Source organism: Dermochelys coriacea, chromosome 3 (assembly GCF_009764565.3).
Source record: "Dermochelys coriacea isolate rDerCor1 chromosome 3, rDerCor1.pri.v4, whole genome shotgun sequence".
Lineage (NCBI taxonomy): Eukaryota > Metazoa > Chordata > Testudines > Dermochelyidae > Dermochelys > Dermochelys coriacea.
In genome coordinates, this window is record NC_050070.1 from 195,044,735 (window position 1) to 195,147,979 (window position 103,245).

A 103,245-nucleotide genomic window follows, 5' to 3' on the forward strand; every position below is an offset into this window, starting at 1 on the left:
CACCTCCCTAGGTAACGCATTCCAGTGTTTCACCACCCTCTTAGTGAAAAAGTTTTTCCTAATATCCAATCTAAACCTCCCCCATTGCAACTTGAGACCATTACTCCTCGTTCTGTCATCTGCTACCATTGAGAACAGTCTAGAGCTATCCTCTTTGAAACCCCCTTTCAGGTAGTTGAAAGCAGCTATCAAATCCCCCCTCATTCTTCTCTTCTGCAGACTAAACAATCCCAGCTCCCTCAGCCTCTCCTCATAAGTCATGTGCTCTAGACCCCTAATCATTTTTGTTGCCCTTCGCTGTACTCTTTCCAATTTATCCACATCCTTCTTGTAGTGTGGGGCCCAAAACTGGACACAGTACTCCAGATGAGGCCTCACCAGTGTCGAATAGAGGGGAACGATCACGTCCCTCGATCTGCTCGCTATGCCCCTACTTATACATCCCAAAATGCCATTGGCCTTCTTGGCAACAAGGGCACACTGCTGACTCATATCCAGCTTCTCGTCCACTGTCACCCCTAGGTCCTTTTCCGCAGAACTGCTGCCGAGCCATTCGGTCCCTAGTCTGTAGCGGTGCATTGGATTCTTCCATCCTAAGTGCAGGACCCTGCACTTATCCTTATTGAACCTCATTAGATTTCTTTTGGCCCAATCCTCCAATTTGTCTAGGTCCTTCTGTATCCTATCCCTCCCCTCCAGCGTATCTACCACTCCTCCCAGTTTAGTATCATCCGCAAATTTGCTGAGAGTGCAATCCACACCATCCTCCAGATCATTTATGAAGATATTGAACAAAACGGGCCCCAGGACCGACCCCTGGGGCACTCCACTTGACACCGGCTGCCAACTAGACATGGAGCCATTGATCACTACCCGTTGAGCCCGACAATCTAGCCAGCTTTCTACCCACCCTATAGTGCATTCATCCAGCCCATACTTCCTTAACTTGCTGACAAGAATGCTGTGGGAGACCGTGTCAAAAGCTTTGCTAAAGTCAAGAAACAATACATCCACTGCTTTCCCTTCATCCACCGAACCAGTAATCTCATCATAAAAGGCGATTAGATTAGTCAGGCATGACCTTCCCTTGGTGAATCCATGCTGACTGTTCCTGATCACTTTCCTCTCCTCTAAGTGCTTCAGGATTGATTCTTTGAGGACCTGCTCCATGATTTTTCCAGGGACTGAGGTGAGGCTGACTGGCCTGTAGTTCCCAGGATCCTCCTTCTTCCCTTTTTTAAAGATGGGCACTACATTAGCCTTTTTCCAGTCATCCGGGACTTCCCCCGTTCGCCACGAGTTTTCAAAGATAATGGCCAAGGGCTCTGCAATCACAGCCGCCAATTCCTTCAGCACTCTCGGATGCAATTCGTCCGGCCCCATGGACTTGTGCACGTCCAGCTTTTCTAAATAGTCCCTAACCACCTCTATCTCTACAGAGGGCTGGCCATCTCTTCCCCATTTTGTGATGCCCAGCACAGCAGTCTGGGAGCTGACCTTGTTAGTGAAAACAGAGGCAAAAAAAGCATTGAGTACATTAGCTTTTTCCACATCCTCTGTCACTAGCTTGCCTCCCTCATTCAGTAAGGGGCCCACACTTTCCTTGGCTTTCTTCTTGTTGCCAACATACCTGAAGAAACCCTTCTTGTTACTCTTGACATCTCTTGCTAGCTGCAGCTCCAGGTGCGATTTGGCCCTCCTGATATCTTTCCTACATGCCCGAGCAATATTTTTATACTCTTCCCTGGTCATATGTCCAACCTTCCACTTCTTGTAAGCTTCTTTTTTATGTTTAAGATCCGCTAGGATTTCACCATTAAGCCAAGCTGGTCGCCTGCCATATTTACTATTCTTTCGACTCATCGGGATGGTTTGTCCCTGTAACCTCAACAGGGATTCCTTGAAATACAGCCAGCTCTCCTGGACTCCCTTCCCTTTCATGTTAGTCCCCCAGGGGATCCTGGCCATCTGTTCCCTGAGGGAGTCAAAGTCTGCTTTCCTGAAGTCCAGGGTCCGTATCCTGCTGCTTACCTTTCTTCCCTGCGTCAGGATCCTGAACTCAACCAACTCATGGTCACTGCCTCCCAGATTCCCATCCACTTTTGCTTCCCCCACTAATTCTACCCGGTTTGTGAGCAGCAGGTCAAGAAAAGCGCTCCCCCTAGTTGGCTCCCCTAGCACTTGCACCAGGAAATTGTCCCCTACGCTTTCCAAAAACTTCCTGGATTGTCTATGCACCGCTGTATTGCTCTCCCAGCAGATATCAGGAAAATTAAAGTCACCCATGAGAATCAGGGCATGCGATCTAGTAGCTTCCGTGAGTTGCCGGAAGAAAGCCTCATCCACCTCATCCCCCTGGTCCGGTGGTCTATAGCAGACTCCCACCATGACATCACTCTTGTTGCACTAGGTTGCTCTATTTGCTGTTTTATCACTGACTGAATGCATGACTTTGGAAAAGGCGAAGTCTAAAAGTCCCAAATAGATCCACTAATGTTGGAGCCCAATTTGAGACCTAGATCCTGATTTTTCTCTCTGACATTAACATGAGCGACAGGCACTCAGCACCTCTGGAAATCAGGCCTAGATGTATCAAGCTGAGCACCTAAATTTAGTGACATTTTGAAAATGTGGGCCCTATCCTCTGTACCTTAGTGTAGCTCGTGGTATAATAGTACTAGTGATGCTGAGATATGTTGTGTAAAGCACTTTCAGACTCTTGGATGAAAGGCCATATACAAGTTGGGGGGTTTTAAATCGTATACTCTGATGTAGCCTTTGTGATGGAATGTGGAAAGTTTTCCCAGACTGGAGAGAGGCACACATCAAGTAATTTTCAGTCTAGTTCTGGCTGCAGGGTTAGCCACATGATCTGATAATTCAGCCTTCGAGTATGGGATGTATCACCGAAGTGTTGTAGGTGGCTGATTTGCTTTTGTTTGTTGCCAAAATGAACAGTCTGCTCCTATATTTTTCCATCCCGTACCTCATCTTTCCATTAACTGAGAGAAGTCTATGTCAAGAGATTTCCTTCGGCTTTCACATCAGTAATGAGAATTATACCTGGACTACAGCAAGCTTAAGATAGGGTTGGGTCTTGCTGTTAGTAACAACTCAAATGCGAGAGCTCCACTGAATCTGTCTGGTCCAAACATTAGCACAGTGACATATTCAAGTAGGTCGAGTTAGCTGCAGTTTAGCTTCAGAAGCCTCAGAAATATGTTCTCACATAAAATATGGCCTTTGACTCTACACCTGCAGGCTTTGATCACTTCTGATTTCACAAGTGAGTCCACATAGTACCTTGGATGGTGCTCACCAACTAAGTCCAGCTGTGCCAGGGTTTGGGAAGAGAGATGCTTCCCTTTGAGCTGCCCTCTGGAGCAATATCCTAATGTGGTCTAGGGGGACACTGCTACTGGAGGTTGATGTTTCTCAGAGGAGATGTAAAATTGAGGTCCTCACTACATGAGGTCATTTATGGCTGAAGGTGCCAAATATGCTTAACTTAATGCACTATGAGTAACCTCCCGGTGTCAATGGAACTCTTCATGGTGTATAAAGTTAAGCCCAGGCATGTATCTTTGCAGGATTGTGGCCTACATTTGAAAAAGTTGCCTGATTTGTAAGCTGAGTTTGCACATACATTCGTATTGTTTGTGCTTATGCAAGTTGGACTTTGCATATGCACTTTTTTCAAATGTGGGCCTCCAAATTTCAGAGTCCTCTATTTGTTTTGGCCAAAGTCTCATTTATATGCTTACGTTTTCAAAGGGAGAATAGTATTTTTCTTGTTTCCTATTCTACACTGATATATACTCTTGCTATGCACCCCAGAGATAGCTGCATTTCCATGCTGAGTAAAGTTTTTATATATAATTTGAAAAGTGGTTTGAAAGGTAATGTATCTGTATAAAATTTAATTTAAAATAACATGGTTTCCTCCCAAGCTTATACATTTTAAATGTATTTCCTTTAAATGTAAATACTTCTCAGATGTATTTGAGAAGGAGGAAGATACCCATACAACTTCATATGAAGCTGTGGAAGACCCTATACCACAAGTGATGCTCTAGAAGATCCTATTTACACAAGCTTTGCATCAATGTCAGGACCATGGCAAGGCTTTACTATACTTCTTACAAAGTTGGCTTAGCTCCTGTCTGTACTGTAAAACAAAACCAGAAATTAGCCAAACTGTGTGGTACAACATGTTGCAAGTGACTCCGCCCTCTTCCCCCCCACACACACACGTTTTGCATTTGTATTGTATGTAGGTCCAAAGGCAAGCCTCACACTAGAAGATGTAGTTGCCAACCCTCCAGGTTTTGCCTGGAGTCTCCCAGAATCGGCAGCAGTCTATTGAAAGCAATCCAGGAGATTTTAATAAAATATTTTAATTTTATTATTAATTATTTAAATTTTAATAAAATATTTTAAGAAAATGACATTGTCAAGTTGGGGGGGGGGAAATCTCTCAGAATAGCTTTAGTCAGAGTTGGCAACCCTACTAGAAGATGACGCTGGAATAGGTTTGGATTGGGTGTTTAAAACCTAGCCCCATACACCTGTTCCTACTAGTTTGCAGCACCCAAGAGTATTCTGGGTTCCTCACTGTACAGATTGGATTACGTGATCCCTGTCTCTCAGATCTTGCAAACCAATCCCAGTGTGACTCACTGAAGTAGGAGAGGGGTTGGGGAAGGAATGACAGGAAAACACTAATAAGATTATTTGGCTACTTGGTTAAGGCTACTATGTAGCATGATGGAGTAGGAATTGTATTTAAAAAATATAAATAGCTGTCTTAAAGAGCAAATTTCTCATGAGGAAGGATGATCTGCGGTTAAGACACCGGACTGGGACTCGGGAGAGCTGGGTTCAATTTCCAGCTCTGTTATAGACTTCTCATGCGACCCTGGGCTAGTCACTTAGTCTCTCTGTCTCAGGTGCCCATTATTTAGATGTCTCTGACTCAGCATATGTACAGCCCCTAGCACAATGGGGCCCTGGTCTCGATTGGTGACTTTAGGCAGTATTCTAATAATAATAATAATGGGTGTCTTCATTTCAGTGCATTACAACAATTTATGCCTTCATTTCATAACATAGGGAAAGAGGAGTATGTTTAAAGTCCTCTGTTGAAAACACTGCATCTTCACCAGCTTTTAATTCCTCAAAGCAGTCTAATCCTGAGGTTAATGTAAAGAATCCAAATATAATGATTTTGTGTTGACCTAGCTGGTGGGGTACAGACAGGTCTATTGTGGGGGCATATCCATATAGAGATGGTATACTTATGCCATTTTCCCAGGACTGATAAGAGTCAAGAAAGGGTTAATGTCAATTCTGTGTGAGTTCAAGCAAACTATAGGTCTAAATATTCATAGCGTTCTTGACATGCCAAATCTATGTTGGAAACCAGGAGCCTAAGACTTTACAAAGCTGCTTTTGCACACAAGTCTACTAAGAATGCATCATGACAAGGGAAAAGCAAAAATACTGCCAGTAGTAGAGAACTTAATGTGACTTGGCTAGTGCTGTGCAGGGCTAAATTGGAGCTAACCTCCATTAATCCACTTAAATGGAATGGTGAACGTGATCCAGCAAAAGCAGTAATCCTCTCTCAGATTGACTAGACTCATGCTGACATGCAGAGAACTGGGGTTTGTGCCAGATAGTTGGCTAGGTGGGACTGCAAAGGGGATGTGTGGGGATGACCAACCACGTAAACTGTGGGGCCTGATTTTCCACGATAGGTGCACCTCTGCACCCAGATGACTTAGCCCAGAGGTGTGGGCAGGCCAGCTGGGGATACTACGTATCTCTAGGCACTTGGGACCAAATATGGAATTGGCAATTTACAGGCCAAATCAGACATGCGCAGGCTTGAGAGGCTTTCTTAGATCTCTGAAAAACTGAGCCTGAAGTTAGAAGGAGGCAAGCAGACCCACAGCTCTTGTCATCTTTGTTCCAATACGTACTTGGATGGATTCGCTCACTCCTTTATAAATTTTTTTTTTTAACTGCAAACAGCCCTGGTTGCTGAAAGACTCGCCCCACAGTGGAGGAGCTCCATTCAGCTGAGCAGAGAAAGCATACACTGTAACCTTAATTAGCCAATCTGGAAAGCATTTCTTCTTGTCGAACGAACAGTTCAATGCATCTGAAGACATCTGGTCTGCCTTTTAAAGTAGTACGTGATCCATATTCTCTTTTTAGTTGGCCTTGTAATTTATGCCTTGTCTGCCGTTCTCTATTCATGGCCATTCCTTATGTTGACAGTTAAGTAGCTGTCTGTGAAAATAAGAAATGCTATCATCTGCTCTTCGGTATGCAGTTCTACAGGCCTGCTTTGAAGGCATGTATTGCCCAACCCCCTTTTTCCTTAGCTGCCTTTCTACCCCTTTACCATGTGGCCTGTGTTTGGGTTTCTCTGTGTTTGGAGGGGGAGGGGCAGTGATGTGTCTGTGGTTTAGATATTTGAAACTCAACAAGCTTTTATGCAAGGAAAGAGGAGGAGTTTTACTCCTGTCCCCTTGGGAAATTTTATCAAGCTTAACTAGACACTCCAAGTTGGACTAAAGTCTGACCTTCACATATTTCAAATTTGCTGTTTTACATAAGAACAGCCATATTGGGTCAGATCAATGGTCCATCTCCCCCAGTATCTTGTCTTCCGACAGGGGATGGTGCCATATGCTTCAGAGGGAATAGACAAAACAGGGCAATTGTCGAATGATCCATCCCCTCTTGTCTAGTCCCAACTTCAGACAGTCGAAGGCTAACGGATATGCACAGCATCAGGTTGCACCCCTGACCTCTTGGCTAATAGCCATTGATGGACCTATCCTCTATGGTCTGAACCCAGTTTTACTCTTGGCCTTCACAACCTCCCTGGCAATGAGTTCCACAGGTTGACTGTGTGTTGTGTGAAGACGTACTTTCTTGTGTTTGCTTTAAGCTTTTTGCCTATTAATTTCATTATTTTGCCACTGCTGACTCTGTTCTGCCTTTTTTCTGCACTCTGACAAAGCCTCTCAATATTTCTAAACAATGACACCTAGCTTACAGCTATATAAACTGAGGCACAAAAAAATGAAGCAACATGCCCAGTCAAAGGCATACCCGTCAGCCCTGCCTTCCATTTTCCTGCTCTAATGACTAGTCCCTCTACTCTGTTTTTCCCCACTCTTGCAGCTGTTGTCAGTCCTAGCACACACTTAGTGGGATGACCATTTGTGAAATAATTTGTACCTTTTGCCAGTTCTCTGTAGAAATATTCCCAGGCTGGTTGTACTCTGGGCCTCTTTTACATGCTGCGGTTCCATCTGGAGTATTTCTTGTATGGTTTGGATATGATTTGATTAATTATATACTGCTCAGGGAAAATAAAACCCCTGTCGAGTGCAAAAGAAGTGTCTTACGTTATTAACGGCAAACTCGGCATTTTTCCCTAAGGTCTTGTTCCTATTCTACTTATCACATTTGCTTTTAAGTGTAAAGTTATGTCGACACTCAAAAAGCACTATAATAAAAATGGGTATTGCATGTTCACACTCACTCCCTCTGTCAGCAGAGCGCATTCACAGTGGGGACACTAACATTGACAGTGTGAGCAGTGTACTGTGGGTACCTATCCCACAGTCCATCTTGACACCTTCTGCTGCTAAGTCTTGTGGGAAGGCAGAGCAGATTGTGGCGCATCTTGGGATTGGGCTCAATGTCCCATGATGCATTGCTTTCTGTCCCAGCATTCCCTGGGCTTTCTTTTGCGGCATTTTTCAACAGCCCTTCTTTGCTGTGCACCCCGGCATCTTTGTGAGAAGGGATGGATCCCTGCTCTCCTATGCTCTGATAACTGTTATGAAGACATCAGAGATGGCAGTGCAGTTAATCGTGAAGTTCCTAACTGAAGATGACTCCCGGTTGCCTGCCATGCTGTAGGATATGGGTAGGAGCAACTTTATATTGCTTTTGGCATTCACAGAATAGCTGCAGAGGGTGGACCATTGCTTTTGGGCTCGGGAAACAAGCACCGAATGGTGGGATCATATCGTCATGCAGTTCTGGGATGACGAGCAGTGGCTATAGAACTTTCGGATGCAGAAAGCCACCTTCCTGGAACTTTGCGCAGAGCTCGCCCCAGCACTGCGGTGCAAGGACACCAGAATGAGAGTTGTCCTAGCGGTAGAGAAGCGTGTGGCAATTGCTGTGTGGAAGCTGGCAATTCCAGACTGCTACCAGACGGTTGCAAATCAGTTTTTAGTCGGGAATTCAACCGTTGGTGCTACGTTAATGCAAGTGTGCAAGGCAATTAATCGCATCCTGCTACGAAGGATCATGATTCTGGGAAATGTGCATGAAATAGTGGATGGCTTTGCAGAAATGAGTTTCCTGAACTGTGGAGGGGCGATAAATGGCACATATTTTCCAATTTTGGCACTGGACCACCTTGCAATGGAGTACATCAGTAGGAAGTGGTACTTCTCTATGGTGTTGTAGGCACTTGTGGATCACCATGGGTGTTTCACTGACGCCAACACAGGGCAGTCTGGGAAGGTACATGACGCACATATCTTTAGGAACACCAGCCTGTATAGAAAGCTACAAGCGGGAATTTTCTTTCCAGACCAGAAGATTACAGTGGGGGATGTTGAACTGCCTATAATGATCCTGGGAGACCCAGTATACCCCTTACAGCTGTGGCTCATGGGAAACCTGGACAGTAGTAAGGAACAGTTCAAAAACAAGCTGAGTAAGTGGTGGATGACAGTGGAATGTGCCTTTGGCAGATTAAAGATGGGTTGGTGATGCCTTTATGGCAGGCTAGACCTCAGTGAGGATAATATTCCCATGGTCATAGCTGCTTGTTGTACATTGCATAATCTTTGTGAAGCTAAGAGTAAAAAGTTTGCTTATGGGTGGAGTATTGAGGCAGACTGCTTGGCTGCTGATTTTGAGCAGCCAGATACCAGGGCTATCAGAGGGGCCCAGAGTGGGGCAAGTCAAATCAGGGAGGCTTTGAAGCAACACTTGGAAAATGAAAACCAGCAATGTATATCACTGTGATTGGTGCTGCAATGTTACATTACATGTAGTTGTCCTACGAAGCAATAGTGACATTTTGGAGCCTTACATTCCAGCAAGCACATGATTAAACCTCCTGTGTATGTTATCAGTAGTGACTGCTATCTCAATTTGTAGGAAACAAATAAAGATGTTACTATTCAAAAACTTTGCCTTTATTGCACAATAATAGCCCCCACCACCACCACCACACACACACACACGCACGCACAAGGAAAGGAGGTACCAGGGAAGGGCAGACTTTTACAGCTGTGTGTAGGTCCAGCTATCATTTTGAAAGTTGTCCCAGGGGGTGGAGTGAAGGGGAAGCTGAGAAGTCCCAGAAAGTGGAAAGGACTGTGTGGGCGGAGTTTGGGAGGGGGTATGGAAGAGAGTTCTGAATGTGCTGCAGGGGAGGGCAGGCAGGCAGGCATGCCCGCACCTGCTCCGTCTGCAGAATTATTAAGGATTTCAGCATCTGCGTTTGCTCCTCCATGACTTTAATCATCTGCTCACTAGCATCCTTAACAAACTCCTGATTTTCTTTTCTGTCCTGCCTTTCAGCTTCCCTCTATGCCTTACGTTCCCTTTTCTCTGCATTGGAGCAGTGCAGTACCACCCGGAACATGTGTTCTTTGCTGGGTCTTGGGCAGTTTCTTATCTGGCAGAGACACTCGGCTGGTGTATGTGTGGGGGGTGTTCCTGAAGACCACATCTGCCAAAGCACAAGGAACAGAAGCATGATTTAAATTCACTCACAGCATTGAAACATTTCAGTTAAATACACCTTTTGCAACATAATCACTTTCTCACTCACCCTTGGCAAGCACACATCTCTGCAAACACCAAAGCATGGTGAGTGTTGGCTGAGGGTGGGCTGCTCTACATGGGGGGGAAAGAGCACTCCGCAAGGATTGCGGTGCAGCCGCCTAGGGGAAAAAATTATAAAATTCTCCCCCACTTGTCTACAGGCGGGGTTCATTGTAGCAGACATCTCACTGCTGAGGGTAAGCAGGGAAGCGAGGGTACTTCTACTACACACTTGTGGCTTCCGCCCTGCTCCCTATGCTGGTCGCCTGTGTGCCACTTTGGTCCCTGCACAAGTGATTGCCGAATGGCACAGGAAAGTTTCCTACAATGGGGGAAGGAACAAAGCAGCTCTGCCAAGGAACCTTCAGCAGAGGATTACTGAGTAGCTCCAGGAAACTTTCCTGGAGATCTCTCTGGAGGAGTCCCATGAGATCTCGGCACGCATCAACACCCTGTTCTACCATACTGATTAGCTACCCAGAGAAATGTCCAGCTCACAGAAACACAGCCAGCCTTGTACATTTCTATACCCTGAACCCATCTCTGCACTACACAAACTATAGCCACTTACCAGGCGTCTCCTCTCCTGCTTCTTGCTCGCTGGAGAGCAACTGCTGAGACTTGCTAGTCACCTCCGGAGTGGTGAACAGTTTCTGGCTGCCTGTCCCACTGGGCAACCTCACCAGGAGCTCCACATGGTTGTCTAACTCCACCTCTTTGTCAATGACTAAGTTCTCCAGGTTGGGTCCTCTTTCCACCGCCAAAATATCTACGGTGCTCTTGGTGGTGGAGATGGGGTCACCACCAAAGATAGCATCCAGCTCCTTATAGAACTGGCAGATCTTAGGTGAAGCACCGGAGCAATGGTTTGCCTTATGGTATGCCTGCCTCAGCTCCTTTATCTTTGCTCTGCGCTGCACTGTGCCCTGATCATAGCCCTTTTCGCACAAGCCTCGAGAAATGTGCCCATAGGTATCAAAATTCCTATGGCTCAAGTACAGCTGGGACTGCACAGCCTCCTCTTCCCATATACTGTGCAGATCCAGCAGCCCCACAGTGGTCCAAGTGGGAGAGCGTTTGCTGTGACTTTTATAGTAGACGAATATATTTTACAGAACATATATGGAAAAGAAAGCAAGGGCTCGCTCTGATCACAAAAAAGCCTTTCTGCCTTTTCAAGTTGAACTCTGTCATTATGCCCTTTGGGGTCTGATCCTGCATCATGTCCTTCAATGGGTGTTTTAACACTCATTTGACCCATCTCTGTGTATGGTCATGCAGTTTGTGTCAATTTTGCAAATAAAACATTACTGGACAAATCTCTCGCCCACCCCCACAAACACTGCTACAGTTGTCATTTCTTTCTAAAGCCAGGTTTGTAACACCGTGCTCATGTTTGCAAAAGGATCAAATTGTGACGTGATACACAGTAAATCCACAGTCACTTTGACTTCCATGCAGTTATTTCTGCTGTACTCTGGTGACACTGAGAACAGAATTTGCCCCTAAAGAGGGATTTTCCTTGTTTGTTTATTTTTTATGTAAACGCTCCTGTCTGTGTGGCAAGCGAGTGGTTTTACGGGCAATTAAATCTTTCAGTTATCGGAACTGCACAGTAATAGAAAACTGTAACATCATAGCCTGGGAATCAAACACAATAAAACAAATGTGATCCATTTTTACAATTGTAATTCAGCATGTGCAATAATGTTGCTTTCAAATCTGGGCTTAAGTGCCAATAACTGAAAATCATTGAACACACTTTTAGCTTGGATAGCCTCTTTCTTTTAATTCGTGTGGGTATTTTTTTGTTTTTTTTTTTTAAAAACATTGAGTTACATTTGACAGATCTCCCTGGAGCTAATTTAACGAGGCCCCAGATTGTCTGCCCAACCTCTTTTGTTTACATGTATGAAACCTGCAACAAATTTAGACACAACACTAGCCAGTCCCCTATCCCCCTGACAAGAACAGCTGCATAAAGATGACTTAAAACTGCAACGTACCATTTTGATTATTAGCTCTTGGCAAACTTGATGGTGGGATAACTTGATGATGTTGTAATAGTTGTCCTGTAAATGCCTTCTCCCTTGAAAATTACATGTTGGGGTTTTTGGAGGGCAAATTTGCATTTGAACCAGCACCTTTTCCTTGGCGATAGAGGGAGCATATGGTGAATTGTTTCAGTACATGGGTGAGTAGTTCCTGATTTGTGTCCCCCCTGTAAAATAAAACCAGAGGAATAGCTATAGAATGAGTCCATCTGATTTCCAGTCCCACTTTTCCATTAATAGGTCCTTTTTAATCCAGTTATAATTGTAGTTAGAGACAGTATGGTCTAGTAACGAGGCAACTGCACTGGCAGTAGGTAAACGTGAGTTATACTTTTGGATCTGCCACTGCATGACCTTGGGCAAGTCATGTCACCTCTATTTTCCCCTTCGCCCTTTGTATCTCTCATCTGTGTAGACTCTTGGTATATCTTGGAGCTGTAAATTCCAGCTTGAACAGACATACTTATGTCAGCTCCAATCGAGCGAGCACACTAAAAATAAGAACAGTAAGAGTGGCTGAGTACACCCCTAAGGTCTCCGATGGGAATGTACTTGGGGCAGCTAGCCTCTCACGCTGCTGTAGACACGCACTGTTTTTAGTGCGCTGACTTGATGCGAGCGAGCCCGACTATGTCTCCTTGGGCTGGAATTTACACCTCCAGCCTGAAGTGTAGATGTTCCTTTCAGAGGACAGGACTGTTTCCTCTGTATCTTTGTACAGTACCTACCACAGTGGAGTCCTGAGCTCAGCGGGGGCCTGTAAGTGCCACCATCAACCAAATAATTAATATTAATCATTCAACTCGAATTACAAGTGGTTTGTATTGTCACTTTTTGTTTGTTCGTTTAATTCAAATTCAGCCCTGGGAAATTAAAGTCAAACGGACACACGTGCTCTCAACCTTGCTATTTATATTTAAAACTATTAATACATTGGCTTAGAACATAACTAAATATACAGAAACATGAACCTACTATGTTATTAATTCAGTTTTAGCTCAAGTCTCATCTGCTTAAGCTTTTTATTCCTTTTTAAAAAGGTTTAAATATTAGCTAGGACTCAAATAGGTCCCTTGAGTGTTTGACTTTTTACCAAGTCTTGCCCATCTCAAATGCTTTCCTGAGGCTCTTTTTTGTTTATCCAACACAATTTCCTTCCTTCCTTCACGTCCAGTCCTCTTTGCTCCCCTGGGGCTTCTTATGATAGGCTAGCCACTAATCATGTACTTCTGCCCCAGAAGCATAGATAAAGGCTTCCTCCCAAGGCTTCCAGTCCAAGGAGGATGTAAGCCGTAATGGTAATCTTAAACAACACTGCTATTCATTGTTTTGGAGATCTGGGAAATATCTTTAAATTCAGCTTGCTGAATTAGCTGCTCCTCGAGTAACCCACAGCTGCTGCCTATCTGTCCCATTACGTTTACAAAAAATGCAGCAATTCTCATTACATACAATATTTTTTCAACATATGGGCCTTCCATTAGGTTATGTCTCTGTGTGGCTCTGTTGCCATGAATGCATACACAGAAACATTTTCGTTTGTACTTCATTTACCACAACCCGCCTCCCTCACTGCTCCGAATAAATAACCCAACAACTCTGGAAAAAGCATTAGAAGACAGGGATTTTCAGTTATTCAGATGGAGCAAAGATGCCGGAGTGCTCCAGAAGGCAGCCTCCAGCTGGAGCTGACACTTTTTAGGTTAAAATACCATGACTAATCCCTTAAAAGTGGAACTGTGAGCCACTTTAGGGCCTGATCCTGCAACCAGTTAACATATGTGAGCATCTCCATTGGCTTTGGTGGGACACCTCTCATGTGTAACTTTACTCACCTGTATAACTGCTGGCAGGATGCCCCTCACCCTTCGGTTTCCCATCCTCCCAGTTTTAGGGGCATACTTTGAAAGTACGTAATAAATGCCATGGACAAAACCCTGTTCCTCTCCCACTTTGAGTGGTGGCAGAAAGTACTGGCTGTATTGGGAGAGGGAAGGTAAGTCAAGCTCCTGCAAGTAAGCAGCACCCTGTGATGAAGCCTTGTGAACAGGATCTCGAAGAAGGAGGTTGCTTTTTGGGGCACAGCTGGTATATCTACACTACCCTTTTGGGGCAGAGCTGTAGATCCTCTGAACAACCTCACCAGCAAGCCTGGAGGCTCTTGAGGCTGAATTAGTGTCTGCACAGCACCCTGTGTATGTGGAAGAAGAGATTCTCTCTCCTCAGCCTCCCGAACACACACCCCATTTATCCAGGCTTTACACAGGGGAGAGGACTTACCCCTTGGTATGGAGACATTGCCTTAAAGGATGCTCAGAATCTATGCATTTGCCCTGAAGATCCTATAGTGTAGCCAAGCTCGTTGCATTAAGCTGGCTTAGGGGGTGATTTTTATCTATAAAGTATGTTTTAAAAAAAACAAAACACCACCACCACCAACAAAAAAACCTACTCCAAACTGACAGTTTTATACTGCTAGCTCCATGCACCAACCGTCTCTAAGGGTCTGTCCAGCTCTCATTGATTCAAGACTTGGATCAGACCCAAGCAATTAGTTAATTCTCACAACTATTTGGTGGGGCAGAGAAGGACCACTATCCCCCTTTTAAACTGAGCACAGATACATTAAGTGACATGGCCACGGTCACACAGTGAGTCAGCAGCAGAACTGCCAGTGGGACTCAGGCATCCTGAATCCTGGGTCTCTGCTCTAATCATCAGACCACAGTGGCAGCATCTTGTTTTTCCCTGTCGTGAGCTGTGTACATCTTATCCCACCGTCTCAGCTCAGGCTGATACCAACTTCTGCTGGAGAGAGAGACAAGCTTCACAGAGCTCTTTTTCAGGTCTGAGAAAGGTAATCAGACCTGAAGAGCGGTGAAGCTCAAAAGCTTCTCTTTTTCACCAAAAGAAGCCGGTCCAATAAACGATATTACCTCGCCCACCTCGTCTGTCATATTCTGGAACCAACATGGCTACAATGCTGCAAATAAAACAATACTCAACTAACTGCCCATGAACACTCGCGCAGCGGGGGAAAGGAGGAAGGAACATGGCTTGAAAACCTTCTTTTGGCCTAAGTGGGAATAGTCTCTGAGAGAGTTTGTCACTGGTCCAAGCTAGCTGGGGTTTAAATGCTTTCCTCAGCTTTTCTCCCTAAATCAATGTGAATATTCTTGGCAAGCTCTATTACTATGCATGGGGGGCAGCTGTGATTCAAGTAGGGATTTTTCCCCCCTTTCTACTGTCCCAGTCTTCCTGTCTGATGCAGATGTGATCCTTTCCCTCTGCCTGTCTAACAGCTAATCATTTTATCAGACAAGCCAAGAGGCTGAAGAAAACAGACCATGCATATTCTTGACAAGCAACAACTGTACTAAAATGGGGGGAGGGTTACTCCCTTCTGACTTCTCCACCTAACAAAAACTTCCAAGAATAGAATGAATTCAGTTCCATAAGTGAACAGCCCGCCTTAAAAAAAATGCAAATTTTGCAGCAACTCTCTACCTGCACATGGGAAAGCCATTTAGATACAACATAAAGGAGACGTCGCTGAAGCGCATAGCAGAATCTTTGAGGAGTCCAACTTTTTGTTCTTAATGTTTCTGCTGGAGATTGGTAGAGGTGCTTGCAGGGCTCTTGTCTCAAATCCAAAGGTGCCTGTTTGCTTTTTCCATTTGTACGATTGTTCTTAGGTGACACCCGCAGAACAGCGTGGGAGGAGCGTAAAGAATGCACACTGGTGGGGAAAGGCACTGTATTTACACCTTCCATTTTCATGTCGTACAGCATTGTAATATCAGAGGAACATGAGCCCTAAAATTATTCCTTTCAAAATTAAATTCCCTCCGTATGAGTAAATATATGAAATGGGCAAGGAATAATCCCAGTCGCTCATTTAACAGTCTAGTGAACAGATTCTAAGATAAATGGAACCATTATGCTCAGCTAGTCCGAGCTCCTCAACAACACAGGCTATAGATTTCCCCAACGATTCCTGTATCTGTCACCACAGATGGTTCTTTCTAATTGCTGCATTTCAAACACAAACAGAAGAAGAGACTCAAACTCATGGTGAAGTGGTGCCCCGCTCTGGGCACTTCCTCTGTGCACTTGGTCACCCACCAGTGTTTTAAGCACTTGTGTAATTAGGTAATTATCTATTAAATTACACAATAGTTTGGTCTCGCATGCTACTTGGATTCATTTGCCATTTAGCCTCCAGGGCTGACCGTGTTTTAGAGATTCTAGTTACAGTGATAACATTTAAAGTTCTAACATCTTATTTACAACTAGTCTTTCCTACTGGGAGAAACTTACAGCATTATGAGAATTAGCAAATCCATCCAGCTTTTACTTGAGTTGCCATGTTGTTTATTGAAAAAGTATGTTCAAAGAAGGCTCAATGATCCAAACCAGAAGAAAACCCTAAGCTATTCCAAAGGGACGCTGACTAGTGCCGAGGTGGTGCACAGCTCCCAAACGGGACAACTCTTTCCTTTAACATTTTGTGGCTGGAAGTAGGTGTGACAGACACCAAGAGGAGGCTGGACTGTTCCGCCAGATCCTGCCTTTCAAAGTCTTTAGAACCCTCCCACCTCAACTTTTCTACTGGGACCAAGAAAGGTGGCAGCAGGGATGCAAGAGATGGGTTGGTATGGGAAAGGGAAGTGCAGCAAAGGTAGAAATTTGGACTGGACACCCCCACATGAGTGTCACTGCTTTTGGAAAGGGTTCAGCCGTGTTAGTCTGTATTCGCAAAAAGAAAAGGAGTACTTGTGGAGTAAAAGGAGTACATCCGATGAAGTGAGCTGTAGCTCACGAAAGCTTATGCTCTAATAAATTTGTTAGTCTCTAAGGTGCCACAAGTACTCCTTTTCTTTTTGCTTTTGGAAAGTAAGCATGTGCTTGACACACATGAAACATGTGCTGTAAGCTCTGCTTTGATGTCAGCAAGTACCAATTAAAAAATGCCTGAAGAGATTTAAAATGCTCTCTCTAGGTTGGGCAGATTAGAGAAAATTGGTGAAGGATCCCTGAAACATCTAAGCTTCAGGGCAAATAAAGAGATCGGCTGGAGTAAAGGGTGCATTGGGGACAGCTTTACTAGGGGGTGGACCCACCTCTCCCGGGGGTTGGGTCCAACTCTCCCTGCTGCTGGCAATTGATAAGTTTTCAACAAACATTCCTGGATTTGGGGGCACAGGTAGCCTGGGGAAAAGGCCAGGGCTCCATTTCCCTTCCCAGTTTTGTAGCTGGGATACACCAGTTGGGTTGGCAAGATGAGTCAGAGCCAAGTTCCATTAAAAGGTTCCTAGCTCTGTCTCCTCCTAAGGAAGCTTAGTTCCTATTCTAGCTTAACCTTCTCATGTTTGTGTCTAATTTCTCTGAAGGGAGGAAAAAATAGACAGGCTGAGCCAAAAGTTTCCTCTTTCCCTAAAATTCCCTTCCTGCCCAACCTATTCAAAGGCTCAGGATAGAGACAGCTAAGTTCAGGGAGTATTTCTACAATTGTCAAAGACATGTTTTAAAAAAAATGTATCCTTTGCCTACCATTAGTAGTCTTGGCAGTCCTGCTTTGGGGAAGAGACGTAAATACAGGTATAGGGAAGGGGGGTTATTCCCGCGGATGGTATTTTGGTAGAAATGTTTTGAGATTGTAACTCATAACATGCAGAGCTATGTACTACTGTCTGCATCAGTTTTGTCCTGCCTTCTTTGCTTGTGCATGGTCTTCTGAAGACAAGCAAAATTCTCTCCCCCCAGCCTAAGGGAGGAGACAAGTTGGGAGTCGCATCTGTTTTCCTCAGGCCTGCTGGGCCTCAAATGCTGACATTTCCCCACTACAGGATGACTTTGCTCCAGAAACCAGCACCAGGTGAGCTGCCAGTGAAAACATTCTTAGTCACCCATTTCACTCTCAATAGGTGGACTTAAAAAATGTACATTGAGTAATTGTTTTTCCAAATGGTGGCTACAGAGTAACGTCAAAGACCATTTGAAAAATGTTCATGTAATTTTCATGTTTGCCAGAACACAGGTAAATGAGCATAATTTAAGGTTGATTCTTTGTAGTGTTCAAACTGCCTGGCATATGTTGCCACAACAAAGCAATATGGAAAGGGCTGTAAACACAAGGAAGACGTGCTTTTGTCACAATCCAGTGTCATGGGCAGAAACATAGTCACATTAAAGAAAAGAAGCCTGGAAAATGGTTACTGAGCAGAGGTAGAGCCTTCTGTATGGTGATGGGATATTAGAATTTTTTCCCCTTCCTCCATTAAGGTCCTAGCTACAAGCATTTGCACACAGCACAAAACTCACCTGACCCAACTACAAAGACAGTTGTAAGAAGAAAAGGAGGACTTGTGACATCTTAGAGACTAAAATTTATTTGAGCATAAGCTTTCGTGAGCTACAGCTGAAAGCTTATGCTCAAATAAATTTGTTAGTCTCTAAGGTGCCACAAGTCCTCCTTTTCTTTTTGTGGATACAGACTAACACGGCTGCTACTCTGAAAAACAGACAGTTGTGTTCGCAGCAGCATTTGTCACAACCCAACCACATATATCTACATCCACCATGGTGCCTAATGGTGTTTTAGTTCATCCTAGGTAAACCTGGGCAATTACCCCAACTTGCTCAGCAGGGGGCAAAGTGCCCAGAGGATATACAGACATGGCAGTGCCCTGCGAAACTGGCCAAACTTGGTTGAATCAGAAGCAGTATTCTATAAGCCAAAAGGGGTACAAGAAAAGAATTGTGTGCTCCACCTAATGCTGATGGCCAGTGTGAAACAATTAGCTGACACACTTTATCTAGTATTAGCTTTAGTGTGCTTGGACACAAGTCATCGTTAAAACCAATCATGTCACTAACCAGTTACCAAACCCACTGAAATCTGTGAGGTAGACAGGGCCCAATGCTAAAAAGACACGAACACTGTGCTATACAAAGCTGCTTCAAATTAAGTGCAGCTTTTAAAACATATCTACCTATCCCCTTACAACTAGCACAATTCTTCACTTTACCGATTAAGACAGGAAGAGTATTTAGCACCCTGCCACTTAATGCCAAGTGTTGTTTTCATATTGAAAAAAGTATTACTTTTGAAGGCTTTTCTCCGTCACTGGGCCAGTACTGTCCAGTGTATTCTAAAGTCAATGGAGCTGAGAGCTCTCAGCACGTCACAGGATCGGAAACCCAATCATAGTAACTAGCACAGAAAATCATAGCACTTGCCAGCCTGAATTCTGAACTGAGATTAAGAGTCTTGACAAGATTCTCTCTCATTGATGCGTTTCTCCTCTACATAGGTATTTAATCCTAGATCCAGCAAGGGGTGCTGGTGCATTTCTAAACGTGCCAGTGATCAATAGGGAGCTTGTTATGTTGATGTCCCAGATTCTCTAGTTAGCCATCCATAACATTTCCAATTTAAGTGGCTGATTAAAGGAGAAAATATAATAAACAGAATTGTGACTTCCCAAAGGAGACACAGCAAACATGAACTACTTCGAAAAATCTGATTTTATTTTTTAAATTGAAAAGACCTGCCAATTTGTTTCAGTTAATGTTTCTCTTTCCAGTCGTAGCCTCAAACGTCACTGTTTTAACATTGCTCAGAACAGTATAAAAAAAGCCATTCATGTTAATAGCTACACAGATTAATATCCTAAAACACATTGTGTTTTCAAAGCAGGTACGTTTAAAAATAGGTTGTTCACAAGAACTCTTACAATTGCTGAGGCATCCTGTATTTATGCGTAGACTCCCATTAACGTTAAATTGTAAATTTAACTTGGTATTTGGTTTTTAAAAAGTTAAAACCAGATCGCTTTCACAGCAACACAAGTTCTGAAGTGGGAAATCACACACACGAGAGGGAACCGCACTGAGCACAAGAACACCCACTCAACACACAAATATGCCATTTGGATTATGTCTAAATGCGCTCTCTCAAACCCAGGATAGCAATAATTTTAAATGCTCGGGTTTAATATAAATACAGAGTCTCCATAGAAACTCCAGTTACTGCAAAACTGAGCGACATCTGTAGCTCATGGTGCTGTGAAGTACTCAAGCCTAAGGGTCTGATCTTGCAATCCTTACTTACACAGACACACCTACCTGAGGCCAGTATGAAAACTTGAGCAAAGGGTTGTGCAGGGTCAGTCCCTAAATTTGAATGTTCAAATAGCACATTATTATTCTAAAAATATGTCATTCTTTGGTTTACTTCCATGGCTTTTGGGACACATGGAGAACGAAGAGACATGCACCATGTGAGAAGCTACAACTGCTATTTGTTCTAAAAGCAAGTCTTCTACTGTTGACGGCTGAACGGCATTTCTAAAGCATATCCGGTATTAAACTTACAGAAAACTACAAGAGTTCAGAATACCCCTTACAACCATATCCCCAAAATCTAGTAACCATTGTAAGTGCATGCATTGAGGCATGACCAGCATGCCTATAAATTCATATTGTTCAAGTTAAGGGTAATCACAGCTGCAAAAAACACTCTCCTGTAATTAAACTTCAGTGACTGTTTTAGTATTAAATACATGTAGACATGGTTATGCTTTCAGCCAAAAGGAAGGTCTCTCTCCATCAATTTAGGAATGAAAAAAAAAAGTTTCTGGAATCAAAGCAAGGTTTACATATTGCAGTGTTCGATGAGGACTAAATGATCAAAGAGAGATGTGTGTAATTGTCAGGTCTTAGCATATACACGAATGAATGCAATGTCATGCACACCAAACTTGGAAAGTCTGTCCCTACTCCACAACAGATCCTGGCTCTGCTGTTGTTAAATGTAGTAGTAAGGTTTTGGAAAAATTAGGTCAGACATGATATAATTTGATATTTTCAATGAATGGTGAAGTGACACAATGAATAGTTGGATGGAAATGCATACGAGCAATTTTTGCTACACTTTGCAGCCAGGCAGCAGATTTTATTCGGAGGATAGTACCTGTATTTCCTGTCAACAAGAAAATCATGCTGGCAACTAGATTAAAAAAAATAAGATTTCTGATAATTACCAGTAACATCTATTTTTCAATGAATCTCAGCTTTTAATGTGTTTTTTAGAAACAACATTCCCAACGCTGGTTTTACTTCCTTCCCCATAAGTATCAAAAATCAAGACTAGACAGAGTGAATTGTGGATATTTACCAACTAGCAACAAGTCTCACATGTCAATGTTATTTTTAACTGCAACAAATATAGGTCATTCTTCATAACCTACTGCCAGTGGTTGTTATAAATATCTGCTTGCTTTATTTAAACAAACATTGGTCAGTTAAGATGAAAGATTCATTTGCAATAACTACTTGGCACGGGATTCGGTACTTGCAAATTTTAATAGAAGCGCTTCTGATGTACACAAAAGCGCTTACAACAAGCTTTTACAACTCAAGTTTGTTGGGGTATTTTATTGTATCTAATTAGAATTATTACAAGCATTTTTAAAAATGTTATTTTTCAATAGATTAAGATTTAGGCTCCAGACCCAGCTGCTCTAAAATTTCTTAGCCAAAGCCTCAAACCCAAAGAAATGGAATTGATAATATAACAGCTCTTGCTCTCTATTACATAGACACATCATGGTACCAAAATTTAACTATAAAAGAAGAGTATTTCTACATAGAAGTTGACCCCCAGTGTCCCCTAGCAGCGAAGCTACATAACACCAAGAAACTATAAGGCTAAGAATTTAAATCTGTCAGCATACTAGAGGTTTCAGATATGTATTGGTTTGTGGCAATAACTGCTTAGTTGGCCATTCTGAAGAAACGCACCATGAAAAGCCCCATTGACTGTGTCATTTTGTTTAGGAATTCTGTCAAACAGTTGCAGATAAACTGCCTTCTAACACAGTTTAAGTGGCCAGTACATTTGGAGTCAAACTATGTTGGAAGCGTGTGGAAAGCCATTTGGGCTGGTTAAACCAGTTCCTAACTGTGGTTTTAATCAGAATTCCTAATTGTGGTAAAAAATGCCAATGGAGATGGTGGCCAAAGATGCAAAGGTAAACACCACAATAACGTGAAGGTAAAAGCTGCTGCCGACAGGTTTTCTTATGCTAAAAAAGGCACACCACCCCCAGTGAGCTAGAGGGGAAAAAAAAAAAAAAAGCCAGCAGCACTACAGCAATAAACCCAGGAGAAAAAAGCCTACCAGAATTGCCTTCCTGAGACGGAACAATGCAGTAGACAGGCTGCTTTTGCTCTGTTTTGTTTGCAGGGAAGTGGTCAAATTTAGCCATATTAACAAACATTTAACAAAAGCTACCCCAAGAAGCCAGAACAAAACCTGACCTTTGGGTCAAAGGGCACAGACAGGCCTTTCCATGTCATGTAGCTGAATGAGTTCAAAGATTGGCAATGAAGGAATAAAAGCTTTAGACACGTGTGGGAACAAGGTTGGGAGTTTATCGAACAGTCACACCAAGCTTCTCCAGCACACGCACTCCCTTTTCTTGGTATTCTTGTCGGGTCATCCAGAAGTTGTCTTTGTCTTTCATGATGTCTGCTAGAACTGCACCACCCAGAAATACCATGTGCTTTCGACGAGGGGGATCTTCAATACGGATCTTAAATTTCTAAGAAGGAAAAGGGACACGGTATTGTTTGGATTCCCGGGACCCAAAAAAAAAAAAAATCACCCTTTTCTACCATAACAGTAAAACTGAAATTGTGTTTAGTGGGAAGAAAGTGAATGAAATGCTAGGAGAGGGCATGCTGCATGTGAGTTTTCTGTTTGTGCAATCTAAAATACAATTAATTCATCAAGAAAATAGCTACTTTGCATCAGAAACAGTTAACTTGTTCTCCAAAACTGCATCTTGAGTAAACCTATAGAGAAGTCCAGGGGTCAGAATCACATTCTAAATTATATGTTCAGCTTTGATAGCTAAGATTATCAGGGAAGTTACTAGTTCATCAATTCACAAAATATTGTACAGTTTATATGACTAGAGTTATACTAAGTCTCAGGTGGGTGGGGGAATGGAAAGGATTCCACACCTGGGTTTCTACTTTAACTATTCATATTCCCTTACAGAGCAGACAAATGAACCCCACAGACTGCACTATTTTGCATTTTAAATGTGTGATTATTAAATATATAAGCCCCCAAACTAGGAATATTTAAAAATTAAAGAATGTTGTGTTTTCGTGACTAATTAGTACAGTTTAAATATTCTGGCTAGCTATATGATTAGCTCAGTCCAATTATGATCCAGAAAACATTCTTCAAATAAGTCCTCTTTGGGGATTTAGAAAGCAAATGTTTTATTAAAATGTATTTTGTTAAAAGGTATTTTGAAAAAAATTTGGATGCAATTCAAGACTTAAAAAAAAAAAACAACTCCCCCCCTCCCCAAACTCCCTTCATTCCAAAAAACATTTCCTCTCTAAAGACAGACCCTCCTTCTACAAGGCAGACAGACAGCAATACAGTGCAATCTTAGTTCTGCAATTCTCGTGTGTGGTACGTCTGCCCACTACAATTACCTATGAATTAAAGGGAAGGAAAAGACTGAGCCACACAGAGTAATTGTGGAATGTGGTATTAAAAATAAAAAATTCAAGGATAAAGAGGCAGGTAAGCCGTCAAAACTCTAAGAGCTGAAATTCAAAACTGACATGAAGCACGCACTGCCACTGTTAAGAAAAGGCAACTAATTTTCTTGCTAATAGTAGCTGGATTTCCTAAGGTGCCAAGTTAGGTCTGAGTGCAGGACTGCTCACCAAAGTTTAATAGCACATATTTACATTGAAACTCTGCTTAACCTTCTGAAGTAACCTAGTACTGTGGCCTTGTTTCAAGTGTATCGAAACATGTCACCAGGATGGCTACACAAAGTCTGTATTGGTCATTCTGAAATACTGATGTTTCAGTTAGAGAGGATGGGATGTTAATACTTCACATACTGCTTTTTCCATCCTATTGCTGACCATCTCGCTCCCTCTAGTGGTAGTTCAGGATATCTGATCTATCTACAAATTAAGCAGTTAATCAATCACTACTTACAGAGAGTTTTTCCACATCTCCTTTCAAAACCCCTTCCAGATACAGCTGTTTAAGTTCACGTTCCAGTCGTGAAGGCAGCCCAGGGTACATAGTGGAACCTCCAGACAATACAATGTGCTTATAGAATTCAGACCTAATAGAGGAGGGAAAAAAAACATTCTTTCTAGTGGCAACAGTTTCTCCTCTGTACAACTAATACAGAAATCCCAATGTGCAGGTAAGTGAAAGTCCAAGAAATGCAGACAGCTGTCACTGAACAGACATGACGCCTTTACAATGAACTCTGAAATAGCTACATATTCTCTTGTTCAATATAAACTCTCCATGCAATAAGCCTTGGAGATCAGAGATTTTAGGAGTGGAATAACACTGCATGTCCTAAATGTATGTTTGTTATTGTTTAGTTCTAAGCACTACAAACTCCATTTCAAAGAGAGATTATGTTAACTCATGAATACTAACCTCACAAGGAAACACCTTGCTCACACTCATCATTACACCTGTATTTAGAAAACTTCTTTTGCCATAAAGGGTCCATTTTTGTGGAGAATTGATTTTTCCTTGTCCACACTTGTGCCCTGATAGAAGTTTTGGAGAAGAAGATCCAAAGCATTCTAGATGTCCTGCTCTTACCTGGTGTCAATGTCAGCAGCCTGGATGGTATTAAAGAGCAGTTCAGCAACACCAACCCCCTCCACGTTGATTAAGTGAGGCTGAAACAGAGCTTCTGGTGCCTCAAACCGCTCTCCACCAACTTTGATAATCCTGCCATCAGGGAGCTATAGAATAGAAAGCACAAATTAAATCTTATTCTGATATTACTTAGATACTAATACATAGACGACCAAAAAAGCAGGATCTTTCACTGTGAAACAGTACATAATAGGAAAAAAATATTTTTCCAAAAAAACTTACTATAGTTTCAAGCCATTACAAAAAACATTGTTTATATTGTTGAAAGAAAGTTTCAAGTCTTGCAGTCATTTTATAACTTAATTTGCAGATATTTACAAAGGCAAGGAATCTGTTACTTGAAATGGTGTTAACTTATACTGGAAGGGAGTCTTCATCATATAGGTTTTCAACTTCAAAATTGATGTACATCTCTCGTATACACTCACCGTATAGGACTCAACTAGTACTGTGGTCTCTAAGGCCAGTTTCTGCTCCTGTACAATGTTGTATCCCACATAACATAACTTCTCCTTGATCATACGAACAGTTTCAAAGTCAGCAGAATGGTTGAAGGCATATCCTCGCAGCAAGAGCAGCTGATGGGAAAAGAATGTTGGGTTAGCAATAAACTTGGAGTGACTCAGTTTTCATGATCCATGATTACTCGTATAATGTACATTTAATTGATTACTCCCCTTCTTTTGTATTTCTCAGGAGAAACGGAGATTTCGCCAAAGATAGATTAAATGAAAAATGTAACAAGAATCAAGTTTAAGAAAATAAGGGGAGGAGTCAAACTGCATTTATTTCTATCAGCATGAATATGACAGTATAACTCTGAAAAGCGGAAGATACGTTCCACACTACAGTTTTCACTATGATCTTTACAAAGGAAATAGTGAAAGAAAGATCTAATAAATTGTTCTTTTTCTTGGGATTTCATTTCAAAATTTGAAGACTCATTGTGATTTCTCAATCCAGCTGATTTTGTTTAGGTCTTTATAGGTTATAGCAACAATACAATTGATTTTAATTTGACCACTCTATTGACTGGAACAGAGTCACTTTTACTGTAGAAAATAAATACGTTCCTCATTGCCATATGAATATTGGGAAAGATTTTCCCACATACTTGAAAATCTTTAAAAGAATTACTCTAGCTCTGAAAAAACAACGAGGAGTCCTTGTGGCACCTTAGAGACTAACAAATTTATTTGGGAATATGCCAAAATAAATTTGTTAGTCTCTAAGGTGCCAAATGTGCCCAAATAAATTTGTTAGTCTCTAAGATGCCACAAGGACTCCTTGTTGTTTTTGCTGATACAGACTAATACGGCTACCACTCTGAAATCTAGCTCTGAAGATTCACAAGCACAGAACGTATTCGCCCTCAATTTGAGTGGCTAAATCCCAGGCTACGTTGGTTTTTGATTGACGGTCAAAGATGTCATGAAATTGAGTAACAGTTTTACCAAACAGAATATGTGAAATCCTTTCAGGTATGCAGTCAATGGAACCATTAACTGAAACTCACTATGGGAACCTCTCCAAATGGATTTCCCCCACATCAAATGGGACCAAATTCAGAAATAATGTATTAGGGAGTGTAAGTTACTTACCAACTTAGACTCCCGTGCAAGTATATACTTATACCTTCTGGTTCATTGCTACGCAAGTCACACTTACTGACAGCTCCCTTTTGAAGTCTGATTCTTAGAGTATAACTCAGTCTAGTATGAATGTTTTTGGAGAGAGATAAGGCAGAATTTGGTGCAGCACATCTCAAGCCCAGTATTTTGGAAATGGAAGCAATGACCAGGAGGACCTTGTCAGAGGGGGTCCTCCAAATCTTTGGTTTTTGATTGATCCTTCCCTGCCTGACCAATGCCAGAGGACAGGAAGCACCATCCACTATCCACACAGCGAAGCAAGGCCCAAGAATGCAAAATATCCAAACTGCTGAGGCCCTCCATCCACTCGTTCCAGTACACCATTGGGCAAGGTTCTGGGCTCAGTTTTAAAGGGAAATTCCCTGCATGCTGCAAGCAGCTGAATTTAAATTTCAAAAAGGGAGATTTAACAAATGAAATATGAACATTTATGTAAGAGTACAGTAGCTCTGGTGGTGTATGTTGATATTAAATTCAACTCATTCCCACATTTGCCATTTTTAAATATATACCGGATAATCACAGGAACTTGTGTTTAGGGGTTGGCTGGTGGCTGAGGCTTTTGAAATATGGGAGGCAGTTTGTAATTGTGAAATAACCACTTCAGCTGGAAATTTCAGCCTAAATAATGAGCAGTGAAATAGAGAGACAATTTAAATATTACTGCTCTTAGGTTTCATAGAATCACGGCACTGAGATAAATGGGCCACTTCACACACCGCAGAGCAGCTATTTAAGGCTGTTTGGAAAGACTAGTACTATCAGTGAACTGAAGTACACTGTTTGTAGTTGGAAGGTTCTCCTTGCAACCCATAAGGACTAGAAATGTGTTTTTAAAATGGATTCTGAAGCACCATTCTGCAGTAAGGAAATGAGCCCACAGCAAATTCCATACCGCGCACAGAATCCTGCTGTAAAGCATCCCAGAAAAAGCATACAAGAACAATTTCCCCCCACAACTGAGAGGAAAGATTTCTCCACTAATAGCAAGCTTTCCACTTTCTAAGCTTCAACTGATTTGAACCTGGATAGTGGCCACACAGCAGCCTGATAGGGACTGTAACTCCAAGAAATTTTTTTTCAGCTTACCTTGATGAGGTATCTGGTAATATCCCTCCCAGCAATGTCTAGTCGTCTGGTAAGATGAGGAAGAGAGAAACCTTCATAGACTGGGCAAATGTGAGTTACACCATCTCCAGAGTCCACAACAACACCAGTTAATAAGCCTAAGTAAGAACAGTAATATTACATCTGAAAGCAGATACGTAGAATGATACATCACACTACATTAGGGCCCTCCTAACTGGACCAACCAGGTGGCCAGCCTACTGACCTGATGAAGTAACTGTCCTAATTAAGAGAGACCTTTCCCCTTGTGAGAGAAGTCTGATCACATTTTAAAATAAAATATTATACTAAAATTAAGTTCTCCACTTCATTTCAACTATTTGTTTTAAGCTTTTCTTGGAAAATTCTGTATGAACAGAGATGAACTCCTCCACCTCAATCTTTTAAAAAAAATGCTACTAACCCTTCTTAAGTGACTGCAGCCCCATCATATGGAATTTTTTCTCATGTCCTGACATCCCAATAAATCATGTTCCAGTTAAATGGAGAATATTTAAACTGGTTAAATGCTGGTTGGGGGCATAAACTCCAGTTTTCTGCATTAATGTGCAAATAGATTAGCCTCATTTTCAAAGATGCTGAACACCTGGAGATCTCATTCATGCCACACATAATTTACATTATTTGAATAACGGAGCAGAATTGTGTGATTTTGGGTTGGGTGGTGCTGGAGTGCATGATTTGAGGCTTCTGTAATTTAATATTTTGTAGGACGTAAACAAAAGCCTCTTAAAATTACAGCAGAGCCAACAAACTGCCCATTCTAAATTTGTTTTTCAAAGGACAGTCTCAGCTTAATTTGGGTTTTGTAAAGGAATTTTCCAAACACTTAGGAAGTCTAATTCCAATGAGAAGTTGGGTTTTTTTTGGTTTAGTCAAGTTACGAGAAACACATTATTGTGGTAATTTATAACATCCAGAAAGTGAAACGGCCTTAAATTGGTCATATAAGCAAAATGCAGAAAGCAACTAGTTAGAGTTGATGAAAACTAAGGCTCGGTCTACACTTAAAACCTATATCAACATAGCTAAGTAGGTCGGGGTGTGAAAAAACCTACACCCTGACTGATATTATGCTGACAAACTCCCCAGTGTAGACACTGCTAACTCAACAGAGGAATGCTTTTGTCAACCCAGCTAATGTAATTTGGGGAAATGGTGTTCCTACACTGGCAGAAAAACACCGTCAGTGTAGACTGCACCTACACTAGGGGGGCTATGCTAGCATAGGCTATGTCTGTGCTACAGAGCTTAAATAGAATCTTTAGTTTTAGTTTCTGATGTGTTACCACAAGCAGACAAACACATTTAAATATAAGATTCTTAATCTGACAATATCCAGTTTACATAGGAATTGTCTCAAAAATCACATGCCATGAAATGCAGGCACATACAGAATTATAAGCTGAATTTCCAAACCCTTTGACATCAATGAGCATTGCAAGTGCTCAGCACCACTGACATAGGAGTGTGACTTTAGGCAGTGTTAATAGAGACTCTCAGGCAGCCCCTGAAGTTGAGAGTGGGAAGGAAGTCTGCAGTCTGTCCTGCCCTCAGGAGTCCTGTCTCAGAGCCTGAAGTTAGGACAGCAGTTTGGGATGCAGACCCTTGCTCGGGAATAGAGAGGTTTATCATCTACCCTACAGTGGGAATGATGACACTTGCCTCATGCCTAGAAGGAATATAAATTACAAGAAAAATCCCTCCCGGTGAGAATATGTGTGCGCCAAATTTCAGCCTGAAAAGAATTTTTATTGTTCAACTATGAACCCAATAAACGAGGGGATTTAAGAGAAGTTTGGGCATTATCTTAACTGAAGCGTCATAAATGTGTCAGCTGAATTTTAGTGTCATCTTTTACAACCCTTCTATAAGTTCTGAATTGTTGCAGATGGTTTGTTTTTCCCTTTTTTAAGGAAAAAACCCACAGCTGGTACTGAATAACATTGTTTCAACCGTTTTTCGGCTAGCACTTAAATTTGTAAATATAACTATGTTCAGTTGTTAATATCTTGCTCTTACCATACAGTGTGGCAGAGCAAATTTATACCATTCTTGACACAAAAGCTGTGATAACAAATGTTATTGCAAAAAGGCTGTGCATATTCTACCATTTACAGGTAATTTCACCGTGCTGCTAATAAAAGGTGTAAGGAGTCATGTTATCATACACATATGCTTGGAATTAACTCTGTTTCAAGTCCAAGAGCGAAATCCAAGCCCCACTGAAGCCAATAGCAAACACCCATGGGTTTCAACAGGGGCAGGATTTCACCTCCAGTCTCTTAACTCTCAAACTCAAATTGTGATTTATTCCAACTTGTCCATAGCAGAGAAGTGTACTTCCTTCTCTTGCCCCAGAAATAAAACACGGTCATCTTAATGGTTTCACAACTTTTAGGCATCGACTTAAGGCAATGTAATTTTGCTTCCATAAAATGAAATCAAATTTAAAGGACTTGTAGAAACCTTTTCTTGAAAACTGAAAACATGCTAAAGACTTTCTGAAAAGACACTTTAAACATCTGAGATACAAGGACAGTTACTTTATATATTACCAAGTTTTAGCATTCACAAACAAGAATCTAGTGTGTTATTTTTATGGGGAAAAGAGGAATAAGCTACGGACCATGAGAAGTGCTACTCATGCGGATGCTCATCAACCCAAAACTCTTGATGAAGATCCAGTCAGCTAAGCTCAGTTATGCTAGTGGTGAATTGGGACCAAGATCTTTTCTTTATTAATAGCTAGGGCTGTCAATTAATTTTTTTGAGTTTATTGCGCGAGTTAACTGTGATTAATTGGCAGCCCTATTAACACCATATTAAGACTTCAGCGAAGTAATGCATTTAGATATTAAATGTGCTAAGTTATAACCTTTACCTACCTTGGGCATACAAAGTAAGAACAGCTTGAATGGCTACATATACCCCAGAAAACTGGTATGTCTCAAACATTACCTGAAAAACAAAACAAAAAAAACAACAAAAATTAGTGTCCAAATAAGGAGGAAATTCTTTAAAGATTTATAGCAGCTTAAAAGGAAAGTTTACATCTACTGTGATTATTAGGTGATCGAAATAATACATCTTTGCTACCTTTATTGGACAAATATTTTGTAGCATTATGTTGCATGTTGGGGCAACAACTACATGCTTTGATTCTTCGTACCCATCAATAGCTTCTTGTAATTGGATTTTACACAACCATACCGGTTTTTTTATAAACTTCAGAAAGTTATTTATTTCACTCCAATAAGCAACACCTAAATTCTTACATAGCACTTGCCCATTCATACAAATGAGAGGAACTATCAGTACGCAGAGTTGCTGTAGCCGTATCAGTCCCAGGACATTATAGAGAAAAGGTGGGTGAGGTAATATCTTTTATTGGACCAATTTTTGTTGGGGAGAGACAATTTTTTGAGCTAAAACAGAGCTCTTCTTCAGGTCTGGGAAACGTACTCAATTGTCACAGCTAAATACAAGATGGAAAAGATTATTTAACATAAGTAGTTAACATATCTCAAGGGACCAATCAAGGTAAGGCAGCCTGTTTACACATCTCCAGTCAGAGGGAAAAAGGGAAGGGGAGAGAGGCTGCTGGGCAGGGTATTGTTAGTGGGTTATGGATTGTAATAAGCCAGAAATCCACTGTCTCTGTTCAGTCCATGATTTCTGTGTCTAGCAAAGTTATGAATTTAAGCTCCCAGGCTCATCTTTTGACAGTGTTGTGCAGGTTTCCTTTGAGGATGAGGACTGATGGGTCAGACAGAATGATCACTTTGTGAAAAGTGTTTCATTCACAGGTGACAAGGTATTTTTGTCTTTTATCATTTTTCTGTGAGAGATCATTCAAGATCAAGTAGTGATTGTCTGGTTTCACCCACATACACCTCTACCTCAATATAACGCAGTCCTCTGGAGCCAAAAAATCTTACCGCGTTATAGGTGGAACCGCGTTATATCGAACATGCTACGTACGGACGGGTAGGGAAAGCTGTGCCTTCCCAAACAGCCGGGCCCCACCCTCATCCGACCCCCACCTACTTCCTGCCCCGACTGACTCCTCAGAACCCCCGACCCATCGAACCCCCCCGCTCCCTGCCCCTTAACTGCCCCCCCGGGACCCTCTGCCCCTTATCCAACCCCATCGCCCAGCCCCCTTAACATGCCGCTCAGAGCAGCATAATATTGTTATATTTGCGTTATATCAGATCACATTATGTCGGGATAGAGGTGAAGTTGCTATTGTGGCATCTAGTGCACTGGATAAGGTATACCACACGTAGCGATAGGCATGTGTAGGTCCCACAGATCTTGTAAAATTGGTTACTAAGCTTTCTGTAACTGTTTGAGATGTGTTGCTCATGTCCATTCAACAGGTGCACGCGCATCACATGTGTTGTTGCTGGAGATTTTTCCCCTCGGTGGTATCCATCTGGCCAGCTCTAGCGCCTTCTGGTATTGTGCACTTATGCGCTGGCATAAGGGTGCTGCCGGTCCCACACCATCTTAGTTCTTTCTTGCCAACCAACTTCAACAACGAGCCAAGAGAGTGTGTTGTGGAATGGACATGAGCAACACATCTTGAAGAACAACAGTTATGGAAAGGTTAGTAAACATTTTTTCTTCTTCGAGTGCTTGCTTGTGTCCATTCCATGTTAGATGACTCACAAGCAGTACCCAAGGAGGTGGGCTCAGAATTCATGGACATGCAAACTACAACACAGCTCTCCCGAACCTGGCATTGTCTTGAGCCTATTGAGTGATGGCATAGTGGGATGAGAAGCTATGCACAAATGACCAGGTTGCAGCAGATGCCTTGGATTGGAACCTGCACAGGAATGCTGCTGAGGAGGCCTGAGCTCTCATGGAGTGAGCAATCACGATGGCCGGAGGTAGGACATCTACCTGCTCATAGCATGCCCAAATAGAGGAGGTTATCCAGGATGAGAATCTCTAGGCTGAGGCTAGTAGGCCTTTCATCCTTTCTGCTACGACCACAAAAAGTTGCATGGATCTGTGAAAGGGTTTAGTCCTCTTGATGTAGAAGGCCAGGGCATGCCTAACATCCAATGAGTGATGCTGCTGCTCTTCTGAATTTTTGAGAGGCTTCAGAAAGACAAATGGCAGGAAAATGGCCCGATTGCTTTGGAACTGCACAACCACCTTTGGCAAGAAGACCAGGTGGGGGCACAGTTGGACCTTGTCCTTGAGAAACACAGTGTATGGTAGCTCTGATGTAAGGGCTTTAATTTTAGAGGGCACGATGCCAGTGGTTCAAAGGGAGGATCTGTGAGCCTCAATGGAACCAGGATTAAATCCCATGGGGGTGGGATTGGCTTGCGGACAGGAGGATAAAAGACAGGCCTTTAAGAAAGTGGACTGTCATTTCATGAGAGAACGCTAACCTGCAATTCACCTCTGTGTTGGAAGGCCAAAATGCACCTTGATAGACACAAGGGCTAGACCCTATTGCTTAAGATTAAACAAATAATCCAGGATAGAATGAAGGGAAGACTGAGTCAGAAAGCGATCTCATTGAGACACCCATATTGAGAAACACTTCAATTTGGTGAGGCAGGTAGCCCTAGTGGATGGCTTCCTACTACCCAGCAAGACCTGTCGAACTTGTTCCAAACAGGCCTGCTCCTCTGGGTTCAGCCATGCAACATCCATGCAGTTAGGTGAAGGGAGTTGAGGTTCAGGTGGAGTAACTGACTGATCTTGAGAGATCAGGTCCGGGCAGAATGGGAGCAGAAGTGAGGTTGCTACTGATAGATCTAGCAGTATGCTGAATCAGTGTTGGCATAGCCACACAGAGCCTATAAGAATAACTCTTGCCTTGTCCAGTTTGATTTTCAGAAGGATTTTGTGAACCAGATGAATCAGGGGGAATGCATAGAATAGGAGCTCTGTTCAAGGAAGCAGGATGGCATCTGAGAGGGAGCCTGGGCTGTGCCCGCTCAGTGAGCAAAACTGCTGGCATTTTCTGTTCTGCTTGGTCGCGAAGGAGGTCCAACTGGGGAGACATCCACCTTTGGAAGATAAACCTGGTGACCTCTGGGTGAAGGGACCACTCATGGTGAGAGGAGAAGGATCTGCTGAGGTGATCCGCCAGTGCATTCCAAAGTTCCGGAAGATGGGAAGCCTCAAGGTGGATGGAGTGCTTCATGCAGAAGTCCCATAGACAGGTGGCCTCCTGATACAGGGCAGAGGAATGAGCTCCTCCCTGCTTGTTGATATAGAACGTGGCCACAGTGTTGTCCGTCAGAACTTGCACGACCTTGCCTGTGATCGGGAAAAGAACACTTAGAAGCTAAGTGGGTCGCTCTGAGCTCCCTGATGTTTATGTGCAGGGAGAGTTCTTCCTGGAACCACAGGCCTTGAGTCCTGAGGCTGTCAAGGTGGGCTCCCCAACCTAGGTCTGATGCGTCCAAGACTAGGGACACTGATGGCTGGGATGCAACAAAGGGGACTCCCATCATCACAAACCATGGGTCCTTCCACCGTCGATGGAGATGAGGACCAGGATTTGAATAGTAAGCACCTAGTATCCCAAGTAGTATCTGTTTGGGGAATAAACTAAAGCTAGCCATGTCTGCAGGGGCCTGTAGCGTAGCGTTGAATTACGGACCATGTATTTGCACACAGCCATGTGTCCTAGTAGCTTGTGGCAAACCCAGCCTATCCTGATTGGGTGGACCATGACCTTGCATATCAGGTCCAACATAGTCTGGAACCGGGCCTCCAGAAGGCTCTGCCTTAGGTCGAGTCGAGCACTGCCCCAAGTTCTATTCTCTGAACTGGAATAAGTGTCAATTTTTGCTCGTTTACAAACAGGCCCAGCACTCAAAAGATGGCTTGGACCGGGCTGATGCTGTTCTTTACTTGAGCCTCTGTATGACCTTGGATTACTCAGTCATTGAGGTAGACCTGAATGCCTTGCTGTCTGAGGAAGGCAGCTACCACCGCCATGCACTTCATGAAATCCTGAGGGACAATGAACAGGCAGAAGGGAAGAGAGGTGAATTGATAATGAGTCTGGTTTACAATAAACCTGAGAATTCTTCTGTGGCCATGGAAGACAGAAATGTGAAAGTAAGTGTTCAAGTTGATGGCGGTGTACAATTCCCTGGATCCAGAGAGGGAATGATGAGGCTAGAGAGACCATATATAACCTCAGTTTCTTGAATAATAACAGGTTTCAGAGTAGCAGCTGTGTTAGTCTGTATTCGCAAAAAAGAAAAGGAGTACTTGTGGCACCTTAGAGACTAAAATTTATTTGAGCATAAGCTTTCATGAGCTACAGCTCACTTCATCGGATGCATTCGGTGGAAAATACAGTGGGGAGATTTATATACACACACAGAGAACATGAAACAATGGGTTTTATCATACACACTGTAAGGAGAGTGACCCCTTAAGATGAGCTATTACCAGCAGGAAGGAGGAAAACCTTTTGTGGTGATAATCAAGGTGGGCCATTTCCAGCAGTTAACAAGAACGTCTGAGGAACAGTGGGGGGCGGGGTGGGGGGCTTGAATCCTTCAGACTATGTAGTCTCATGTCCCTCTGCTCTGAAAATAGTGAGGAGCCTTTGAAATGGAGGTCCATTGGATAGACTAGAGCTCCTGAGGGATTCCCGAGGACTGAAGCCAAGAGCATCATCTCACTGTGACAGAGGAGGCCTTTGTCCTAGCCACCGCATCTGCTGCGTCCAGTGCCGCTTGAAGGCTCTGGCAACATTCTCTCTTTTTTAAGAGGTCTGAGAATTCCTGCCTTCAGTCTTGGGGCCTGAAGTCCTTAAATTTGGACAGGGAATCCCACAAATTGTAGTTGTATTTCCCCAGTAAGACTTGCTGGGTTTGAGATATGTAGTTGTAGACCACCTATTGAATAATTTTCCTCCCAAACAGATCAAGTTTCTTTGTGTCCTTCTGTTTTGGGGTAGCACTCAACTGCCGTCTGTCCCTTTCGTTAGCCGTCCATACAGCAAGGCGCCCAGAGTGGGGTGAGAATACAGATACTCATACCCACTGGCTAGCACATAATATTTCTTCTCTGCCCTCTTCAAAGTGGGGGGGGGGGGGGAGAAGATGAAGTCTGCCAGAGGTTTGATCGGACCCATTACTGCTACATCCTGTAAATCAGTACTTGGGTTGGTACTGGAGTTGGGATCCGATGCTGGTTGTGGAGGAGTGGGAGTCCGTCTCTCAGAAGTAACTGTGTAGAAACGTTGGGACGGTGGATCTGGTATGGGGGGAAAAACACCAAGAGTTCCAGAAGGGCCAATGCATATGCCACTGTTCTTCTCGCCATATACCAGCAGGAGGACCTGTGCTGAGATCTGGCGGCATGTAACACAGGGGGCCCTTAGGTTGAACACAGGGCTCTGCATCAGACTCAGATTAAGAATCCTCTCTAGGCGTCCACGGGAAACAGTACCTCTCGCTGCCTGCAATCAGTACCGAGGGTCCGGTGACTGATGGTGGGCTTGGGATGACATCTCAGAGGACAGAAGAGTGGGCTTGCCCCTAGAAGGAGACAGTGGGCCTGGAGCCAGGAAGGAGGTTGGAGCACCATACTCTCTCCTGCTAGAGGACAACGAAGCTAGTGGCTGACCTAATGGTGTCAGCAGGACTAGGAGCATCTAACGTGGAATGGACATGAGCAAGCCCTCAAAGAAGAAAGGTGTGTTGTAGGAGGGTGTCGATCACTGTAACAGTGGAGATATGTCTGCAGGTTTTGCATCTATTGTTCTAGCTGGGTCTAGTGCCGCTTTGAGCTGGTGTGTCCTGGTCTGTGGGGAGCTTGCAGCTGATGAGCTTAGAGAGGTTGCGAATTCAGGAAAGATTTCCGACACTCCACCATGAAAGTAGATCACATCATGGAACAGGCCACACAAAAACCTCAAGAGAATCTGCTTCAATACGGAAATAAAATCCCCTCTACTTGTCAACTACCACCCACACTGAAATCCATACAAGGTATCATCAAACAACTACATGGCTTATTACAGGTTTCAGAGTAGCAGCCATGTTAGCCTGTATTCGCAAAAAGAAAAGGAGTACTTGTGGCACCTTAGAGACTAACAAATGTATTTGAGCATAAGCTTTCGTGAGCTACAGCTCACTTCATCGGATGCATTCGGTGGATGCATTATTACAAACATCTATAACCAACTAACGACCCCCTTCAACAGCCCTCTCCCCTCCTTACTTGAGTGGTGTTAATGGGCCACTTTACCTTGAATGGTCCCTTGTGTTTGCTAAACAATCTGTTCCACCTTGTATTTATCACACTTTGAGTAGCTTCCCAAACCTGAAGAAGAGCTGTGTGTAAACTCAAAAGCTTGTCTTTCTTACCAACAGAAGTTGGTCCAACAAAAGGTATTACCTCACCCACCTTGTTTCTCTAGGACCTATCAGTGTAAGTTAATAAATATATTCCACATTAATTTAATGGGGGGGAAGGGGAGGGTTTAATGCTTGTAAATAAAACCCACACACCACTTTTTTCATAGCTTTAGTGAACTGAACTGTTTTTTAAAAAAAAACAAAGAACAAACAACCACAACTAATTGACAAGTTGGAGGCAGCCATGTACTTCATTACTGCAATTTGACTTTGGAATGAAGTTAGACAGACAGTGTGGGTGAGGTAATATTTTTAATTAGACCAACTTCTGTTGGTGAAAGAGAGGGTCTTTCGAGCTTCCACAGGGCACGGAACCTACTGTTTGTTAAAGGTGTACATTCCTGTCACTTTCTGAAGCTCAACTAACTTTTTTTTTTTCCTTTCTGTTACCAACATCTATTTGACTCATTCCTTCAACTGTTTTTTGTGCGATATACAGAAGACAAACCATAAAGCTGCAATGTAAGAAATAGGGCCAGCACCTTACAATAAATCTATACACAGCACCAATCATGGGCATTGGAGCCTGTATCACAAGCTATTTTATACAGCTCTGCCTTCCTGTTCCCTGTTCTTGGTGAAGACAGAATGGACTACAGTGTGGCCAACTCATGATTTTATCATCAGTCTGTCAATATTTGGTGTTTTTCTTAAAGCATCAGCTGCTGGAATGAAGAGATTGCATGAGATTCCCAGGTTTCATTATTTAAAAGAAAAAAAAAGAAAAAAAGAAGCAAATTGAATGGTTGTGAAGAAAATTTTGAATATGTAAGCGAATGTATCCTAAAGCCTGAGAAACCAGATAGCAAATAAAAAGAACCCAAAAATTACTATTTAAAAATAATAATGTAAATTTCTGAGGCCTTGCTAAGGATTCTTAAATTATATTACATTTTAAGAAAAACGTTTACTGCATATAATACAAAGTAAAAGTAACTTTTCTTTCAAACACATTAACATCCTGCTGCTATAGGCAAGTATAAATGAAACAGACTTCCTGGATTTAAAAAAGCAATATGTTAAAGTCAGGCACAATTGAAATCGTACGGCTAAATAACCACAATATTTAATAATACCTTGCAAATGGGTATTGTTCTAAGAAAAGCACTCATAAAACTTACACAAATTAAATATCAAAGAGTTCTTATCGTGTGCTCTAGCTCTCCTTAACCATTAGTTTGCCTTTAGCTTATAATTTTAAATACAATTTGACTATTTAAAGAAGCAGACTCCACAGACTTAGGACAGTGCTTCACAGAGTAGTTCTTTTATCAAGTTTACAGTGAAGGCAAGAAAGACTGAGTGAACAAAACACTCCGTTTATTACAGCCATGAGTCACAAGTGATTGACCACTTCCCCTTGTCTCAATATGCTTTTACCAGAGCAGAAAAAACTGATAAGAATTCAGTAGCTTTTAGCATTACAGACTGGTTAAACCGAAATGCTCTGACAGCTGACTATTTAAAACAAACAGTTCCAGGAAAAGATGACATTTCACTTCTCTTAAAATATCTAAATGAATCAAGCACTGACTTTTTCCAACTTCTCTTTGGCACTGTTTCAAAAAGTCTGCTGTTAACAGGGCTCGATTTAAAAGATTGCCCAGTTTCACAAATTTGTTCCTTGGCTTGTTAAGATCTACAATCATATTTCATAACTTTTTTGCTAAAGTTTTAGTGATCTGCAAAGTATGTCTAAATGTTTTAAAACAAGTTTGAAATTAAGGGGGCATTCTTTTTTAAAGTGTATTTTCTTTCTCCTGCCCCCCACCACTCTCTGGCGTACAGCAGAACCTCAGAGTTATGAATGGCAGAGTTACGAACTGACCAATCAACCGCACACCTCGTCGGGAACCAGAAGTACACAATCAGGCAGCAGCAGAGACAAAGGGGGAAAAAAAGCAGGTATCGTACAGTACTGTATTAAACATAAACTACTAAAAAAAAAATAAAGAGAAAGCAGCATTTTTCTTCTGCACAATAGAATGTTTCAAAGCTGTATTAAGTCAATGTTCAGTTGTAAACTTTTGAAAGAACAACTGTAACATTTTGTTCAGAGTTACGAACAACCTCCACTCCCAAGGTTGTTCGTAACTCTGAGGTTCTATTGTATAAGCCTTCAGATTTCTCCCATATAAAGTATTGTACTATGTTTTCTCCTCCTTCTATTAAGTCTCTAACATTAACAACCCCTCTACAGACTCTACTGAACTTCCCCTTGACCTCTCCTCCCAGATTTTACTTTCTCGATTTTCAAAAGGCATAAATGACAGCTAGATGCTTAACTGCCATTTGTACTTTTAAAAATCTCCCGCCAGACCATACTACTGCTGTTCTATTGTATATGAGAGCAAAACACTCCATGAGTTACAGACCCCATTTAACAAACAAAAAAACAAAAAACAAACACCCCAAACAACTCAAAACACATCCCTCACAGGGTCAACACTATAAAGAAAGGAACTGAGCAAAATTTACTTTTACTGACCCCATTTTTTAACAGTAACTAGACTAATTCTGCAATGAGATAATGCTGTGAAACTTAGTTGGATTTTAAAAATAAAGTAATGCCAGCATATTTAGGAATTGCTGCAGAGATCTTGACAGAAAAAGTGCGATCTTGTATGGTTAAAAATTGACTATCCAAAGCCTGCTAACCCAAGTACATTGTAAACAAAACTGGAAAGACCAGCATACATTTTTCCAAAACATTTGCATGAGCGTGATAAATAGGAAGACAGAAGTCAAGGAATACGAAATGTACGAAGATCAGGCTGTGGAGCACCTTGCTGTAGGGTTCTTAAAAAACTGACTAAGTGATGTGGAAGACAGTTTGGTAGAATACCTACTCACCTTGCACATTCAGGTATGTGCAAGATACCACAAGTTAGGGGTAGGGTTCTGTAGTGGCCATGATCTAATGTGCACAAACACAGCAGTTCAGTAAGTTACAAGGCAGAAATAGTATTCTACCTCAAAAGGGAGCGTGGGAAAGAATAGCAAGCAAAACAAGAAAATGTCTGAGCTTCTAGACCTCAACTGACACAGAATTACTGCTGTTCCCAATCTGTATGAATTCTACTGCTCATAAAATGAACCAAAATTGTAATGCGAGAAAGGTATGTAACAATTTCTATCTGCCCATAACCAGAATATGCATATAGGACTAGTTACTGCGCTCGCATGTTCCACTATATTCCTGATATTACTGGAAAGATATACTTTTTGCAGTAAACACATAAGGTTTCTGTTTTTAGCTATGCTTATTTCAGACATTTTAGACTTATTTTGTTTGACATCTATAATTGCAGTCTCGCCACATGCATGGCACACACCACATTTGACAAATCTGATAGCCAAATAGTGACAAGAATGTTCTCCTCAAAATAAATCTTTGCTTCTATTAAAGTTATTGTTTTGTTGCCATTCCAATATCTTTCTCCAAAAATGGCAGGAGCCCAACAAAAAAGCACTGGAAGCTAGAAAAAGAGAATGCTCCAGAATACTAAACAATGGAGTTGTAAGGGGTGACAATGCCAAAGAATGCTTCCACCACACCACAGAATACACCACAGAAAGGTACACAATTGGGCTGTTCCTGAGAGGGGATGTTACAGGTGTGAGAATGTAATGGCTATGCAGAGGTTGAGACAAAAGTTACACAAAGACACTTATAAAGCTAATTACACTGAAGAGCAAAGCGGAAATTGTCTCTCTTTAAGTATGTTCTGAAACAAACCGCGGCAGCGCTTTAGCGTTGTCAGTGTAGACTAGCCCTAACAAAAGCCAGGCAGACTAAAATAACGGTTAGAATTTATCAGGATATGTTAAGTGCACACAGTCAAAATGACTTTTCATAAAAATTCATTTCAATTAATCATTTCTTTAAAGAAGCAATTGTGTTGCATTGCATCAAGGATTTCATGATAAATATACCAGAATTATTATTATAGCTTCATTACATATTATGAAACTCTTAACTCAGTCTTTCATCTGATCTCGGATTGACCTCTCATTCTAGCTTCAAAAATAGAAAAAAATTGGATAAAGTTCTGATTCTTTTCCTATAACATTACCTTTTAAAACTAGAAAGATTTGATTTTATCATGCTGTGATCCAGTACATTAAAAGAGGCATTAAAAGAACTAAAGTTTTTACTTCACTCAAAAAACTATAAGTGTTTATATAAAAAGGATGAATGCTCCACACACACACAAAAAATTCTTAATTCCCTTGCTCATATTTAAGGTTTACATTCTCTGAATTGGTGTAATAAAGTACAGTAATTTCTCCCCAATGAAAACTATGAAACAACAGACTATAGAAAACACACTTCAGAAGTTATAGTGAGCTCGAACAAGATCTTTTTGCTAGAATAATCACAATAGAGTCTTTGGATAAGCCATGTTAGGATATAGATATTCAGGCCTGTCTGTAAAGGCCTATACTCTAAGAATGTAGGTGTATTCTTATCACTTAGCTAGTTCTAGAGGTATAAAAGAAAGAATCAAAAATCACTGTCTGCTGGTGTAAGGGCTTCTCTTACTGTGACAGTGTGAGGCCCTGTTCTTAGGCTAAGATCTCTGGCTAAACAGCAGAGGCAGCCATAAGCTGGGAAGCGACCGGTCACATCCTCACATTCCAAACTAGTCACATTGAAAGAAGGTGCTATTGGGCTGTTAGGAATATAATCCCATCCTGATAATGCCGATCACCTCCAGAAGAAGGGAAGAGCCTAGAAGATGTAAAAGGAAACTTAGTTTGATAGCATCCTGTCTGGCAAGAACTTACCTATCAATAGCTGGGATGTGAAATCCTCATTTCTTTGTTGTTCTATCACTGTAGTCCCCTTTTCCCTATTGTATGTCTGTATAATCTCTATCTGCTTCTGTGATTGTTCCTGTCTGCTATATAATTAATTTTACTGGGTATAAGCTAATTAAGATGGTGGGATATAATTGGTTAAATAATCATGTTACAACATGTTAGGATTGGTTAGTTAAATTTCAGTAAAATGATTGGTTAAGGTATAGCTAAGCAGAACTCAAGTTTTATTATATAGTCTGTAGTCAATCAGGAAGTAAGGGGGGGGAATGGGAACAGGGAATGGGGGTGGAGAAATTGGAATCATGTTTTGCTAAGGGGGGGAATGGGAAAAGGGACACAGGTAAGGCTCTGTGGTAATAGAGCTGGGAAGGGGGCACTAAGGAAGGAAACTGGAATCATGCTTGCTGGAAGTTCACCCCAATAAACATCGAATTGTTTGCACCTTTGGACTTTGGGTATTGTTGCTCTCTGTTCATGCGAGAAGGACCAGGGAAGCAAGTGGGTGAAGGAATAAGGCCCCTAACATCTTGGTGCCGTGACTCGGATGCATCGCATAGGATAGGTGAGTGGCAGCCTGTAAGTCCCCCTCCCCAACAGTCTGTGCAGCTGCTTGGAGGGGATATAGCGAACTCTTGTGTTGGTAGTTGTGGATTCTGGCAAGCCAGGTAAAGGATTTTTTGGATAAATGCATAAGGAAGAACCAGGGCTCATACCAGGTGCAGGGGTCAACCTGGGATGAGATTAAAAAGGAAATGGAGGAAGTATTAGGGGACCTAGAGGGATGGGGGGTGACTGAGGAGCCCACCCTCCTTGGTATATGGGTAGTGGAAGAAGGTCCATGCCCATGGGGACTGGATGCCTTCCAGGGGAAGGAGGAACTTCAGTCTGCTTGTGAGAGGTTTGAAGTAAGGGCAGCACTATGGGAAGCTGCCAGTAATCTTTCAGGTTTGGTGCTGCTTCAGCAAGGGCTGCTGAAGGGTTGTAAATTAGTTATGGGTGGTTAAAGGTAATTTGGCACAACAGGGTTTAGAGTTAGAGTTAACAGACTACCTTTAGAGAATGGAGCTGGGACTTGGTCCTGGGGGAGTGGAGAGAAAGAAAGGAGGGGGGAAAAAAAAGAAGGTTTCAAAATGCAAAATGGCAGGGTTTGCAGGAGCAGGTAACAACCCCCACTCTTCTCCCAGAGCCAGAATGAGAACCTGGGGGTAAGGGTTCCCAACTCTTGCAACCCAGGGAGCCTACTCTTGGCTCAGAGCTAACTATGTCCTTTTCTTCTTTTCCTCCTCCTTTTTCTCAGTTTACTTAATTTGCTGCTGGTAGCCTATACTTTAAACTGACTGAACAGGCTTAATTGGTTTCTTTATACCTCTTCCCCCCCACTCCCCTGGCCTTTCCACACTTTTGTTTTTCTGAAGTTTTAATGGAGGGTACTTTGGATACTTACGTGAAATGTTTTTGGTTATTTTGGACAAAGTATGAGGTAGGTCTGCTGTATTCCACTGGAATTTTTGAAGTAAAAGATCCATGGGCATCCATGGAGACAAATGTTTTACTGTCTCTTTGAACAGTCTCAAGGTAAAGACAGCACAGGTTAGGCAGCTGTGTGGCAATACTTGTACTTGGTGGCTAAGTTGTTACAGACAAATTGCACTACCTTAAAGAACTAAATGTAGGAGTAAGCGATTTAAAGAAGTGAGTGAAAAGTTACAAATAGTTTTTGCAAAAATTGATAATACAGGGTTTGGAGGAAAGTAAACATTTGGAAGTTGTGGAAATGGTAAAAAGTAACTGTTGTGAAGATGTTAAAAGAGTAACAGTTGTGGTGTTACAAGAAGGAAGTTTTTGTTTAATGATAAAACCCGGTTATATAAATGTAACTGTATGTGCAACTCTGTGCAGTCACATTGGATGGAAGCTTGGTAATTAAATTATCCAAGGAGGTCAGGTAGAATGGCTACTACCACCACTATGTTTCTGTCCCCATAAGCCTTTACAGCTATCCTGAGGGGAAATGGGCCCTTTTCCCACAGAAATGGTCTATAAGGAACTGCTGCAGGCAGAGACAGAATCTGATCAAAATTATTTGACTTGGGTAATGTAATCAAAATCACTAAAAGAATGTAAGGGGTTTCTATTGGAACTTAACTTGGCTGCCCCTAGTTGTTTCTAGTTATACAAGATGGGAGTGTAAACTGGTACAGTTGTGTAAAAGAGTAATCACAGTGCAAGAAATGTTAGGCAAAAGAGAATTTGGTGTGCGCACAGGAAAAAGGAAATGGGGAGGAATGATGGGAACTTGGGGTGGCTCTGGGGGATCGGACTGTCGCTTTGGTGGGTGTGCATAAAAAAATCTGTGGGCACAGGGGAGGCAGTTACACCTTGTGTAAAATTAATATGGCTAATATAATGTTATGGAGGTTAAACTATGGAAGGAAAGTGCATTTTCCCAGGACGTGTGCAGTGTATATTGGAAAAGGGGTGGGGAAAAAAATACAAACAAAACATGGTATTAAATTAAAATCCTATTAGGGCTCCAAAAGGAGCCACAATAGGTTGTGCTTTCTTTTTCAGATCTTTGTGTAATTTGGACCAGGAGATGAAAGTGGAAAGTAATCAGAACTCTAGTGGAAGTGGATTGTGTCCCTTTTAAGACCGTCTCTGAGCTGCTAATAGCTTTGGATCCAAAAGCAAGCTAGAAAGCCTCTGTGTAAATGCAAATTACCTAGCTGATGGGCACAAAGGAGCTGCAAATAATGAATACATCTGGTCAGCAAACAAGCTACTAGAAGACTCAGATTATGGCCTTCCAGGAAAGGGAGATGAAAAAACAAGTCAAGCTTGAAAATAAGGGGAACAGGTTAATCCTAAGGGGGGATGTGGGTGCGCGTGTGCGCGCGCAGTGCTAAAATCTGAAGCTGTGTCTCAGCTATTACCTGAGAATAAACTTAAAGGTTGGTACAGCAGAGAAACTATTGCAAACTTGGTCTATTGTACAAGAGGGGAAACTGAGGTACGCCATCTCATGAATTTCATAAATGACCAGTGAATGGGGTAATTTATCAGCCCAACTGTAGAACAAAATAAGGACAGCCTGGAGGTAATTCTTCTGTTTTTCCTGCAATTAGCAAGGAAATTTGTAAAAGAAAGTGGTATTATTATTAAGCAATAATCTGTCCCCACCAGGGGGGTAGAAATTGTTTCTTTTGTTTCTCAGACACTCTACAAGCAAGCTGGCGCCAGCGGAAGAATAACCCAGAATACCATGGATCTATGTTTTGTGTTTGTCTTGTTGCTAGCATTGTTGTGTTTCAATAAACAAAAAACCTCATGAAGTGGGTTGGGGATGGCTTCAAAAGGCTGGCCTTGGGGAGATGTGTATGGGAGTGCTCAACTAGGAGGCCAGCACCTGTGTAATAGCCACCATGGTACCTGGAAATGGAACAGCAATTAAGGTGGTCCCCACAAGCCCTTTGGAAATAATGAGAAGGGGAGGAGCTCACTGGGAATCAATGGAGAGGTATGCAAAATGGTGTAAATCAAGAGAAGATGTTTGGATGTGCCTCTCTCCTATGACTATGGAGGAGCAGGATCAATGGCCTATGCAAGGAGTGGACAATTGGGTGTACGGTGTATAAGGTGTTTTGCTGGGAATGTACATATTACTGGGGGCACAATTACACCAGCCCATAACCAAACTACACACATCTACCTGCTGCTATCTGAACTTTGGTGCACAAATGGATCCGTGAATCTTATTGCTGTGAATAATCACCCCAGGGCATACTGCCTGATTCCATACCAAGTGGTTAAGCTGGTTTGGACAATATCCCATTTCTCTATGAACATTCAATGGACTTATGATATGGACAAAAGCAAGCAAAACCTGCAGGGGCAGCTTGTCACAACTGCCAGCAGTGGACACGTAAGATCGTGACCCTGTCGAAGGAGGAGAGGCAGTGTTTTGGTGGTGGCTCAGCTGTTGGACCATACTGCAGTGGTCAGGACTTGGTGTTGCTGTGGATTTTATATTGTTAACTGTACTTGTGTTACGCTGAATATGGAGATAATCTATAAGTAATGTAGTAAGCCCTCCCCACCCTGAAGTGTACTAGACAACCCGGACCCAACCTTCTCAGGCCCACTATAATGGGAAGTCTGGAACACTAAGTGGTATGCCCATAGGAGAGAAGGTGCAGGGCACTATACTACACAAGGGGCAGTGGGACATTTCCCTATTGTTTCCCTATCTTAATTAGCTTACACCCAGCAAAATTAATTATACAGCAGACAGGAACAATCACAGAACCAGACAGATTACGGACAAACAATAAGGAAATGGGGACTACAGTGATAGAACAACAAAGAAATGAGGATTTCACATCCCAGCTATTGATAGGTAAATTCTTGCCAGACAGGATGCTATCAAACTAAGTTTCCTTTTACATCTTCTAGGCTCTTCCCTTCCTCTGGAGGTGATCGGCATTATCAGGACGGGACTGTATTCCTAACAGCCCAATAGCACCTTCTTTCAATGTGACTAGTTTGGAATGTGAGGATGTGACCATTCGCTTCCCAGCTTATGGCTGCCTCTGCTGTTTAGCCAGAGATCTTAGCCTAAGTAAACAGGGCCTCACACTGTCACAGTGAGAGAAGCCCTTACATCAGCAGACAGTGATTTTGATTCTTTCTTTTATACCTCTAGAACTAGCTAAGTGATAAGAATACACCTAAATTCTTAGATAATAGGCCTTTACAGACAGGCCTGAATATCTATATCCTAACAAGCGAGAAAAACAAAACAACCACATCCTGATAGATTTCTGAATGGCTGAGAAACCTGATAAGGAAATTCAATCTTTCATGCCACAAAGGCAGCCATACATTTGTTAGAACTGTTCAGTCTGCCTATTGCACCACATTAGTCAGTCAGTCATGAATGTACCTGATAAAGCAGACATTACTAGTTAACGTTGCTTTACACAGCAATATGAGATGATATCATCTAATGTTCATGAGCTCCCTCCCCCCGAAACCTCAAGTTTCATATCCGTTAACACTAATGTTCTACAGAGTCTTTGAAAGTTCAGTTAAAATATCACCTTTTTAATAATCAATTTATTCCTGCAGCAAAGTCTCTGAAAGAAGAGGTTATTACCGAGGTATTCTCTGCCACATTTGAAACTATACTGAATATTTACATTAACAGAGGTCTATGTGCTATAGTAATAACGTGACAGAAAGTCAACAAATTGTATGCTATTCTCACATTACTGCCTTTCCAAAACTGTGAGCCTTTGTGTCAGATAATTATTAAAAATAGGAATTGTATAAGGAGCTATTTCTTTTATATGAGATACCTGACCATCTAAGTCAATGCTGGATTGCGGATGCAGCCTAAGGGTATGTCTAAACTGTAACTAAAAACCCACAGCTGGCCTATGCCAGCTGACTTGGCCTGAGGGGCTGTTTAACTATAGTGCAGACATCTGGCTTCAGGCTGGAGGCCAGGCTCTAGGACCCTGCGAGGTGGGAGAGTCCCAGACCTCAGGCTGCAGCCAGAGCTGGAATGTCTACACCATCTACACCACTATTGAATGGCTGCACACCTCGAACCCGAGTCAGCTGGCACAGACCAACTATGGTGTTTAATTGCAGTGTAGACATACCCTCTACGACCTCACCCACTCCAGACAGCAGTGCGGCACCCAACAGCTAGTTGCAGGACCTCCTTTCTAGAAAGGCTGTTATTAGATAGTCCCTAGAACCTATTACAGATTTGGACGGCCGGGAGGGGGATTTGCTGGCAAAAATCGACTCTTTCTTAACATGTCCCAGGTGCCTACAGCAACACTATGCACTCTGCCTGGTAAACCACTCCTTGCTTTCAAGCCACAAACTTAATTTCCCTTGTAAACTCTGCTAATCTCCCAGCTGGAGTCAAATTCATTTAGGGCTTGATCCTGAGAAATGCTGAGAACTCTGACACTAATCCAATATACAGTAGTCAACGGGACTGCTCACATGCTTAAAGATAAGCATGAACTTTAGTGTTTTGCTTGATTTGGTTTACTCAGAATACTGCAGGATTAAGTCTTTGAGAAAGGGAGGTGAAGGAAGATTAACTGGATTTTGGAAGGCCTTTCCTATGTATTAGGCATCAGCTCACCTTATTGGGTCAATGGGGATGGGAGGTGCAGGAATACCTGAACTTCAGTGCCTGAATCAGTGATTTCCTGGTACAGAAGCTTGCACGGGACTGCTAGTCTGTTTAGACTTTAGGACTAAGTAGGCTTGTTTGCCCTTGGATAAGCTAGGAAGAGGACTATTCTGGGCTGTAACCAATTCTCCCATTTTCTGCAAGGAAGAATGGTGCCTTGAAGGGTTATCTTATATTTTAAAAAAAGCAGTGACCTCGTAGACAAAATTTAGTGCCTGCCATCATCAATTCCTGCTCTCCACAAATAGGTTTTCCTTATTCAAGTCAAGAAACGTACCTCCACAATCTTCTCCCTGTTTTTCGTTGGGTTCATGGGAGGCTCCGTGAGTAGTATTTTACAGTTTTTCGTGTCGATGTTAAGTTTTTCTGGTCCAAATGTGTAGTCCCAGAGGTGCTTCATATCATCCCAGTTCCGGACTATGCCATTCTCCATTGGATAGTTAACTTCCAGCATTGAGCGTAATTCACTTGCTTCATCACCAACCATAAGATCCTATAAAGTCACAGTATTGAAGTTTGTATGTCAGTTTGCAAGAATTTTAATTATTCTTTAGCAGTTTTTGGATGTTAAGAATAAAAGATATTCCAACTTGCATCTGATTATATGTACTGAATGGCCCATGACCTGAACTTAGTTTTTATATATAAAAAGTAGGCTTTACTGCACAAAATATTTAATCTGGCTGAGACCCATACTAGATCTTTTAAGAGAACTCACATTTGGAAGACTTCAAAACTTTAAATCAAACTTACCGTAGTAAGAAGCTACCCTGCATTTTGTCACCGTGGAATAGTAAAGAAACCTTAATATGTACAGACGTTTATTCATTGAGATCTCCAAAATTACTTCATCAAATACTCACTTGAATAGGTTGAGATGTGAAAAAGCACATAAAAGATAGTAGGTGGGGCTAGCAGAAAATTTTTCCATGCATGCTGCAAGTTTCTGTGCACATTCCCAAAACAGGGATAACAAGAGCTGCATAAGCATACAGAACAAGTAGCAAAAGCAAATAAGGGACTGGAACTACCACGCTAAACATTAAAATAAAAAGTCGTTTAACTAAGCCATTGCCAGTAAAGTTTTAACAGGGTAGACAGATAACTGATATATATCCCTTTTATTCCACATCAAAACACAAAACAAAAAACCCCAACCCCAGTATAATATTTTATACAAAATACACATATTACCCAGTTGTGACTGATATAGTCAATTTCTAAATTGATTATATAAGAAAACGCTTTTCTTTTCCACAGGTATTTCCTAAGGCAAGTGGGTACAATGAAATGTTACCTTTGTTTCCCACTATAGACCATCTTCTTCCAGAGGAGCCTTAATGCCTGACTTACCACCATATTTAAATAAATGAATTAAAATATATCCTCTTTTTAAAGATCACACTTCTGCAATCTAGCAAAATAATAAGTGTTTCCTTTATTATAATATTTAAGAAAAATGAAATGGTTATTTTTGACCAAATAGTCTACTGCAGCGTTTACAACCCAATCGCTGTGCCACTGAGAGGTGAAGGTGACTCAGATTCTCTTTTAAGCTAAGAAAGAAAAAAAAGACATAATGAAAAGCAAACTGGAACTTTTAAATTATTTTTAGTTTTAATAATCTAAGAAGTTCCTAGTAACTAGTAAAGAAATAATTTTATTACATGATTTTTAATTTGAGTCCCCTAATCAGTTCTCAATTTTATAAAACAGTTTTCATAGAATGGACTATTAATGTAAAAATTAGAAACCTAAACTTCTAAACTTTAGGGAAGATCATAATTTGCTAAACTTACTCCAATAAACATACCACTAAGTAACCATGTGACTACATCAGTTCTATCACAACAAATTCATAAAATTCTGACTTTATTTCACAATCGCTAGTTAAAGAAGAACCATCTGAAATCTGTTCTGTGCATGATGTATACCTCAGACCAGGACAAGGTCAAGGAAAAGTCATGATCTTTTCCTATCTTCATTATTTTGTTATGTTAGATAAAGCATTTTCTAACGTTAACATTAAATTCATGTTGATCTTATAGAAAAATGAATTATTCTTGCATCTGCACATAACTCAGGTCATGTCACAATCAGAAGCAATATACAAGATTCTTACGGTATTAGTTGCTACTAAATCAAAGCAATGAACAAAGTTTAAAATAAGTAATCAAATGTAAAATGTGGGACAAGACAAAACATTAAAAAGCATCAAAATAATGCAACGGCTACTGCGTCCCATAAAGCAAAAAATGGGAAACAAACAATACAGGGGCACCTCACTTACCATCTTTTTGTTATTCTACTTCAACAGGTCAAGAAAGGTGAAGAAAGAAGATAGAAGCAGGAGAGTCAGAAAAGGCCTAAAGGAAATCCTCATTCAAATTATTTTAAGTACACAGTAGATACAAAGCAGAAAAGAGATGCATGTATTGTGGCAAGTGTTCTGAGTTAGCGTAGTTAGGGCAAAGCTAACACCGTCAACGACATTGCTGTTCTTCTCAGAAGCCATTTCTGTCTGTGATTAACTTGTTTCCATTAGTTTAGTGGCGGGCTTCTCATTTTTATTCACAATATGCTATTGACAATAACTAGTGTCTTTGCATCTTTTCTAAGAAGCAAGATCTTTTATATGCCGATATCCCATTAAAATGGAATTTTGTCCAACGTGAGTGGTAGATCTGGAGTAGACTAATTGCGTGGTGGATTTGAAGTAATTAATGCCAGCACATTGCCACCAGAATCCCTGCTTTCCTCCACCTCTTTTTTCCATAAAATATTCATCCTTCCAACCCTTGGAGTTGAATTTTTACTATAACAGTTATAAAAATATTAAGCTAAAATACAAACTTGTGAATAAATAAAGTGCATAAACTTAAATGTTGTTTGTTTATGTATTCATTCTAACTGAATTAAGCGCTCATGAAGTGACACAACAATAGCAATGACCTGAAAAGGGTACAGTGCAGACAGATTTGTGCACATTTCCCTACACAGCTCCGCATCTCAGTTCTGCCATACAGTACCCTGCTGTGCTAGAGAGGGGCTAGGAGAATTAGCCATTGTGCTACACAGCAAGATACATAATTTTGTGGACAAGCAGGGACTAGGATGCCATTTTCACTTGTGACCCAATTCAAGATCAAAACCTAGGACTCCTCAGTCACCAACCCTTCCAATAGCATTTTAATAAGAAAAATATCAGCTCCAGTAAGGCACGTTTACTTGCTCTACTTACACATGACAATAACTTCAGGGCAAGTACTCTGCAAAGGCAGCTGCCAGAAAATCCATATCCAGTCGCAGGAGGAACACAGGGTGAATGCTGACTGTATTCTCTACCCACTCAAAGCCTACAGACCCCCCACTCTATGGATTTCTGAGATAGAAACTGAGGAAGATAATTGTGGGGCATGGACTAAGAATAAAAATGAGGTAAAGTGCATAGCTGGGCCTGTTCTACTCCAAGGAAATATCCCTAAAGATTCTAATTAGTTTTAAAATTGATCCATCAAAATCTATTTTAAAACCAGTTGGAAGTGCAGCATAGTTTAGGCTAAATCATTTTTACCAAACCAGTTTCAAAAACTGCTGAAGGTAGTTTAGAAGCTGGTTCAGTAAAACTAGTTCAAGCTGCCAGGAGCCTGGTCTGCACTACAACTTCAAGCAGTTTTAAAATCAATTTAGCTCAACAGGTTTTAAAACTGGTTGGAATTTTGGGGGAAACTGTTCCAGTGAAAACCACACCTTTGATGTAGCTGTGTCTCCGTATGTCCTCATTTGCTCTCCTGACAGGAATAGTGGGCAAGGGAGGGTTTAGGCTGCTTTTATAAAACCCTGTTTTAGGGCTCATTTCACTCAGTTCCTGAATTTGGCTAGTTTTTCTGAATATTTTTGAAGAGCTAAACTGATTATGTTCTTGTCAATTTCCTTTGCTCTTCTGAATGAGCCACAATGCTCTTTAATGTGTAACTAGAATTAATCCATTCAAATTTTAGTACAATTTATCTGCCAAAAATATCTTTTTAGGAAAGCAGCAAAAATGGAATGACATCCAGAAGGAAAAAAAATGGCCCTCAGACAGTTTCACTGTGTTGTCTTACTGAATTTATCCTACATATTCACCAGGAAGGAAGATCTGAGACAGATCTGTAGGATGGTTGTTTGCTTCTCCTGATCTGGTTTTATTTTGGCCTCGTCTTACAACAACTACAATAAAGTAGACAGGTCCTGTAACGTAGTTACAAAATAAATCAGGAGTCCAAGTCCCATTCGTCATTAAAATATCCCTGAGTGATTCCATCTTTAGAATGGGAGACATGATACAAGAGGTTAGATGTAAAAAAGCATCAATACATCATATATGGCACTCCCCTCAACCCCATTCCAGAGCCTCAACTCATACTAAACCAAATACTCAGATGATCAAAGGCCATCCTAAACTGGGCTAGCAGCACTGACCATGTCAGGGCTTGAAAAATGTATCAGACCCATTTCCCATAACACTAAAGCTTCCAGCATAAGGTAGAAACAAAGTAGAAAGAAGATGGGTCCATATCAGCAATCTCCAGGAGAAATTCCTTGGTGAGACATTTCTAACCACTGTGTAGAGTGAGGGGATTTCTGCCAGGATTGTACTTTGACTCTGCTTGAGGAATCTAGCTTTCACTTCAGCTACTGGCAAGTAGATGTCTGAAAAATGTGGAACTTCAATTGCCCCCACCAAGCTTCTAGAAATGAGGAGAAGCGCTCTCTCTTTCTACCTCCATGTCCTCCCAGCTACTGTGAAGGTGAAAAGTCCTCTACTACCCAACCTCCTGGCTGCTGAGAGATGCAGGGAAGGAAATGAAAGATCTCTGCTACTTTACCCCTTTCCAGTCTAGACCTTTACTTTGCATTTTTGTCATTCTTCCCCTTAAATAATTATAATGCCACCTTCTATTAATGCTCATACTTTCCCCTAAGCACCAGCAGGAAACTGTTTCAGTGCTACCTATAGGATTTCAAATATCGGGAGTGAAACTGACCAGAGTTTTGTTGATTTCACTCTGCCACTCATAGCTTTGTAAAGCAGCAGCAGCAAAGACACAAACTTTATCTGCCCACTCAGGAAGTCAGCCCTGTATGTACTTAAATCTGAAATAGTATCTTTGCAATCAGAAGGGTTAGAAACATAGGCCCCCACATGCCTCAAGGAAGGTTTTCAACTCAATGCTAGTGATTAGATTTTTTTCAAACCTGGAATATTACAATATTTTTAGACTGTAAGCTCCTCAGAGCAGGGACCGTTTCTCTATTCTGTGGAAAGCACGATGTCTACCATCAGTACTTAAAACATAATGAAAAATAAATACAAGCAAAGTTAGGCATCTCATACAAGTTCACAGATGGTTTTGCTTACAACTAATTGTATACTGAATAGTAAAAATTATAGATTATAGCCATTACTCACCATTGTCTCAGAATCTTGTATTAAGACTGGACAGCAAGGATCAGTCATCTGATCAACTTCTGCTTCATTTCCCCAAATCCCTTATCAAGATCTAAGAGCCCCAGGCCCCTATGCACACTGGCCCCCTGACAGTCAGCTTCCAGTAACATTAATCTACCCTTCTGCTCACCACATGCCCTGAAGAAGTGCAGCTGCTAAAGCTTATTACTTAAGCAGTGAATCACAGGAGAGACTGCTAGGGGGGCATGATAAAAGAAGGAGAAAGTACTTTCATGTGTTACAGTAGAACCTCAGAGTTACGAACACCTTGTTAAAGGAGGTTGTTCATAACTCTGAAATGTTCACAACTCTGAACAAAATGTTACGGTTGTTCTTTCAAAAGTTTACAACTGAACATTGACATAATACAGCTTTGAAAGTCTAATATGCACACAAAAAAATGCTGCTTTTACCCATCTTAATTTAAATGAAACAAACACAGAAACTGTTTCCTTACCCTTTATTTTTTTAGTCGTTTACATTTGCAGGGGTTCTCAGTCTTCATTGCACCGTGACCCCCTTCTGACAATAAAAATTACTACATAACCCCAGGAGAGGGGACCAAAGCCCGAGTCCTGCCACCCTGGGTGGGGGAGGGCCAAAGCCTGAACCCCACTGCCCCAGGTGGGGAGGGACCAAAGCTTCAGTCCCATGCAGGAGACCTGTAACCTAAGCCCTACTGCCCAGGGCTGAAGTCCTCAGACTGCAGCTTTGGCCTTAGGAGGTGGGGCTTGGGCTTCTACCTCAGGCCCCAGCAAATCTAGGCCAGCCCCAGCAACACCATTAAAATGGGGTTGCAACCTACTTTGGGGTCCCGCCCCACAGTTTGAGAACTGCTGGTGCACTGTGTTTGATTTTTCTTTCTTTCTTTTTGTCTCTGCTGCCTGATCGCATCCTTCCAGTTCCAAATTAAGTGTGTGGCTGACTGATCAGTTTGTAACTCTGAGGTTCTACTGTATACAACTGAAACACTACCGTGAATGCTTTAAACTGTTATAGGAAAAAAAACATTACCTTGATTTCAATGTTTCCCACTTTGGCAGTTGATCTTATAATTGGTCTTCCAACCAAAGCTGGAAAGATGTGTTCCGGAAAATTTGAGCCTGCATACCCACATTTCACAAACTGAAAAGAAAAAAGTTAAATAATTTGATTAGTTAATATATGCATTACATTTGTTTATTACTATTAAAAATTAATTAATTTTCAAATGCAGGTAAGGAATTTTAGAAAATAAGTCATGTTGTGTTAATTTAGATGTAATAAAGGGGCCCAACGTGTTAACGTGATCCTGACAGTCCAACATTAAACAGTTTTAAATGAAGTTCGGGGTTTGGAATACAATAACCTCCGCCTGCTTTGTTCCATTGCAAACACATCATTACAAATCCTTTTATTAAAGATACAGAGAAGAAGGAAAAACAGTAAAAGCATTTGAAACGTAAAGTATTAAATAGGGCTCTCATTTTAACAACATTGCTTGTTCCCTTTCCCTGTATCTGGAGAGTTTTTAGAAGGAAAAAAAAAAAACCAGCCTCTTCAGTAGTATTAAAGAAGGTAATGACTGTCCTTTTGGGGAAAAACAAAGAAATTAGTTGAGATGGGCTGGAGCTATTATTGCTGCTGTTGTTAAAGCCCAATCCCATTTCCTAAGATGACAAAACAAAACAAACACATAAGGGGGGAAAGAAAAGAATAGCAAAGACAGAAAATGCAGCTTCCGTCTCTGGTGTTGACTCTCACATGCACCTTCACTGCTGAAAAAAACCAGACACAGCACATAGACTTATTACCCACTCCAAGACCTGGCAAACTTATACCTGAAGAGGCCTATTTAGGGCATTGTGTTTAGCTATCTTTTTCTGGTCACAGGCTCACAGCAATGCTGCAAAACATGCAGCCTTGGCCAGCTAAGCCAGACTCTCTTTAGACAGAAGGAAAAAGGAGTGAGAGATATGAAAGAGAAGAAATAAGGTAAGGAAGGAAAAAGACATATTGGGGGAGGTGGGAGAAAAGAGTCTCACATCCCAGGTGGTGTTTGGGATGCGAGACTAGTGGGGGGTAGTGATGTCATCTGGCCCGGTTTGGTCAGGACATCTTTCAGGATAAAAAAGATCTGAGCTCCGAGGAGACAGTGAGGATGGTAGCCATGATGGTGAAGCTCACTCCCAATGGCCAATTGTTCTCCCCAAAGTCTCTTTAAGGACCCCAAAAGGCAATGATGGCGGGAATAGACCACCCCCTCATTATTTTGTCCAACAATTAGACCTAGTTTCCAATATACCAATTGTAGTTTACTGATTTCTGCTTCCACACTTTTCTTGTTTACCAAGAATGATCTTAACGTAGTCCTTGAGTAGTATCAGGAGACATTTTTGCTTGAACTAATTCAGTCTGTCCCACTTTTGCACCTTTTCCCACCAATATTTGTTGTCATGGGTTATTGTAACATCTAATGAACATATACTCACTTTTTATATTTGAGCTCACAATTAGGGTAAATTTGTAGGCTCAAATGTACATATACAAGTCTCTGCCTAGAACTTCAATACTCATTTTAAATAGTTTTAGAAACTTTTTTTAAGCACATATCTGAAATTTTGAAGAGATACTAATACTGCCTGTTTCATTTGGTAGAGATATGCGCGAGACCTCTGAGCTTAACTATACTGTATTTGGCTCACCTCCCCCACCATTCTTCAACTCTATATTGATCATGTTTCAGGGTGGTCCTCTGGCAGCAAGCAGCTTACTTCTCAAACCCCTAGGATCTGTCTATACTGTCCTATACTTTGGGCTAATGGGGTGTGAATAGCAGTGCACAAGTGCTGTGCTGTAACTCCCCAGTAAGGATACTGCAGGCACGAACTCAAAAGTTCGGCTGCGAACTTGGGGCTCTTTAGTTTGCACCCACAGCATCCACATCGGGGACAGCACAGCACTTTAGAGTGCATTGCTATTCACATCTCCTTAGTCCGAACTGCAGGGTAATAAGGCATTATTAAAATTATACTTAAAAAACAATGTAACATTTGAAAGAACTTAATGTAAATCTACATTTTCTAAGATGTGAGACATGCCTACCCTGGGAAAGGGTGTTTTTTGATTTATTTTGGGAGCGGCTTGCCATGGGAGCAGACAGATTTTAAATTTTCCCTAGCATTTCTACTGTGTCTATAAAAACAAAAAGTCTCTAGCTGTTATAGTTGTGGAGAAACACTTGGATCACTTTTTGAAGGCTAACTGATGCAGTAATTTCTGCCTCAATTCTAAAGTGTGAACTGTCTTATTCATTTCAACTGATATTAACTCAAATGCCAGTTAGAATACTTTAAATATCAACATTGCTCAAAGTATGTAAGAAAGGATGGGAAGTTATACACCAGTACTTCCTTGAGGGAAGAGGAGAAGTGGTGGTGCATGAAGATATATACATTAAAAGGAACAGTAGGCCTTTAACATTCTTTGGGGCGTTTTGGGGCGGGAGGCACATTTGGGTTTTTTTCCCCAAAGGGAGACTCAACTTTCAAACGTTTGGGAAATGTGGATATAAGTTAAGAACCTTAAATACAATGGCAAGAATTAAAAATCATTTAATATGGCTCCTTACCTAGTAGCAGCTATACTTTTAATTAGCAAAATCAATTTGCATTCAGCATCAATGGAAAAACATGATGCAGGGCAAAACTTTTGTCGCCCTCACTTTTCTTCTTGTACACCACCTCAGTTTTTAAATGTGTTCTGTCTGCCGTTGGAGCCAACTTGACATGTTTGAGAGTTAGGAAGCATGTTCTTGAGCTTATCAACTCCCCTCCACAAGTCCCAACTCCTTTCCAAAGATGAAAGGTCTCCTTTAGAAATATGGTATGAAATGGCAAGGCAAGGGCTTGTCAGCCCTTCTGCTTATTCTGAGGCTATCAATATCTAGGATTTATTCAGATCTTGTATACACATGCAAGAGAGTGCTGCTCCTATTTATAACAGCAATTAATGGCCAACTGTATTCGGAACATCAGAACAGGTTGAACAGGCTGGAGCCCAAAATCTTTTTGCCAATGCACTTATTTCCACACTTGAGTATCAGAGAGTCTGCAAAGCTATGAAGCCACTCTGATTAATGGGGGATAGAGCCTCACAAGCCTATTACCCCAATTTGATTAAACATGCTCTTTAATACAAAAGTGCATGTGACTTCATATGCTTTTATATCAATTACATGAACAGATGAGTACAACTGTCATATTTAAAGCATTGGGGAAGTTAATTTGCCTTAACACAGCTGAGGTCATTCAAGTTTGATCAAGTAGGGGTATATATTACTTTGGGAATCTGTTGGAGATGGAAAACGTATGGAGCAATGAAGTGAATTATCAAAAGTGCTGTCTGCAATATGCAGGTAGAAAGAAGTGCTTTCCCCATAACTTATTTCCATGCTTCTAAGGTTTTGGGTAGCTGGGATGTGCTCTGTTGCAATGTTAAATGCCACTAAATGTAATTTTTGTTCACTAATTTCTTAGTTTTTTTATACAGGTGAAGCTGCTTCTGAAGACTGTGCAAGGCTGATATGCCTTAGTAAACTGTGTGCCTGCAACACCTTATTCACAATGCTCCAGAATTAGCAGTGGTCAGCTGTAGGGAACTTCTACAAAGGAGTCCACGTAAATACTCACTTCCCAAAACACTCCATCAGAGCCTCTCATGGACTCCAGAAACTACATACAGCCACAAGCAGCTGCAGCAACACTATACCAGTAAATCTGCCTATTGCTCCTCCCACGCCCTTTCATGCAAGTATTAAGCATACTTCTCAACCTTCAAACACACCAACACGAGAGACCTGCAAGTGTCATGGATGCCATGTTGGCCAACACTATGAATTGAAACAATGATCTCCAAAATTGAAAGCGTGAGTCTTTACAGCTTGTGCGGGGTACGGGGCCAAGTTCTCAAGCTGAGAGCTGTCACAAACACTCATTCTCTTCAGACTGGGCAGAGGATGACATACAACACAGATACACCTACCAGGAGGGTGACAAAAGTTAAATGTGCAATAAATGAGTGAAAGGTCAAGTGTGTGTTTTGGTGATTCACACATTTACAATCTACACATCATCATAGTTTAAGTTCTACAATACTGTTTTAAAGTGGTCTTTTCACAGAGCAAATCACACATAACCCTACCTCCACATAGATCAGCAGAAGTTTTTGAACTGCTTCACCTTGAGACCTCCAGCTTAGGCTCTTACTATTTGAACTACAGGAGTAACTGCCAGTCCCTTTCTATACCAGCCTGGAGAAGGATTAACATACACTATCCCAGGGGTTATACACAACTATTTACTACTCAGCAGCAGAATACTGGTGATCAGGAATCCTGGGTTCTATCTCTGGCTCTGGAGGAAGAATGGGGTTTGTAGTGGCTGGAAACAGTACAGCTAAACTGGTTTAGTCATTCTGAAAGGCAGTATAGTATAGTGGATAAGAGAAGGGTTTGTCACATAAGAAACCTGGGTTCACAGTGCCTTTGCATAAGCCTTCTGCTAACCTATTTAAAAATGGAGGGGGGGGGGGATTTTCAGCAGCTTGTCCCACATCTTCTGGTTTGGGGTTCATGGCCCCTTGGTCAATAATAAATTTAGCAAGTCTCATAGGAATTTAAATAGTATTTAGGAGATGAGACCTGAACTCCTGGTCTCCTTTCCCAGCTCAGGGAACCCTTCCCCAGGCTACAGGAGGATCTGGTGTATGAGGGAGGTCAGCCTTTTTTTTAAAAAAAGGATTCCTAGACGTTAATGATGAGATTCATACTGCAGCACAGTTTTCATCATCAAATTAAAATTCAGTGGCTTCAGATGGCTGAACATATTTGACACTATGGCTACAAAGTTATAATACTTTATGTAGGCTACTGATCTATACTGGATATTCTAGGAGTCAGCACAAAGAGTAACAATGTTGCCAAAGAAAAGGCCCCAGACTGTTTCTGATTTCTTGCTAAAGGAGTAAAAACGAAAAAAGTGACACCTGTCAATTAAAAAATCAAATCAAATCATAAATGCCTATTTTTCAACAGCTTATTACAAACTTTCCAGAACTTCAAACTATACAATTAATACACTCAAAAATCTGTAATTAGTCAAGGATAATTCATTTTTCATTTTACTAAAAAACTCCTTTTACTAAAAAGACCCCAGATATTCCCCATTCTTTCCATTGGCAAACAAACTCCCTAATGCAACCAAAATTGAAATGTATGTTCCTTGGGGCAGTTATTGAATTCCAAGTTCAGCACAACTAAGCATATTGTAAATGTTTAACAGCAGCAACATTTAAATGCAACATTGCATCTTACAAAATAGTGAAGAACTACTCATTGAAAAACATCTTTGCAAGATGTACATGACGTATATTATAATACACAGAACAAATGTCTACTGTACATATATTTACAAGTGTGTTTTAAGAATAGTTACTTAGTTAGCCTGGTGCGTGCAAGAATCCAGAGTATAAGAAATTATTTTACCATATATAGTTTCCTCTTCTGAGCATTGTGGTTTAAATTGATGCTCTGACTTCCCACTGAGTCATCAAGTGGCAAGAACATGCAGTGTATAAATATTCTTTCAAGTAAAAATAAATACACAGGCTACATCTGCTCACAAACCTATCTTGAGACCAATTTTATACTGAATAATCTTATAATCTCATCAAGTTTCAATGTTAAGGTAGTTTAAAGTAGTATCAATCTCTCGAACAAAAGAATTTTAAATATAATTTAGGACAACACTCCAGGCCTAAAGTAACTTACTATTTGTTCTTAAAATAAATAAATAAATAAATAAATAAAATCATAAAATCTAGAATGTTTGAGGTGGACATTAAGATCCTGCTGCTGACCTTATTAAAGGTTGTCCTACATTATTGTGTTATGAAAACTCAGTTTTAAATTACTTTTTCTTCAAGACAGATTACAATAAGATCCACAATAATCACATACTACAGTAAGCATTACAGGAACTGCAAGTTTCCAATCAATTTATTCAAGATTTTTAAAGAAGAAAATTAAAGCATTTTGGCTACAACTGCTAAGGTAGTTCATATACAACATTTTATGTTATATTTCTGAGTAACTGAAAGGTTTTTTAATGCTAATCATGGTGTATTCATTCACTTTATCATGAAAATATTTATTAAAAAATAATTCTAAAATAAGACAGCTTTGTCTATCATAGTATAACATTTTCTATTACTATATTGACTTGATAATGAAAATTTATGGCTTTAGCTCAATTTATTCTTCTCAAAAACTGGGTTTTTCTTGCATTGAAAAATCATTTTTCTGACATAACTTAGGCTACAGACCTAAATGACATCAAGTAATTATGCCCCTAAACCAATAAAATTAAGCATGTTTCTAGGACTACTTACGTGTTAAAATTAAGCATTTGTCCAAGGGACTGTCTACACACAAAAATTATGCCAGTATAGTCAGTACAAAGCTGTTTTACACTGGTACATCTGTTCCCATACAGAAAGGGGAATAAGCAGCACTTGTATAACTGCATCCACACTAGGGATCTACAGGTAGTTACTTCAGTTTACCAAAATCAATCACATCCCTAACCAAAATAGTTACACTGGTAGAAAAAGTGTGTGTAGACTAGGCTTAAGTGACTGAAGTTTGGACCAAAGACAAAAGCAGTTCTTATACTGCATACTTGAGATGAACTATAGTAAAAGTAAGTCATGGTCTTGGTCTCCATAATTAACATATTCACAAATGAACATACACCACAATAAAGAGAGAGATCCTGAGAGCATCTAAAACTACCACCGAGATCAACCTCTCGGGATCAGGCCCTCAAGAGCTTTAAGGGCTTATAAAGATAACTTGCAAAGCATTCTTTTGCCATTTTTGTATGATGTATAGAGATGACCTAAAGGTTTCAGGCGCTGCCAGTCCAAAAAACAATTGATTTCTTAACCTTTGAAATATTAGAATTGTCAAATCTGGCCTCTTTCCCTAATTTTCCTGGAACACTTTCTTGGAGGTTTCAGATGTTTATTGTGAGAGGTCATGTTTTAATTTACATGGCAGGGATATTGAAACTTTAACAAAGATATCCTTTGTCTCAAATGCTCATTAGTCTTCGGCATTAAGTGGGTGTTAAGACTTTCTTTTTTGTAACAGTCACTTCCTTCCCAATTGCTTGATTCAAAGGCTCTTGTCTCTTGCTGATGATGTCAGTTTCACTAGTTGTTCTACTGGGGAAAGCCTAGGTAGACTACAATATCATTAGGGGCCTACCAATTTCAAGATCATGGGATTTTAAAAAAAAACAAACAAATGTCATGATTTCAGCTATTTAAATTTGAAATTTCATGGTGTGTAATTTTAGGGGTCCTGACCCATAAAGGAGTTGTGGGGAGGTGGAGGGGAGGTCACAAGGTCATTGTAGGGGAGGTTGCAGTACTGCTACCCTTACTCTGTGCTCCTGTTGGCAGCAGCACTGCCTTCAGAACTGAGAAGCTGGAGAGCGGCGGCTGCTGGCCAGGAGCTCAGCTCTGAAGGCAGAGCCCTCACCAGCAGCAGCGCAAAAGTAAGAATAGTATTTGCCCTACTATCCTTACTTCTGCACTGCTGCTGGCAGGACACTGCCTTCAGAGCTGGTGCCCGGCTAACAGCCGCTGCTCTCCAGCCATCCAGATCTGAAGGCAGCTCAGAAAGGTGGCAATACTGAGACCCCCCTTAAAATAACTTTGTAACCCTCCTGCAACTCCCTTTTGGGTCAGGACCCCCAATTTGAGAAACGTCTCCCCTGTGAAACCTGTATAGTATAGAATAAAAGCACACAAAAGATTTCACAGGGGGAAGACCAGATTTAACGGTCTGTGATGCATTTTTCATGGCCGTGAATTTGGTAGGGCCCTAAATATCAACAAACATAGCAGTAAAGGTGCTAAACAATATTTACATTAGGTGTTAAAGATGGTTTCAAGTTATGTTAGCTCACTTGAGTTATCTTATCTGTTTTTAAAGAGCACCTCTTTTCCTAGGGCTTGTCTACACTTACAGCACTGCAGTGGCACAGCTCTAGTGCTTAGTGAAGACACTACCTACACCAATGGGACAGCTTCTCTTGTCAGCACAGGTACTCCACTTCCCTGAGAAGCGGTAGCTATGTTGACAGGAGAAGCCCTCCAGTCAACACAGTGCCATCTACACTGGGAGTTGGGTTAATATAACTGCGTTGCTCAGGGGTGTGAGTTTTCCATATGTTTGTAGTGGAGACCGGGCCTCATCTTGTTCATAAAGTTTTCATAGGTTCATAAGGTTCATGAACTTCATAAGGTTCATAAAGTCTTCCCAGGTAGACAAAAACTGGATTTCTAATGAGAGGGGAAAAACCAAAGCCCCCGTAACCTTTTAGGCCTTCTTTACCGGAAAAGAGGAGAGACAAAAACAATTTTTGCCATTCTGTAGGTCAGAGCGTAAGTCAGTAACTAAAAGTTTAAAGTGATCTAGTGATCTAGAAAGACAAGGTGCATGAGGTAATATCTTTGATTGGACCAACTTCTGCTGCTGACAGACAAGTTTTCAAGTTCCACAGAGCTTTTCTGGTCTGAGAAACTTACTAAGGGTTGCCTACACCTAGAGTGCTGCAGCGATACAACTTCACCGTTGCCACTGTAGCGCTTAGTGAAGATCTATCTACGCCATGGGGAGAGGTTCTCCGTTGACGTAGTAGGTACTTCACCTCCTGCAGAGGCGGTAGCTATGTTCAGGGGAGAAGCCCTAGGGTTGACCTAGCACTGTCTACACTGGGAGTTAAGTCAGTACAACTACATTGCTCCACACCCCTGAATGACAGTTATATCAACATAATTTTGTAGTGCAGATCAAGGCTCTGAGTATCACAGCTAAACGCAAGATGGAACAGACTGTTTAGCATACATAGTTGCTATGTATTTCAAGGGACCATTCAAGGTGAAATGGCCCATTTCCTCCCTATGACTAGAGGGGTGTTAAGGAAAGGGAGGGGTTGTTAGTGGGTTATAGATTGTTATAATAAGCAATAAATCCAGTGGTCTGATCTACACTATAGAATCAGGTTACTGCACAACTCGCAGTAAGAAAATCTTTCAACTCTAAATATTCTCATTCTCTTTATCCTCTTTTTATACACAGTATATTTAATATTATACACACATAGACACACCAAGAAATGCCAACAATAGTCAATTTTAGCCTACGAGAGATGTGAGCTACTGGGCTTACTGGACAAGCATCCACATTATCCCGAAACAGCACAATGAGCACTGATGTGCCCCCCAAGGGTGGAGAGGCCCAGAGCACTGAGTTACCCTGCTGTTCTTAGGCTGCATCTATATTGTAAAAAATAATCAGACAGGTAGTTTGCCCCCAGCAAAACCCTGCTTATGGTGGCAGCAGCAGAAGCTACAGCACAGACAGGGCAGAAGCTTTTTCACCATCTCAGCGGGATGAGTGGTTAGAACTGCCCAACTCCCACTGCGCTGGTGGTGTCCTTGGAAGCTGCTCCAGCTCCACGTTACAGGCCTCTTTGTGCTTTGGTATGGGATGCCAGGGAGGGTGGTGGGTTCATGCTGGGAGGGGAAAGGGATCCCATCTAGGGGAGCTCTCAGGCAGTGGAGAGAGGTCCATGTGAGTGAGAAACTGTGGAGCTCTGGGGCAGTGGGGGATTTCCATGAGGATTGGTTGTGGTCCTTTAGGGCAGTGGAATGGGAGAAAATCCACATGGGCACGATGAAGAACTCTAGGCGCAATATGAAGATTTATTTATGGGGCGGGTTGTGGAGTTCAGAAGGAAGCAGGTTGGTGCCGGGAGGGGGAAGGAGATCCTGCCCATGGGGGAGCGGGGGCAGGCCGGTGCCGGGAGGGGGGAGGAGATCCTGCCGGTGCCGGGAGGGGGGAGGAGATCCTGCCGGTGCCGGGAGGGGGGGCAGGCCGGTGCCGGGAGGAGGGAGGAGATCCTGCCCATGGGGGAGGGGGAACAGGCCGGTGCCGGGAGGGGGGAGGAGATCCTGCCCATGGGGGAGGGGGGGCAGGCCGGTGCCGGGAGGGGGGAGGAGATCCTGCCCATGGGGGAGGGGGGGCAGGCCGGTGCCGGGAGGGGGGAGGAGATCCTGCCCATGGGGGAGGGGGGGCAGGCCGGTGCCGGGAGGGGGGAGGAGATCCTGCCCATGGGGGAGGGGGGGCAGGCCGGTGCCGGGAGGGGGGAGGAGATCCTGCCGGTGCCGGGAGGGGGGGCAGGCCGGTGCCGGGAGGAGGGAGGAGATCCTGCCCATGGGGGAGGGGGAGCAGGCCGGTGCCGGGAGGGGGGAGGAGATCCTGCCCATGGGGGGGGGCAGGCCGGTGCCGGGAGGGGGGAGGAGATCCTGCCCATGGGGGAGGGGGGGCAGGCCTGTGCCGGGAGGGGGGAGGAGATCCTGCCCATGGGGGAGGGGGGGCAGGCCGGTGCCGGGAGGGGGAAGGAGATCCTGCCCATGGGGGGGGGGCAGGCCGGTGCCGGGAGGGGGGGCAGGCCGGTGCCGGGAGGGGGAAGGAGATCCTGCCCATGGGGGAGGGGGAAGGAGATCCTGCCCATGGGGGAGGGGGAAGGAGATCCTGCCTGGGGGCAGGCCGGCGCCGGGATGAAGATCCCGTAGGGCGAACCAGGCAGGAAGGGGAGAGGGATCCCAGCGAGGGGGGGGGGGAGGGAGAGGCAGGCGGCAGGCCAGGAGGGAAGGAAATCCCAGTGGGGAGGCGGGCTGAGAGGGAGAAGGGGATCCTGCCCCGAGATCCTATTGAAAACCCCAGGGGAAGCGGGCGGGCGGCAGGAGAGGAAGATCCCAGCGGCTGGACGGTGCCGGGAAGAGGGGAAGGAGACCCCGGCCGGGTGAGGCGGGCAGCGAGCCTGCGCCAGGAAGGGGAGCGGATCTCGCCCGGCGGGGCGGCGGATCTCTCGAGCGGCCCCCTTCCCCGCTCCGCCCGCAGCGAGCTGTGCCGAGCGACAGACGCTGGGGGTGGCCGGGCCCCGCCGCGGCCCCGGGAGCCCCAGTCCCCGGCCCGGTGCCCGGCCGCTCACCCCGGTGCCGTTGTCGCAGACCACCACCTTCCTGCCCTGCGCGTCCATGCTCCGCGCCCGCCTCGCCTCGCCCCGCGCTCCGCGCTGACTGACGCGCCGCCGCCTCCTCCTCCAATCAGCGGCCGGCTCGGCCCGGCCGCCTGCAGTTCCCGCTGCGGTCCGACCCCTCGCGGCCCTCCCCCCCCCGGGCCTCTGTGGGGTCCGCTCCGGCCTGGCCGCTGGGGGAGCGTCATAGCGGCGGCTCCTCCTGCCGGGCACTGACTGCGGCCAGGAGGCCGTGACAGGTGAACGGGGCCGGGCGCGGCGGGATTGCTCAGGGCAGTCGGCGCCCCCTCCCCCCGACAGACAGAGAGCTGCACCCCAAGCCCCCCGAGACAGCGCCACCCCTGCCCCAGACACACACACACACGGCACCTACCCCCACCCCCACCGGCACTCCTCTGCCCCCACCCTCGCAAACACCCAGCCCCCCCACGCCCCTCATCGACACCTCCCACCCCCAATAGGCGCACACACAGCTCCAATACTGCCCCCCCCCCACCGGTCACCCCTCTACCCCCATAGATACCCCCCACTGCCCCAGCCTGACACAACCCCCGTCCCTATGGTCATCCCCTCCTTGGCCCACAGCTCCATGATTCCCCCACATACACTGGCCCGCCGCCCTCAGCTCCACAATCTCCCGCCTCAACTGCCCCCCCCCTACTCTACTGCCCTAGAGTTCTGCATCCCGCCCTCGTGGATTTCCTCCCCCTCCCCCCACTGCCCTAGAGGGCCACAACCCATCCCCATGGAAATCCCCTACTGCCCCACAGCTCCACAATGTCCCCCCTCCCGCCTGAGAGCTCCTCAGCCCCATGGACACCCCCTGCTCCAGAGATCCATAACACACCCATGTCCAAATATTCCCTCTACAACACCCCTCCCTCATGAACCAAATACCTAGGAGAAATTACTAGGCCCTCTGAGTTATTCAGGTATCTGCAAACCTAAAAGACTGACTTCCTCTACGCATTTGAAAAATGAATGCGGAATGAAGTCATCAGGCATGTTCTAACAAGGAACTACCTGAGGCAAGGCACCTTATGTATCCTCAGAAATAGTTGGTGTTATCAGTGTATTAAATCCAGTCTTTAGTTGAGCTCAATACAAGCAAGGGGAGGGATAAATGATCATTTTACTGTACGTTTCCATCAGTTTCATTTTCTGATGCTTTACATATAATGAACTTATTAGACTATTCATTTTTGTTGTTCATAAATATAAAATGACACAGTGGCCAGTTTTAAATAACTACCTTTATATAGTTAAAAGGACTTTGGTACTCTTACCCTTTTGGTACAATTTTTACTCTCTCATATTTACAATATCCTCTTAGAAATCTCTAAATAGAATGTCCTTCCCTAACAGTCTTGGACTTTTCTGCTTGGCAAACATTTTGCATTTCTTAGTGGGTTCCAAATAAAGAATGAAATAAACATGTTTTCTTACTTTGCTTCTTAACGGCTGCTTTTCTTGCACAGACCAAATTCCCCTTGACTTCAATGAAATTTTTTAGATGGACAAGAAATGTGGTATCAGATCCTCATTTTTTCTCTTGTACCACTGGAGATGTCAGGCCAACATTGGAAGTAGTGTTTTCTAATTAAACATAGTGAAAGGCACATAAGCACAATGTTGGGGGGTCCTAAATAAATAGTGGCCATTGTGTTGTTCTTTGATGCCTTTAAAATATTAAATTTTTAAGTGCAATCTTGGGGAACATTCAGATTTTTAAAAAATCAGAATTTAGGTCTAATACTTGATTTTTAAACTAATTATGTCCAGATTTTGAGAATGATGAAAAGACAGGGTGCTATGTATTAGGACAAGGAGGCTACCCAAGCAGAGATGGAATAATTCAATGTGATACGCCTATAATGGAAGGCCTGCATCCCCGTCATTTTGGAGTAGCAGCAGCTTTGACTGGGCATGACTGTACATTTATATATATATATATACACACACACACACACACACACACACTTTTTTAAAATGTATGAAGTTTTGGGATAAAAGTGAGGGCCTTAAAGTTAGAACTGTGCAAATAACTAATTTTTTGTTTTGCTAGCTAGTTGAACTGAAATTTGTTTAAAAAAAAAGTTTCAGATTGACCTGAAATGAAAGCTTTAGTACTTTTTGGTGAACTGACAGTTTAAAAAAAATTGGTTTTGATCCAAAATGAAATGTTTGATTTTTTAACTTTTTAAAAATGAAACTGAGGTAAACTTAGTTTTGAAACAAACTTGAAACATTTCTTTTACAAAATGTCAAAACGTGCAATTTTGGGGGAATTTTTTTGGAGGGTTTGGCGGAGGATTGACGAAAACAGTTGTGGGAATTAGACATGAAGTTGCAAATTGTTTTGGCTGACCCAAATGTGCATTTTATGGTGAAAAAAGTTTTCTCTGAAAAATTTCACCCAGCTCTACTTGCGGAACTGGTTTAGAGCAGTTTTTTATGGAAACCTAATGCCCATCAATCCTGAAATATTAACTAACAACTGAGGCTGACACCACTTAACTCATTTACCCATAAGGTAGTGTGGTTCAAAATACAACACCAAAACTAAACTCATGATTTATCAGAGCTGTGTATTTTCAACATTACTTTATAGTGTAAAAAGAAAAGGAGTACTTGTGGCATCTTAGAGACTAACATTTATTAGAGCATAAGCTTTCGTGAGCTACAGCTCACTTCATCGGATGCATTTGGTGGAAAAAACAGAGGAGAGATTTATATACACACACACAGAGAACATGAAACAATGGGTTTATCATACACACTGTAAGGAGAGTGATCACTTAAGATAAGCCATCACCAGCAGCAGGGGGGGAAAGGAGGAAAACCTTTCATGGTGACAAGCAAGGTAGGCTAATTCCAGCAGTTAACAAGAATATCAGAGGAACAGTGGGGGTGGGGTGGGAGGGAGAAATACCATGGGGAAATAGTTTTACTTTGTGTAATGACTCATCCATTCCCAGTCTCTATTCAAGCCTAAGTTAATTGTATCCAGTTTGCAAATTAATTCCAATTCAGCAGTCTCTCGTTGGAGTCTGTTTTTGAAGCTTTTTTGTTGAAGTATAGCCACTCTTAGGTCTGTGATCGAGTGACCAGAGAGATTGAAGTGTTCTCCAACTGCTTTTTGAATGTTATAATTCTTGACGTCTGATTTGTGTCCATTCATTCTTTTACGTAGAGACTGTCCAGTTTGGCCAATGTTCATGGCAGAGGGGCATTGCTGGCACATGATGGCATATATCACATTGGTAGATGCGCAGGTGAACGAGCCTCTGATAGTGTGGCTGATGTGATTAGGCCCTATGATGGTATCCTCTGAATAGATATGTGGACAGAGTTGGCAACGGGCTTTGTTGCAAGGATAGGTTCCTGGGTTAGTGGTTCTGTTGTGTGGTGTGTGGTTGCTGGTGAGTATTTGCTTCAGATTGGGGGGCTGTCTGTAAGCAAGGACTGGTCTGTCTCCCAAGATCTGTGAGAGTGATGGGTCGTCCTTCAGGATAGGTTGTAGATCCTTGATGATGCGTTGGAGAGGTTTTGGTTGGGGGCTGAAGGTGATGGCTAGTGGCGTTCGTTGTTTTCTTTGTTGGGCCTGTCCTGTAGTAGGTGACTTCTGGGTACTCTTCTGGCTCTGTCAGTCTGTTTCTTCACTTCAGCAGGTGGGTATTGTAGTTGTAGGAATGCATGATAGAGATCTTGTAGGTGTTTGTCTCTGTCTGAGGGGTTGGAGCAAATGCGGTTATATCGTAGCGCTTGGCTGTAGACAATGGATCGAGTGATATGATCTGGATGAAAGCTAGAGGCATGTAGGTAGGAATAGCGGTCGGTAGGTTTCCGATATAGGGTGGTGTTTATGTGACCATCGCTTATTAGCACCGTAGTGTCCAGGAAGTGGATCTCTTGTGTGGACTGGTCCAGGCTGAGGTTGATGGTGGGATGGAAATTGTTGAAATCATGGTGGAATTCCTCAAGAGCTTCTTTTCCATGGGTCCAGATGATGAAGATGTCATCAATGTAGCGCAAGTAGAGTAGGGGCATTAGAGGACGAGAGCTGAGGAAGCGTTGTTCTAAGTCAGCCATAAAAATGTTGGCATACTGTGGGGCCATGCGGGTACCCATCGCAGTGCCGCTGATTTGAAGGTATACATTGTCACCAAATGTGAAATAGTTATGGGTCAGGACAAAGTCACAAAGTTCAGCCACCAGGTTAGCCGTGACATTATCGGGGATACTGTTCCTGACGGCTTGTAGTCCATCTTTGTGTGGAATGTTGGTGTAGAGGGCTTCTACATCCATAGTGGCTAGGATGGTGTTTTTAGGAAGATCACCAATGGACTGTAGTTTCCTCAGGAAGTCAGTGGTGTCTCGAAGATAGCTGGGAGTGCTGGTAACGAAGGGCCTGAGGAGGGAGTCTACATAGCCAGACAATCCTGCTGTCAGGGTGCCAATGCCTGAGATGATGGGGCGTCCAGGATTTCCAGGTTTATGGATCTTGGGTAGCAGATAGAATACCCCAGGTCGGGGTTCCAGGGGTGTGTCTGTGCGGATTTGTTCTTGTGCTTTTTCAGGGAGTTTCTTGAGCAAATGCTGTAGTTTCTTCTGGACACTACGGTGCTAATAAGCGATGGTCACATAAACACCACCCTATATCGGAAACCTACTGACCGCTATTCCTACCTACATGCCTCTAGCTTTCATCCAGATCATACCACTCGATCCATTGTCTACAGCCAAGCGTTACGATATAACCGCATTTACTCCAACCCCTCAGACAGAGACAAACACCTACAAGATCTCTATCATGCATTCCTACAACTACAATACCCACCTGCTGAAGTGAAGAAACAGATTGACAGAGCCAGAAGAGTACCCAGAAGTCACCTACTACAGGACAGGCCCAACAAAGAAAACAACAGAACGCCACTAGCCATCACCTTCAGCCCCCAATTAAAACCTCTCCAACGCATCATCAAGGATCTACAACCTATCCTGAAGGACGACCCATCACTCTCACAGATCTTGGGAGACAGACCAGTCCTTGCTTACAGACAGCCCGCCAATCTGAAGCAAATACTCACCAGCAACCACACACCACACAACAGAACCACTAACCCAGGAACCTATCCTTGCAACAAAGCCCATTGCCAACTCTGTCCACATATCTATTCAGGGGATACCATCATAGGGCCTAATCACATCAGCCACACTATCAGAGGCTCGTTCACCTGCGCATCTACCAATGTGATATATGCCATCATGTGCCAGCAATGCCCCTCTGCCATGTACATTGGCCAAACTGGACAGTCTCTACGTAAAAGAATGAATGGACACAAATCAGACGTCAAGAATTATAACATTCAAAAAGCAGTTGGAGAACACTTCAATCTCTCTGGTCACTCAATCACAGACCTAAGAGTGGCTATACTTCAACAAAAAAGCTTCAAAAACAGACTCCAACGAGAGACTGCTGAATTGGAATTAATTTGCAAACTGGATACAATTAAGTTAGGCTTGAATAGAGACTGGGAATGGATGAGTCATTACACAAAGTAAAACTATTTCCCCATGGTATCTCTCCCTCCCACCCCACCCCCACTGTTCCTCTGATATTCTTGTTAACTGCTGGAATTAGCCTACCTTGCTTGTCACCATGAAAGGTTTTCCTCCTTTCCCCCCCCTGCTGCTGGTGATGGCTTATCTTAAGTGATCACTCTCCTTACAGTGTGTATGATAAACCCATTGTTTCATGTTCTCTGTGTGTGTGTATATAAATCTCTCCTCTGTTTTTTCCACCAAATGCATCCGATGAAGTGAGCTGTAGCTCACGAAAGCTTATGCTCTAATAAATTTGTTAGTCTCTAAGGTGCCACAAGTACTCCTTTTCTTTTTAAGAATATCTGAAGAACAGTGGGGGGTGGTGTGTGGGGGAGAAATAACATGGGGAAATAGTTTTACTTTTTGTAATGACTCATCCATTCCCAGTCTCTATTCAAGCCTAAGTTAATTGTATCCAGTTTGCAAATTAATTCCAATTCAGCAGTCTCTCGTTGGAGTCTGTTTTTGAAGCTTTTTTGTTGAAGGATAGCCACTCTTAGGTCTGTAATAGAGTGAACAGAGAGATTGAATATTGTTTTTGAGGTCAAAGGGTCTAGGGCAGAAAAATCTCGCAGGAGAAAACCTAGCAATATATAAACTTAGCGCAAAATATTAAGAGTGCAGTGTAAATTTGTTCTGTATCTACTCTGTGTTTGTTATGTTTAGGCCAAGATAGAAGCTCTAGTTGAAAGTCATATAAAAAAAATCAAGATTTTTATTAAAAAAATAGTATCCTTCCTATTCTTGGAACCTAATATTTGTATATTTTGTCTTGGTTTTAGTTTTAGGTATTTTTTTTTGCCCTTGTTGTACTGATTTAGAAAAAAATAACCATTTCATAAAAATTGTGTAAAAATGTAATTTTCATTCTGAAAAAGATGGTTGGAACACCATTTGCTGTAATTCAAAGTCATGGAGACAACTACTCCCTGTATGCTGGTTAGAAAGGGTGCTGTGGCATTTGCAAGAGAGCAGGACTTCACAATAGAAGATAATAAAAATCTGACAACTAAGCAGAGTGCTAAAGCTTATCAGGTAATGTACTGCACCTGTCCTGTATTGATATGAACGGATTTTCATGGACTTTCATATTAAGAGGTCTCTCTGAGCTATCTTGATGTGCATACATACAGAAACCATACTAATGTGAATGGGAGTTACCTGCACACATAAAGAGAAGAATAAACTCTAAAGGCCAGATTCTGTCCCAGAGTTCTTTGCTGTACTAAATGAAAAGGGGGTGCAGGCAACTCCCTTAATATTTTGGTCAGCCCCAACCTAGTTCAGAGCAATGTGTGATTTGTTCTAAATGCTGCCATTTATTAATGGTTACTAAGAGACTGTCTGCAAGCTGGGAGTTAATGGCACACAGTGCCCTGCAGCTGCACCACTACCATCCCTGTTCCAAACCTTACCCCGACTCTTCACCATATCCTTTACACCTGAGGGTGCGGGAGTTGCATACACTTACTCTTTGCCTGCTGTAGAGTTGAGGCCAGTTTCTACCCACTTTGAGCAGAGTCAGGGGAGAGAATCTGCACCTGAAGCGTTACCAGGAAATGTTTCCTTATTATCAAACTAGTCTTCATTGCTTTGATCTATTTTTTTTACTGTGCTGTATTATTCTGCTGCCAAGATTAACATATTAATACAAAAGAACCTCATTAATCTAAACTTCACTAAACAATACATTTTGTAGTCCACACAAAACTAGCCCTAAAATTGACTAAACATTACATAGGATTTGGTGGACTGTAAAATACTATATAAAACAAGTCAGAAATGTTTAGCAAGTGCAACTACTTACAATTTTTATAAGCCATTTGACAGATGGGCTGGCTCCTCCTGCCCTAGCAGATTATGACCACCTCATTACAATAAAGCATCTGAGTTTTCCAAATGTCAAAAATCCAAATCACCATTTTAACAACCACTTGTTCCTGGCCCAAAAATTGTGTTGTAACCAAAAGTTATGAAATCCTGATTTTGCTGAAGTTCTGAATATCTTGTGAGACTATTGTAAAATTGGGGTATAACTCTATTGTATTTTGCCAATCGTTTTCATGTTTGTTTGCCGAATGCCATTTTTATTGTATATGAATGTATTTTCTTTGTAATTAAATTACTTATGACTATTATGAGAAAAATAAAGGGAAGCACTTTGATCAGAATTCTAAAGCTAACTCATTTTTCTCTCTCAGTTACACTAATTCTGGTTGGATGATGCTGGAAGGAGCTTAACTACACAAAGCCTTTCTGTGGAAATTGCAATGTTCTTTTGTGGATCTAACCCTATGATTCTAGAGATAGAGACTTTGACATCTAATAAAATATATATTTTTGTGTGGAGCGGGGGAACATCTTTAACATTTCTTTGTGGGGTGGTTTAACAGGGTGCTGGACGCGAACTGCTGAGCCCAGCTCAGCTCTCTGTCAGGCCAGCTCCCATTAAGGGAGAGAAATTGGAGCTGGCTAGAGAAACTTGTGCCTGATTGGCAAAGGGGAAATAGCTGCCAGGTAGTTAGCCTGGGGCTGCATAAAAGCCTCAAAAGGAAGGAAAGGGGGAAGCCAGAGAGTGGAAGCTTGTCTCTTGCAGCTGTAGAGGCTGGGAAGTTCTTCACATGGAAACCCCCTATGTTGTATATGGTGAGAAGGTGGTGGGATTTTATGCTGTAAATAAACTGCACTAGTGATTGCGGAGCCAGAAGGTCTCTTAGTGGTTTTTGGAGCAGAGGCAGGAGCAAAGGGTGTCCTGCTATGCCCTGTTAAAGGTGGGGAAAACTCTCTTTTCTAGCCCTCAGCACTCTGGAGTTGTCTCTCCACTGTCTTGCACACTGTGTAGTTACTTAGACCTGTGCAAAGTGGGTGGGAAATGCTACCAAATTAGATTTCTCCATTCACTTTTTGCCAGTGATAGCATTTTACACTCACTTTTTACAGGGGTAAACAACATGAGTTCGCAGGATGGAGAATGAGGCATCCTAAGGTCTGATTTGATGGGGGACTGAGCACCCATAATGCCTGCAGAAGTCAGTGGGACATTTGGGTATTCATAACCTCTGAAAATCAGGTCCTAGATGTCTAAAGTCTGGCAATGAAAAATTGAGGTACCCAAAATAAGATACCACAAAATAAGATACCACTTTTGAAAATGTAGTCCTAAGTGACTACAGTCATAGGGGAAGTCTGCAGCAGAGCCAGGAATAGAATCTGAATCATCTGACTCCCAGTCCTGTGGCTTAACCATAAGACCAACCTTCATCTCCAGATAACAACAGCAGATATCTTTCAAATATGAATGGAGGTTTCAAATTCATCCACACCATATAAAGAACAACACTTTAACATGATTCACTGATAATTGAGTCCTGGTAACAGAACTACATTCTCTCCTCAAATCAAAAAAGTGGTTTTGGTTTTTGAAATCAATTTACACTTTGCTACTGTGAAGTCCACTGAGAGGAGTAAACATTGCGTTTAACATCTCCATTCATTCTGCTACCCTGCTTCACTTTTCAGCATGTAAGAATGACTTTAAAATTATTTTTTGTAAACACTTTACCTCACTAAAAATATAACTGTGAAATACTCTGATTCAGGAGAAAAAACATAGTTATAAGATCTCTGATTTTGAGAATATCCCTTATTTTATTCAAAAAAAATTGTTGGAACATTTAGAAAAAATTTCAGAGGACACAATACCTTAAATAGTCATTTTAATTAATTATTTGATTATTCTGTATTAAAAATGTGGTAAGTACTGGAGTTAGAGGTCATTAAGAATCAAACTGGCTTGCATACATACATAAATGGATGTGATGTTAGAGGATAAAAGTTTCTATCAGCAGCAGCAAGGATATTGTGGTGAAGTGATAATTGTATGCTGACTAGCATCCCAGAACACTTCAGAGAGAAGTGACACAAGAGCTGGTATAAATTTTAGTGAAGACAATCAAAGCAAAATGTTGCCTTTGTAAGTGCAGAGGACTCCTAACAGTAGAATTGGTATGGTTCTACTGGTTGAGGACATCCTGCATGAACCACATGGAGTCCACACCATACACAGAGAAGGGTTGGGGATGGTGGAACTATTGGAAGGTTTTAAGGCTGAGATATGTTAGGTATTTGTGTACGTAGGAGAAGAAAGACATTATGTGCATATTGGAGTCTGGAAAGTGGGAGAACAAGAGAAGATGAAGATATGGACAGGGATTTCGGAACAGGTTGATTCAAGAAAGTAGAGCCAATAGGCAGACTTGCAGATACATAGTAAATAGATTTCAGAGTAGCAGCCGTGTTAGTCTGTATTCGCAAAAAGAAAAGGAGTACTTGTGGCACCTTAGAGACTAACAAATTTATTAGAGCATAAGCTTTCGTGAGCTACAGCTCACTTCATCAGATGAAGTGAGCTGTAGCTCACGAAAGCTTATGCTCTAATAAATTTGTTAGTCTCTAAGGTGCCACAAGTACTCCTTTTCTTTTTATAGTAAATAGAGTGTGTGGAGGATTTTTGGAAGGATAAAATCCTGTCTCCTCCCTCAACCTGGGAGCAGGTTGCAGAAGGGTTATAAGCACCTACACATGAGTTTTTGCTGGTGGATCCATCTATATGTGGGATCTACCTCCTCTTTGAGGGGCTACACGGCAGGCTGTCCTGCAGGTCCCTAATTTTTTTTGCACAGTAGAACTCTTCTGGTTCTGTTGTCTTTGGAGGCTTCATGTGAGCTTTCCAAGCCTGGGCAGGTTGTGCACCTTGTAAATAAAATAAGAGCTGTTATATAATGAAACATGAAATCTTATTAATCATAGTTCATCTTTTATTGACGATTAAAATATCTTTTCCAGAAAACTGCAGTAAGATATTTTTATTTATTTATTTTGCTCAGATTGCCAAGACACAACAGAAATAATGCATTCACTCTTCAAGAGAGAATTAGTGTATGCTGCTCTTGAAGTTCCCCCTACTGAGTTTTGGATGATACTATGACTCAATAAAGCCGAAAGCATACCGAAGTTGAGACTTAAGAGAGAAATGGTGGCCCAGAATAAAGGGATGTGTTACTTACTTGAAGTAACGAGAGCCTCTTGGCATATGTTCTTATCTTGGAAAGAGTGCTAAATAATTCCTGGAACCTCACATTACACGCTGATATAGATATGAGTTTGTATTTCCAAGGAAATATAAGATGACAATTTTTACAGGGAATCTTGTTTAAGGAAAATTACTGTCTATAGACACACATTAGATCTTTCATAGGCTGCATATTGTATGCCACAAATTAAACACCAGTGTTTTGATGACACTTGAAATGCTTAGATACCATGGTGAGTAAAAACATAGATTCCTGAACATGTTATGCTTGCTATTGACATGGAATATAGGAACCACTTATTTTAAGAGACTGTTGATTTGAGTTTGGAGTAACATACGCCAAAAATAAAATGAACTGGTACTAGTTATAGTAGTTTCAAACAGAGCTTACATGTGTTTAAACATAAATATTACCAAGAAGGCAAAATGAGCATGGAAGTTATGCGTATATCTTGAAGGGAAAGTATTCTTTCCACCCACCCCTTTTCTATCCACTAACAGTTATGCCAGGTATAAAGTAACAGAATTATTTTATTTAAAAATTATAAATGTCTACATTAGTATGAAAATTCAGACACTTTGCATGTTTGAATTTGATTTGAATTAATGTGTAATGTCTTTGCCAGCTAGCAGATGTATCCCTCTAAACACACTTTTCTCTAATATTTAGAATATTCACTTTTTAGGTGGTTAATGAATCACTTATTCATAAATGTTTTAAATACAAAATTCTGTTAAGCAGAAATTCCAGCAATTACTTTCTGCCCATTAGGGTAACAACTGATTAATAATGTCTGTTCTAGCAGGCCTTTCTCAGGCAAATCTCCTGTTGAAATTGGGAACCATTAGCTATTACCATATTGAATCAGACTCCTCATCCATCTAGTCAAGGTGGGAGTTTTGTTTAAGCGTTTGTCTACATGCAGTTTTTACACTGATTTAATTATATTAAAACCCAATGTAATTAAATTGGTGCAATCCTCTAGTGTGAACACAGATATACCAGCATAGCTTATTTCTGACCAGTACTGTAAAAACACAATACAAACGCTGTGTGTAGGCCAGCCCTAAGTAAGGACTGTAGGATTTTGTCCAAGACCGAATTGTCTCTTGAATCTTGCCTAGCTCTAGTAAATATTGTCATAAAAATAAAGGGAAGGGTAACGACCTTTCTGTATACAGTGCTATAAAATCCCTCCTGACCAGAGGCAAAACCCTTTCACCTGTAAAGGGTTAAGAAGCTAAGATAACCTCGCTGGCACCTGACCAAAATGATCAATGAGGAGACAAGATACTTTCAAAGCTGGAGGGGAGGAAAGAAAGGGTCTGTCTGTGTGATGCTTCTGCTGAGAACAGATCAGGAATGGAGTCTTAGAACTTCTGTTAGTAAGAAAGTAATTGAGCTAGAAATGTGTTAATTTCCTTTTGTTTAATGGCTGGTAAAATAAGCTGTGCTGGGTGGAATGAATATTCCTGTTTGTGTCTCTTTGTAACTTAAGGTTTTGCCTAGAGGGATTCTCTATGTTTTGAATCGGATTACCCTGTAAGGTATTTACCCTCCTGATTTTTACAGAAGTGATTCTTTTACCTTTTTTTCATTAAATTCTTCTTTTAAGAAACTGATTTTTCATTGTTCTTAAGATCCAAGAGTTTGGGTCTGTGTTCACTTGTACAAATTGATGAGGATTTTTATCAAGCCTTTCCCAGGAAAGGGGGTGTAGGGCTTGGGGGAAGACATCTCCAAGTGGGCTCTTTCCCTGTTCTTTGTTTAACACGCTTGGTGGTGGCAGCATACAGTTCAAGGACAAGGCAAAGTTTGTACCTTGGGGAAGTTTTTAACCTAAGCTGGTAAGAGTAAGCTTGGGGGGGAGGTCTTTCATGCAGGTCCCCACATCTGTACCCAAGAGTTCAAAGTGGGGAAGGAACCTTGACAATAGTGTTCTAGTTTCTGAATCTGCCCCCAACCTAGATTAATTGGGCACCCAAAACTCTGCCTTCAGTGGGAGTTTGCCTGAATAAGGATTGGAGTCTGCAGGATCACACCTAGCAAGAATTTCTGCAGAAACCATAGCTATTTCTTGCCTCATCTATTGAGTTCCTTCATTTGGTTTGTTAAGCTTCAAGTCTCTTGCATTTTAACTTTACATGTGCTACACGTTCTTCTAAATGGATTAATAAATTCTCATTCAGCAAAGTAAATCAGCTAGACTCTTTACAGCAAGATTTCCAAAGATAACACTTGATCATAGTTTTATGGGATTATTTGTTCATCTGTAAAATTTGTTCTTCCCCTAAATCAAGAATTCCTTAATCTTAATTCTGGTAGTGCAGAATTTTCATTAACTGCTTTAGTAAAATAGAGTTAATATTAGTGTCTGAGAAAGGAGCAAGAAAGGAGAGCTTAGTGCTCATCGCATATGAAATGAAGTACTAATTACATTAGGACTTTATCCTACTTCTTTTGAAGTCGATGACAAAATTTCCATTGACTTCATTGGAGCAAGATCAAGTCCTTAGTGACAGAAGTCTTCTGCCTACAAATCATGTATACATGCTACCCTGTATTTTGGCTTCCATGGTTTAATCTAAAGGGATTGATCTTCTTTAATTAAAATGGTAATTCACTGTGGCAGTTTAATGTTTGAGCTTTATGAATCGATATACTGACTCTTTGTGCTACCATCTGCTGAGTAATCATGGAACACCAAATTAATTTCTTTGGGTCTCTTGGTGAAGTTCTAACCATTTAGCTACTTGTTATTTACAGTGCAAATCCAGATGTGGCTAAAATGCGTTTTTCTGCAAAATACATTTGTTTACATTTGTGAAGTCTTTTGAGAAGTTCCTATAAAATGATCATATCTAAAAGGACATTGACGGCTTGCATTTTGTTTTAATTTGAATAATTTTTTTTACAAACAAAATCCAGTTTATAGTAGATCATCCTTTACATTATGTCCTGATTTTTTTAATACATTTTTGTAAGGGTTTTTCAGTTTCCTCCTCTTATTCTGCAAACACACACATGCATAACTTCACTCTGACTTGAGTAGGACTACTCATGAGAGTAAATTTATACACATGAACAAATGTGTACAGCATCTTGGTCTAACTGACTATATGCAGGGGAAAAAATTAAACTGGCTGTGCACAAGGGGCTGTGAAAAGCAGAAGGTGGTCAAATACACAAAGTGGGAAAAAATAGCAAAAGCCATTTCTCTGATTTTTCAGTTATAGTAATATTAGGTGCTACTTATAACAAAAGCTGGTATAAAATCTCCAGAGAAATTTCTTCTTAAAGTTTTCCTTTTTAATTAATATTTTTATAAATTCTGCACTGTGCTTCAGATATCTGAAATGTATCATTATTTTGGGGCTAACTAATCTGCCTAATAAAAATGATCTCTCTTTTGACACAAAATCCACAGTGTTTCTTGAGAAGTAAATCTGCTCTCTGTATATTAATTGGATCTAATTTCCTGGGATATTCGTGGAAATATAACTGTTGGTAAGAGAAATATATTGTAAACTGTTTAACTTCACATCTTTCTTATTTCATTTTTATTGTTGCCATCTGAATATTTGTGTCTGATTATTTTAGTGGGAATATGCTTCCTGTATGCAGTTAATTCTGGAGATGGAGAGGGAAAGGGAACATTTTGGCCGTTGCTGACTAGAAATTGGCCAGGATATGTGAGTAGGGAATATGGACAGGAGGTGGCAGCTCTGAGCAACAGCTTATTGTTTCCTTTAGTTGTTGTATTATGGCATTTAAACACCAGAGTGACAGGCATCTTAGATACTAGAGGTGGGCCCACCTTGCTATAATTTTTTTCACTGTTAGATAATACTCTGATTTGAAAAAATCCATTAATACAGTAAAATTAACAGTGAAGATGAAAAAACTCGTATAGATACAGACAGACATCATCTTCCTTTCCAAATGCAAACAGATGGACATCATACCAAAAGGACTGAAGGTAAAAAATCCATTACAATCTACATACCACACAGACTATGCTGAGAGCTTGTGCCACACACTCTCAAAGAAACTGCAGAACCACCTGATCAACATCCTCTACAGCAAACAGGGAAAGATTAAGAATGAACTCTCAAAACTGGATACTCTCATAAAAAAACAAGCTTCCACACAAACCTCCTCGTGGCTGGACTTTACAAAAACTAGAGAAGCCATTTACAACACGCACTTTGCTTCTCTCCAAAGGAAAAAGGACACTAAACGATCTAAACTACTACATGCCACAAGGGGCCACAACAGTGGTTCCCTTAATCCACCCAGCAATATTGTTAATCTATCCAACTATACTCTTAGCCCAGCAGAAGAATTTGTCCTATCTCGGGGCCTCTCCTTTTGCCCCCCACCCCCACAAACATGATACAGTTCTGTGGTGACCTAGAATCCTATTTTTGACATCTCCGACTCAATGAATATTTCCAACACACCTCTGAACAACATACTAACCCACAGAGACCTTCCCACCAACACTACAGAAAGAAGGATTCTGGGTGGACTTCTTCTGAAGGTCGAAACAACCGAGTGGACTTCTACACAGAGAGCTTCCGCTGATGTGCACGGGCTGAAATTGTGGAAAAGCAGCATCACTTGCCCCATGACCTCAGCCGTGCAGAACACAATGTTATCCACAGCCTCAGAAACAACTGGGACATCATAATCAAAAAGGCTGACAAAGGAGGTGTTGTCGTCATCATGAATATGTTGGAATATGAACAAGAGGCTACTAGGCAGCTCTCCAACACCACTTTCTACAAGCCATTACCCTCTGATCCCACTGAGGGTTACCAAAAGAAACCAGCATTTGTTCAAGAAACTCCCTGAAAAAACACAAGAACAAATCCGCACAGACACACCCCTGGAACCCCGACCTGGGGTATTCTATCTGCTACCCAAGATCCATAAACCTGGAAATCCTGGATGCCCCATCATCTCAGGCATTGGCATCCTGACAGCAGGATTGTCTGGCTATGTAGACTCCCTCCTCAGGCCCTACACTACCAGCACTCCCAGCTATCTTTAAGACACCACTGACTTCCTGAGGAAACTACAATCCATCGGTGATCTTCCTGAAAACACCATCATGGCCACTATGGATGTAGAAGCCCTCTACACCAACGTTCCACACAAGGATGGACTATAAGCCGTCAGGAACAGTATCCCCAGTAATGTCACGGCTAACCTTGTGGCTGAACTTTGTGACTTTGTCCTCACCCATAACTATTTCACATTTGGGGACAATGTATACCTTCAAATCAGCGGCACTGCGATGGGTACCCGCATGGCCCCACAGTATGCCAACATTTTCATGGCTGACTTAGAACAACGCTTCCTCAGCTCTCGTCCCCTAATGCCCCTACTCTACTTGCGCTACATTGATGACATCTTCATCATCTGGACCCATGGAAAAGAAGCCCTTGAGGAATTCCACCATGATTTCAACAATTTCCATCCTACCATCAACCTCAGCCTGGACCAGTCCACACAAGAGATCCACTTCCTGGACACTACGGTGCTAATAAGCGATGGTCACATAAACACCACCCTATATCGGAAACCTACTGACCGCTATTCCTACCTACATGCCTCTAGCTTTCATCCAGATCATACCACTCGATCCATTGTCTACAGCCAAGCGCTACGATATAACCGCATTTGCTCCAACCCCTCAGACAGAGACAAACACCTACAAGATCTCTATCATGCATTCCTACAACTACAATACCCACCTGCTGAAGTGAAGAAACAGATTGACAGAGCCAGAAGAGTACCCAGAAGTCACCTACTACAGGACAGGCCCAACAAAGAAAATAACAGAACGCCACTAGCCATCACCTTCAGCCCCCAACTAAAACCTCTCCAACGCATCATCAAGGATCTACAACCTATCCTGAAGGACAACCCATCACTCTCACAGATCTTGGGAGACAGGCCAGTCCTTGCTTACAGACAACCCCCCAGTCTGAAGCAAATACTCACCAGCAACCACACAACAGAACCATTAACCCAGGAACCTATCCTTGCAACAAAGCCCGTTGCCAACTGTGTCCACATGTTTATTCAGGGGATACCATCATAGGATCTAATCACATCAGCCACACTATCAGAGGCTCATTCACCTGCGCATCTACCAATGTGATATATGCCATCATGTGCCAGCAATGCCCCTCTGCCATGTACATTGATCAAACTGGACAGTCTCTTTGTAAAAGAATAAATGGACACAAATCAGATGTCAAGAATTATAACATTCAAAAACCAGTCGGAGAACACTTCAATCTCTCTGGTCACTTGATTACAGACCTAAGAGTGGCTATTCTTCAACAAAAAAAACTTCAAAAACAGACTCCAATGAGAGACTGCTGAATTGGAATTAATTTGCAAACTGGATACAATTAACTTAGGCTTGAATAGAGACTGGGAGTGGATGGGTCATTACACAAAGTAAAACTATTTCGCCATGTTATTTCCCCCCTACCCCACTGTTCCTCAGACCTTCTTGTCAACTGCTGGAAATGACCCACCTTGATTATCACTACAAAAGGTTTCCTTCCTCCCCCCCACCTCCTTGCTGGTAATAGCTCATCTTAAGTGATCACTCTCCTTAAAGTGTGTATGATAACACCCATTGTTTCATGTTCTCTCTGTATATAAATCATCTCCCAACTGTATTTTCCACTGAATGCATCTGATGAAGTGAGCTGTAGCTCACGAAAGCTTATGCTCAAATAAATTTGTTAGTCTCTAAGGTGCCACAAGTACTCCTTTTCTTTTTGCGAATACAGACTAACACGGCTGCTACTCTGAAACTAGTGAAGATGAAGTGGTCTGTTTTGTATGTGATGGGGAGGGTGGGGGGTGAAATAGCTACAATTACACTGTATGCTATGTCAGTCCCAGGATATTAGAGAGACAAGTTGGGAGAAGTAATCTCTTTTTTATTGGGCCAACTTCTATTGGTGTTAGCACATATGGTAAGGGACCATTCAAGGTAGAATGGCCTGCTAACTACTTATGTTAAACAATCGGTTCTACCTTGCCTTTCACTGTGATGCTGAGGGAGTAACTTTCCCAGACCTGACAAAGAGCTCTGTGTGTCTGAGCTCTTTATTGTCTCTATCACCAATAGAAGTTGATCCAATAAAAGATATTACCTCACCCACCTTGTCTCTCTTAGGAAAAAAAATTGTAACTCAGATAACAAGCCGAACTATACCAATTACAGCATCTGTTTTCTTTCCATTGTGAGAGATTCTATATTTTTTTTTCTCAGAAGTAAACATCAAATAGGGAAAAGGAATGACTTCTAATAAAATTATGTTTGTTACTACTATTAATAAGTGTATATACCTCTGGTGTTCCCTTTAAATATCCTGGAAGGGTGGGTGACTCTGCATACAGATAATCAGGTACTTAAAAATTCTCCATGAACTATATCATTTAAAAAAAAAAAAAAAAAAAAAAGGTAAGTACACCAAGTTTTACTAAAAATGTCATTCATGTCACTCACTGAAATTGTCTAACCAACATCACAATGCAAAACATGCGATAGTCCTGCACTGGCAGAGAGGTGGGCTAGAATCTGGTTTTTAACCTTCCCAGACTACTGTACCCTTTTCAGGAGTCTGATTTGTCTTGTGTACCCCAAGTTTCACCTCACTTAAAAATACTTGCTTACAAAATCAGACATAAAAACACGAAAGTGTCACAGCACACTATTACCGAAAAATTGCTTACATCCTCATTTTTACCGTAGAATTATAAATCAATTAGATATAAATATTGTACTTAGTGCGATACTTGAGCCTGTTTTTTCACTTGTGAGCCTTGTCTGAAGCCCAAGCTCCGTTCCCTGGAGCTGAAGTACATAATTTAGCTTCACAGGGCCCCTTTTAGTGTTGGGCCATGGAGAATTGCCCTGCTTGCCACCCCCTAACACTGGCCCTGCACAACCCCCCTAAATCTGTCCTGTGACCCCCCTGGGAGGGGTCACATGCCTGAGGTTGAGAAACACCCAATCTAGATGAGTTGAGTACCCCCTGGAAGACCTCTGCGTACCCCCAGGGTACACATACCCCAGGCTGAGAACAACTGGGCTACATGACAACATTGTTTTTCCCCCCCCCCCATCTCTGATTTCTATCAAAGCCTAACTTAGGGGGCGGGAATGAAAAAAATAGGACATTGCAATTAGGTCCATGCAACATCTTGCTCTTAATCCTTTTGAAGAATTTTGGCATTACCATTTATTGGGGTAACCAAAGTGTAGCTGACTCATTTCTATAGTGTGGCTTATTTCCATCTCATCTTTATAGCGTTGCCCTCCCTCATGATTTTTTTTATCCTGAATATTGTGATAATTGTTGTTTGTGTTAAAGCCCCAGGTCTTGAATACATGTGATTAGGAGAGAATCTCTGCTTTAAAAAAAAAAAAAAATTTCTAGTCCTCGTTGTTGTGGAGAAAAGCTTGAAAACGTGATACAAGTGGGTATATCCACATAGCTCATGGCAGCTATTCTTACACAGCTATTTTAGTGTGCTAGCCCCACTGATGCAAGTCTGTTGACACAGGGTGGGAAGCTTGCTGCTGAAGGCTATTTAGACATACTCAATGTGACTGAAAGGCACAAAACAAAACCCCCAAATTTAATTTTTTTTTTTTTTAAAAACCTCAATAATTTAAGTCATTTGTAGTTTGGGTGGGCTTCACTCGTGATATTTGGAGTTGATAATTACTGTCTTAAATACAAATTTGTGCCCTGCAGAAACTACAGATCCCAGCATACTTTGTTCCATCTGATCTGAGCAGGCAGGCCAGTTGAAAAGGGTTAATTTTTCAGGCAAAGTGTAAGCAGTATTGATCCACTGTAAAAGAACTCCTCTACTTCTGGAGGCTGATCAGAGTGCATTAACAGGCCTCACCACTGACTGAAGTTGTGTAAGCCCTTTTGGGTCCATACATTTAACCTTCAACAATGCAACTTCAACTCTGATGAAGCTTGGAAAGCCAAATGGAGTTTACCAGTCTCAAATAAACATCCTGTGAAAGACCCCATGCAGAAGATCCCTGGCTTTGATCTCCCATGAAGCTCATGGGCAACCCTAAATTGCATCCGCACAAATCATGGCAGATGCGATTCTTGCTGCACAAATGAAAAACTAAAGACTCTCCAGTGTGTGACTGTGGTCACCCAGCACAGACCCTGGAACAACTCAATGCCTGATTCACAAATATGAAGGAGGCATCACAGCAATACACTCTACTACTCCAGACGGTATCTGGCTTAACTATCTAAATGTAAAATTATAGTTGTTGCTCTAAATTCTAACAAGTAGTAAAATCTGACAGAGCCTTGATATGAGAGGGTTGTTATTAAGGTCCTGATGGATGGGAAGATGTTCATTTTCCATGATCTTCTGGAATTTCCAAAGGATTGCAACATCGTGGTGAATGGATGGGGGAGCAACGTGTGACAGCACTGGCAGGCAAGGTGTTGTAGTGAACTTGAGGGTTGCAGTGATGCATTGCATTGCAGCTTTTAGTTGGACATCAATCAGTCCAGTATGGCTACTTCTGGTCCATACTGATGCACAATACTCGGCTACAGAGTACAGAAGGGCCACCACTGATGTCTGTAACACTGGTGCTCCCCAGCTTGTGCTTGTCAATTTTTGAACCAGGTTAACCCTTGTCTTCATCTTGGCAGCTACTTTCTTCAGATGGTCATGGAAGGTTAACGTATGATCCAGCTTCACTCTGAGATATGTCATAGTGGGGTCATGTTGCACACTGTTGCTGCAGAAGGTTACTTTCAGGATGCGCTTAGCATTCCTGTTATCAAGATGGAATGCAGTGACTTGTTTTGTGAGGATTTGGCTTAAGCCTCCATTTCTGGAAATATTGCTCCATGGTGTTTAGGTCCCTGTTCAGGTTGGCTCGATGTCGCTAATGGTGGCTGCTTGTTACAAGGGCAAGGTTAGCCGCATATGCAAATTTCTGTGACTTCGTTGGAGGCATGTCATTTGAGTAAACATTGAAAAGCATCAGCACAAGTACTGAGCCTTGTGACAGTCCATTGTTGAGGAACCAAAGAGAACTGTCTTTGCTGTCAAAGTGGACATGTAGCCGCCTATTGCTCAGCATCATCCATAGGAGGCATAGTGTTTTGCAGCAGGGGATAGTCCTTGCAAGTTTCAGCATCAGGCCTGTCATAAACATACAGCTAAGGGTAGCATGAAATCCCTCCTTTACCTGTAAAGGGTTAAGCAGCTCAGATAACCTGGTTGGCACCTGAACAAAAGGATCAATAAGGGGAGAAGATACTTTCAAATCTGTGGGGGAAGGTTTTTGTTTCGGGTTTTTTGTGTCCTCTCTGGGTCAGTGAGGAACCAGGGCAGGGAAAATACATCTCCTAAAGCCATACCTGAACTAAGCATCTAAGATTACAAATTGTAAGTAATAGGAAGGAAATGCATTAGATTAGTTTTTGTTTTAGCTTGTGAATTTTCCCTGTGCTAAGAGGGAGGTTTATCCCTGTTTTTTGTAACTTTGAAGTTTTGCCTAGAGGGGAATCCTCTGTTTTAAATCTTATTATCCTGTAAAATTACCTTCCATCCTGATTTTACAGAGGTATTTCTTTTACTTTTTTTCTCTTTATTATAAAGTTCTGTGTTTTAAGAATCTGATTCGGTTTTTAGAATCCTAAAAACCCAAGGGTCTGGTCTGTGCTCACCTTGTTTACCTATCTGGTTGGTAGATTATTCTCAAGCCTCCCCAGGGAAGGAGGTGAAGGGGCTTGGGGGAATATTTTGGGGAAACAGGAACTCCAAGTTGTCCTTTTCCTGAATCTCTGTCTTACTCACTTGATGGTGGCAGCAGTACTCATCCAAGAACAGGGAAAGATTTGTGCCTTGGGGAAGTGTTTAACCTAAGCTGGTAGAAATAAGCTTAGGGGGTCTTTCATGCGGGTCCCCACATCTGTACCCCAGAGTTCAGAGTGGGGAGGGAACCCTAATAAGGCTTTTAATCCAGATTGTATTGGAGGTCAATGACAGGTCTACAAAGGCTGCGCCGGTCTTAAATTTCCTCTGCATTCACTTCACTGCTGGCATCTGGCTGAGTCTAGAGACTCTAACAGGGCCTTCACCTGTGGGCTGCCCAACTGGTTGTACTGCTAGTGCAGGTCCTGGGTCTCTTTTGTCCAGCAGAGACGGTATTCTTCCCAGAACCCCCAAGGGATACTGTTTTTGTTGGCAGCTGTAAGGAGGCCAACAACTGGTGATGACATTCTGGTGTGGGAATTCAGATCACTTTTTCTACAGCTTCCCTTTAGCAATCCCAATCAGCTCTGGTCAGGTTCCACCATGGGATTTGTTTAAACAGAATCACGGGGATTTCTATACCAATATGGGTGGTGATAGACCTGTGTTAATCATAGAATCCTAGACTTTAAAGTCAGAAGGGACCATTATGATCCTCCTGCACAACGCAGGCCACAGAATCTCACCCATCCTCTCCTGTAACAAACCCCTGACCTACGTCTGAGCTACTGAAGTCCTCAAATTGTGGTTTAAACCCTTAAAGGTGCAGAGAATCCTCCAGCAAGTGACTCGTGCCCCATGCTACAGAGGAAGGCAAAAACCCCCCAGGGCCTCTGCCAATCTGCCCTGGAGGAAAATTCCTTCCCGACCCCAAATATGGCGATCGGCTAAACCCTGAGTATGTGGGCAAGACTCACCAGCCAGACACCCAGGAAAGAATTCTAATTAGTAACTCGGATCCCACCCTATCTACCGTACCATCACAGGCCATTGGGCATATTTACCGCTAATAGTCAAAGATCAATTAATTGCTAAAATTAGGCTATCCCATCATACCATCCCCTCCATAAACTTATCAAGCTTAGTCTTGAAGCCAGATGTCTTTTTTCCTCCACTGCTCCCCTTGGAAGGCTATTCCAGAACTTCACTCCTCTGATGGTTAGAAACCTTCATCTAATTTCAAGTCTAAACTTCCTGATGGTCAGTTAAGAACAAATAGATATACTGTCCACACTGGTACTGAACTTAGAAGTTGGGAAGTAATTTGCAGGATGTAAATGTGAGTTGTAATTGCATTGCGTTGCCAGCGAGAAGTATGGAAAGTTGATTGCCGTTTGGGATCAAAGACCAGTTGCAGATCTTCCGCAGACATCCAGTTAGTGAGATCTTCACCGTCTGCTTCATTAACTTCATAGCCCCACATAGTGTGGTAACTGTTAAAGTCACCAACATATAGGGCGGGGATTGGTGCACTTGGGAGCACTGGCTTCAGCCATTTTGAATTACGGGCTTTATACACATTGGTGATGTGCACTTCCCCTATTCTGATGGCAGTAGTGTAGGTGGCTTCCTTTTCAGTGTGGGGAGGAGACATCAAAATCTGTGATGGTGGTGTTCTTCACATATATGGCCAGGCCATATTTTGGTTGGTAGCATCTGTTCTAGTTTGATCCCACAGGATCTCTTCTTGGATCATGTCCTGGATCCGGGCGTTTGACTTAGCAACGATACCTACCACCGCGCTGATGGCACACTCCACAAGGGCACAGGCATCCTTACCGGCGTTCCTTGCACAAATCCTTATTGAAGACATCTGCAGGGCAGCGACCTGGTCATTGATCCACACCTTTACATCGCACTACGCCATAATACAGCAGGCCAGAGATGATGCCGCATTTGGTAGAGCGGTGCTTCAGTCGGCGACCCGCTGAGCTCCAAACCTTCCTCCTAGGAGGTGCTTGGGAGTCACTATGATGTTCTGTACCTCGGGGGAACACCCAGCCCCCCTATGTTCATCCTTGTAAAATGATTATGTGGTATCCTATGCAAAGTTTGTCCTGTTGGGTGTCTTCTGAAGGCTCACGATGCACTGAGCATTGTTATAGTGATGTTATAGGTTTCAGAATAGCAGCCGTGTTAGTCTGTATTCGCAAAAAAGAAAAGGAGTATGTGTGGCACCTTAGAGACTAACAAATTTATTTGAGCATAAGCTTTTGTGAGCTACAGCTCACTTCATCAGATGCATTCAGTGGAAAATACAGTGGGGAGATTTATTTTTATATATATATATATATATAATTATATACATACACACACACACACACACACACACACACACACACACACACACACACAGAATATGAAACAATGGTTTTTCATACACACTGTAACGAGAGTGATCACTTAAGATGAGCTATTACCAGCAGGAAGGAGGGGGAGGAAAGGAGGAAAACCTTTTGTGGTGATAATCAAGGTGGGCCATTTCCAGCGGTTAACAAGAACGTCTGAGGAACAGTGGGCGGTGGGGGTGGGGGAGAAATAACATGGGGAAATAGTTTTACTTTATGTAATGACCCATCCACTCCCAGTCTCTATTCAAGCCTAAGTTAATTGTATCCAGTTTGCAAATTAATTCCAAGTCAGCAGTCTCTCGTTGGAGTCTGTTTTTGAAGTTTTTTTGTTGAAGGATAGCCACTCTCAGGTCTGTAATTGTGCGACCGGAGAGATTGAAGTGAAGTGTTCTCCAACTGGTTTTTGAATGTTATAATTCTTGACGTCTGATTTGTGTCCATTCATTCTTTTACGTAAAGAATGTCCAGTTTGACCAATGTACATGGCAGAGGGGCATTACTGGCACATGATGGCATATATCACATTTGTAGATGCACAGATGAACGAGGCTCTGATAGTATGGCTGATGTGATTAGGCCCTATGATGGTGTCCCCTGAATAGATATGTGGACCACTAACCCAGGAACCTATCCTTGCAACAAAGCCCGTTGCCAACTCTGTCCACATCAGACATGAAGAGTTATAACATTCAAAAACCAGTCGGAGAACACTTCACTTCAATCTCTCCGGTCGCACGATTACAGACCTGAGAGTGGCTATCCTTCAACAAAAAAGCTTCAGAAACAGACTCCAACGAGAGACTGCTGACTTGGAATTAATTTGCAAACTGGATACAATTAACTTAGGCTTGAATAGAGACTGGGAGTGGATGGGTCATTACATAAAGTAAAACTATTTCCCCATGTTATTTCTCCCCCACCCCCACTGCCCACTGTTCCTCAGACATTCTTGTTAACCGCTGGAAATGGCCCACCTTGATTATCACCACAAAAAGTTTTCCTCCTTTCCTCCCCCTCCTTCCTGCTGGTAATAGCTCATCTTAAGTGATCACTCTCCTTACAGTGTGTATGATAAAAACCATTGCTTCATGTTCTCTGTGTGTATATATAAATCTCCCCACTGTATTTTCCACTGAATGCATCCAATGAAGTGAGCTGTAGCTCATGAAAGCTTATGCTCAAATAAATTTGATAGTCTCTCTAAAGTGCCACAAGTACTCCTTTTTTTTAAGTGATGTTATAGTAATTGTTACAGAAGTGTTATAGGTTATAATTTCATGTATATAGTTATGAGGCTGAAAATGTATCCTCATGACTTAAATTAAGCCCAGGCAAAAACTCTCCAAGAGCAGAGAGGCAGCTCACACCTCATCAGGGCAAGTATGAGACAAACCCAGCCCAGCCCCCCAGCAACAAAAGGATCTGTTCAAGTGAGTCACCCCACTTCCTTTGGTCAGTATGGGACTGCGATGAGGTAATACTCACCTGACTCTGGGGGGGGGGCAAAACCAAGAGGGAAGAAAGGACATGATAAAAGGGAGACACATTTGCCATGCTCTTCCTTTGTCTTCCACCTACTCCTACAGAGACCACACCAAGCAACTGAAGTTCTGATCAAAGGGAAAAGCCTGCCTGAAGAGCACGCAGCCAGCCTGTGGTGAGAAGCATCTAAGTTTGTAAGGGCATTAAAATGTTAAGATCAGCTTAGAATACAATTTGATTTTATTTCATTTGACCAAATCTGACTTGTTATGGGTTGACTTACAATCACTTAAAATCTGTTTGTCCTACCTGAAGCAGTGCATTTGGTTTGAAGTGCATCAGAGGCTCCCCTTGAGATAACAAGCCTGGTACATATCAGTTTCTTTGTTAAATTGATGAACTCATATAAGCTTGCAGCGGGCATAACTGGGCACTGCAAGACAGAGGCTGCTAAGGTTGTCTGGGACCAGAGATATTGGCTAGTGTCATTTGGTTGCACAATCCAAGGAGCGGCTTACATGTCAGAGGCTGTGCATGACCAGTCCAGGAGTAGGGGTTCTCACAGCAGAGCAGGATAAGTCTGGCTCCCAGAGTCAAGGATTGGAGTGACCTAGCAGATCACCAATCCAGATAACACCAGAGGGGAACATCACACTCACCTACTTGGAATTGACATGAGCAAGCACTTGATGAAATAAAAACGGTTACCTACCTTCTCGTAATTTTTGTTCTTCGAGATGTGTTGCGCATGTCCATTCTGAGACCCACCCTCCTTCCCTTCTGTCAGAGTATTCGGCAAGAAGGAATTGAACAGGCAGCAGTCACCAGGGACCGATATAGACTACCATGACGGTGCAACTCCAGGCATCTCCACAGCCCATCCAACGGGTACTGCTGGGGAAAAACCTTCCAACGACTGTGCATGTGGTGTGCACACACACTTACTTGGAATGGACATGAGCAACACATCTTGAAGAACAATAGTTACAAGAAGGTTGGTAACCGTTTTTTTTCCTCACACACTGCCACTTTCATATGAGTCCTGAAGGGGGTGATACCAGAAGTTCTTTGTTCTTTACAGTAGTAAATAAGAGGAATAACCTTGATTGTAATACTGAGAGAAAAATAAGAGACTGGTCATTTCCTGTGTCTCTTGTAGCAGACGTGCACACATGTATGCTAGGCTGAAGGGGGAAAACGTATGTGTGAAATGTGGTTGCAACAGTCATTTTGTGCAGGTCTTATGTGTTGAAATAGACCTCAGATACTCTACTGCTGTGAGGGAAGGGAATGCACAAGAGATTTTAATCATAGCAACAGGAATAAAGTCTGCAGAAAAATCAATTTATTATTCCAAAAATATTAAAGGACAATGTGATCTTAATCACATTTTTTCTCTAAAAGGTTTTTCCTGCTGTTTTACACACTATGACAAAGCTCTGTCCTTGCCTCCATCGGTCCCAGGTTTCCTGGCAGATCTCACTAGCCTCAGAGGCTCACTGTGACCCTCCATGTAACCCTTCTTTCTCTAGAGACAAGGGTCACAGTCTACTGACCCATTTTCATCATAAGCCAGCAAGGGAGGTGAGGAGAAGTAATCCTTCCTTGCACAGTCTCTGTTGTCTCCCAGTCTCAGTGATTAAACAGGGGGGAAGCCCAGGCCCACCCTCTACTCTGGGCTCCAGCACAGGGACCCTAATAATATCAGCTATGGTAGCTGACCTTTTAGAAACATGACATGAACAATTCCCTGGGCTACTTCCTCCACAGCAGCCCTCACTTCCTCAAGCTCCACTTCACCCTTACCTCAGGGCCTCCTTCCATGTGCCTGATATAATGTGTGCTACTCAATCTCTCTAACAGCACAACTCCTGACATGCACACCCACCTGACTGGCTGGGAGGCTTTTAACTAGTTTCAGCCAGCCCCTGATTAGCTCAGGTATCTCAATCAACCTAGCATTCTCCCTGCCTTCTGGAAAGTTCTTAATTGGCCCCAGGTGTCTTAATTCACCTGGACCAGCTGCCATTTCACTTATCCTGGTAGCAGGGATTTGTTTAGCCTGGAGCGAATCTCTCTCTCTCTCCCTCCCTCCCACTGCTCTCCAATAGCCTTCTAGCTTGGAGGGAGGTGGGAAGCTGCTACTCCTGCTGCTACTAGGCCCTAAGCTCTCCCTGCTGCTCCAGCTGCTCCCCTGGCTGGGCCAGACACCCCCCATTCTCTGCTACTTGGCTGCTAGACCCCCCACTCTTGGGTGCTGCTACTGCTCCAACTGCAGCCCTGGGGTGAGGAGGGGGCTACTAGCCCACTCCCCAGAGAGGAGGAGTGAGGGACCCCAGCCACTGCTGTTGTGGACACCACCACCACCACCACCACCTGAGAGGGGTCCTTTCTGCCTGCCTGGACCACCACCTGGAGTTCCTGGAGCTGCTGCTGCTGCTGCAGAGGCCGCTGCCTGGAGCTGCTGAAGCCCGAGGAGGAGAAGAAGAGGATCATCTGCCAGTGGGGCAGCACCTAGAGACTTTGCAGACCACCGTGGAGGGGGCCCTAAGACTGAGTAATTTTCAAACTGTGCTCTTGCGGTGGGGGTTTTGACTGTGTTTGTAGGGACACCGGGGGTGTGGTGTGGAGCTGCCCCCCGATCCATCTGTGTCCCCCCCAACCCCCACCACTATTACTACCACCGCTGCCCCCTCCACCACCCCCACTGGCTGTATACCATCTGCCTCAGCTCCTGCCTCTGGACTCAGCTGCTTGCTTGGCTTGCCACGCCCTATTTCCACCCGTTGGGCCAGAAGCAGCAGCAAGCTAAAAAAGACTTGTGCAAGTGCACATGGGCACATGTGCCCCCCCCGGACTGCCTACCCCCCAGCTTTGCCCTTTACTACCTGCCCCATTTGCCACTTGCTTTGCCTCCTCTTTTGCTCCAGCCCCCCTTACTAGCTTCAGTTTGTTTGCCTGCCCCGCCCATTTCCCTCTGCAGCCTTTGTTTGTTTGCCCCGCCCCAGCCTCTGAAGCTAGCCCCTTGGTTTCCCTGTTCTACCCTCAGTCCGCTTAGCCCCTCGCTCCGTGTGCCCATGCCCCCTCCCATGCGCTTGTGCAACTCCCCATTTCAGTTGCAACCCTCTTCACTGCACCTTCAATGTTGTTGAATCCCGCCCCCCATAGTGCACCAAGAGGAGCCGGAATTTCCACCTTGTGTCGGTGACTGACCCCTAACCCCTGATTGCCCCCCGTCCAGCCCACCCCTTTTGGCGCCCTCCTCCCCTGCCTGCAGCCTAGCGGGGAGGAGTGGTCGACCTGCTTCCCCTCTCCCCTCCTCCTTTTGATGTCCTCCCTTTCCTCCTTGCTCATGATGGCGGGGGATGAGACGGGTGAGACCTCTCCAGTAGCCCGAGCTCCCCCTCCCCCGCCTGCCCCTCTGTCACCCCCCCAAGCTTCTACCTCCGCTGCCAAACCATCTGCCATCGCCCCCGCTGGGGCACCAGCAGCGACGGGCACCGGGGTGACCTCCACTGCTGCCACGTCTATCACCCCCTCAGATTTGGGGGGAGTCCTCCCAGCCGGCGGGAAGGGCCAAGGGAAGAAGAAGGGGAAGGGCCCCGCTAAAAAGACCAGGCCCTCCATGGCAGGGGCTGCCCCCAGTGCCCCGGCCCCATCTCCAGCTGGGGCGCCCCTCCCCGCTGTTCCCTCCACCAGCTCTGCAGGTGTCCCTCCCCCGGCCCCTAGAGCATACGCCCAGGTGACGGCAGCTCCCCCGCCGGCCGCTACATCATTTCTCCAGCCCACCGCCTCAGCTACCATCTATAGCGGCCGGAGCCCCTTTCCCACCATGACCAGGAAGCACGGCGTCCGTTGCCTCCTGGTGCCCGCCTCGCCCCACGTGGAGACCTATGTGCGGGCGTTGGCGAGGGTGGTGGGGCCCACGGCCATTGTGGCGGCCTCCAAAATGTATGGCAAGGTCGTCTTCTTCCTAGCATCGGAGGCCGCCGCCCAGGAGGCGGTGGAGAAGGGCCTGGCAGTTGGGGGCGTGTTCGTCCCCTTAGAGCCGCTAGAGGACCTGGGCGTCCGCCTGGTTCTGACCTCCGTCCCTCCCTTTCTGCCCAATGCCGCCCTTTTACCCACCCTTTCTACCTTGGGAAAGCCCATCTCTGTCATCAGCCCTCTCCCTTTGGGCTGCAAAGACCCCGCCCTCCGTCACGTCCTCTCCTTCCGCCGGCAAGTGCAGCTTCAACTGCTGCCGGCGGCGCGCGACGGAGAGGCACTGGAGGGGTCCTTTCTAGTCCCCTACCAGGGGGCCCGTTACAGGGTGCATTATTCCACCGGGGAGGCCCGGTGCTACCTCTGCCGGGCGATGGGGCACGTCCGGAGGGACTGCCCCCTGGCCCGGGAAGAAGGGGCACTCAGAACCCCCGAGCCCCGGCAGGGCACCGGCCCCGTCATCGCCGACGCCCCTGGCTGCCCGGCGCCCGAAACCGCCCCTCCTCCTTCCCAGTCCTCCATTGTTCCCGCTCGGGCCCAAGGGGCACCTCCCCCACTATGCCCAGACGAGCGGGAGAACCCCGCCCCCGCTGCTTGCAATCTGGCAGGGCCTGTGGAGGAGGGTGCGGCAGGGACAGCGCCAAGCATGGGAGAGGGCCCGCCCCAAGGGGAATCTTCCCTCCCTTGTGCTGCACCACCGTTACCCCCTCGAGTCCCTGAGCCATCGCCTCTGCCCCCTGACACAACCCCTGCTAGCCAGCCCCCGGATGATGCCATGGAGGGCTGGGCCCTAGTCCAGGGGAAGCGGGGCAAGCGGAAGGCTCGAGCTCCGCTCCTCCCATGTGACGCGGAGGCCCCCCGGAAGACCAGGAAGGGGGGCACCGATGCCGAGCCTTCCGCTCTACCCATGGGTGTGTTCCACCCACCAGAGCCGGCTGGGGAAGACGTGGCAGCACTGGAAGACGGTATCTCCCCTCCACGGGAGTCCCTCCCCTCCAAGACCCCCGAGGCACCATTTGAAACCCCAGTGTGCCCCGAAGTAACCATCGCGTCAGGTGCCGGCGGGGAGAATCCCGGGGTAGCGGAAAACAATTTCCCCTCTATATATGAGGAGATCGAGGCCCTGGGTCTGACCCCGGTCACCCAGGGGGAGGACGATCCTATGCCAGCGGGCCTCGATCTGGGCGACTTCTTTCCAGCCCCCCTTTCCCCATACTCCCTCCCCGTAACCGTCGCTTCTGCTCCCACCTCCGAGGAGCCCCTGGACTCCTCCATCAACCCGGCTGCAGAAGGCACCCTGCTGAGAGCCACCGAGCCAGTTGAGGCGACGGCCAGTGCCACGCGGCTGGAACCTGAGCCACCAGGGGCATCCCTCGCTGGTGAGGAGCATTCGACCTCCTTTCCGGGAGAGGACCCTACAGAAGAAAGTCCACCTCCTGATGCCGTGGCTGCCAAATCCACCAGACAGCTTGCGCCCGGCATCGGTGAGAGCCCTCTCCCGACCCAGAATCTCATCTCTACCCCTGCCCCTGCCCTTCTCCCGCCCACCTCCCGAGATATTATTGCCACCCCTGGGACAGTCTCCTTCCCCTTTCCAACAGATGACTCCCAGGGAATGGCCTTTGTGTTTGCCCGTCCCGACCCACCAGGGGCTGCTATCCTCCCTCCGCCGCCCCCTATCGCCCCAGCATTCAGGTCAACCCATCAAGAGCCCCGTCGGGGGTCCGCACCCTGTCTGCCCGTCACGCTGGGCCAGGGGGCTGTACCAAAGGCCCCATCGGGAAGCAACCAGACCATAACCCCAGCCCCCCATGCGCTGCGAGAGGAGTTGCGGGAGTTCCTAGAAGACGTCCGTGGCTCCCGCAACAAAGTCCAGCTTGCCCTCCAGCGATGGGGGGACTTTAATCAAATCCTCCGGGCCGCAAGGGCCCTCATGGGGGAGGGGAAAAGGACCGGGAGACAGGGCGCCGCGGCCTACCAGCGGGTCCGCCACTTCCGTGACTCCTTACTCACCTACGGGGTGGGTCACGGACTGCTGCGCGGCCCGCCGGGAGCCACGAGCATCCCTGCCGGCGAGGATCCCCCCCAGCCCTCCTCATGGCACCCTTTACCATCGCAACATTGAACACCCGTGGCTGTAAGATGGGTCTCCGCAGGTCCCAGGTGCTCTCCTTCCTTCGAGAGGGGAGGTACTCTGTGGTTTTCCTGCAGGAGACCCATACGGATCCGACCGCCGAAGACAGCTGGCGGCTGGATTGGGGGGACAGGGTCTACTTTAGCCACCTCACAGTTCATACGGGTGGAGTGGCGACCCTGTTCTCCCCCGACCTACGGCCCGAAGTGCTGGGGGTCGCCGAGGCTGTGCCGGGTCGCTTGCTGCACCTCCGGGTCCAAATGGAGGGGCTCGTAGTCAACCTTGTCAACATCTATGCCCCAGCAGCGAGCCCGGAGCGGCTGCAATTCTATCAGCAGGCATCCGCCTTCCTCGGCACCTTGGATCCTCAGGAGTGCCTGGTCCTGGGAGGGGACTTTAACATCACCCTTGAGGAACGAGACCGCTCGGGAACCGAGAAGAGCCAGGCCGCCGTGGCCGTCCTCCAGGAGATAGTCGAACACCACTCCCTGGTGGACGTCTGGCGCGACCACCACCCGGATGACGCTTTCACGTTCACCTTTGTCCGGGTGGAGGCCCATCGGTCGCGCCACTCCCGGTTGGACCGCATTTATTTATCACGCTTTCATCTTACACGAGCCCACTCCTCCAGCATCCGGCCGGCCCCATTTTCGGACCATCACATAGCCACCGTGACAGCCTCCCTCTGCGCGGAGAGGCCGGGGCCGGCCTATTGGCATTTTAACAACAGCTTGCTGGAGGATGCGGGCTTCGTGGCGTCCTTCCGGGAGTTCTGGCTGGCCTGGCGAGGGCAGCGGCGTGCCTTTCCCTCGGCACGGCGGTGGTGGGACGTAGGGAAGGTGCGCGCCCGGCTCTTCTGCCGTGACTACACCCGGGGCACCAGCCGACGGAGGGATGCAGCGATAGAGCAGTTGGAACGGGAGGTCTTAGAGCTGGAGAGGCGTCTGGCCGCCAGCCCCGAGGATCCACCCCTCTGCGGAGCGTGCCGGGAGAAGCGGGAGGAGCTCCGGAGCCTCGAGGACCATCGGGCCCGGGGTGCCTTTGTTCGATCCCGCATCCGTCTCCTTCGGGAGATGGATTGCGGCTCCCGCTTCTTCTACGCCCTGGATAAAAAGAGGGGGGCTAAGAAACATATCATCTGCCTACTGACTGAGGATGGCACCCCCCTCACGGATCCGGTGGAGATGTGCGAGAGGGCGAGAGCCTTCTACGCAAGCCTTTTCTCCCCGGAGCCGACCGATCCTAACGCTTGCAGAGTGCTGTGGGAGGAGCTCCCGACGGTCAGCGTGGGCGACCGAGACCGGCTAGAGCTGCCTCTCACTCTGGCCGAGTTCTCGGAAGCCCTCCGTCGCATGCCCACCAATAAATCTCCGGGCATGGACGGGCTGACCGTGGAGTTCTACCGCGTGTTCTGGGACGTCCTGGGCCCAGACCTAGTCACCGTCTGGGCCGAGTCTTTGCAGAGCGGGGTCCTCCCTCTTTCGTGCAGGCGAGCCGTGCTCGCCTTATTGCCGAAGAAGGGGGACCTCCGCGATTTACGAAATTGGCGTCCCGTCTCGCTCCTCAGCACGGACTACAAAATCGTGGCAAAAGCCATCTCCCTGAGGCTAGGGTCCGTGCTGGCGGACGTGGTCCACCCAGACCAGACCTACACCGTCCCGGGCCGCAGTATCTTCGACAACCTATATCTGGTCCGGGACCTATTGGAACTTGGGTGTAGGGATGGTCTGTCGTTCGCCCTCCTGTCTTTAGATCAGGAGAAGGCGTTCGACAGGATGGATCACGGGTATCTAATGAACACTCTGCAGGCATTTGGCTTCGGACGCAGATTTGTGAACTTTCTCCGGGTGCTGTACGCTTCCGCAGAGTGTCTGGTAAGACTCAACTGGACCCTGACCGAACCGGTCAACTTCGGGCGAGGAGTACGGCAGGGGTGCCCCCTCTCAGGCCAGCTCTACGCTCTGGCGATCGAGCCCTTCCTCTGTCTCCTCCGAAGGAGGTTGACAGGGTTGGTACTGAGGGAGCCGGAGCTGCGGCTGGTCCTGTCGGCGTATGCTGATGACGTGCTCCTCATGGTCCAGGACCCGGGCGACTTGGTGCGAGTGGAGGCTTGCCAGGCCATCTATTCAGCAGCCTCCTCTGCGCGGGTCAACTGGGTCAAGAGCTCTGGCTTGGTGGTAGGGGACTGGCGGCAGGCGAGCCCCCGCCCACCCGCGCTTCAAGCCATCCGGTGGAGCACGGGTCCGCTGCTCTATCTGGGCGTTTACCTTTCTGCCACGCATCCCTCTCCGCCGGAGAACTGGCAGAATTTAGAGGGCGGGGTGATAGAGCGGCTCCGGAAATGGACAGGACTGCTCCGGTGCCTCTCCCTTCGAGGGAGAGCGTTAGTGCTTAATCAACTAGTCCTGTCCATGCTTTGGTACCGACTCAACACCCTGGTCCCGGCCCCGGCTTTCCTGACCAACCTGCGGACATCGATTCTGGAGTTCTTTTGGTCAGGACTGCACTGGGTCCCTGCAGGGGTTCTCCATCTACCTGTGGAGGAGGGAGGGCAGGGCCTCAAATGTCTGCTTACTCAGGTCCATGTCTTCCGCCTCCAGACCCTGCAGAGGCTCCTTTATGGTGCAGGTAGTCCGGCGTGGAGCATACTGGCGCACGCCTTCCTGCGCCGCTTCCGAGGGCTCCGATACGACCGGCAGCTCCTTTATCTCCATCCGAGAGGTCTTCCGCGAGACCTCTCCGGGCTGCCGGTCTTCTACCAGGACCTCCTCCGGACCTGGAAACTCTTTACAACGAGCAGGTCCGTGGCGGCCACCGAGGGGGCAGATCTCCTCGCGGAGCCCCTGCTACACAACCCCCAGCTCCGTTTGCAGGTGGCGGAGTCCCGCTCGGTGCGCCAGAGGTTGGTCCTGGCAGAGGTCACAAGAGTCGGAGACCTCCTGGACTATGACCGGGGAGACTGGCTGGATCCCCTAACCTTCGCTCAGCGCATGGGGCTTTCCAGACCTTGTACTCCCCGATGCATACTTCAGGAGGTGAAGGCCGCTTTGCCGCCCGCTGCTCGGGTTTATCTCGACCGGGTCCTGCACGAGGGCACGCCCCGCCCACCCACTACCCCAGGCCCGCCGGACCTTTTAATTGGACCCCTCCCCCGTGGACCCAACCGATCCCTTCACCCCTTCACTAGAAGCCGGCTGCACGAGATGCAGCCGGTCTGTTTTCAAACCGCGCCAAGAAAACATCTCTACACGCTCGTGTTCCACACCCTTCACGCCCGCACCCTCGTGTCCCGCCCCGATACAAAATGGCGGGACCTCCTGCCACCTTTGGAGGGTGAAGAGCCCCGGTGGGCCAGCCTATATTCCATCTTAGTCCCAAAGCCCGCCGGGGATGTCAGTTGGCGGCTCCTTCACGGAGCCGTGAGCACGGGCGTGTACTTGGCGCGGTTCACCACAATCCCAGACACCTGCCCCTTTTGCGGCGTAAGGGATACCCTGGCACATGTCTATCTGGAGTGTGCCAGGCTGCAGCCCCTATTCCGGCTCCTCACCAATATCTTATTACGTTTTTGGTTGCACTTCTCCCCTCACCTTCTCATTTATGCACTCCCTATCCGTGGCCCCACAAAGCCCCGGGATCTCCTGGTCAACCTCCTCCTGGCCCTAGCTAAAATGGCCATCTACAAAACCAGAGTGAGGAGGTTGGCCGATGGAGTCTCCTGTGACTGTGGGGCCTATTTCCGATCCTCGGTCCGTTCACGTATCCGGGCAGAGTTCCTCTGGGCGGCGTCCTCTGACTCCCTTGACGCCTTTGAGGAGCAGTGGGCTCTGTCCGGGGTTCTCTGCTCGGTGTCCCCGTCCGGTTCCCTTCTTTTGACCCTTTGACCGCACTCCTGTCCCTGTTATTTTATTAGTTGTCCCCCGGAATTATTTGGGTATCTAGGTCCTGTGGATCCCCCTTTTAGGCTGGGGGGGACCCTTTAGCAGTGGACGGGCTTCGCCCGCCCACTTCCCGGATCCCAATAAGACTGCTCTCCAATAGCCTTCTAGCTTGGAGGGAGGTGGGAAGCTGCTACTCCTGCTGCTACTAGGCCCTAAGCTCTCCCTGCTGCTCCAGCTGCTCCCCTGGCTGGGCCAGACACCCCCCCATTCTCTGCTACTTGGCTGCTAGACCCCCCACTCTTGGGTGCTGCTACTGCTCCAACTGCAGCCCTGGGTGGGAGGGGGCTACTAGCCCACTCCCCAGAGAGGAGGAGTGAGGGACCCCAGCCACTGCTGTTGTGGACACCACCACCACCACCACCACCTGAGAGGGGTCCTTTCTGCCTGCCTGGACCACCACCTGGAGTTCCTGGAGCTGCTGCTGCTGCAGAGGCCGCCTGGAGCTGCTGAAGCCCGAGGAGGAGAGAAGAGGATCATCTGCCAGTGGGGCAGCACCTAGAGACTTTGCAGACCACCGTGGAGGGGGCCCTAAGACTGAGTAATTTTCAAACTGTGCTCTTGCGGTGGGGGTTTTGACTGTGTTTGTAGGGACACCGGGGGTGTGGTGTGGAGCTGCCCCCCGATCCATCTGTGTCCCCCCCAACCCCCACCACTATTACTACCACCGCTGCCCCCTCCACCACCCCCACTGGCTGTATACCATCTGCCTCAGCTCCTGCCTCTGGACTCAGCTGCTTGCTTGGCTTGCCACGCCCTATTTCCACCCGTTGGGCCAGAAGCAGCAGCAAGCTAAAAAAGACTTGTGCAAGTGCACATGGGCACATGTGCCCCCCCCGGACTGCCTACCCCCCAGCTTTGCCCTTTACTACCTGCCCCATTTGCCACTTGCTTTGCCTCCTCTTTTGCTCCAGCCCCCCTTACTAGCTTCAGTTTGTTTGCCTGCCCCGCCCATTTCCCTCTGCAGCCTTTGTTTGTTTGCCCCGCCCCAGCCTCTGAAGCTAGCCCCTTGGTTTCCCTATTCTACCCCCAGACCGCTTAGCCCCTCGCTCCGTGTGCCCATGCCCCCTCCCATGCGCTTGTGCAACTCCCCATTTCAGTTGCAACCCTCTTCACTGCACCTTCAATGTTGTTGAATCCCCCCCCCATAGTGCACCAAGAGGAGCCGGAATTTCCACCTTGTGTCGGTGACTGACCCCTAACCCCTGATTGCCCCCCGTCCAGCCCACCCCTTTTGGCGCCCTCCTCCCCTGCCTGCAGCCTAGCGGGGAGGAGTGGTCGACCTGCTTCCCCTCTCCCCTCCTCCTTTTGGTGTCCCCCCTTTCCTCCTTGTTCATGATGGCGGGGGATGAGACGGGTGAGACCCCTCCAGCAGCCCAAGCTCCCCCTCCCCCGCCTACCCCTCTGTCACCCCCCCAAGCTTCTACGTCCGCTGCCAAACCATCTGCCATCGCCCCCGCTGGGGCACCAGCAGCGACGGGCACCGGGGTGACCTCCACTGCTGCCACGTCTATCACCCCCTCAGATTTGCGGGAGTCCTCCCAGCCGGCGGGAAGGGCCAGGGGAAGAAGAAGGGGAAGGGCCCCGCTAAAAAGACCAGGCCCTCCATGGCAGGGGCTGTCCCCGATGCCCCGGCCCCATCTCCAGCTGGGGCGCCCCTCCCCGCTGTTCCCTCCACCAGCTCTGCAGGTGTCCCTCCCCCGGCCCCTAGAGCATACGCCCACGGTGCGGCAGCCCCCCCGCCTGCCGCTACATCATTTCTCCAGCCCACCGCCTCCGCTACCATCTATAGCGGCCGGGGCCCCTTTCCCACCATGACAAGGAAGCACGGCGTCCGTTGCCTCCTGGTGCCCCGCCTCACCCCACGTGGAAACCTATGTGCGGGCGTTGGCGAGGGTGGTGGGGCCCACGGCCATTGTGGCGGCCTCCAAATGTATGGCAAGGTCGTCTTCTTCTTAGCATCGGAGGCCGCTGCCCAGGAGGCGGTGGAGAAGGGCCTGGCGGTCGGGGGCGTGTTCGTCCCCTTAGAGCCGCTAGAGGACCTGGGCGTCCGCCTGGTCTGACCTCCGTCCCTCCCTTTCTCCCAATGCGCCCTGTTACCCACGCCTTTCTACCTTGGGAAAGCCCATCTCTGTCATCAGCCCTCTCCCGTTTGGGCTGCAAAGACCCCGCCCTCCGTCACGTCCTCGTCTCGTTCCGCCGGCAAGTGCAGCTTCAACTGCTGCCGCGGCGCGCGACGGAGAG

The 103,245-nt window shown here is 44.2% G+C and overlaps 1 protein-coding gene and 2 long non-coding RNA genes across 4 annotated transcripts in view; 2 read left to right on the forward strand and 1 right to left on the reverse strand.

The window, feature by feature from the left end:
- Positions 1 to 19,445: 19,445 nt before the first annotated feature.
- ACTR2 (actin related protein 2) lies at positions 19,446 to 65,675 on the reverse strand. Of its 2 annotated transcripts, XM_043512014.1 has the most exons (10): positions 65,517 to 65,675; positions 54,424 to 54,534; positions 50,206 to 50,220; positions 48,193 to 48,408; positions 30,338 to 30,410; positions 27,411 to 27,547; positions 25,098 to 25,247; positions 24,610 to 24,755; positions 23,977 to 24,109; positions 19,446 to 22,543 (listed from the first exon to the last, which is right to left on the reverse strand). In XM_043512014.1, the coding sequence occupies exons 1-10, from the start codon at positions 65,562 to 65,564 to the stop codon at positions 22,373 to 22,375; spliced, it is 1,200 nt and encodes a 399-aa protein (XP_043367949.1). In that variant the 5' UTR covers positions 65,565 to 65,675; the 3' UTR covers positions 19,446 to 22,372. The 2 variants fall into 2 exon arrangements, with proteins under 2 accessions (XP_043367949.1, XP_038250554.1); XM_038394626.2 differs by lacking the exon at positions 50,206 to 50,220.
- A 24-nt stretch (positions 65,676 to 65,699) lies between these two features.
- On the forward strand, positions 65,700 to 75,414 carry LOC122459569. Its single transcript, XR_006280354.1, has 3 exons — positions 65,700 to 65,800; positions 72,047 to 72,203; positions 73,370 to 75,414. It is a non-coding gene; the product is annotated as an uncharacterized LOC122459569 (long non-coding RNA).
- An 8,027-nt stretch (positions 75,415 to 83,441) lies between these two features.
- The window catches only part of LOC122459570, a 40,971-nt gene continuing 21,167 nt past the window's right edge, over positions 83,442 to 103,245 (forward strand). Inside the window, exon 1 of the long non-coding RNA XR_006280355.1 lies at positions 83,442 to 83,703. This is a non-coding gene — a long non-coding RNA (uncharacterized LOC122459570). The remainder of the gene's footprint in view (positions 83,704 to 103,245) is intronic.

Bases quoted from the DNA above. Each gene is read 5' to 3' on its own strand.
- ACTR2 (XM_043512014.1), bottom strand. From the start codon at position 65,564: ATGGACGCGCAGGGCAGGAAGGTGGTGGTCTGCGACAACGGCACCGGG. The intron at 27,548-30,337 runs GTAGGTAAAGGT...GTTCTTACTTAG, and splicing joins TCTTACTTTGTATGCCCAAG to GCTTATTAACTGGTGTTGTT. The intron at 24,110-24,609 runs GTAAGAGCAGGA...CTCCTCTATTAG, and splicing joins GCTGCTGACATTGACACCAG to GTCTGAATTCTATAAGCACA.